Raw genomic sequence first — 103070 nt, 5'->3', positions numbered from 1 at the left:
TTAAGAAATGACGATTTTTTTTAGTTTAATAAAGCATTTTTACGAATAAAATACTTTATTAAACTAGAAATAAAATCGTTATTATGACAAATTCGTGGGCCTCTGCCAAGTTTAGTAACTATCGTTAGAGATGTGCGAGGATCTCTCTTTCTCAAAACACTAGTGCAATCCTATCTGTGTACCAAACACCTACATTTTCATGTGTAACCTCATTCTATCGCGCTGTTCTAGCATATTAAAACTCTGTTTAAATCAATTTTATTTTATTTTCTTTTGCATTCATATTAGATGTCTCGACACTAGGCACTGACAGATTGAAGCTTACCACATGGTTTTAATATTCTGAGTAAATGTCCTCTACAACTCTATAACGTTGAAAAATTAATGTGTTTATGCACTTAATTTGTGTTTATAGAAAAACAATATAAAAACTCCATACAATTTCAAATTAAATTATTTTTACTTGGTAGTTTTCAAAAAGAGAAGGTCTAAACTTTATGAAAATAATTGAGAATTTATTAGTAATTTATATTTCATTTAAATCAGTACATTTTGAATATTAAATAACGTCTGTGATTTTGTTACAAAAATTAAAATTTTAAACACATATTTAAAATCTTTACGAGCAGATGACATCAAATTAAAATCGAAAGAATTTCAGAGGAATAATCGGTAAAATAAAAGTATATTAAAGTAAAAAATATTTCAATGTTTTCACATTGAAAATGTTCCTTAATGATACTTTCTCATGTGTTCTTGCATAGAAACTTCTTCGTCAAACTTAACTTGACACAAGAGACATTCCAATTCATATCGATCGATTCTTACTTCTGGGAACAGATCGAAAGATGTCGATGGTTCCACATCTGTTTCGAAGGTAGTGTCTTCGAGAATGTCTTCAGGATCGTGTGATATGTCGCTCGCCATTTCAGAAATGATCGATGTTTTTGTGTTTCGACGGAATGGATTCCTGCAGCTAAACAAAGATCAAATTTTTTCTTCTTCTCACTTATAACGTCTTTAATATTGTTTTTTGCATCCTGTAAATATATTCAATAAGATTTACTATATACTCTCTACAGATTTTTAGTATTTTTCTAAGACCAATTTGCGTGTATAACAAAAAAACTTTCCTGGATGTCTATAAATAAAACATTATTCACTACAGTTGCTGAGTATCGGTTCCTATCGTTGTAATTTGTCATTACACATTCGGTGTTTTTTAAACCATGGGCGTGTAAACACTTTGTTTCTTGCTCTCGATAATATTAAACCTATAAATTCCAACTGTCGTCCGTCTGTCCCTCTGTCAGTCTTTCCATAATTCCGAGAACGGAGTTAAAGAGATGAACGTCGAGACCAGATATAGAAGGCTTCGGGGGCAGGAGGCCCCGAATAATTTCATTTAAAATTTCTTAATTTTATATATTTAGTCAATAAAACTGTGTAAAAAGTGTTTAAAATGCTTTTTAATATACGTTAATTTATAACATTGGTTTATTTTTATCATTTAAGTGTCTGTGGCACGTTATAACTTCGTGGGACCCAGACAAATTTGAATTAGGTTGGCTTCAGACATCTTTCTTCGGGGAATTTTCTTTAATTTTTCATTATAAACAGAGGGTAAAGAGGGACGTGAATAGAATAGTCACAGGATTAAAGCTACGAAACACGTTTAAAATGAGAATTTTCAAAGACCACACGCGAAACAAAGCGATGCATTCGTCTATAAAATTTCTAGATTTTATAGTTAATAATTCTCCCTTTTCACCTCGATTTACAATTTAATTTATTATTTTATCTTAGAGTAATGGTGAATAAGTTTGCTAATTTTTACTTTTGGTGATGAATAAACATAAACAAAGAAAAACAACGAAGGTAAGTGTGTCGGCATTGGCGTGTGTCTCTCTTAGTCGGATCCGGCCGCAACACTCTGACGAGAAATCCCATCGAGACACTGCAGCACAGATCACCAAGCCTCCCCACCACGACAAGGTGGAGACACGACGGGGAGGAGAGTACCCCCTGCCTTGTTTGCGTATTCCCAACTGCCCACTGCAGGCAATACTAGAACTTTTGTCCTAGCAGGCCGGCCTTTGTCTGCAGTGCAACAGAAGGGAGATACCCCGGGGGCACCACGAGGAGGTAAGGCTAGGAGGATTTGGGTTTTCGCCCCCATTTAGTCCGGAGAAACGCGTATTTCGTCCCTCCGCATTAAAAGAAGTCAAACAAATAAGACGCCCGATTGTTATATTCCATTCTTATTATTTGTATTGTCGTTGATTATTGTTTCGTCAATCGGTATATTGATATTTTCGCAATTTATAAATCAAATTCTTCACAATTATATTAATGTATAATTAATGAATAAAATTATTGCAGACAATTTGTAAATTCCTTCTAGCAACGACATTCTCCATTGTAACTTTTTACTTGTTCTGTTTTAAATTTACATAAATTCATAAGTTAAAGATAAACATTCACTTTTTTCTAAACATATTTCTTGTCATTGTCTTAATTAATGGTAACCACAAAGAGTTAATTATTTTACAGATAAATCTTCGTTTTTGTTGTTTCGCACGTGGAACGAACAAGGGAGGATTTCCTCGTGCGAGTCTTACATTTTAATAAAATATATATCATTCGAGAGAGGGGAGAAGTATTTTTACTCTCTCGGCTTTTTATAAATTTTAATTTTTGGCTGTTGCATGGATCAAACTCGAAGCATTGCGCTTAAACTTAGCTCGCGTTACTTTCCTGCGTGAAATTACCGTCTGTATTCTAGAGAATTTGTACTTTTATCATTTTATACGAGGTAAATTTCATAATTTTTTCCGTAAAAAGGTGCAAGTTACGAAGAAAAGGAAACTTACTGATTTACAACTCCGGGATCAGTTTAGAAGGATGTTTGTTTGATTTAAAGCGTTATATTTAATTTAACCCCAGGGGATTTAACGCGTGAATCATCTCTCGTTGTTCTACACGATGTTACGTAAGCGGAATGATCACCATTTTTAGAATTGAGGCTAGAAGGATGAGCAAATTTTCCAAGAGTGTGACTTATAAAGTGGTTAAATTAGTTAAAATTTGATTTTATTCTTCGTTAATTTATGAAATAATCCAAGTTCAACAGTTTGATTTTGTCGTTACGTAAATAAAAATATATTTTTTAAAAGTATAATCTAGTGTTTTTATGTTATTTGTCCACCCTCGCCGCGCGGCGAACGCACGCAACGCGACCCGACGCGTCGCAACGAAATGTGGCGTCGACAATTTCTTTAAAATTTAAATGTTTACCCATACTTGTTGCAATTAAAATACGGTTTAAGTTGTTATAACTACGCATTATTTTTGTACATAATTTAGAAAAGTCAAATTTAGAATATTTGATCATTTATAAAGGCATTTCGATACATAAATTTACTACGTTACGCTTTTATTTGCGTATCGGTAAGATATAGGCTACCATTTTGGCCAGCGAAGCGATTCACTAGCGAAGCGACGCGCGCTTAAATAGAACAGCCTCTAAATGAGCTTCTATTGTTTGTATTCTTCGTAAAGTGGATTACCGCGTTACATTATATCAAATTACCTTGATAAAAATTCAAATTTCTCGACGGATTTTTAGTAATTAACGTAGTTTTGCACCAATAATTTTCGCCGAGTAACATCTTTTTCAGTTATTTTCGATAAAATAAATGAATATTTCTATCTTTTTTCTCACAAATAATTAGTCGAAAGAAGCCTAAATCGTTAGGTGGCAACTACTAGATTTGTTTCTTAACTTAAACAATTGAAAAATGATATTAAATTGTGAAGAACGTGGCTATTCGAGATGCTAAGAAGTCACTTGTTAGCTGGAAAAATCAATTATTTTTCCAGCTTTAAAATGGTTTTTCGAGGTTTAGTTCGTCAAAACAGTCGATTAATTAGTGTTACAACTGATAAATTTCTACACGAGATGTATGAGCGATGTGCTACAATCACGATAAGAATGCGGAATAAGGTATCGCGTCACGAAGTATGCAAATCTTATCTAAATCCCTCTTTAATCGACTCGATTTTTGATTTTTTTTATTCATTTTTATCTCAAAAATCAACAATTAAAATATTTCTAGATTCATTAATGTTTTTTAAAACATATTTATGAACTTTTACCTGCAGTTATTTTTATATAACTTAAGCGATGATTCCGGTGGTTGTGTACCGTTGTTGCGGGCCTGAACGGTTGTATGTGCCCTTGTTTCGGATTTGAATTCGTGTATGTACCCTTGATGAAGCCTGAACGGCTGTAGGCGTCCTTGTTGCGGGTCTGGACGGTTGTAATATGCATTTGTTTTAAGTAACAGTTGTTAATTGCCAGGCCACCGACAGACGAATCTGGGTACATTTTTGACTAAATTAATTTGGGAGCTTGGGTACTTTTTCCTGTTGCTGGAGAAAACTTAGGCTCTTAGTGGTTCCTAAAAATTAACACTATTTTTACTTAAAAAATAATAAGACTTTCAAGATTGCATTCTTTTTAAATAAAAGAAACATTCCACGTATCTCATCTGCTCGAAAAATAAAAACGACCCACTCTACCCCCGGGCTCCATACCCTCCCCAGCTCTCAACCGCCCTGGTTAAATGCATATTGTATTTAAAAACGAGCTTCTCGCCGCATTTCTGATACATAATTAAGCTTTTTATATGTGCGGAAACGATTCAATGGAGGATACAAAATTAGACAAAGGATTTGATTTAGAGCAGTAAACCCTGCACCAGTTCGTCTCAGATGCATGGATTAGCGCATAAACGATGCACAGTTTTATACACAAACTTGGCTTAAATTGCTTACAACCGCCCATTTTAAGGGGAGGAAAGTGAAGTAAATGTCAAAGAAGTGGAATATGAAGGACAGAGTTGCCTGATCATTTTGGAAGAGACTGGCACGTCTCCTTTCAATAGAAAATATATCGATATAAGGCATCGAAAATTCGCAAAATGTTTTTTTTTTAATCATAACTGATTAATATTCATGGCGTTTAATATTTATAAGATAATTTAACTTTGAAAATATAATTACAAGAAACAAATTTGACAAGTAAAACTCGTGTTTCTGGAGTAACTTTTCCTATTACGCCCATCACTTAATATACATATTCTATGTAATTTGTTGAGAATTTCTTCAAATTTAACACGATTTCTGCATGTTCTATGTTTAAATTTCAAAGTTTCATACGTTCCTTACGAAAAATCGGCTTGAAAATTGTCCAAAAGTTGAGTTTTATCTTTGTTAGTTAACGTTCGGTGTTGGAAGTTTCGTAACATCACACGCAATGTATGGGTCATAAATCGATGATCACGATACTAACCACATAAAATTGTTCTAAAAATCAAAATTTAAGCATATTTTGGATGGTTTGGGAAGTAGAAGAAGCATTTTAATCATCCCGAAGGAATTTTAAGAAGGGAGGAAAAGAGGATAAATCGTTTTCCGTTTCTCCGTGATGAACAATTTTTGTTTTTCTTTGCGATTGGTGTGAATGTAGACGAAAAGGATGGTGATGAGAATAAAAAATGGCAACCAAATGATCGAACGGAAAGTGGTTTTGCTTGAGTAGGAAACGTAGTTAAAGAAAAATAAACATTTAGGAGAAGGGATTTAATATACGATAGCAAAAGAAGAAACAGGATGTCTCACGGGAACTTGACTCATTAAGTCACTCCAACGAAAAACCCACGACTCATTTCCGGTTCCTTTCTTAAGTTCCGGATCCTCTTATCGAGCAGAATGTTTTAAAAACTGTAATAATTATGAAAATAAATACACATTTTTCTTAATTAGTTCTCTATGTACAGAAGCGATTAAATTTGTATGCCGTTATCTATGAGCTTTCGTCGTACAGTGTCTAAGATAATGAATGCCCAAAAAGCTAACTCTCTCTGCACGTCTCGTACATAAATAAGCTTTTATGTGAACAGAATCGATTTAGACTCAATTAATGCGTTGATAATAGATAATTAAGTGAAAATTGTGGTATTAATCGCATCTCTGCATCACTTGGGCTCACAAGCAGATTCGTTTAGCGAATAAATTGCAAATACTTTCACGAATTTTCTTGTACATTTATGATTTAATTATCCACTTTTTTTAAATAACTATGTTTTAGTTTAATGTATAATGAATTTAACGAGTTACTTAGCACATTTTTGTCTTTCTCGGTGGCTATAAACAATGACGCGACAGATGAAACCGCTGAAAACTATGCATCAGCATCAAACTGGGATGCAAATAATGGGAATTTTGTGTTAGGAAACAACAAAGCGATCTTTGAAATATGTTTGCAAATCAGTTTTGCAATTGTTTTCACGTCATTTTTTTGTTGAAGAAGCGCTTTTTCTTCACAAATAATTGTTCCGTTTATATTGTTAATTTATCCCAAAATCGAGCATTAAAACCAGTTTTAAGTAAGGATACGTTTATAAAACCTTTAAAAAGTAATAATTTATAAAAATATTTAATAACATTCTGGTTTTTTTTTATATAAAAACGACGATTTGATATGACGATTTGATACGTGAGATAGATGAGATGCGCGTCGCGTCTATCTCACGCTTCTCTCTATATTATTGCTCTAATTCATCTTTTACCAGAAATTATATTAATTACTCAACCTATTTAATAACTTTTGCTTACTTTTATTCGAATAAGTGCAAATAATGTCTCTATTAATGTTGTAGATTGCTTAATCCGGAGCGGCGCGTTTTGACGCGACATCAACTTACCTATTAATAAACTTCTCATTAAGCTCGAGGCTTGTGTCACGAAGCTAGTGAACACTCTTTATGGCACTTGTAGTGCCCACAAAAATTGGAAAAATGACTTAGACAATATCAAAGTGAATAAGCTCAGAAAATATTTTCTGTAGTTAAATTAATAAGAATTAGGAAACAATTTGTTGTAGATTTTTTAAATAGATTAAAAGTATTTTAATCTATGGAAAAAATCACGTACAGAAAAACCTATACGAGAGAAATCTTAATAAAATGGAGATCTGTCTAAACGGGAAAAAATTCTTAGAAAAGCAGTGATTTTCTGTGTTAATAAAAACATGTTCAAACCGGAGACCTGCCAAACCGGAAAAAATGTTCTGTACCGTACAAGTCCGATTTACACAGGTTCCGCCGTATGATGGTTAGTCGTAACCCAAATTATTTACAGTTACACAAATACGTAACCTATTTCATAAAAATGTTACCGTATTTCCTCCGAACGTTCACAATTAAAGAGAATGTGCTATTTCTAAATATACTGCTACAAAGTCAACTACTCTTTCCTATCTGTTGCTGGGAGTGAAATTTTCATTCTAATCAGAAGTGACAGAAAATATCGGAAGGTTCTGAATTATAAAAGAAAGTTCTTCTTCTTCATTATTATTAAAACTATTTAATATTTAACCAAAAAATACAATTTACGATTTAAAGTTTCACTTGAAGAAAGTGCATTCCTTTCATCCCTTTTCTGTCATTAAATATGAATCTAATTGAAAACTTACCAGTTTGATTTATTTCCTCAGTCGGCAGCAACCATCGGTATTGTCTGGGTTAATATAATTAATGCTGAAAATATTATACTTATAGTTACATATCTCTTTTTCTTGAAAGAATTCGAAGCGTTTACAATTTTAACTTCAGACAAACTGTAAGGGCTGATACATATTCTTCATTCAATGTTGTCCACAGCTTATAGACAGGCATACGCGTTGTCCTATATATATATAAGCTTTATAGAACAAATTTCGTAATGTAAATTAATAAAAATACATTTTATTCTTATAATAGATTAATTCGTTTAATTCAAACAATTCAAGTTTCATATTTGTTAACAATACTTGTCTTAAATATCAAATTGTTCAAATGATTTAAATCAATATTATTACACATAATTAGTTTCGTGTTTAGCACTGTAATGAATATAAAAAATATTTTATATCTTAAAAATTACAAACAATATTGAAACTCTATATAATTAATTATTACTGAAATTACTTCATAATAAGGTATTTGATTAAAATATCTTTGATAAACTATATTTTCTTATTTTTATTCGTAAAATATACGCCACTTTTCTAGTGTATACGCCACGTTTTATAAAAATAATTATTAGTTATTGTTAAAAATGAATATGTCGTTTTCTTATTTCTTTATCATATAAGAATCTATTTGATATATAGATCAGTTACCGTAATATATTGTTTTTAATTTGTTATTTTAAAAAATTACATAAATAATGTAAAATATTTTAATCGACACAATTTCAAATCTATAGAATCATATCATCAATCTTTAATAGTATAAAAGGCGAGAATTCTGTTTCTCGGGGTATGTATAATGATATAATATGTATTATTTGTTTGATGAAACCGTGTCTATTTCTATAATTTAGGCTTAGTAAACACTAGTTTTGTGTTACAAAGACACTTGGCAAGTTTTCTATCAAATTTCTTTATTCAGTTTAGTCGACTAAACTGAATAAAGAAATTTGATGGAAAACTTGCCAAGTGTCTTTGTAACACAACACAATACTAGTGTTTACTAAGCCTAATATGTATTATGTTTCTAAAGCGGTATTTATTAAAACAAATATTTTAGTGTCTACGTTATACAATTTTTGATAATGACACAGAAAGATGTTTAATACTCATTTCTTGAGATTGAAACAAAAGTTGCGCAAAACTCATAAAATCACACTGAGTTTGGTACAGTAAATTTGTTATAATAGAGTATAGTTCCTGTAAAGAAGCATTTCTCAACCTGTGATCTCATCCTGTATTTAAATATAGACTTAAATTACATTAAACAAATTAACATTACGTTTAAAATATTTGATTTCGTAAAAATCAATGTAAAATAAGTAAAGGGATCAAAACAAAATAAATTTGATAATATTTTCTCATTTGCTTTTGTAAATTATAAAATTATACATACGTTTTGATTTCATTTCATCAATCAACAATTGAACTCATTAATAAATTAATTAATTAAATTACCGAAAAATACATTTATAATCAAGACTCATATTTTTTTTTTTTTTTTTTTTTTTGTTTTGCTTTCGTATTTAAATGCTTCGAGAAATTTTTTCGCGGTAAAAGGTTGCTTAGGACACTTGAAATTTCAGAACAGTTTATATAAACACTTATCGTAATGTAACTTATAATACAATAGAACGTTAAATATATTAATAATATAAACGTTTATATTATTAATTATTATAGTACTGTACTTTCGTATACACGAATCTAATGAAAACATCAGTGTTAATTAAACGTCCTTCAGTGATATATTGTGACTAGGAAACTTTTTGTATTCGCGAAAAGCAAAAATTCTTGAATATGTAAAAAATTTTTCTCAACAACATCGCGATTAAGAAAACACATATATATATAAATGAGGACGTTTGTTTGTTTGTTCGTTATGCACGACTACGCCTTTCAACCAATTGCTATGAAACTCTGCAGTTACGTCCAAATACTTCAAACCTATATAATGTCGTACATTCCACCCCAAATTATCAATTACATTTGTATGTATCGATTAATTTCTGTCTACATTTGATTGCTGTCTTTACATGTAGCGCCATCTATTAGAAACACTTAACAAAATAATTAACTAAATATAATTCTTACAAATAGGATATAATTTTAAAAAATGTATATTATATTTACTGAAATACTGCGAGAATGACATAGCGCGAAATAGACGCACCATTATGCCATTACCGCAAAAGGTAACACAGCACTTGCCTGCCTCGAGTGTAGTAGTGTTTTGCTCCCGTACAGTACATCATACTTTTCGTATTAGAAAAAGAGTCGTGCCGGTTATTTATCTAATTCCGTTCAATGCAAAATTTTGAATTGAAATAACGTGACTTGCTGTAAAAAACGGAATTCGTAGATAGTTAATCTGGTCCTCTTTCTCCCACGATTGGTGTCGACATCAGACATGAAAATATAGATTTGCTCTAGATTTAGAAAATTTAGTTGCGTAGATTTTGAGAAATTTAGAGGAATTTTAAGAGATTTATCTCATACAATTTTTTGCGATTTCTATTAAAATTTATTGATACTCAATAAAATATTTCATGGTTTTCTTAGTGTGTGATCTCTCTTTGATAGACATTAATATTGATAACATTAAAACTCCGTTAATTATTGCGTTACATACAGATTATTGTATTCTATAAGTTACTATTATATTTAAACTAATATTAATTATTCTTTCGCTTATAAATAATGATAATGATTAAAGATACATATAATTTTTTAAAACTCGTTTAGCCCTATGGCTACTAAGAGGGGCTTTTTTTTAGCCAAGCCTGTCGTGGGTCCAACAAATTCAAATGGACAATTATCCGAAAAATTCTTAGGGTTTACGACTCATCTGGACTCGGTCTTGTGTCTTCTGTAGCGGTAGGTGTCATCTTGAGTACTACATTTATACAAATGGCCTATTCTATTGCAATTTGTATCAGCCTCTACCATTATGCAATCAGTATGGAAATGTAGGAAAATTTACAGAAAAACGTAAGAAAAAATATTAAAATTTCACTTCGTAACCATAGCTTCGATGCGCCAATGTCTATGTTGACCATTCACAGGGCATCTAAAACATACGAGTTGAATCACGTGGTGTCTTACTGAGGCCAGTTTTTTTTTATTTATTTTAAAATAGTGAAATTATCGGCTTGGCATTATAATTTACGATTATTTTTTTAATTTTTGCGTATTGTTTCTTTTCTAATGGTGAAAATACTCGTAAGTTAAAAATACGTTTTATTTTCACTGATGTTTCATGTATACATAACAAAGCAAAAAATATTGACAAATTTGACTTTTCGAGTTATTTGCAAATTTCCACGTTTTCAGATCCCCTAAACGCAAAAAATGTCAATAAAGAGGAAAATCTATGTGCGTTTCTGTAATACGAATTCCTGTTTGAACTTTTCAAAACACAAGATAATATTAGAATAAATGAATTCACTTGACATCTGAAAGTTTTATTTAATTCTATTTTTTTACTGTCTACTTGGACAATGATTATTACTAGGACGCGAATTACATAATTCTATTTAATTCTATTTATTAGAAAAATTTGAATTTTCAAAGTGAAATAATTTAAATCGATTTATGTTATGACTTAACGCGTCACGTATTTGTCGAAAGTAACCTATTGTTAAAATACATTGTTGGATGATTCCATTGTTGGCGCCTTTTAGTTGGAGAAGAAAATACGGAATCGCGAAGAGAAGACCAAGAATCGTTAAAGTAAACAAATGTTATTCAAGTGTGAGTTAGAACGAATGAAACTGCACAAGTGATGTTAATCACGTGTGTAGTTACATTCTTTTCAACTCTCAGAGGAACTCTGACGCAACCACCTCTCCGTGTGAGTTCTGGGTTGCCATTCGTTTCGAAATAACGAAGGGCAAGCGAAGAGTTGCGTGTTTTCGTTTATTTTATTATTACAAGAAGGGATTAAAATAAGCCAATACACGTAGAATAAAAGAAGCAGTTAGTTAATCACTTGGTCCATAACAGATATAAAGCTCTATCGTCCCCAAGTGGTGTAAATATGAAAGAAAAGATGTCGGTGGCATCGCCAAATTTGAATTTTTAAACTAACTTTTCTTTTAAATTGGAGATTTGTGTGTGTGTGTGTGTGTGTGTTTTAAGGAAAGTTTTAATTTTGACGGCCAAGTAGCCTACAGAGAGAAGTCGATCGTCAAACGTTTGTATTCCAGAACATTGTAAGTGAATAAATAGTGGTTCCTTTTTAAACAAACTTTGTTTTCAATTTTATTTGTAAACATAATTGCCATCCGACGAAATTCTACAATTAAAATTAAATTTTCTCTTGCGAAAAATCCAATAAAAATTAAGAAAATTACACCCGAAATTCCGTTAAGATGTTTTTAATCCAGATAAATGAACATTGTCTTTTTTGGATTATACCGATTATTTACTTATCTAAAGATCATTTGATGTTCGTTTCATTCCACAAAAACAATGATCTTCTTTGTTCTCTAGTGTCCTTTTAATAACAAAAAATAGATTTATCCTTTAACTTCACTTATGATAACAGATATAAGTACTTATATTCAGGGTTTCTTTTAACAACAATAACTATAAATTGTGATATTTATTCTCGTCGATTCATCGCAACGTATTAATAAACACGTTTAAGTTACCATAAAATACATTTGTTAGCCGGATTCATAGGTTTATCGTTACCGCATTTAAATGCCTCTGAAAATTCTTTCATGTTAGAAACTGTTCCTATGATTCTGAAATTAAGAGACAAAAAATTCAAATAATTGTTAATTTTCTTTATAAATATTAATTTGTTTTGTAGTATACCTGAATTTCTCTGGACTGTGATTATCCAGATTCAAGAAAAGTCTTAATTCATCGTCCGTTTTTGAATCACACCACATCTGTGAGAAATTTCATATAATTTGAGTACAATTATACATTATTTGTATAAAAATATTACATATAATACTTACAGTTGCGTATGATATGAAGAACATTTGATCCGGAGTATACATTTCGAAATCTTCAAGAATATCTTTGCGTTCATTTTCATATTTTTTTAAATACGCTTTATATGCCTATGATTAAAAACAGTTTTTAATTATAGGCATATAAAAGGTTTTTGAAGTAATTAATAATTAGTTTAGAAAACTTTTAAAATTGTCGAAATTACTTACAAAATATGCATGTCTCAAGCCGCTATTGTCTGCTATGTTTTCATCTATTTTTATCACACCGTTTACCTGCAATGAAATTATATAACTCAGTAAAAATTAATTTTTATAAATAAAGTAGAAATAGGAATATTAAAGTATTAATATAAAATATTCTTTCTATTAATAAAATGATATTTTATAAAGTCATGCGAAATAAACAACTCACCTTCTTTCCTTCAATATCATAGGATCCATACTGATCAACCAAGCATTGCACTCTTTTATTGTATTCCACTAGTGATTCCTCTGAGCATGTCTTATTAATATTTAAATTTCCAACGCTGTCTTTACAAATATCTAATCCATGGAAGTAAAATAAGTAGCTTTATTAAATTGTTTAATCAACTGTAATCAAAACTTAAACGTCATGTTGAAAGTTAGAATATCTCTATGCACTTATGCAACAATATGGTCAGTAAGTGAGCTCCTGTGGTATCACAGCATCCTCAAAGTAAACTTTGTTATTCCTCTTTCTTCTAAATTACAGTTGCATTAATCACGTAGAATGAGTGTGGGCTGCATGTTCCAATTAACAGTAAAATCATCATCTCGCGATAAAAGTTATCATAGAGAATTGATTTATTCTTATTTTAGATTATCTATTAAAGTATTTAGTAATTTTAAAAGTAAGTCTTTATAAAAACAAATCTTTATGAAAAAGTTGTACAATAATTTCATAAAACATGTGAATTTACCTTTTCAGACTATAGGTATTAAAAAATTAAAGGCATTAAAAAATGTGGATAAATTAAAACTTACTTTTTGTATCCAGAGAATGAGTAATTTCATGTGCTAAAGAAGTACCATACCGGGCAAAAGTCGCATATCTAACAATAAATAAAATAAAAATTATTTATCTTCCATTAAAAGTTTCATCTTTGTAATTTCGCAAATGAAACTGAGCATTTGAAGTTATAGAAGAACGTTGAAATTATTTGAGAATTTATTTTAAAAGATGCAATTGATGTTGTAAAAAGTGCTTGACAAATTGTAAGAGTGAAAAGTGGAAACAAGAGATAATATTATTAATTATTATAAAATGTATCGATCTAATAACCAAAGTCTAGGGCTTCGTTTATTATCTTTTTTCTCCGCAGTTATACCATATTGTATTATTTATTTTTTATTATCATAATGAAGTCTTTTAAACGCGAGGTTTATCGATGCCGCTATCGACCCCTATAACTCTTGTTATTTTTTTTTAATTCAGGTGAAGTTTTTATTATAATTTTTTTATATTCCCACATTAAATATAAGTTATTTAGAATACTTAATTTGTGAAAATATTATCTACTTTTCCTTCTCAATTGCGCTATCTCTATTTATTCACACACACCAAACCTCATGCTTGGCAGGAAAATTCCTAGTTTTATAACAATATAACTTTTCACAAATACAACACATTATCTAAAATAGAGAAGATGGATGGCATAAATAAATATAAAATTCTGAAAATATTGTACCACATTTCTACTAGTTTTCTAGGTTTTATTTCGTTCGTTTTGATTGCTTGAATATTGTAACATTAACATTATTGGCTCCTATAGTCACAAGGTCTGGCTACTCTTGTTATATATACTTTGAATTTATATGCACTGAAACATTATGATATACAAAAGGTATAACTCTAAAATTTGAATAAAATAATATAAAGTATTGTATCTGCAAATATGCATTAAAATCCACACAGTAAATTACATATTTTACGATAATATTTATTTCAGAAAAAAACGGTGCCATACTCTGCCTCTGATGACAGTATTAAAGATGATTTATTAATAAATAGTAATAATATAATAAAAATAAAGAATCTGTCGATTTAAAGTAACCACTTTTTTTCACCATACCAAAACGGATCTTTTTAAGCTTTTTTCTCAAAAGAAACTATTATATAGCTAAAAATAGTCATTCTTCTATCAATATAGAAGAATGACTATTTTTATCAAAACTGAGAGAAGCATTCAGACATAGTCGATTATTCATGAATAGTTTGTAATATCTCGACTTATCGTTTCACAATACGTTCCATACAACGTTCATGTAGAGTCTACATGATTAATACCTTTAATAAATTTATTTTTATCTGAAAATGCTTACTATAATTAAAGTATATATAGTTAAAGATAACATAAGAAATTTATTTAGGTTACTTACATAGGAAAATTAACATTCAATATGTATTTACTTTGAAAAAATTGAGTCATAACTGAAATATAATTAAATTCTCACTTGTATATATATATATATATGAGCTACAGAAATAGCGAGGTTTTAATCGATTTAAAAATGAGTTTGAAATCTTACAAAGTTTATTAAATCTTGAATCATAGTATGGAGATAAAGTCATTGCTGAATCATCGCTTTCTGCATTCCATCTGCGAATATAAAATTAAAAAAATAAACTTCAAACAACAGTTAAAATATTATTCAATCGATTAAAAAGTATATATTTCTTACTCTTCTCTATTATTCATTTTCCCAAGCCTTTCAAGTAATTTTGTGTATTTAAATGAAATCACACTTAAATAATTTTCTTCAAAATTCGATGTCATACTTGGAAACTAATAAATAGCATAAAATTTCAAAATCAATAAAAAGCAATATAGTTGCTCTCTTATCTAATACAGCTCATCAATTTGACAATTTATAATGGCGTGCTTAAAATTCATTGCAATACGCACATTTTTATAATATTCCATAAATGAGTCTTCGTTTTTAACAAATTCGGGAAAGTCTGTTGTTATTATCATTTCTTTAATCTAAAAATATATGAAAATTCAAACATTTACAGCTTGTCAAAAGGAATATTTAATAAATTCAGTAATTTAAATTAATATTTTTCGTAAAAAGACACCAGTCGTAGGACTGGTGTCTTTTTACCAAAATATTAAATTAATTGAACTGACTTAGAATTATTATTCAAGTATATTAATGGTTAAAATAAAATTAAAAGGAAATCAATTACATGAAAAATATTTATTCAAACATAGTCTACTTAATTATAAAAAACGGTATTGATTAGAAGTGACAGAACACTTGTACAAAACTATAAAATAAAAATAAGCTAATCAGTGCTTATCAGTTTGTATTTTTTTTTTTAATGAGCCATGCAGTTTTAAAGGTATTTAACTTATTTGTGCTTCTTAGTGTAACATAAAATACTTGATCTTTTATTTATTTTTACACGGTGTACTGTGGTGGCATTTGAATTACACAGAATCATTTTTTTTTTACACTGGCACCTATTTGTAGTACATAAATCAGTTCGGTCAAACTAGTTAAGCCTAAATTATTTAGGACAAACTAGATTGTCCTGGGCTAAATTAGTATATCCTGACACGAGTAGGACAAACCCGTATGGCCCAGGGACAAACTAGTTTGACCTGAAATCGGGATTGACCAGTAACATATATAAATAAACAGGAAAGTGTGTCTATTTCTAAAACTTACTTTTTCGTTGACTTGAGTTTTCCTGTCGTCATCCAACCAAGTTTTATTGCTCAATGAATTTAACATAAATTCATGAATATGATCAGTAATTTTCTCAACAAGATCTGGTTTTTCCTAAGAAATTAGAAATTTAAACTAGATTATTTATAATTATAAATCATAAATCAAAAGTATGAAGTCATACTTTGTTAAATTAATTTTAATTAATTAATACTTGTAAAAATGCAAGTAATTTAACATTTTGCGTGGGTATATTAAGTATGTTTTTTAATTTAACATTTTTTAATTTAACATTTTCTAATTTAATTCAAAGTGGAATTATTTATAATGAATAACACACTGCTAAATTAAAGATAATATTTCTCTGTAAAATACGCTAAAATTAATCACTTCTATGTAAAATTGTATACACGGTGTGTACTTAAACCTTTATCTAGAGGCAAAAGAAATCTTTTCAATACTTCAGGAATGTATTCATTTAGTGTCTGTTTATTCCAGTTCGGAGATAACGAAAGGGAATTAATTTAAGATAATTTATCATAAAATATAACACGCAAATAATCTCTTACTGCAAAGGCTAAAGACAACATTGCAGAAATTGATAAAATGAAATGAGCTTTATTTGGTTAGAGAACGTGTTCGATACGTTCATCATCAGCACCAATACCAAAACGTGGACAGTAGAGCGTGGGGGGTTCAGTAGCTCTCAGGTGCCACCATTTTACAGACTTCTCGTTTGCGTTTATTCAGTTCATTGACATCAGCGACACTGTTGGGTAGGCATCATACACAGGGCTTTCAGGTGATCCCATAGGATAAAATCTAGAATGGTTATATCTGGGGATGCAGTTTGCATTGTCTTGCTTGTTTTATAGTAATTTTGAAGGATGCAATCGAAGTATGAAAAGTTTGTGAGCGATATATTCCAAAATTGGAAATAATGTAAGGTTAGCCGATTGGGTGAAAAGATGTCACGACAATCGAGCGGTCAGCACTGCCGTGTGGGAGTGGAAAAATTTTACAGAGACAGGTTTTCCATCTTAAACCGTTTAATAAAATAAAAATTTCTTACAACTATTTTTATAACAAGGCGTAATGCCTATCCAAATATGGGAAACCAGTCTGTACAAAAAGTTCAAATGTTCCGACGATCGTTTCTCTTCCGGCGAAGGTAATATGGACAGACAACTTGAAGAGATGACTTCCGGCAACTGGGTGTACAGTACGTGGGCGAAACTTGACGGGACGGGAGAACGAAGCCAGTTCCTGGACGTCGAACAAACTTTCCTTGTTGAATCACAGCAGCAATAATCCAGGAGAGGAGCACTACGAATCAAGAACTAATGACTGCGAGAACGTCTTATCCCCTTTTTCTTAGGGTTTTTATAACTTTTCTTTGAATCCCAGATCGAACATTCCGATAGGTCGATGCCGACTTGCCTCCGCTCTCCAATTGGTCACCCCCTTCGTTACGAATTGTAACGAGATCGGAACCCAGGTCGTTGGATGAGTCAACATCGACGGACAATTCGATTCCTATCGAAGATGTTCGATCTAAGTACTCAAATTCATCCATTGTTTTAACCTGAGAAGTCTGACTTTCTTGGAAATCTCTACAGACACGCCCTTTTATGGACATAAAACATTCATTTTTCGTTTTCCCCTTTTTTCTTGTTGATGGTTTTTTTCAACATAAATTTACAATAATAATTATTATTATTATTGGCTTCTATTCCAAAACAATGAGAAAAAAAATTCTTTTTCCTTTTTTTGCACAAATTCTAGACCCATTTCCGAAGTTTCACAAAAAGTAAATGAAATAGACAGCGGTAGAAGTAGTACACCTCCGATTGGGAATGCACTAAAATTAGGTAAGAAGGATGCCAAGAGGACCAACTCTTTGGTCATGTAAGAAAATAAAGAGACTCCATATAAATTAACTCACTTACGAATCACTAAATATGGAAGAATAAGAAAACCGGACCAATTATAAAAACTCCGCTAAACAAATTTTATTCCTACCCCCAGTGCCTCTACATACCCACATTTAAACGCCAAGTTTTCGCAGACGAGAATCGCCCGCAAAGAGAGAAGCATTTAGTTAATAGGTATTAAAAGAATATATTTTATGTATAAATTGAATAAAGAAAATTAATAACTTTTTTATTTTTATATGTTTCGTTCAAATTGAAAAAAATAATTCATAAAAGTGTACTTACATCATATTTCACATGTTGGTAATATATATAATCCAGGAAATAAGTGTATTGTCCAATTATGTCAGGAATATCCGAAGACGATGTGATATTAGTGTTAATAAAGGTCGACTCAGAGAAAGATTTGCAGAAATAATTGGCTAAAACACTGTAAAATGCTTTCTAGTTAGCTTTAAAACTGTACTTGCATGAGACGTAAAGACAAAATTTTAAAATTTATTCATTTGGTTTACCTTTTAAAACTTTCCGTCTTATTCACCTTGAAAAACTCTAACAACTTATTTTTGTCCGATATCATTATTTCTGTCTGAGAAAATATTGTTGATGCTTCAGGTAAATCGACATCTTCAAAAATGTAATCGAATAATTTCTCCCAATTAATCTAAAATTCATGCAAGTAATTTAATCATCATTTTCCAATACTACTTTAAAAAAACTGCAAAAAGAAAGTAAATACTTCAGGAATAAATTTCTGTAGTTCCTCAACAGTCATAAAATCAGGTTCTTTGTTCCTTATGTAATTTTTCTCGAATAGACAAATTTGTTTAGTAATATATAATAATAGTGAAATTGTAATGATTTTAGTAATTAATTTAAATACTTACATATGTTAGCGAAGAACTAGTATTTATACATCCATTAGAATCGAAATAATTTGTTTTAATTTGATATTCTATTGGTAAAATTGGAACCAAAATCTGCAAATAGGTAGATATGATTTATTTATTGGAATTACACTACTTGTAATTAATAAAGTTATAACACAAGCTTACAGTAATTATATTTTTTTCTGTGTTTCTGATGTCTGGTTGAACCGAAATCAAAGGGTCTTCAGATAATTTAATAAATTTTGCGAAATTTTCTTCTAAATTATAAGTAGACTCGTTCCAATTTTCATCTAATTCTGGACATCCTCCCAAGTTTTCATTAAAATAATTTATGATCCACTCAATTGCGTTAGTTTCATTATATTCTAAAATTGATAAAATAATCAATTTATTATGTATTTCATTAATATAATGAAATAGTATCCGTTTATTGCAATCACTTCGGTGACATTAAGAGGAGTAAATGAATTAAGTGTACGATTAATGAGTATTCTAGTTTGATTGACTCTGACACAGTGGCGTAGCGACTGCATAGCATGGGTCTGCCATGCGGAAGGGCCCACGAGTGTGGTGGCCCTGGCTTTGGAGAAGTAAACTGAGAAAAAGTACATAATATCAGCAACACAGTCTAGATAGATAATAATGCATAAAAATACTAGCAGAAACAAATTTGTAATTCACTCATGATCAAAACAAAGTTCGGCAAATAAGCATAAACGGGAACGTTGCTACACCCATGGAGAAAGGAAGCTAATGGAGGACCTATTGGAGGTTTCGAAGCCTATTTTTATCGACTTTAATTACAAAAGTTTGTTAATTAAATTAGTGTTGTTTCAGACGTAAATATTTGAAATTAGGGGGTACTTGGGCGTGGCCCGTTTGCGTCGGGTTGGCATCACTTCAATTGACGTCGTTGTATGGCGTAAGCTCTCTCCATAGAAATTGAAAAGACTATCTTCCATTACATTATATAATTTATCTTAACACGTTCTTAGTATTTTAATTTAGCTAATTTTTTTTAAATGGATGAAAAGAGAAGCATAAGTGGAGCTCAGAAAAAGAAGAACGAATTATTACAAAAGATTCTTAAGAATGACAGCTTCGTTAATATTTTAACAAGAAAAATCAGATGAAAAGAAAGTAGACTCGTTCCAATTTCACCCGAGTAATTATGCAAAAACTTCATTTTCGGAATTAATTGACCAGCCTAAATCTAATACAGAAGTTCCACAAAATAAAAGTTCAGAAAACAATAAAGACAATGCGATTGATAACAATGACGTAATTTTGTCTTACCTATTTAAATAAAAGCATGTCTGACAAGAAAAAGATTTTATTGATAATGAATTACCATAAACCGAAGAGCTTATTTTTCAAGGATTCGAATCAAACAATAGAAGTTTTAGTTAATTTTTCACCACAAAATATGGTCCGGTTCCTCGTGCATGGTTGTTATTCAAGTAGTTGGCATAGAGTTAGCGGCATATTGTCATCCATTTTGACTTTTTTCAAATGTTTCGACTCAGTGGAGTACTAGTGTATGGGATTGGAGAAGTTTATCCTCTAGAACAGAAAAACATAGTGTTGCCCAAGAATATATTGGTGCATATGCTATTCTAGAATTATGGAAAACCATTGAAACTATTGATAAAGTCAGGGAAGAAGATACTCGATACAGAGTGTGTTGCTGGAAAATGGTACTATAACGCTTATTCCGTACAATTTTAATACTTTCAAAAAATTCATTAGCTTTTCGTGGCCATCGGGAAGAATTTTCGAATAACTACAATGGAAATTTTTTATATCAGGTTTAATTACTTGCAATTATGATCCAGTAGTGAAATAAATAATAGATATGCCGTCTGATTCAATAAGGTATCTAAGTCCACAATATAAAATGAAATAATACACTGTTTGGGACAAAAATTATTGAAAAAATTAGTACATATGATTAATACGGCACCATTTTACTCCGTAATGTTAGACACTACTCAAGACATTTCCAAAACAGACTGATTAAGTATTATGATGAGAAATGTTCACATTGTTCGTTATGATAATTTAAAACCAATACATTTTGCAATAAAAAAAACATTTTTGGGATTTTTAAAGCTAGATGACCATTCAACAAAAGGAATGAAAAATGAAGTGTTGAACGTATTAAGAGAAACGAATATTCCTTAAAAAATGGTACGAATAGGGATATGACTGTGCCAATGTAATGAGTGGGGCATATAAAGGTTTACAGAAAATAAACATATACAACCTAGAGCTGAATATAGGCATTGTAATAGTCATAATTTAAACTTGATAATCAATGATAAGTTTTAATACAGAAAAGTTTCCCTCTAGTGGCCAACTGGAAAAAACCATTAAAAATTGGTAATTGGTCGTGAGTTCGCACCTTAGTAAAGGGCTAGAAATGTGATGTTTTTTGGATGTTCTTCACGATTTTAACTTATAAATAGGGGCCCATTTTCCATAGAAAGTCTTCCGGCAGTCATTTCCTCTCGACAGATCGCCCGAGTATCTCGTTGCGATACGGAAACAATAAATAAAGTTTGCTAAGATTTACACGCAGTTAACTAATTTTTAATATAAATATCAGATTTACTAGGATAAATTAATTACCGTAATTTTGAATACTGTCGTAAAAACTGAAGAAATTTTTTAGTGGTTCCGTTAAATTTTCAGATTTCCTGGTCTCATTTATGATTTCTGCAATAAATAATCTTTAATGTAATTTCATATTTATTTATGAATAGAAACAGCTTTTACTTACCGATTAGTTTATCACAGAAATCTTCAAAATTATCATCTAAGTATGATGTGTGTGTTACATTTTTTTTGAAAGAGGCGAATTTTCCGCATGAAAATTCGTAAAAGTCTTCACAAGGATCCACAGTTTCGTTTTTTATATTTCGAGAGTCTAAAAGCGGAACGAAAGAAATAATAAGAATAATTAAAAAACATTCTGTAATCCAGTGGCGTGCCGTGACATTTGATGATAGGGAAGCTGTGTTTCTGTAAGAAGACGACTTACAGGCAATCAATTAATTAGGGGCAATCAATTAATTGCACGTCAGGGCCCGTTCGTATTCGTTTGTTCGATAAGCCAGTACAAACAGTATACTTCTTTAAATGTATTTTTAATAGATTATCTGACGTACTTAATAAATAACAGAGGTAATTATATTGAACTTTCTTATTAGATTCAATAAATTCCCTATGCCCTCTAAATGCCAATTCTTGCTTTGAGAAAAAACATATAACATCTATTAATTTAGATATATCTATTAATCGTAATTATCTTGTTATGATTTTCAATATTTATTTTATATTGTCTAAATTCTATTTCGCTTTGATTTCCAAATTGCTTCAATTTTACGAAAAAATCGTCAATCGTCATAAATTTTATCGTCAAAATGTCGAAATTTTTTTGTCGACGTATTTATATTTAATTTAGGCATTGGTCTTTCTCTTTTAATTAATAATGTTTTCTTTTTTATTATATGGTCTTGAGCCAAAACTTTTTTAAAATAAATTTTTTACCACTAGTCACGATATAAGGGCTAAAATTAAAATTATAAAAAAAAACTTACTTGGTAAAACAAAATTTGTGATGAATATACATGCCTAGTACAAAAAATTCTTCAATTGTATGAATATACTTTTAAAGAAACTTATAATTAAATAAAACTTTGTGAAGAAACGTATACATAAAAATAACAAAATATTCTTTACTTTTTACATCTTAAAACAATCCACTTAGTGAAATAGCTCCCTACGAGTGGCTAATGAATGGAATCAGAGACGTCCTGGTAGGTGTGCGGCCGTGCATGCACGCAGGTTGCCAAATCCCGAGGGTGCCGATACCGGTCAATGTCAAATGCCTCTTTTGTCGCATCATTAGTATATCTCAAAGGACGCCACAGGGCTGTTGTAAATTTTAAACGTTTCTCACCATAGCTGTAAAAATCTAAATATGTTAAACTTAATAGTCATTTGTTTTATAACTAATTAGTTTTAATACCGGGTGTACACGGAAATTAGTTCCCCACTGTACTGAGCTAGTGATTGGTTCGGTTAAGCTTTTGTTTAAGTAAAATTCTGGCTCTTTCGGCAGGGTTTTATTTATGTCCCCATTCCCTAATCTCTTAATTTTTTAACTAGTTCTTAGTAGAAATAAGTCGAAACCAGTTACTTTGTACTTGAATATCTTTAGTCTTGGGAAAACATTGGAAAGACAAATTTTTATGACAACGGATACATAAATCGTAAATTCAATGAAAATAAATTCTAGAGCTTTTTTTGTACCTTGTACGTCTCATTCATTAAATTTGGTTGTAAATGATGCTGCCAAAGTAACAGTTAATTTTTTAACATTGTACAAGTATTGTACACGTTTTTTCTGCATTCCCTTACAGATGGGACATACTATAATCGTAATATCACTGGTTTAACATTGAAATCCGTAAGTAATATAAGATGGGAGAGCAGAATAAATATATCAAATATTTTAATGGATTTTTTTAAAACTCCTGTCAACTATACAGAACTATCATAAAAACATGCCAGTAAACTCCTATCGGTTGGGTTAAGTTATAAATCTAGTCTAGGGTGGGCAACCTTTTTTATAACATGGGCCAGAATAAATTTTACGTTTTTTCCGCAAGCCGTAGTAGTTAATTGACGCCTTCTTGTGACTTGTAATTTTTTTAGTCTGCAAATATGAAATAAATAAATAAAAAGTTAATTACTACATTTATTTCTCTTATCGTTTTCGAAAATTACAAAGAATTGGTTCCAATTTAATAATCTATTAAAGATCTCGCGGGCCGGATAAAAACTTTTCGCGAGCCGTAGCTGGCCCGCGGGCCGGGGGTTGCCCGCCGTTGATCTAGTCTACTCATGATTTACATAATCGAGCGAGGGCGGAATATCTAGCAGGCAGGCGGCTAACAGCTCAGAATCGGTCCGGGATATAAAATTGGATGCTTTATGCGTGTGTTGCTTCTATTAGCTAAACCGGGTGCTCTGTAAACCGCATGTGCCAATGCCTATATAATCTGGCTGATTAGAAACTGACCCGGTTTCGACACTCCTTCCGCCACATATTCGAATATACAATAGCGATCTTATCGTTTTTTTCACATGTAGTATAGAAATTTGTAAAAGATACATAATGCAGTTATAATAAAATATTAATTTTAATTAATTCAAAGTACGTTAAAATATGAAAATTTATATTTTATAAAATACAAGGGAAGGTCATTGGAAGGTGGAAGCAGCGCTTCCATCGCTTCCAATGACGGCACGCCACTGCTGTAATCTCAAAGAGATAATACGAGAGCTTAAAATTAGTTATCTTTATAACAGTATAAATGAAATATGATTTTATTAAATAATACGTAATGAAATTATTGAATAGGATTGTTTAGAGTAAATAATTCATCTAAAGCAACGGTTCCCAACCGGTGGGTCGCGACCCGCAAGGGGGTCGCTTTAGCTTTTTTGGGGATCGCCTTAATGTTAACTCCTTGGGACTCCGGCGAATTAAATACTTTTTAATTTTAATGTAGTTAAACATAAAAACGAAAAAAAAATTATAGAAATGTGTTAATTTTGAAGAAAAAGCTTCAAAGTATAATTTCCTTTGTCTCGCCTTAGCGCGAAACTTGACACCGATGTGTCATTGTTTACACAGCTGGATGACCTTGAGAACAGCTGGTGTCGTCTTTCGCGGGACATTCTCATGAAACTCTCGGGAGGAGAAGGGTAAAAAGTAGGGTGAATACTAGATGGCGGTATATTTCTAAATATTTTTTTAAAATTACGATTTTAATTGAAATTTCCGACCCCCCCGACTTAATTAAACGTATATATAATAAAATCTATTAATTAAAAAAATTAAAAAACTATTGGATGCTGTTTTTGACATCAGAAAATAGCTTTAAATAACTTTACCGAAGTAAAATCGACGCAATAGAACTTTAGAAAGATGAATAAAGTTTTATAAAAAAATCCCATAAAAAAACCATTAAGCGTTAATTGCGTGTCATTAAAGGTTAATTAAACTCGCAATAAAATTTTTTCGCGCGGGTAAAAATTTTTCAAAAAATTTGGAGACAGAAAACATCCGAAAAATCAAAAAAAAAAAAAAATTTTTTTAGGGGTCCTAAAGGACCCCATTTTTTGTAACGCTATACAACTTGCCCGAGATATCTCGGGCTAAGGGCTGAACGCGTTAATAATTTATTTATGCTTGGCAACACGCGAGATATGCGACGTAATCAGTGGGCAGCTGGTGCCCGCACCTCTTTTTATGCCTGGTGAAATTCGACTTGGCAAACTAGCCGGGTATAGTTGACACCTCCGTTAACAAGGCCATTTCGCGCGGCATACTTTTAGTGGTGCTTTGTAGCCCCGATTCTGTTACTCGGCGTCGCCGCTAGAGGCGCCTCAATCTAGTTTCGTTGTTCCTTCCATTAGCTCTATAGTCCGAAGTTAAGCAGATGGAAGCTCAACCATCAAATTGATAATTAATACTTAATAAAAAATATCATCACTATTGTTAAGTCCTAAAATATATTTTGTCAAACCTTTTATTTTTTGTTTTATTGATCAAATATGACGGATGCGAAAGGGGGTTCGCGAACATTTTTAAAAAACTAAAAAGGGTCGCGATTAAAAAAAGGTTGGGAACCACTGATCTAAAGAGTAGGTGAAAATTAACCAGACATAAATAAATCACTACAATTTCTGTAATAGTAAGACAATAATAATAAACTTTATGAGATCACGTACAACACTGAATTCCTTTTTACATTTTTTGTATCGCTGCTGTAGACAATAAGAGAAAGAGGCTGCACGCGCAATGGCAAAATGTATGGCCTACCGCATGTCTGTTTTAGGAGCGCGCGCAGATTGCCGCATTCTCTGAGGCGGAGAAATCATTGCTTACTGTGCAGAGACAGTGGCGTACGGTAAAGGGACGACATTTCATAATCCGTTCGGAAACAATCCAGAATTGTCATTCGAAGCTAAAATGACCACTGGTTCGGTTGCGGAAGGCACAGAGCAGAGGACATCTATCCATATAACGATCCGTGGAATATGTACAGTACCTGTAGATAGTGATGCATCGATGCCTACGTTAAATTTTAAGGTATGCATCCATATTTCCATGTAATAAGTTACAGTACGTGTCAAATAAATTTTATCATCTTCGCGTTACAAATGTAGTAATTATAGCAATATCATAATGCTAGTTACTTTCCACCGATACTGCAATTTTAGAGATAGGTTACAAAATATTCTGTTTTAAATCTAATATTTCTTCTAAGGAAATAAACGTGTTAGTGTAAAAGACTGAAAATATACAAATGTATAAGCATTGTACATGTAATATATAGCTGTAAAATAAGGGGTATACTATAGATTACTCCCTATGGAATTTCAGGACTTTGTATATATATTTGAACTCAGGGGACCGAAACGAGTTCAACGGTACCCTATTTTTGGACCGGAGACGAAAAATAAAAACGTTATCATACTTTTTCCGGCGATCGCGCGATGATAGGGAGTTGCGTCGCTCTCCGCTAAGTCGGCCTCGCTATCGCGATCGGGAGTCGCATGCTTGCCGTTAAAATTGCCTTTAGTAGACTTTTCCCCCCTTTTTTACTTTGTTCAAGAACTATCGATCACTAGTTTAGCACATGGCGGCGTGTGGTGGCGCCCGTACGAGAGGTCAGTCGGGCCACTCTCTCCGCTCTCGTATCGCGTGTTTAACGCTCCGTGAGATGACCGTAGTCCGACGTCACGGTTTGCAGACTTTACCGCAAGATGGCAATACTAGCAACTACGGTGCCGTCTGCATGAGAGCATTAAAAAAGTATGGTAACTTAAAAATTGTGATAACTTTTTTATTTTTCGTCTCCGGTCCAAAAATAGGGTACCGTTGAACTCGTCTCGGTCCTCTGAGTTCAAATATATAATCAAAGTCCTGAAATTCCATAGGGAGTACTCTATAGTACACCCAAAATAAGTAATAAAAGATTTTAATAGAAATAATTAACATAACTGAGTACTCCTTACTTAATTACTTTTCTAAATGATCACGTGAAAAACTTAATAGATAAAAAAATTAATTATTACGTAGCTATAAAATATTTAATATATTAAAAATTTCTTATTTTCATTGACAAGTTTTACAAAAAATAAATTTATAAAACAAAACACCCAGAAAACCCTATAAAATCAATATTACATCCTTTGAATTGCTTAAGAGAAAACTTTTATAGTTGAAAAACTGTATTTCAGAGGCCCTCCCATAATAAATATATATGACATGACTTTTGGTTTATAAAAATAAATAACTTCAATAACCTTTTGTGATTTAAATAAACTACAAGTAAAAAATGTCGAAATGGAAGTGCTTTAGACATGTCATCTATGATAATTGGTGAAATATCTTTCCTATAGTAAATGTATTTTTTTCGGAATATTAAATATTCCGTTACTTATACAATATCAAAGTGAACAAACTCCGATAATTTTTAGTAGATGAATTACTGAGAATTAAGAAAAGAATTGGCCAATCACAATACGAATTATTTAGTTTCGCAATGAAGTAAGCTATTTGATTAAAATGCTTCTTTCCTCGTACGTAACACATTTGAAGAGAATGTTGTCTATGTATAAACAATATACTACTAGAACGTTAACCACTCTTTTACCTCTAAGAATTAAGGAAACGTATATTCTAAATTATATAAAAATTGCCTGAAATATCAACAACAATTACAATAGGAAGCAAGAAATATTTAATCAAAATAGATTAGTGTATTCTTCAATCACAATCTTCAAGACAAAGAAGAATACAAAATATTTGAACTTTTAAGAGCAGGAACCAGATAATAATTAAACGTCATTTTCTAATTTTATTAAACAGATTTCTATTAAATATTTAAAAATTGTAATATTAAATTATATTCCTAATATTAAAACATTGTCTTAAATTTTAGTAAAATATCTTTACAAATTTGGACTTGCAATTTAATATGATATTTACTTTTTGATTTTGATTTCTTTTTCAAAATAGTGTATAAGATAATAATGCTTTATAAATATCGTAGTGTACTATTCTTATGGATCATGGACAATGGAACTAAATAGGAATAAACCATATCGATTATTTAAAATTATTACTGCAAAGACGTAGATAGGAGATAATTATACTGTTGGTCTATATATCAGGTAAATTTGACAAGCAATAGACAATAAGGTAATAAGCTGTCCCACATTGCTTGAAATGAAATTTTCATTGTAATCAGGAGTGATAGAAAATATCGGAAGATTCTTAATTATGAAATATTATTCTTCATTATTATTATTATTAAAACTATTTAATATATTAACCAAAAATACAATTCATGATTTAAAGTTTCTGTGAAAAAGAAAGTGCATTCCTTTTATCCCTTTTCTGTCATTAAAATATGAATCTAATTGATAACTTACCAGTTTGATTTGTTTTTTCAGTCGCAGCGACCATCGGTATTGTCTGCGTTAATATAATTATTACTGAAAATATTACAGATATAGTTACATATCTCTTCTTTTTGACAGAATTCGAAGCGTTTTTAATTTTAACTTTAGACAAACTGTAAGGGCTGCTCATATTCTTCATTTAAGATTGTCCACAGCTTATAGACAGGCATACGCGTAGTCCTATATATATGTATTAAGGTTTATAAAACAAATTTCGTAATGTAAATTTTAAAATAAAAAAAATACATTTTATTTTTATAATAGATTCGTTTAATTCAAACAATTCAAGTTTCACATCACGAAAAAATGCATTTATTAGCATTATTTGACTTAAATATCGAATTGTTTAAATGACTTTTATTTTATTACTCATAATTGTTTTCATGTTATCTATTTTTCCTTTAATACTCTTATGAATATAATAAATAAAGAAAATTTTGTCTTAAGAATAAATTGTAAACAGTACTGAAACATTATACGACACTATTTAAGAAAGAATTATTAGTTATTGTCAAAAATGAATGTTTCAACATCGAATGAATATGTTGTTTTTTATTTCTTCATCATAAAAGAATCTTACTGATAAATACGTTAGTTGCCACAATGTATTGTTTTTAATTTATTCCTTTAAAAGTTAATATTGAAAATAATGTAAAATATTTTATCTCTCACAATTCGAAATTTATGTTATTAAAAAATGGTTTCTACGAAAAGAAACGTAAAATGAACAAAATGAAAATTATGTTGACTTCACTAGAATTCTTTGGTCAATGTTTCGAATGTTGTTTTGACTTAAAGCATCCATGTTTAACTATGTATTGTACATGCTATTTTCAATATTAGCAAATACAGTACATAATTTTATTCGAAAAAGTTTCTATAGTAAGTATATTATACCAGATGAATTTTTGTTTTAAAGTCAAAGCCGGCCAACAATAGTGCGACTGGGTGCTGTGAGATGGGGCTTGACATATCCGTCACAGAATTCCGCCAAAATATTTCTTAGGATTTTCGACTCGTCCAAATTTTGTTCCATATTTACTACCCCAATTTGGGGTGGTATAACAGAATTTGCGGGTTGCGTAAACTTTGACAACTATTCGCGAAAGATGTCAGTTCAATCCGAAATGTTCCTCTGTCAAATTCTCTAATACTGGTTAGCAAAAGTAATTACAAACAATATTTGATTTGAATTAAAAATTATTTTATGGATACATAACAGAGACAAAGCACATTCGTACATCTTTTCTCGCTATCATCTGCTCTACTCTTCTATTTAATCTACTATCCTATTCAACCTCATCTACTTTTTCAAACATTTAATTGCATTTCTACATTTACTAAAACCTTTGATTAAGATAACTTTTTAATGTACAGGAACAGTTTAATGATTTATTTGATAATCGGGTCCTTTTTTGACAAAAATACCAAAAGTAGAAAAGTTCCTTTCATTTTGGGTTGATGTTGACTTAATGCTGAGTAGATCTAATGAAAAAATTTATTATAAAAACAGTAAAAATTTAATATAAATTTAGTTTGTATTCTTATTTTCATATTGTTGTTTGCAAATGTATCATGCAAAATCTGCTTATATATATTTCTAAAATTTTATATATTTTTTTCTTTTCAACCTGAATATAATTTAAATTAAATTAAAATTTTAATTAAACAATTGCTAACCAAATAAACTTGTCTCAAATCTCCATTGTATGCCATATTTTCATTTATTGTTTTCTTTCCGTTAATGTGCAATTAAATAACAATATATATCATAACAATTTTCTAATATATTTATTTAAGTATATTATATTATAAAAATAATAAAATTCTTATTAATAAAAACTATACTTTACAATAATTTACTTTAACTGCACTTAATATTTCATATGATCCATATTGATTTATCAAACACTGCATTTTTTCAGTATATTCTTTATTTGCATTTTCTGACCATAGATTCATCACGTTTCCAATGCTGCTCCTTGTAACTTCTAAAGATTTTTAAATATAATTTTTAAGAGTTATATACGAAATATAAAATTAATCAAGAGATTCGAACAATAGAATTCATTGTAAATGTATTCAGCTATTTTGAATAGAAATCGCATCAAAATGAAGGCGAAAATATCAAAATTGATAAAACTTCATTATTTCTTATTGTTATCGACAATTTAAAGTAATAGATATGATCTTTCATATAAAAATAATTACTGTAAAAATTGAAAATACGTTAGTAATAAAATATGCCTCGTCTATGAAGTGAATGAACAATTTCATGTGCTAGAATAAATCTATATCGCTTCTTTGCTATTGTTTGGACAGAGTTTCGAAAAGTTTTCGGTAATGAAATTTTTCTAAATTAATTATATTTTCGTAAGGATTCGAAGTCATAATTGACAAATAATAATGAATATCATAAAATAGAATAAGATTTATTTAAATTTAAAAACGTCTACACAATGATTATTTACATAAGAAAATATTATGATATCTGAAAATTTAAGATATATTTTCGTGTATACTTGACCAATGAAACTGTGCCATTTTGTAGCATTCGAGTATTGCGATAAACGTGACAATAGTAGCATAAAATAGCCGAACTCTTTATATAGTTTTCGCTTTAATGTTTATTATGTTATAGTGTTTGATTTACATAACAACAAATATAACCTTATTTAAGTGTTCTTTATTCGTAAATTGTGCACAATTTAATAAATTTTAAAAATGTTTTAGATTGGTGACTCGGTGCGATAATCCTTTGTAAATATAAATGAAATACTATAATATAATAAAAGGATTAGAAGTACGAAATAATCTAATAATCTTAACTTTTGTTGTTACCTTTTACCCGGGCGACACCTGGCTAATATCAGTTTATTTGTTTGTACACTATGTACGCCTGTGCCGTTCGATCAATTGCTATGAAACCCGACAGCTGCGTTCAAATTCTTCAAGCCTATATAATGTCGTACATCCCACCCCAAATTATCAATTACATTTGTATGTATCGATTAAATTCTGTCTACATTTGATTGCTCTCTTTACATGTAGCGCCATCTATTAGAAAAAATTAACAAAATAATTAACTAAATATAATTCTTACAAATAGGATATAATTTTAAAAAATGTATATTATATTTACTGAAATACTGCGAGAATGACATAGCGCGAAATAGATGCACCATTATGCCATTACCGCAAAAGGTAACACAGCGCTTGCCTGCCTCGAGTGTAATAGTGTTTTGCTCCCGTATAGTACATCATACTTTTCGTATTAGAAAAAGAGTCGTGCCGGTTATTTATCTAATTCCGTTCAATGCAAAATTTTGAATTGAAATAACGTGACTTGCTGTAAAAAACGGAATTCGTATATAGTTAATCTGGTCCTCTTTCTCTCACGATTGGTGTCGACTTCAGACATGAAAATCTAGATTCGCCCTAGATTTAGAAAATTTAGTTGCGTAGATTTTTGGGAAATTTAGGGGAATTTTAAAAGAGATTTATCTCATACAATTTTTTGCGTCTTCTATTAAAATTTATTGATACTCAATAAAATATTTTATGGTTTTTTTTTATTGTATGATCTGTCTTTGATAATCATTAATATTGATAACATTAAAATTCCGTTAATTATTGCGTTACATACAGATTATTGTATTCTATAAGTTACTATTATATTTAAATTAATATTAATTATTCTTTTGTTTATAAATAATGATAATGATAAAAGATACATATAATTTTTTGGTTAGATTTACTTTTGGTAATCAAAATAGCGGCGCTTCCGGTAACCTAGATGGCATGCGTGTTTAGAAATGAAATGTAGATGGCGCTTATCATACTGACGGTTTCGTATGCAAATTTTCTTCAAAATTTTCCATTTGGAAAATATGAGAAATTATGCAAATTTTGAGTTCGGTTATGCTGTAGACGGATGGTGCATGTTATCTTTTCAAATGGCATTGGTGTTATTTTAAAGTTTGTACAATTTTTTTTAAGTTAACGAGTAGGAAAATTTGGCCAATGGCTTTTACTGTTTACCTGTCGTCCGAAAAATGTCGGAAGACAAAATTATTTGGTAATTATTAGAGTAGGTTTAAGTTAGAAAGTGGAGACCTACTTCCCCGAACTTCTCTAACAGAAGAAAGGAGTGTTTTGGTGATTGGCTGTACTTTAGATTATTCCCTATGGAATTTCGGGGCTTTGAGTATATATTAGGGGACCGAGACGAGTTCAACGGTGTCCTACTTTTGAACCGGAGACGAAAAATAATGAAAGGTATCATATTTACAATTTCTTACCTTTCACAATGCATTCTACGCCGTTTTAATTTTCTACTAAGTGGCGTTCGATTGTTCGTGCTCCCGACAGATTTCCCGTAGGTTAGTGATTCATCTTTTACTGTTCATAACCTGATGTTTCCCCATAGGCTTTAACTTAAACTTACACTACAGGCAAATCCTGTTCGAACCACCGATATATTCAATCTCGTAATTCACTACGTCCAGTTATCGATGGTTTTCAGGCAGTATGGTGACGTTTTTATTTTTCGTCTCCTGTCCAAAAGTAGGAAATGAAACCAAAAGCACGGGAAAAAGTAAGTAGCAAATTTATGTTTTAAAAATATTTTAGTTTAAAAAAAGTTTAAATATAGGCGCATTTTGGTTATTGTCGGGGGGGGGCCATCTTGTTTGCGCATGCACATGTGCAAACAATATGGCGACCGGAAGCGCCGCTATTTTGACTACCAAAGGTAAATCTAACCAATTTTTTTACAACTCTTTCAGCCCTATGGGAACTAAAAGAGACTTTTTTTTAGCCAAGCCTGTTGTAAGTCCAACAAATTCAAATGGACAACCATCCGAAAAATTCTTAGGGTTTACGACTCATCTGGACTCGTTCTCGAATCTTCTGAAACAGGAGGTTTTACCTTGAGTACTACATTTATACAAATGGCCTGTTCTATTGAAATTTGTATCAGCATCTACCGCAGTGGTTCTCAAAGAGGGTGCCGCAAGTACGCCACAAGGGTGCCGCGAAATTTTTAAATAATTAAATTAAAATTACTTAAAATAATGGAATTAAAGTATTAAATTAGATAAATAATTAAATCAATTATAAAACACGAATATTGGTTTTTTCTACTAATCTTGTTACGTCGCCACTTGTCTCGGTGACTCGGTAATTGCCGATACGTAAATACTAGAAAAAAAAGAACTAGTTACTAGTTGTCTGTTCTTCTGTTCCTGCAGCGAGTAGAAGCGCAATATAAATGCGTCGAATGCAGTAAGTAGCTGTTTTTATTATTGTTATATGTTCGGACAATAACGAAAAAGCATCGTATAAAAGTATTTTTCTTCTTTACAACAAGAAAAAATAAATTATTAACTTGTAATTAAATTTTATAATAAAATATTGAAGTTAATTATGTCGTTCAATATCGTGAATAATTTTTACATTAAAAAAGAAAACGTGAAGATTCTAATGATCAAGAAGTGGTTTCTGGTAGCAAAGCTAAGGAATCGATTAGCACTAGTAAATCATCAAAAATCGAGAGCTCATTTTATCACCAGATACCTATATAATAACTTTATAATAATAACTTATGTTTTGAATGTTTTTGTGTTGTTTGGAAATAAACTTTTCGTCCTTCGTATCATTACTAACCGTAAAAAAAGCAAAAAAAAAAAAATAATAATAAAATAAAATAAAAATATAATAATAAAGATAACGGGTGCCGTGAATTTTGTTTAATAATTTCAGTGTGCCACCGTACAAACAAGTTTGAGAAACACTGCTCTACCGTTATGCAATCAGAATGGAAATGTAGGGAAATTAACAAAAAAACGTAAGAAAAGAAATTAAAATTTACTTGGCAACCATAGCTTTGATGCGCCAATGTCTATATTGACCATTCACAGGTCATCTAAAACATACGAGTTGGGTCACTTGGTGTCTTACTGAAGCCAGTTTTTATTTTAAAATAGTGAAATTGTCGGCATAGCATTAAAATTTACGATTATATTTTTAATTTTTGCGTATTGTTTCCTTTCTAATGGTGAAAATACTCGTAAGTTAATAATACGTTTTATTTTCACCGATGTTTCACGTATACATAACAAGGTAAAGTATTGGAATCTTGTCAAATTGACTTTCCGAGTTATTTGGAAATTTCCATGTTTTCAGAGCCCCTGAACCCATAAATGTCAATAATGGTAAAAATCCATGTGTGGTTGTGTAATACGATTTGTTGTTTGAGCTTTACAAAACACAAGATAATATTAGAATAAATGAATTCACATGACATCTGAAAGTTTTATTTTTATAATTGTATTTATTAGAAAAATTGAATTTTTAAAGTGAAATACCGGTAATTCAAATCGATTAATAACTTAACGCGTCACGTATTTGTCGAAAGTAACCTATTGTTAGAATGCATTGTTGAATGATTCTGTGAGACTGCGGATTTTAGCGGGAAAATTTAATAAATGAAAGGAAACTTTCTTTTTCTCGTCGTTTGTATTAATTGTAAACAGTCTTCTTTAACTATCAACAGTTCACTTGACACTTGAAAGTTGACACTTAGCTGTCAAGAACTGCAAGTCATCGTCAACAACAGATCTCCTTCCCACACTAACGCTATGAAAGCTCGCGCCGCCGGAAGCTATTCCTATACTTGTGTCGTCGATCTCCATGCAAAGGACTTGGATCCCGTCGGAGAAGACATACGACCGCCATACTATAATTGACCGTCTGATCTCATATAGAGGTAATTGTTAGGACCTTGTAAACTCTCTCTCAACAGAATTAGGCTTTAGACATAGCCGCCCTTATTAGAATTGTAAACTTGTATTTAATCGCGTATAATCGCAATTAATGGAGCAGTATTTTAGATGCATAGATTTGTAACCGATTTTGTTTGTTAAACTAGTTGATGACTAAATGTTTTATTTGTTAAAACCTGTCTTCAGTCAATTTAAGGACACTTGTTCACTTACTCGCGGCCTCCCCACTCACATCTTCGCCCTCCTTAAAGCCATCCAATAGACGCCGAGATCGAGTTTTGTCAACCCGTGGCCGTAAGAGGTCAGGAAGGTTTAACCCCTGGCCCTTGGCGTATCTCACAATTCCATTGTTGACGCCTTTTTGTTGGGAGAAAATACAGAATCGCAAAGAGAAGACCAAGAATTGTTGACGTTAAACAAATGTTATTCAAGTGTGAGTTAAGACAAATGAAACCTCAAAAGTGATGTTAATCACGCGTGGAGTTGCATTCTTTTCAATCTCAGTGGAACTCTGACGCAGCAAACTCTCCGTGGTGAGTTCTGAGTGTCCATTCGTTTCGAAATAACGATGGGCAAGCGAAGAGTTGCGTGTTTTCGTTTATTTTATTATTACAAGAAGGGATGAAAATAAGCCAATACACGTAGGAATAAAAGAAGTAAGAAACAGTTAATTACTTGGTCCATAACAGATATAAAGCTCTATCGTCCCCAAGTGATAAAAATTGAAGAAAAGATGTCTATGCCATCGCCACGTCCGATTTTTTAAAATTGTGTTTTTAATTGGATATTTTTTTGTGTGTTTTTTAAATTTAAAAGGAAGTTTTAATTTTAACGGCCAAGTAGCCTACAGAGAAAAGTCGATCGTCAAACGTTTGTATTCCGGAACATCATAATGGAATAAATAGTGATTCCTTTTTAAACTAACTTTGTCTTCAATTTTATTTTTAAACATAATTGCCATCCGACGAAATTCTACAATTAAAAATTAAAGTTTTTCTTGCGAAAAATCCAATAAAAATTAAGAAAATTACACCCGAAATTCCGTTAAGATGTTTTTAATCCAGATAAATGAACATTGTCTTTTTTGGATTATACCGATTATTTACTTATCTAAAGATCATTTCAAGTTTGATTAATTCCACGAAAAACAACGATCTTTTTTTTCTCTAGTGTCCTTTTAATAACAAAAAATAGATTTATCCTTTAACTTCACTTATGAAAACAGATATAAGTACTTATATTCAGGGTTTCTTTTAACAACAATAACTATAAATTGTGGTATTTATTCTCGTCGTTTCATCGCAACGTATTAATAAAGACGTCTTCATTTACCATAAAATACATTTGTTAGCCGGATTCATAGGTTTATCGTTACCGCATTTAAATGCCTCTGAAAATTCTTTCATGTTAGAAACTGGTCCTATGATCCTGAAATTGAGAGACAAAAAATTCAAATAATTGTTGATTTTCTTTATAAATATTAATTTGTTTTTTAATATACCTGAATTTCTGCGGACTGTGATCATCCGGTTTCAAAATACGTTTTAATTCCTCGCCCCTTTTTGACTCACACCACATCTGTAAAAAATTTCATGTAATTTGAATACAATTATACATTATTTGTATAAAAATATTACAGATAACACTTACAGTTGCGTATGATATGAAGAACATTTGATCCGGACTATACATTTCGGAGTCTTCAAGAGTATGTTTTCCTTCATTTCCATAAATATTTACATACGCTTTATATGCCTATGATTAAAAACATGGTTTTTAATTATAGCCATATAAATGTTTCTGAAGTAATTAATGGAAAGTTTTGAAATTGTCGAAATTACTTACAAAATATGCATATCTCAAGCCGCCATTGTCTGCTATGTTTTCATCTATTGTTTTCACACCGTCAACCTGCAATGAAATTATATAACTCAGTAAAAATTAATTTTTATAAATAAAGTAGAAATACGAATATTAAAGAATTAATATAAAATATTCTTTCTATTAATAAAATGATTTTTTATAAAGTCATGCGAAATAAACAACTCACCTTCTTTCCTTTAATTTCATAGGATCCATACTGATCAACCAAGCATTGCACTCTTTTATTGTATTCCACTAGTGATTCCTCTGGGCATATCTTATTAATATTTGAATAGCGATTTAAATTTCCATCACTGTCTTTACAAATATCTAATTTATGAAAATAAAATAAGTAGTGTTATTAAATTATTTAATCAACTGTAATCCAAACTTAATGTTGAAAGTTAGACTATCTCTATGCACTTATGCAACAATATGGTCAGTAGGTGAGCTCCTGTAGTATCATAGCATCTTCAGAGTAAACTTTGTTATTCTTCTTTCTTCTAAATTAGAGTTGCATTAGTCACGTAGAATGAGTGTGGGCTGCATGTTCCAATTAACAGTAAAATCATCATCTCGCGATAAAAGTTATCATAGAGAATTGATTTATTCTTATTTTAAATTATCTATTAAAGTATTTAGTAATTTTAAAAGTAGGTCTTTATAAAAACAAATCTTTATGAAAAAGTTGTACAATAATTTCATAAAACGTGTGAATTTACCTTTTCAGATTATAGGTATTAAAAAATTAAAGGCATAAAAAATGTGGATAAATTAAAACTTACTTTCTGTATCCAGAGAATGAGTAATTTCATGCGCTAAAAGAGTACCATAACGGGCATAATTCGCATATCTAACAATAAATAAAATAAAAATTATTTATCTTCCATTACAAGTTTCAGCTTTGTGATTTCGCAAATGAAACTAATTATTTGAATTTGTAGAAAAGCGTTGAAATTATTTGAGAATTTATTTTAAACAATGCAATTGCCATTGTAAAAGTTGGTTGATAATTTATAAGATTAAATAGCGGAAACAAGAGATAGATTTTGTAATAATTAATAATAATATCAATATATGAACCAAAGTCCAGGGCATCGTTTATTATCTTTTTTTCTCCACAGATATACCATGTTGTATTATTTATTTTTTATTATCATAATAAAGTCTTTTAAAAGAGAGGTTTATCGATGCCGATATCGACCCCTATAACTGCTGTTATTTTTGTTTAATTCAGGTGAAATTTTCATTATATTCTTTTTATATTTCCACATTAAATATAAGTCATGTAGAATACTTAATTTGTGAAAATATTAAGTCTTAGCTATAGAAACAGGCTACATCGAATTCGGTTTAGTAGCTTAAAGCCATTTACTTTCATTGCATTTTAAAATATTTTGGCAAATAGCGTAATTTCATATATATATTTTAAAGTTCCGTAGTGACCACGTAACGTCCATTATTCAATCAGAAGTAACGATATAAAGAACCTGTCATTTAAAATTTGTTATCGCTCATCTATTGCGTTTCGAAGAACGGTACAGGCTACTTGAAATATTATCTACTCTTCATTCTCAATTGCTCAATCTCTATTTATTTACAGACAGCAAACTTGACGCTTGACAGGAAAATTTCTAGTTTTAAAACAATATAACTTTTCACAAATACAAGACATTATCTAAAATAGAGAAGATGGATGGCATAAATAAATATAAAATTCTCAAAATATTATACCACATTTCTAGCAGTTATCTAGGTTTTATTTCGTTCGTTTTGATTGCTTTAATATCATAACCTTAACATTATTGGCTCCTATCGTCACAAAGTCTGGCTACTCTTGTTATATATACTCTGAATTTATATACACTCGAACATTATGATATACAAAAAGTATAACTCTAAAATTTGAATAAAATAATATAAAGTATTGTATCTGCAAATATGCATTAAAATCCACACAGTAAATTACATATTTTACGATAATATTTATTTCAGAAAAAAACGGTGCCATACTCTGCCTCTGATGACAGTATTAAAGATGATTTATTAATAAATAGTAATAATGTAATAAAGATAGACCTGTCCATTTAAAGTAACCACTTTCTGCCCCACCATTTGCGTAGAGCAAAGCCAATCTTTTGTAAGGTTTTTTTTTTTTTTGTCAAAAGGAACTATTAGATATCTAAAAAAATAGGCATTCCTCCATACTGAACAATCAAACTGAGAGTAGCATTCAGGCAAAGCATAGTCGTTTATACGTGTAGAGTTTCTGATATCTCAACTAATCGTTTCACAATACGTTCGATAAAATGTTTATGTAGACTACCCATTAGTGAACGAAAAAACTATCTGATTTTATATCGCGTTAGAAATAGTAAATTCTGCCTTTTTTGATATCGTGTTAGAACACCTTTTGTTCGTTTATGTTACATTTGTGTTCTTCACTAAGTAAAAGCGATTACAATTATTCTCTAATTCGACCAATAAATATTTTAGTAGGTCTACTTCTTTTATCAATTTATACTGTTAACAAACTTATTTTTATTAGAAAAGGTCTACTATAATTAAAGTATATATAGTTAAAGTTAATACATGAGAAATTTATTTAGGTTACTTACATAGGAAAATTAACATTCGATATGTATTTACTTTGAGAAAATTGAGTCATAGCTGAAATATAATTAAATTCTTACATTTATGTATATATAAGCTATAGAAATTGCAAGGTTTTAACAAATTTAAAAATGATTTTGAAATCTTACAAACTTTATTAAATCTTGAATAATAGGATGGAGATAAAACCATTGTTGAATCACCGATATCTACGAATCTGCGGATATAAAATTAAAAAAAAAAAAAAACAAACTTTCAAACAACAGTTTAAAATGTTGTTCAATCGAGGAAGAAGTATAAGATTTCTTACGCTCACCTATTATTCTCTTCCAGATAATTTTCAAGTAATTTTGTGTATTTAAATGAAATCACACTTAAATAATTTTCTACAAAATTCGAAGTCATATTTGGAAACTAATAAATAATATAAAATTTCAAAGTTAATAAAAATAATATAGTTGATCCCGTATTCATTGCAATACTCACATTTCTATAATATTTCATAAATGAGTCGTCGTGTTTAACAAATCCGGGAAAGTCTGTTGTTATTACCATTTCTTTAATCTAAAAATATATGAAAATTCAAACGTTTAGAGATTGTTAAAATTAAAGGAATATTTAATAAATTCAGTAATTTAATTTAATATTTTTCGTAAATAGATTCCAGTCGTAGTACTTTGCTTCAAAATTATAGATTGCAATTTAAATTACAACTGATGTATGTATTGAGTTACTTCTTTGGCTGAAAAATGGTGATCTGCTGAATGATACTTAAGTTAATATTTATTAGTATACGACTAAGATTAAATAAATCAATCGCATTAATATGTTACGGTAAAAGTGATTACATATAATTGCTAGTTGTTATGCATAATCACCAATCATCTTGGAGTTTGATAAATTTCGCTAAATTTCTCACTTTTATTGGCAATTATGTGTAATTCCCAAATTAATTTGACAAGATTGACAGATATCGCTGAATATATTACTTTTAAAGCTAATTTTGCATAATTTCCAAAATGTAGTTGATAAATTTTTTAAATATGAAATTTTCTACCTTTTGTTGTTTTAATAAAATAACTTATAAATTTAAACGAATTTTAATAAAATGAATCGAAAATGCATATTCGTTTTATTAATCTTAAAACGATTTAATGAATTTAAGGTCTTAGTGTCCTTACATTTAATATTAATATACAATTCTAACAATTTTTATTGCTTTTTCAAGTATGTTAAACATTCATAACATTTTCAGACATATAATTCTTCATTTTTCTTGCATTTGCATTTGATTGAAGTACACATTCTTTACAACATCGATAGGTCACAGGTATCCTTGTTCTTCCGAAATTAATGTTTTTCTTGCGTGTTGATATTTGATACATTCCCTATTGTAAGAAATTGTTCGTCCCTTAGCACAAACTGGTTTTGGTATTCAATTGTGAAAGACGTCCCTCGTTCAGATATATTGTAATGGATTATAAGTTATTTAAACTATAGCTTCATAAACTAAAAATTTTTAATTTTTTATTCGCTTTTGCTGCACAAGACCGCACGAAAATAAATTACATATGCAATCATCTCATTGCTCAATAATCTACAATCTTAAAAACATCTATATAAGTATTGTAACTTGCAAAGTCAAAGGCAAAAAGGGACCAGCATTTATTTCTCTTGCGTTCCGGACAAAACACAGTTATGGCAACTGACATTTTTTTTTTTTTTTTTTTTAACTTCTGGCAACAAGTACCCTACAGAAAAAGGTCAGTTGCCATGTATGTATTTTGTCTGGAACGCAAGAGAAATAAATGATGGTCCCTTTTGGGCAGACTTTGTTTTTAATTTTTAAAAAATAATTCTCCATCGGTCGAAAAATTTACAGATGAAAATACGTTTTAATAAAATAAATATCAACCTTCCAACTGTTTCTCGGTAAATGACTCAAAAATAGAGTAAATTAAACTAATTGATAACTTATATTTTGAAAATAATAATTACTTATATCTGCTACTTAATTAACATTTTGCATTATAATATTTTATATAAATAAACAAGAAAGTATGTCTGTTTCTAAAACTTACTTTTTCGTTGACTTCAGTTTTCCTCTCGCTATTCAACCAAGTTTTATTGAACAATGAATCTGACATAAATTCACGAATATGTCCAGTAATTTGCCTAACAAGATCTGGATTTTTCTAAGGAATTAGAAATTTAAACTAGATTATTTATAATTATAAATCATAAATCAAAAGTATAAATCATACTTTGTTAAATTAATTTTAATTAATACACTTATCCCTCGATTTACACGGAAGCTAGGTTCCTGAGAAAAACGTGTAAATCGAATTTGTATCTTTTTGAATGTAAAACCGTGTTAATCGAAAAGTATCCAAAAAAACGCATAATTTCGTTGTTTATTAATTATGAATTTTTTCAATTTTTTAAAGGTACAGTACGTACATAAATAAAACAAAAATATTGAAAGGCAAAAAAAACATATTCTTTTATTAATTAAATTCAAAGTAGGCCTACAAAGGAACGAAAAATAAAATTTGAAAGATTCATAAAAATGTAATGTAATTGTGTAATGTAATGTAATGCAATGTAGAAAATGTAATTAAAAATAATGTAATCGTTTGTTTCTTATGAATATGAAAAATTAAAATTTTTTGGATTAAAACTATGTGCAATGAATACAACTTCATACCTATGGGGTCGTACCCTATATCGGTTTATCGGTTACTATTTGACGGATTGAAATAAAACTGCCACCTAGTATCCTAAATATCAACTATAACATATAATTAAGGTGGATTGGAATATAGATGCAGATTAGAGTTAAAAATTGTTTTTTTTTTTTTATCATAGAAAGTTTATTTTCTACATTTATTTTTAAAACCGTGTAAAAGCGAAAATGTGTAAAAAAAGTACCGTGTAAAACGAGAGATAGGTGTAGTTGTAAAAATGCAAATAATTTAACATTTTGCATGAGTATATTAAGTATGTTTTTTAATTTAACATTTTCTAATTTAATTCAACGTGGAATCATTTATAATGAATAACACACTGCTAAATTAGAAATAGTATTCTTCTGTAAAATATGCTAAAATTAATTACTTCTATGTAAAATTGTAAACGTGGTGTAAATTCATTTACTAGAGGCAAAAGAGATCTTTTCAACATTCCAGGAATGTACTCATTTAGTGCATGTTTATTCCAGTTCGGAGATAACGAAAGCGAATTAATTTAAGATAATTTATCATAAAATATAACTCGCAAATAATCTCTTACTGTAAAGGCTAAAGACAACACTGCAGAAATTGATAAAATGAAGTGAGCTTTATTTGGTTAGAGAACGTGTTCGAAACTTTCACCGTCAGCACCAATAGCAAAACGTGGACAGTACAGCGTGGAGGGTTCAGTAGCTCCTAGGTGCCACCATTTTACAGGCTTCTCGTATGCATTTCTTCAGTTCATCAATATCACTTGACACTGTTGGATAGGCATCATACACAGGGCTTTCAGGTGATTACATAGGATAAAATTTAGAATCGTTATATCTGGAGAAGCAGTTTACATTGTTTCGCTTGTTTTATAATAATTTTGAAAAATGCAATCGAAGTATGAAAAGATTGTCAGCGATATATTCCAAAAATGGAAATAAGTAAATGAAATAGACAGCGGTAGAAGTAGTACACCTCCGATTGGGAATGCACTAAAATTAGGTAAGAAGGATGCCAAGAGGACCCACTCCTTGGTTATATAAAAATATAAAGAGACTCCATATAAATTAATTCGCTTACGAATCACTAAATATGGATGAATAAGAAAATCGGACCAAGTATAAAAACTCCGCTAAACAAATTCCTACCCCCAGTGCTTGGCTACAGCTGTACACATCCAAACTTAAAGGTCACGAGAATCGCTTTCAAAAAGAAAAGCATTTAGTTAATAGGTATTAAATAAAATATTTTATATATAAATTGAATAAAGAAATTTAATACTTTTTTATTTTTATATGTTTTGTTCAAATTGAAAAAATATAATTGAAATTCATAAAAGTGTACTTACATCATCCTTCACATGTTGATAATATATATAATCCAGGAAATAAGTGTATTGTCCGATTACGTCAAGAATGTCCAAAGACGATGTGATATTAATGTTAGCAAGGGTCGACACAGAGAAAGATTTGCAGAAATAATTGGCTAAAACACTGTAAAATGTTTTCTAGTTAGCTTTAAAACTGTACTTGCATGAGACGTAAAGACAAAATTTTAAAATTTATTTTTATTATTTATTGATCTGCTTTACCTTTCAAAACATTCCGTCTTATTCACCTTGAAAAACTCTAATAATTTATTTTTGTCCGATATCATAATTAATGTCTGAGAATCTATATCTGGTTTTTTGTAAAAGTCGACATCTTCAAAAATGTAATCGAATAACTTCTTCCAATTAATCTAAAATTTACGCAAGTAATTTAATTATTATTTTGCCAATACTCCTTTAAAAGACTATAAAAATAAAGTAAATACTTTTTGAATAAATTCCTGTAATTCCTCAACAGTCATAAAATCAGGTTCTTTGTTGCTTACGTAATTTTCCTTGAATAGACAAGTTTGTTTAGTAATGTATAATAATAGCGAAATTGTAATGATTTTAGTAATTAATTTAAATACTTACATATGTTAGCGAAGAACTAGTATTTATCCATTCATTAGAATCGAAATAATTTGTTGAAATTTGATATTGTATTGGTAAAATTGGAACCGAAATCTGCAAATAGGTAGATATGATTTATTTATTGGAATTACACTACTTGTAATTAATAAAGTTATAACACAAGCTTACAGTAATTATATTTTTTTCTGTGTTTCTACTGTCTGGTCGAACCGAAATCAAAGGGTCTTCAGATAATTTAATAAATTTTGCGAAATTTTCTTCTAAATTATAATTAGATTCGTTCCAATTTTCATCTAACTCTGGACATCCACCCAAGTTTTTATTAAAATAATTTATGATCCACTCAATTGCGTTAGTTTCATTATATACTAAAATTGATAAAATAATTAATTTATTATGTATTTAATTAATATAATAAAATGTGTCCGTTTATCGCAATCATTTTGGTAACATTAAGAGGAGTAAATGAATTAAGTTTACGATTAATGAGTATTCTACTTTGATTATTTCTGAAACAGTGGCGTAGCGATTGCGTAGCAAGAGTCTGCAATGTAGAAGTGCCCACGAGTGTGGGGGCCCTCACTTTGGACAAGTAAACTAAGAAAAAGTACATAATATCAGCAACACAGTCTAGATAGAATAAAATACTGGCAGAAACAAATTTGTAATTAACTCGTGGGAATATCATATTATTTGCCTGACTACTGAGTGGAGGAATAGCAGTATTTGGTTTTCAATATACCGCATCAAAACAGAGTTCCGCAAATAAGCATAAGCGGGAACATTGCTACATCCATGGAGAAAGGAAACTAATGGAGGGCCTATTGGAGTTTCGAAGCCTATTTTGATCGGCTTCAATTACAAAAGTTTGTTAATAAAGTTAAACGTAAACATTTGAAATTAGGGGGTACTTGGGCGTGAACTCTTCACTTTCGGGATGGCATCACTTCAATTCACGTCGTTGTATAGCGTAAGCTCTCTCCGTAGAGACTGAAAATTCTATCCTCCATTACATTACATAATTTATTTTAACACGTTCTTAGTATTTCAATTTAGCTGTGAGTTAATTTTTTTTTAATGGATGAAAAAAGAAGCATAAGTGAAGCTCAGGAAAGGAAAATAAAAAAAGAGAAAAACGAATTATTACGAAATATTCCTAAGATTGACAGTTTCGTTAATTTTTTAAAAAGAAAGTAGTCACGCGCAAACTTCATCTTTGGAATTAATTGACAAGCATAAATCTAATGCAAAAGTTTAGAAAATAAAAGTTCAGAAAACGATAAAGACAATGCGAATGAAAACAATGACGCAATTTTGTCTTACAACCATGGGACTTATTTGAATAAAAGTATTTCGGTCAAGAAAAAGAGATTATTGATAATGAATTATCATAAACCAAAGAGAACATTTTTCAAGGATTCGAATCAAACAATAGAAGTTTCAGTAAATCATATTATTTTTCTAGCACAAAATATGGTCCGTTTCCTTGCGTATGGTTGTTATTCAACTAGTTTGAATGCGGCATAGTGTCACCCATATTGACTCTTTTTCAATGTTTCGACTCAGTGGAGTACTAATGTATGGGATTGGAGAAGTTTATTCTCCAGAATAGAAAAACATAGTGCCGCCCAAGAACATACTGGTGCATGTGCTATTTTAAAATTATGGAAAACCATTGAAATTATTGATAAAGTCACGGAAAAAGATACTCGATACAGAGAATCTTTCTGGAAAATGATACTATAAGGCTTATTCCGTATAACTTTAATGCTTTCAAGAAATTTATTAGCTTTTCGTGGCCATCGGGAAGAATTTTCGAATAACTACAATGGAAATTTTTTATCTGAGGTTGAATTACTTGCAATTTATGATCCAGTAATGAAACAAATAATAGATATGCCGTCTGATTCAATAAGGTATCTAAGTTCATAATACAAAATGAAACAATACACTGGGACATAAATTATTGGAAAAATTAGCACATTAATACGGCACCATTTTACTCCGTAAAGTTAGACACGACTCAAGACATTTCCAAAACAGATTTATTAAGTATTATGATGAGACATGTTCACATTGTTCGTGATGGTAATTTAAAGAAACCAACCAACGCCTAAATAATCGGGCTAATAAATGGCTATAATTAAATAATAAATATAAACGAATTTGGCATAGAGGTATGCGTTAGGCTCCATTTCATATGTAAATTAATAATTATAATTTTAATAATTTAATAAATAATTTAGAACATTCTGGAAGAAAATAACTGACTCGGGGTGGGGGTTGAACCCACAGCTTCCGCTTGCAGTGCGGTGCGCCACCAATTGCTAACCCTCGCCGGGGACAGCGATGGCTGGCCGAGTTCCTTATTGGTCAGTGGGCGTAGCAGTCGTCTCCAGCCAGCGACATTATTAACCGTAGACGGTTATATCGAAATTTAAATAAGTCTGGAAGAGATCCATTTAGCTCCATTTACCAGGCGGAGCTACTGGCAATTGAAAAGGCCGTGGATTGGTGTATCAAGAATCATCGGTTGGAGGGAGTTCGGATAAATACTGATAGTCGGAGTGCTTTAGAGGCCATGTTGGATAGGAGTTCCACTCATGCACATCAGTCTTTCGGATCCATACTATGTTATGTGATAATAATAAATGGTGGCTCAGGTTCAATTCCAATGGGTTCGGGCACATGCCGGTATCATTGGTAATGAGCGTGCGGATTACTTGGCAAAGGAGGCGGCTATTGGTAACGATTTTGTTTTCCATTATGTTCCTATCTGCTGGGTAAAGAAGGAGCTGAGGATTTTGTCAATCAGGAAATGGCAAGAAGATTGGATACACAGCGATAAAGGACGAAGAACTTTTACATTTCTACCCAATGTTGAAGAGAGGCTTAGTCAGATGAAATGGTTTAGAATGCAACGGACAATCTTGGTGTGCCTTTCTGGTCATGATGGTCTGGGCAATTATCGGAGAAGGTTCAACTTATCTAGTGATGCTACGTGTGCCTGTGGAGAGGAAATTGAAACTCTTGATCATCTTGTGTACGATTGTACTCAATGGGAAGAGGACAGGTATTACTTAAAGTGGACGGCTTTGGAGGAAGGGTTAGCTTGGCCCTGTGAGTTGTACCATCTTATTAGGAAGGAAACTACTTTTAACAAGTTAAAGGACTTTTTTTGTACCATTTTGAAGAGTAAAGTGGCTCTATTTCGATGTTAATTTTACTTTCTGAGCTGGGTGCTCAGTTTAGTACTTTCTTTTATTCGATATGTACTGTTCTGTTGTTACGTTTTGGATGAGGATTCCCATGTATGCTAGTTTTTATCCCCGTTGTGCGTCAGCGGTGCGGGGAGACTGATCCCCGAGAGGGGAAGTGATGACTCTAATGAAAAAAAAAAAAAAAAGTCTGGAAGAGACGATTGACTTGGGGTCCGGGTGGCGCAATTGATAGCGCACCGCGCTGCAAGCGCAGGCTGCGGGTTCAACCCCCGGCCCCGGTCAGTTATTTTCTTTTAAAATGTTCTAAATTATTTATTAAATTATAATTATTAATTTAGATATGAGATGGCGCCTAACGCTTATCTCTATACAAAATTCGTTTATATTTATTATTTAATTATTGTCATTTATTAGCCCGATTATTTAGGCGTTGGTTGGTTTCTTTAATATATCTTCGGACTTTGAGATGTATTATATTGGTAATTTAAAACCAATACACATTTAAATAAAAGAAACATTTTTGGGATTTTTTAAGATGACCATTCAGCAAAAGGAATGAAAAATAGTGTTGAACGTATTAAGAAAAATGAATATTTCTTTAGAAAAATGCTACAAACAGGGGTATGACTGTGCCAATGTAATGAGTGGTGCATATGAAGGTTTACAAAAAATAAAATTATGCAACCTAGAGCTGAATGAATATGAGCATTGTAATAGTCATAATTTAAACTTGATAGTCAATGATAGTGTTAATACAAAAAAAGTTCCCCTCTAGTGACCAACTGCATGAACACCATTAAAAATTGCTAATTGGTCGTGAGTTCGAACCTCATTAAAGGGCTAAAGATGTGATGCTTTTTGAATTTTTTTTTAACGATTTTAACTTATAAATAGGGGCCCATTTTTCATAGAAAGTCTTCCGGCAGTCATTTCCTCTCGACAGATCGTCCAAGTATCTAGTTGCGATACGGAAACAATAAATAAACAAGGTTTGCTAATATTTACACGCAGTTAACTATTTTTTAATATAAATATCAGATTTACTAGGATAAATTATTTACCGTAATTTTGAATACTGTCGTAAAAAATGAAGAAACTTTTTAGGGGTTTCAATAAATTTTCAGATTTCCTGGCCTCATTTATGATTTCTGCAATAAATAATCTTTAATGTAATTTCATATTTATTTATGAATAGAAACAGCATTTACTTACCGATTAGTTCATCACAGAAATCTTGAAAATTATCCTCTAAGTTTGATGTATGTATTAAATCCTTTTTGAAAGAAACGTATTTTCCGCATGCAAATTCGTAAAAGTCTTCACAAGGATCCACAGTTTCGTTTTTTATATTTGGAGAGTCTAAAAGCGGAATGAAAGAAATAATAATAATAATTTAAAAAAACATTGTGTAATCTCAAAGAGATAATATGAGAGCTTGAAATTAGTTATCTTTATAACAGTGTAAATGAAATATAATTTTATTAAATAATAGGATTGTTTAGAGTAAATAATTCATGTAAAGAGTAGGTGAAAAGTAACTAGGCATAAATAAATCATTACAATTTCTGTAATAACAAGACAATAATAATAAGCTTTATGAGATCATGTACAACACTAAGTGCCTTTTTATATCTTTTGTATCGCTGCTGTAGACAATAAGAGAAAGAGGCTGCACGCGCAGTTGCAAAAAGTATGGTCTACCGCATGTCTGTTTTAGGATCGAGCGCAGACTGCTGCATTCTCTGAGGCGTGGAAATCATTGGTTACTGTGCCGAGATAGTGGCGTACGGTAAAGAGACGTCCTTTTATAATCCGTCCGGAAACAATCAAGAATTGTCATACGAAGCTAAAATGACCACTGGTTGGTTTGCGGAAGGCACAGAAAAGAGGACGTCTATTCATATAACGATCTGAGGAATACGTACAGTACCTGTAGATAGTGATGGGTCGATGCCTACATTAAATTTTAAGGTATGCATTCGTATTTCCATTTCATAAGTTACAGTACATGCCAAATAATTTTTATCATTTTCGCGTTACAAATGTAGAAATTATTGCAATATCATAATGCTGGTTACTTTTCACCAATACTGTAATTTTACGGATAGGTTACAAAATATTCTGTTTTAAATCTAATATTTCTTCTAAGTAAATAAACGTGTTAGTGTAAAAGACTCAAAATATACAAATGTATAAGCATTGTACATGTAGATCAAACGTTTACAACATGCAACTCCATTCAGCTCATCAATTTTTATATATTTAATAAATCTTATACCAAATATATTTGTTGTCTCAATTATTTTTCTTAAAAATAACTTCAAAAATATCATATTAAGATATTTTATTTAATTAATCTCACGTTTATCGTTAGTTTGCTTTATCTCATATTTTGAAAATAGCTTTTTTCGGAAAAAAGTTGGCAACATTAATGCAAAATAATAGTAAGGAATTGCATCGTGACATTGAATGAATATCGCAAAATGTACAAATAACTATCAGTTTATTAATTGTACATAATATGTAGCTGTAAAATAAGTAACAAAGGATTTTAATAGAAATAATTAACATAAATGAGTACTCCATACTTAATTACTTTTCTAAATGGTCACATGAAAAACTTAATAAATAAAAAGTCAATTATTGCGTAGCTATGAAATATTTAATATATTAAAAATTTCTTATTTTCGTTGACAAGTTGTAAAAAACAATTTTATAAAACTAAACACACAGAAAACCTAAAAACTTAATATTACATTTTTTGAATTGCTTAAGAGAAGAGTTTTATAGTTGAAAAACTGTATTTCAGAGGCCCTCCCATAATAAATATATATGACATGACTTTTGGTTTATAAAAATAAATAACTTCAATAACCTTTTGTGATTTAAATAAACTACAATTAAAAATGTCGAAATGGAGGTGCTTTAAACACGTCATCTATGATAATTGGTGCAATATCTTTCCTATAGTAAATGTATTTTCTCGGAATATTGAATATTCCGTTACTTAGACAATATAAAAGTGAACAAATTCCGATTATTTTTTAGCAGATAAATTACTGAGAATTAAGAAAAGAATTGACCAATCGCAATACGAATTATTTAGTTTCGCAATGAAGTAAGCTATTTCATTAAAATGTTCCTTTCCTCGTACGTAACACATTTCAAGAAAATGTTGTTTATACATAAACAACATACTACTAGAACGTTGACCACTCTTTTACCTCTAAGAATTAAGGAAACGTATATTCTAAATTATATAAAAATTGCCTAAAATATCAACAACAATTACAATAGGAAACAAGAAATATTTAACCAAAATAAATTAGTGTATTCTTCAATCACAATCTTCAAGACAAAAAAAGAATACAAAATATTTGAATTTTTAAGAGCAGGAACCAGATAATAATTAAACGTCATTTTCTAATTTTATTAAACAGATTTCTATTAAATATTTAAAAATTCTAATATTAAAACATTGTCTTAAATTTTAGTAAAATATCTTTACAAATTTGGAATTTTAATTTAATATGATATTTACTTTTTGATTTTGATTTCTTTTTCAAAATAGCGTGTAAGATAATCATGCTTTTTAAATATCGTAGTGTACTATTCTTATGGATCATGGACAATGGAACCAAACAGGAATAAATCATATGGATTATTTAAAATTATTACTGCGAAGACGTAGATAGGAGATAATTATATTGTTAATCTATATATCAGGTAAATTTGACACGCAATAGAAAATAAGGTAATAAACTGAACCACATTCTTCGTATCGTTTGCTTGAAATGAAATTTTCATTGTAATCAATAGTGACAGAAAATATTGAATGACAACTTTAGTTCTGAATTATAGAAGAAAATTATTGTTTATATTAAAACTATTTAATATATTAACCAAAAATACAATTGATGATTTAAAGTTTCTGTGAAGAAGAAGAAAGTCCAATTCTTTCATCCCTTTTCTCTGATTAAATATGAATCGAATTGATAACTTACCAATTTGATTTGTTTTCCCAGTCGCAGCAACCATCGGTATTGTCTGGATTAATATAATTAATACTGAAAATATTACAGCTATAGTTACATATCTCTTCTTTTTGACAGAATTCGAAGCGTTTACAATTTTTATTTTAGACAAACTGTAAGGGCTGTTCATATTCTTCATTTAATATTGTCCAGCTTATAGACAGGCATACGTGTAGTCCTATATATATGTATTAAGCTTTATAAAAAAATTTCATAATGTAAATTTTGAAATAAAGAAAAATACATTTTATTTTTATAATAGGTTCGTTTAACTCAAACAATTCAAGTTTCACATCACGAAAAATGCATTTATTAGCATTATTTGACTTAAATATAGAATTGTTTAAATGACTTTTATTTTATTACTCATAATTGTTTTCATGTTATCTATTTTCCCTTTAATACTCTTATGAATATAATAAATAAAAAAAATTTTGTCTTAAGAATAAATTGTAAACAATACTGAAACATTATACGCCACTATTTAAGAAAGAATTATTAGTTATTGTTAAAAATGAATGTTTCAACATCGAATGAATATGTTGTTTTTTTATTTCTTCATCATAAAAGAATCTTACTGATAAATACGTTTGTTGCCACAATGTATTGTTTTTAATTTATTTTTTAAAAAGTTAATATTGAAAATAATGTAAAATATTTTATGTCTCACAATTCGAAATTTATGTTATTAGAAAATAGTTTCTACGAAAAGAAACGTAAAATGGACAAAATAAAACTTATGTTGACTTCACTAGAATTCTTTGGTCAATATTTCGAATGTTGTTTTGACTTACAGCATCCATATTTAAATAAGTACTATACGTGCTGTTTTCAATATTAGCAAATACAGTACATAATTTTATTCGAAAAAGTTTCTATAGTAAGTATAGTATACTATAGTATAGTCAAATGGTGTAATATTTCTTACCTTTCTAAAGTGTTATTTATTTAAAATTTTATCGTCTACGTTCTAGGACAGGGATGGCGAACCTTTTTGAGTTTTCGTGCCATATTTTAATCATACTTAGCTTTAAAGATGTTAATGCGTGCCAAAGTCTTAGACTTCAAATAATGATATTTACAGAAATTAAATGAATACGCTTTAATTCGAATAAATTTAAAAAAATCTGATTGAAAAAAAGGATGATCAGGTAATAAACAGAAAGGATTTTTGAAAAAGACAGCAATCATATGATAGATTACGTGCCAGATGATTTCTCCGACGTGCCACACGCATGCCATAGGTTCGCCACCCCTGTTCTAGAGTATTTGAATATTATGCAGAAAGATATTTCAGTATTTTAATAAACATTTAATATCTGCAGCATCTCATTGCAATTGAAGTTTGGAAGAAAATATTTTGGCAAAAATTTTTGGCGATAACCGATGTTTAGGAAGGAGAAATTTATTCAAAATAATTTTTTCCTCTCTATTGCACTTTTTATCTCTTGCTTTTTTAGACGAAGGATTACAGAAAATAAGTACAAGTTATTAAGAAATAACGTTGACATTTTAAATTCAGAGAACAAATTAAGTAAAATGAAGGAAAACTTTTAAAATTAGCTATTAACAGAAAGCATTGTAAAAATTAAAACAGACTTTGTAACAACAAAAGACAGATTTTGTTAGTAACGCAAAACATTTCTATTAATGCAGCTAGTGATTTTAAAAGATTATGAGTCATTATGCAACAAATTGGATTCAACTTTTCAAAATTTAATAAAAATATTTCACAAAGTATACAAATCTCGCAAATTATACCAGATGAATTTTTGTTTTGAAGTCAAAGCCGGTCAACAATGGTGCGACTGGGTGCTGTGAGATGAGGCTTGACATATCCGTTAGACGATTCCGCCAAAAAATTCCTTGGATTTTCGACTCGTTCGGATTTGTTTCCAGATTTTTTACATCCATTTTGGGGTGATGTAACAGAATTTTTTGGTTGCATAAACTTTGGCAACTATTCGCGAAAGATTTCGGTTCAATCCGAAATGTTCCTCTATCAAATTCACTAATACTGGTTATCAAAAGTAATTACGAAAAATATTTGATTTGAATTAAAAATCATTTTATGCATACATAACAGAAACAAAGCATTCGTACATCTCTTCTCGCTATCATTTGCTCTACTCTTCAATTAAATCTACTATCCTTTTCAGTCTCATTTACTTTTTTAAACATTTCATTGCATTTCTATATTTACTAAAACTTTTTATTAAGATATCTTATCAATATACAGAAACAGTTTAATGATTTATTTGACAATCGGGTCTTTTTTTGACAAAAATTGCAGTAGAGAAGTTCCTTTTATTTTGTGTTGATGTTAGTTTAATGCTAAATAGATCATTTTTAGGATTTATATCTGAGACTTTATAAATATTTATTTGCGAGATAACAAACTGAAGCCACTCTGTCGTTTTGTAGAATCGATTCTTCAACCAGTGGCCGTTGTTCAGAGGTTGTTCACAAAAATTCATTTTTTATATAGCCTAATAGTAATTGAAATTTTTATAACTCACAACACAGTACACTATATAAAGATTTTAAGATACTTTAATAATTAATAAAATAACATAAAAACAATTTAAAAGACATTTAAAATATTTAATTTCGTAAAAACGGATTTAAAGAAATAAATATATTTAAAATTAAAAATTGATTATAATCGATAGTATTTTTGTCTTGTCAAATACATCGGCAATAAATATAGAAACGACTTCATCAATCAATAATAAAATTTAATTGATGAAATCACCACAGAACATATTTATCGGCAAGATTCGTGGGCTTATTACTTTCAGATTTAAATGCTTCAGAAAATTCTTTCGTGTTTGATAATGGCCCTAGGACTTTAAAAATTAAAAAATTGTATTCATAAAATTAATAATTATTTTCATAATTTAATTATTTTAGTACTTTTAATATACCTGAATTTATTCGGACTAAGCTCATCGGTGTTAACTTTTATATTTTAATTTTTAATCTGAACTTGCATCGCAGAATAACTGCAAAAACACATTAATTTTTTTTTAATTCTGTTATAACATTATTCTAGAAAATGAACTTACTAATAAGCCTTAAAATATAATATACAATATAAAATTAAATAAAATAATTTTAAAAGCTCGACTTTCTATTTTTACTTTCTCAAATTAATTGCTATTTAGATAACTTTACTATAATGAAAATTTAAAAGTTTATATGTACTTTGTCATTTATATCAGGGTTGTCCAAAATTTTTGCCACAAGAGCAAGATTGGGATTTAAATTCATTTGCGACGGACCACGTGAATATGTGAATTTAAAAACCCTATTATAACTAAGACAGAATTGAATTTTATTTTTTACAGTTAATTACAGATACACCAATACTAAACAAACATGGCTAAATTATACATAATTAGAAAATTATTTCATGCAACTTTAAATGGGAATGATGGAACTGTGTTTTTTTGCTGAAGAATTTTTATAAAGTTGGGATTAAAATCTGAAACACCAATTATAAGCAATGATTGCAAGTGATTTGCATTTTTTTTTTTTTTTTTTAATTTTCGATATACATTTTTGAAAATCAAATGGATTCGCCCGAAAAAATCAGTATTTTTCAAAAACCTGCTCGGGCCGGATAAAATCAATCACCTGCCGAGCCGGGTCTGGCCCGCGGGCCGTAGTTTGGACACCTCTGATCTATATTATTAAGATTCATATATGTGTACACATGTAACTTTTTCCTTTATTACAAATAATAATAATAATCTATTAACGGTGTACTTTATATAAAACTCTACGATATACTCACACTTGCATATGATATAAAAAAAAGTCATTTGTTCTGGAGTAAAATTTTGAATAGCTAAAATGTGAGTGCAGTAATACCTCGGTTTTTGTCGATATTTTTCGCGAAAAATTTGTCTCGGTTTTCGTCGATTGCCTCGGAGAAACGATGAATCAAGACATTTCTATGTTAAATGAAGTTTCGATATTGAAAACTAAAAGGCATTTTACCGTGAAAACGTTATCTTAGATATGCCTGTATTTTTATCTGAATTTTTTATAATTTATATAAACCTTTTGGTGTTTATGCATAATTTATATAGATTCAAAATTGTTTCTTTGCGAAATCGACAAAAATAAGTAATTTCAAATCTCGCCTAGTCGTATTTGTAACATTTATTATATGATGTGACATAATTATATGCCATACAAATAATTTTTTTCAGAACCTTATTTATATAGGCTAGAATCTCATGTCCAATTAGTTTCTACAAGACAAGATATTACCCCGCGTGTCTAGCCGAACAATTCCATTGCTTTCATCTTAATGCTAATTATCTTATCTTTAATCTTAATGCTAATTATCTTATCTTTAATCTTAATGCTTTTAACTTTATGCCAATTAGTCTTTTATGTCAATTTCTTACAGCTTTTAGTATTTAACACTATATTAATTCTCTATAAAATGTGTTTTTGGTATGTATTTTGGAGTGTCTAAAACAAATTAATTAGATTTACATTGATTCATATGAAAATAATTGCCTCGGTTTTCGTCGGTTTCGGATTTCGCCGATTGTTTTCGGACGGATTATCGACGAAAACCGAGGTATGTATTTGATATTTTATTGTTATTTATATATTCTTTATATGCCTGTAATAAAAAACATAACTTAATTTTAAGAAATATTTTTAAATATATAGAAATTTGTAATATAAAGTTAATTTATGATTTTCTACTTCAAAAATATACATGCTAATGTAATGAAAATATTTTATTACAAAAACAGTAAAAATTTATGATAAATTTAGTTTATATTTTTATTTTCATATTATTGTTTGCAAACGTATAATGCAAAATATACTTATATAACTTTCTAAAGTTTTATATATTTTTATCTTTTCAACCTGAACATAATTTAAATTAAATTAAAATTTTAATTAAACAATTGCTAACCAAATAAGCTTTTCTCAAATCTCCATTGTCTACCATATTTTCATTTATTGTTTTCTTTCCGTTAATCTACAATTAAATAATAATATATAAGATAACTATTTTCTATTATATTTATTTAAGTATATTATATTATAAAAATAATAAAATTCTTATTAATAAAAACTATACTTTACAATAATTTACTTTAACTGCACTTAATACAGTAGAGCGTCGATAACTGGAACCAATTAGGGACTGGGGTCGTTCCAAGTAGTGATTTTTTCCAATTTCCGATTATGTACGAAAAAATATATTAACCTGTCCAATGTTCAAATTTTTCTTTGTTGCGTATCGCTTCCTGTTGAATTTTTCTCCGTTGCGTGTCGCTTCGTGTTGAATTTTCGTCGATTTTAAGCCTAACGAAAATTTTTATAATAATAATCGAGGCTATCGTATCGTTAAAAATTATTTCTTTATTTTGTACAAACAAAATAAATATATTGAAGAATATAAAAAAACATGAAAATTATACTTTAGAAGTAAATTTAGTATCAAAAACGACACAGCACGACACAGTCCGACTGAAAATCGTTCCAGTTTCCGGCCATTTCAATTACCGACGTTCCAATTTTCGACGCTCTACTGTATTTCACATGATCCATATTGATCTATCAAGTACTGCATCCGTTCAATATATTCTTTATTTGAATTTTCAACTATAGATTCATCACGTTTCCAATGCTGCTCCTTGTAACATCTAAAGATTTTAAAATATAATTTTTAAGATTTATATACAAAATATAAAATTAATCGAGAGATTCAAACAATAGAATTCATAATTAAATTTCATTTCATTATAAATATATTCAGCTATTTTGAATAGAAATCGCATCAAAATGAAGGCGAAAATATCAAAATTGACAAAACTTTATTATTTCTTATTGTTATCGACAATTTAAAGTAATAGATATGATCTTTCATATAAAAATAATCACTGTAAAAATTGAAAATACGTTAATAATAAAATTTTCCCTCGTCTATCAAGTGAATGAACAATTTCATGTGCTAGAATAAATTTATATCGCTTCTCTGTTATTATGTTTGGACAGAGTTTCGAGAACCTTTGCGTAATGAAATTTCTCTAAATTAATTATATTTTCGTAAGAATTCGAAGTCATAATTGACAAATAATAATGAATATCATAAAATAGAATAAGATTTATTTAAATTTAAAAACGTCTACACAATGATTATTTACATAAGAAAATATTATAATATTTGAAAATTTAAGTTATATTTTCGTGTATACTTGACCAATGAAACTGTGCCATTTTGTAGCATTCGAGTATTGCGAATAAACGTGACAATAGTAACATAAAATGACCAAACTCTATATAGTTTTCACTTTAATGTTTGTTATATCATAGTGTTTGATTTATATAACTACAAATATAATCTTATGTAAGTGTTCTTTACTCGTGTATTGTGCACAATTTAAAAAATTTTAAAAATGTGTTAGATTGGTCACTCGGTGAGATAAACCTTTGTAAATATAAATGAATTACTACAATATAATATAATATAATAAAAAGATTAGAAGTATGGATAATCTAATAATCTTAGCTTTTGTTGTTATTTTTTCCCCTGCAACACCTGGCTCATCTGCCACCAGTCTATATATATATATATGTAAATGACGACGTTTGTTTGTTTGCTATGTACGCCTGTGCCGTTCGACCAATTGCTATCAAACTAAACAGCTGCATTCAAATACTTCCTACTTAGATAATTTCGTACATCCCATCCCAAATTACCAATTGCATTTGTATGTATCGTTTAATTTTTGCCTACATTTGATTGCTCTCTTTACATGTAGCGCCATCTCTCAAAAAGTTAACAAAATAAGTAACTAAATATAATTTTTACAAATAAAATATAATTTTAAAATGTATATTATATTTACTGAATTACTGAGACAATGATATAGCACGAAATTATGCCATTACTGTGAGAGGTGACACAGCATTTGCCTGCCTGTAGTGTAGTTGTGTTTTGCTCCCATACATTAGACTTTTCCTGTTAGCAATTGAGTCCTTCTGGTTATATATCTAATTCTGTTCGGGGCAAAATTTTTGAATTGAAATAACGTGACTTGCTGTACAAATCGGAATTCGTATATAGTTAATCTGGTCCTCTTTCTCTTATGATTTCCAAGTCTGGTGTTGACACCAGACATGAAAATCTAGATTTGCCCTAGATTTAGAAAATTTAGTTGCGTAGATTTTCGGAAATTTAGGGGAATTTTAAAAGGGATTTATCTCATACAATTTTTTGCAACTTTTATTAAAATTCATTCATGATCAATAAAATATTTCATGGATTTCTTAGTGTATTCTAGAAGTTACTATTATATTTAAACTAATCTTAATTATTGTTTTGCTTATAAATAATGATAATGTTAAAAGACCCATATAATTTTTTAAAACTCTTTCAGTCCTGTGGGGACTAAAAGGGACTTTTTTAGCCAAGCCTGTTGTGAGTCTGTGGGTACCATAAGGTAGGACGTATTTGTACCTCCTGTTTCGGCTAACAGGTCGGTGAGACCTGCTTACTGTCAAAAATGGTGGTGCTGTTATTATGCGTTATGCAAGTGGAGGAAGTGAGTGAGTCTGTCGATAAACCTGCGGAGATATTCGAATAATCGTCATCAATTGAATAACAAACAAAACTTTATTAACAGACAAGATTAACAAATACAATTAGAACCTCTAAGAGGAGATACATCGATTCACCTAATATAAGGGGGGGGGTTGGAGAGAGAGCTCACAAACATTTGTTATCATACCTCATGGATCCTGGTAAATGGATCCTTGGAGTTTTGTCGATTCGGGAGGTGGGCAAGGATAAGTACTCATCTCTGGCAGTGATTTCTTATGAGAACCTATGTAACGGAAACTGCGTAATGGGTATTCTCTTCCTTTCCCTCTCTGTTCCCCCTTTTATCTCTTTTAGTCACGCTACTGATTTTTGCCAATCACCACATTTTGGATTTAGTTCCTTGTGATTCATTTCTGAGGTTCGTGGGAAAAGTGCGATTAAATGTTTTAATGTTATTTTTGGTTCCGGTCAGTCCGAACTTTCACATCACTTCAGGCTTTCTAAAATTGCACTTGTCGTAAAAGGGCAAGTTCGATTTTTAAATTTGGATGATATACCTGAATGATATACCTAACGTTTTCTCTCTAACAAATGGGATTGGGGTTAGGGTATCTCCTTTTTGTTTATTACAATCATACATATTTTATTGTAAATTTAACATTTTGTCATTAATAAAATAATATAGAAAAAATTTCATTTTCATTTTTTTTCTGCACTATTATTAAAATTTTCTTTTACAAGAGTTATATTATAATATAACAGTGAATATTTTTCTGGGGGTGTTTTTGGTGGTCGGAGGTAGTCTCGTTCTCAAGTGTTGTACTTTGCTGTTAGTGTATAGGGTTCTTCTGTAGCTTGGTAGCGAGAGTAAAAGTTTGAGGCCTCACGTGTTCGTTACTTTTCTTTGTTCGAAGTGGGTTCGTTAGACAGTGTTACCATGTCGGAATCTTGGAGATAGGAAACAGGAACTTCGGTAACTGGTGGATGTTTTCAGGTGAGTTGCGATCCATTGTAGTAGGGTAACAGTTCCTTTTATCTGAAGAGTTGCTGGTGTTACTTGTCCTTAAAATCGGTTGAACGAGTGTAGTCTTGAAGTCATGGGTGATGTCTTCGGCTGGAGGTGATGGTTGCACTGCTTTTGTACTCACAAAAATTTGATTATTAAAATAGTTATTTGAGTGAAAGTTTTTCACTAGCAATTGATTAGAAGTATGTACTTTTACAGATATAGTTGAGGTACTCTCTCTCGGAAGTGTAGGCTTATATTAAGATAGGAAAATAAAATTTTCTTCTAAGCTATTTCTAATTGGAAAAGCTAATATTTGGATACATGTTCTTATAATTCTAAGAATATATAAAATTCTAATAGAAAAAAAAATTTTTCCTTTTTTTTTGTTTAAAGGCTAACAGGTTAACTTCTACACACAAATTGAATATTCGAATATAATATCTTATAATTTTATGAATATACAAAATTCTAAGAATTCTTAGTAGAGAAGTCTAGTAGAGAAGTCTAAACTAAAGAAAAAAATTAAAGATGGTGATCTTAATAAGTTTGAAAAATGGGAGTTTGGGTTGGTCGTGCTATCTTGTTCCGGGGCTTTGCTTCTCGGAAGGGCGTCAGTTCGGCCCTTCCCGGAAGTGGATTAGCTTCTTCCATTTTGTTGAGAGGAATCTTTTCCAGCGTGTTCTCTTGTGGTTGTTGTCAGCCTGCCGGATGAGCTTGCCGGCATCGTATAATACAACGGAAAATAAAGATGAGACAAATTAATAATATTGTAGTACCAAGACAACTAGCAAGTATTGTGGTTAATAAAGGTGAGTAGGATGATTGTGCTGGAATTGATGTCATCTGCAAGAGGTGGTCGAGGCCGTATTGGACGTCAGATAGGGACCGATCTGCTATTTTGATATCGTAGTCAGCTGTTAATTTTAACATTTCTTGCACTTGTGGTTCTTTAAGATGGCTCCAAAAGAGTTGAATCTCCATTTCATTTACGATGTGTTCGATTTGTGGGATGACTAATTGTTGTGCCATCTTTAGTAGTAAAGTTAATTGTCCTCAGAAATGTGATGTGAGGATAATTCCTGGAAAATAGCCTGTACATGCATTAGGGAGATTAATTATCCCTGTATTATTTAATTTTTTGGTTGTAGATATGAAAGGAGCCTTTTGATGTCTATTAGGGCACCTAATGGTTAAGGTGAGAGGCTTGGGAGTGGAATAAATCCAAGCACCCTGTTAATCTAATTTTTTAAAGATCAGTGAATATTTAATGATGATCTGTCGAGTGCATAGGTCCTTAACCTGGTTTTCATATCCGCTTTCGCGTCTCCTTGGAGATTCATTTCGTTGACACATAGAATAAGCGTTAGTGTTGTTATCCTGGCAGTCAAGTGAGTTCCAGTTCCAATCGCTTTGGTCGTTTGGTTGGTCGGGTCTATGGTTAGAGTTGGTTGGATGATACTCGCCTCACCGGAAAGGCAGGTTGTTATAACTTTTCTGGCTATTTCGTCTCCCTGAGGGATTCTAGCATTATTTAAAGTTGAGCTTCGAGTTAGACCGTCCATTTTAGCTTTAACTTTCTCCATATCAGACGTTAATTGAGCTATATTTTTCTGTGAGGGGGCATCTGTCGCCCTTTCGCTATCCCTAACAGTTCGCATGATTTCCCGAGGATGTGTGGTGAGATGTTCAATTGTTTCCTCACTAATCGTGGCTTTAAGCGCATCATCGAATGTTTCTGCTTCTCGGCTCATCACGCGCTGCCAGATCCTGATATCTATCCCATTTAGAAATTGCGCCTTTAATCGTTCATCTAATTCCTTTCTCTAAATGCGCTGAATAATGGCAGTTTCTGCGGCATCTGCACTGGGCTCTGGCTTAATCTCGATTTTCATTGCTAATGCTTGAAGCTGGGTGGCATATGCTTGTATGTCCTTGTCTCTTCTTTGTATGCAGGTATAAAAACGATTTAAACGGAACAAAAAAGGTTCGCATTCAAAGCGCTGGATCATTATTCATTTAAATTCATCGAAATCGTCTACTTCTTTAATTAGCCGACCTTTTCTCACGAATTCTCGCGCGATAGCAGTAAGTTTCAGCTTCGCTATCGCCAGCATTTGTGCATTCAACCAGGTGGCTACTTTCATAACATTGGTTAATGAGTCAAAAACATCCGTGACTCTGGTGCTTCCCACTACTCTAGTAAACACTGGCAGTAAAGGAATTATTCTGCCCAAACCTCCTAACGTGAGAGGATTTGGCATTGGATTTGGATTGGGATTTGGGTTGGCTGGCCCTGCTGCATGTCAGGGATCGTACGCCATTAATCCTAATACCTTAGATTAAATTGGATCTATCTCCGCTAATAATTCTAGTCCTCCTCCCTATTTTTAAGTCCCTAATTCGACTCGAATCACTCTTATTATTCGAATGTGACCCTTTTTCACCTTATCGATAATTCGAAGAAGTTGAACTCCATTCCTGGCACCAATCTGTGGGCACGGGGAGGTAGGACGTATTCCTACCTCCTGTTTCAGCTAACAGATTGGTGAGACCTGCCCACTGTCAAGGGTGGAGGTGCTGTTATTACGCATTATGCGAGTGGAGAGAGTGAGTGAGTCTGTCCATAAAGCTGCAGTGATATTCGTATAATCGACATCATTTGAATAACAAACAAAAATTTATTAACAGACAAGATTAACAAATACAATTAGAACCTATATGAGGAGATACGTCAATTCACCTAATATAGAAGGGGGGGGGAATTAGAGAGAGCTCACAAAGGTGTTATTATACCTCATCAATCCTGGTAAACAAGTCCTCACAGTTTCGTCGATTCGGGAGATGCAGCTGGTTAAGGATAAGTATGTGTCTCCGGCAGTGATTTCTTATGGGAACAGGTGTAACGGGAACTGCTTAACAGGCATTGCATATCGGGAACTCTTCTCCTTTCTCTCTGTTCCCCTTTTATCTCTTTTGGTCATGCTACTGATTTTTGCCAATCACCACATTTTAAATTTAGTTCCTTGTGATTCATTTCTGAGGTCCATGGGAAAAGTGCGATTAAATGTTTTAATGTTATTTTTGATTCTGGTCAGTTCAAACTTTCATAAGTCCAACAAATTCAAATGGACAACCATTTGGGTTCTTAGGGTTTACGACCCATCTGGACTCGTTCTCGGGTCTTCTTCAGCAGTAGGAGTCTCTTTGAGTACTAGATTTTTACAAATGGCCTATTCTAATGCAATTTGTATAAGCCTCTACCATTATGCAATCAATATGGAAATGTAGGGAAATTAACAAAAAAATGTATTAAAAAAAATTAAAATTTTACTTGGCAACCACAGCTTTGATGTGCCAATGTCTATGTTGACATTCACAGGTTCACAGGGCATGTAAAACATACGAGTTGGGTTACGTGGTGTCTTACTGAGACCAATTTTTATTTTAAAATAGTGAAATTATCGGTATGGCATTGAAATTTACGATTATATTCTTAATTTTTGCATATTATTTCCTTTCTATTGGTGAAGATAGTCATAAGTTGAAATACGTTTTACTTTCACTGATGTTTTATGTATACATAACAATGTAAACTATTGGAATCTCCATTGAGTTATTTACAAATTTCCACGTTTTCAGAGCCCCTGAACCCAAAAATGTCAATAAAGAAAAAAATCCATGTGTTTTTGTGTAATATGGATTCCTGTTTGAACTTTCCAAAACACAAGATGATATTAGAATAAATGAATTCACTTGACATCTGAAAGTTTTATTTAATTCTATTTTTTACTGTCTAATTGGACAATGATTATTAGTAGGACGCGAATTACATAATTCTATTTAATTCTATTTATTAGAAAAATTTGAATTTTTAAAGTGAAATAATTCAAATCGATTAATGTTATGACGTAACGCGCCACGTATATTTGTCGAAAGTAACCTATTGTTAGAATGCATTGTTAGATAATTCCATTGTTGGCGCCTTTTTGTTGGAGGAGAAAATACGGAATCACGAAGAGAAGACCAAGAATCGTTAACGTTAAATAAATGTTATTCAAGTGTGAGTTAGGACGAATGAAACTGCACAAGTGATGTTAATCACGTGTGTAGTTGCATTCTTTTAACTCTCAGTGCAACTCTGACGCAACCACCTCCCCATGGTGAGTTCTGGGTTGCCATTCGTTTCGAAATAACGAAGGGCAAGCGAAAAGTTGCGTTTTCGTTTATTTTATTATTACAAGAAGGGATGAAAATAAACCAATACACATAGAATAAAAGAAGAAGCAGTTAATCACTTGGTCCATAACAGATATAAAGCTCTATCATCCCCAAGTGGTAAAAATGGACGAAAAGACGTCTATGGCATTGCCAGATCCGATTTTTTAAACTTTTCTTTTGAATTGGATATTTTTTGTATGTGTGTGTGTTTTAAGGAAAGTTTTAATTTTGATGGCCAAATAGCCTATTGAGAAAAATCGATCGTCAAACATTTGTATTCCGGAACATTGAAAGTGAATGAATAGTGGTTTCTTTTTAAACTAACTTAGTCTTCAATTTTATTTGTAAACATAATTGCCATCTGACGGAATTCTACAATTAAAATCAAATTTTCTGTTGCGAAAAATCCAATAAAAATTAACAAAATTACACCAGAAATTCTGTTAAGATGTTTTTAATCCAGATAAATGATTATCGTCTTTTAGGGTTATACCGATTATTTACTTATCTAAAGATCATTTGAAGTTCGTTTCATTCCCCGAAAAACAACGATCTTCTTTGTTCTCTAGTGTCCTTTTAATAACAAAAAATAGATTTATCCTTTAATTTCACTTATGAAAACAGATATAAGTACTTATATTCAGGGTTTCTTTTAACAGCAATAACTATAAATTGTGATATTTATTCTCGTCGATTCATCGCAACGTATTAATAAAGACGTCTTCATTTACCATAAAATACATTTGTTAACCGGATTCATAGGTTTATCGTTACCGCATTTAAATGCCTCTGAAAATTCTTTCATGTTAGAAACTGGTCCTATGATCCTGAAATTGAGAGACAAAAAATTTAAATAAATGTTGATATTTTCTTGTAATTTTGATTTCTTTTGTAATATACCTGAATTTTTTTGGACTGTGTACATCAAAATTCATACTTAATTTTAATTCGCCGCTTGTTTGTGAATCACACCACATCTGTAAGAAATTTCATATAATTTGAGCACAATTATATATTATTTGTATAAACCTATTATATAAAAATAATTCTTACAGTTGCGTATGATATGAAGAACATTTGATCCGGAGTATACATTTCGAAGTCTTCAAGAATATCTTTATGTTCATTGTCATATTTTTTTAAATACGCTTTATATGCCTATGATTGAAAACATGGTTTTTAATCATAGGCATATGAAGGTTTCTGAACTACGAGTAATTAATGATGACTTCAGTAAAGTTTTAAAATTGTCGAAACTACTTACAAAATATGCATGTCTCAAGCCGCCATTGTCTGCTATGTTTTCACCTTTTGTTTCATTACTGTCCACCTACAATGAAATTATATAACTCAGTAAATGTTAATTTTTGTTAGATAACGAATAAATATGAATATTAAAGAATTGATATAAAATATTCTTTCTGTTAATTAAATGATATTTTATAAAGTCATGCGAAATAAACAACTCACCTTCTTTCCTTCAATATCATAGGATCCATACTGATCAACCAAGCATTGAACTCTTTTATTATATTCCATTAGTAATTCTTCTGACCATGTATTATTAATAATTAAATTTCCAAGGCTGTCTGTACGAATATCTAATTTATGGAAATAAAATAAGTAGTTTTATTAAATTGTTTAATCAACGGTAATCAAAACTTAATGTATCTGAGCTTTTCTGGTATTACAGCATCCTTCAAAGTAAACTTTGTTATTCCTCTTTCTTCTAAATTAGAGTTGCATTAGTCACGTACAATGAGTGTGGGCTATATGTTCTAATTAACAGTAAAATCATCTTCGCGCGATAAAATTTATCATAGAGAATTGATTTATTTTTATTATACATTATCTATTAAAACATTTAATAATTTTAAAAAATTGGTCTTTATAAACACAAAAGTTGTACAATGAGTTTACCATACTATTGAGTTTACCATTTCAGATTAGAGGTATTAAAATATTAGACATAAAGAAAATGTTAATAAATCAACACTTACTTTTGGTATCCAGGGAATGAGTAATTTCATGTGCTAAAATAGTACCATACCGAGCAAAATTCGCATATCTAACAATAAATAAAGTAAAAATTATTTATCTTCCATTACAGGTTTTAGCTTTGTGATTCCAGAAATGAAACTAAGCATTGAAAGTTATAGAAGAGCTTTGAAATTATTTGAGAATTTATTTTAAAAGATGTAATTGCCATTATAAAAATTGCTTTACAAACGGTAAGAGTGGGAAGTGGAAACAAGAGATACATTTTGTAATAATTAAGAATATTATCAATACTATAACCAAAGTCTATGGCTTCGTTTATTGTCTTTTTTTTACAGATAGCACTACTTCATACCACGTTATATTATTTTCTTTTTATTGTCATAATAAAGTCTTTTAGAAGCGAGTTTAATCGATGCCTAAACCTTAGAAATACGCTTGTTATATATGTTATGGACAAAGTGATTAATCGGGCATTATTCATAATGACCAGGCATTATTATGACGAAAAAGGGCGGGCAGTGTAATAAATATTGATTAATTTATCAAATTGACCAGTCATTATAAATACTGCTATCACCTAGTCGGGCAAAGTGATAATAATAAGTTGAGGAATGATCATCCGACATACGCTTAACATATGATTAAAAAAACCTCTATTTATTTCATTTAGAAATATTTATTTTTTGTGAATTATTTCAAAGTATTTTAAAAAGAACATGTAATCTTTTAAAACTAAGTAGTATGACATCAACTATATTAATTAAATGGCAAATTTTTACCTATGTGCACCATCTTGGCCTTGGTCACGACTGTTTGTGCTCTCAACGGATTCCTCCCAGAGGGGAGCCGCTGGCAGGCCGCCGATTGTTTAACGTTAATAGATATTGATACATACTAGTTATTGATATGTGTGTTCAAAAACTACCGTGAATAAATAACTAGTGACGTTAAACAATCGGCGGCCTGCCAGCGGCTCCCCTCTGGGAGGAATCTGTCGAGAGCACAAACAGTAGTGACTGTCGCCAAATTCGGTACTAAACGCAATACGCACGCACAACTGACTGCCCATTAGCTAGCGTATATCGTATGATTACTCTTCAACTTGTTATTATCACTTTGTTCGACTAGGTGATAGCAGTATTCATAATGATCGGTCAATTTGATAAATTATTGAAATTTATTACAATGCCCGATTTTGTTGGTCATTATTCAAAATACCCGTATTAATCACTTTGTCCATGACATATATACTTTGAATTTATACAAACTCAAATATTATGAAATACAAAAAGTATAAAATTTGAATAAAATAATATACAGTATTGCATCTGCAAATATGCATTACAATCCACACAATAAATTACATATTTTACAAAAAAAGGTGCCATACTCTGCTTTTGATGAGAGTATTAAAGATGATTATCCATTTAAAATAACCACTGTTTCCATATAGCACAACGAATCTTTTCTAAGCTTTTTTCTCAGAAGACACTAATAGTTAGCTAAAAATAGTCATTCTTCCATACTGAATAGGGGAAATACGTACAAAATGACATATGGTTTTACTTTAGGTTCATAATTCTTTATTAGTAAATCACAGCACTGTCATATTCTACACCAATCATCTTTGGTTCTTTACCTACGAAATATAATAAACTTTTATAATATAAAAATAATAGAAAAAAAATATTGTTAGTTTAATTGAAATCAGTCAAAATCCATTTTGTCCATATGCTATGGACAAAATGGCACATTACGTAAGGACAAAATGACATACACGTGAAAACTATAAAATTACTGACAAAGTTCACAAATGAAACACATGGTTCTTTTATAAACGTCAGCGCAAAAAGCATGAGCCCAATACAAACAATTTAAGCATCGCAACCAGTCTTCTCCAGGCTTAGATCGAAAAAAAGATCATTGCAATATATGCAAGGATAGTCCTCTTCATCATCTTGAGAGTTTTCAGGAAAATTTTCTTCTTCACTGTCTTTTTCAAGTAACGATTTAGTAACGTTTGGTCTCCTTTTCTCTGGCGGAGCTTTGGGCTCATTTTTTCATTTAATTGGTTTCATATTAAGAGTAGAAGTTAAAACTAAAGAAGTTTGTCGAGTCTTTGGCCACTTATAAAACGTCATTTGGGACTGGAGAAATCTCATCAATAGACACAGCAAGAGTAGAGGACGATGGATGTTCTTTAGTAGCAGCATATGATTGATATTGAATTGAATGAGTTAAAAAAGTTCTTGCTCAGTGTTTGCTGATGGAACCAGAGATGAATTATCGGCTTGTTGTACGGTAGGTGCTGTTACTTCAGCTGTATTATTGTCGTTAGGTGTGACGTCACGGGTCTCTGTAGCTGATAATGAGGTTGTGTAGTTGCAGCAATCTGAAGAATGTTAGATACAGGAAGCGAAAATGAATCATCTTGCTGTGTGTAGATGGCCCAGCTATGGAAACTAGACCACGACTTGTTTGCTGATGACATTGCTCATTGGAGGTGTCTTCCAGCAACGGTATGTTTGTAGTCTCCGTAGGCTCGTACGTACATATAATCGAGAAATATTTTAGGATTTAGAAGCCAAATACCAGTGCTTTTAAATCCATGAGAACCATTTTGCACTGTAGCTGCTTTGCCATACGCTTTGTCAAACATGCCGGCTGTCTGAAATTGTGTAACAACACGTCCAGGATGTACTTTCAGCCACTTGGATATTTCTTGGTTAAAGTAAGTCTTTAATGGCGCGAAAAATGAATCATCAAAGGGCTGCATGCGATGAGTGCAATGTGGGGATAGACAAATAACAATAATACCGTTTTGTTTAGCATATTCTAATGTTTCAAACCCTTTATGACTTGCATGTCCATCGACAATCAAAATTACCTTATCGTCAATAGATGATCTAAGGTAAGTTCCTTTGACTGAGATCTTATGGACTAAATGACTTACCTATGTCATTATGTCCGTTCCCTATGTATGTCGTTTCGTCCATATAACGTTATAAATAAAAAAAATTTTTAAATAAATACATAGATGATATTTTTAATGGAAAAAGTTATTTAAGTGCAACAACAAATTATTGAACGTTGAAACAAATGCTACACAAATAGATAAAATAGTGAAAAACGTACCATCTACACAAAAAACTTGTTGCAAGGAAAAAACCCGTAATGTATCAACGCTTGTCGTCAGCCATGACACCCGGGCGAATGAGAAAAATGAGTTCACGTTTTGACAGGTTAGTAAAAGCCGCTCGGATAACGTGGTGTGGTGGTGATTTGCGAGCTTGAGACCGCCAAATTCGAATTATGTTGCCTATGTCATTTTGTACGTATTTCCCCTACGTTTATACGTTGTAATATCTCGACTGATAATTTCACAATACGTTCGATAAAACGTTCATGTACACTAACCATTAGTGAACGAAAAGAGTATCTGATTTTATATCGCGTTAGAAATAGTCAATTCTGCCTTTTTTGATATCGTGTTACAACAACGCGTTTGGTTAGTTTATGTTAAATTTGTGTTGCCCACTAAATAAACGCGATTACAATTATTCTCTAAATTGACCAATAAATATTTTAATAGGTCTACTTCTTTCATCAATTTATCCTATTAATAAACTTACCTATATCTGAAAAGATTTACTATAATTAAAGTATATATAGTTAGAGATAATATATAAGAAATTTATTCAGGTTACTTACATAGGAAAATTAATATTCAATATGGATTTACTTTGAGAAAATTGAGTCATAACTGAAATATAATTAAATTCTCACATGTATTTATATATATAAGCTATAGAAATTGCAAGGTTTTAATCGATTTAAAAATAAGTTTGAAATCTTACAAACTTTATTAAATCTTGGATGATAGGATGGAGATAAAGTCATTGTTGAAACACCGTTATCTACGAATCTGCGGATATAAAATTTAAAAAAATAAACTTCAAACAACAGTTTAAAATATTATTCAATCGATTAAAAAGTATACATTTCTTACTTTTCTCTATTATTTTTTTCCCAAGGTTTTCAAGTAATTTTACGTATTTAAATGAAATCACACTTAAATAATTTTCTTTAAAATTCGAAGTCATATTTGGAAACTAATAAATAATATAAAATTTCAAAGTTAATAAAAATAATATAGTTGACCTCGTATTCATTGCAATACTCACATTTCTATAATATTCCATAAATGAGTCTTCGTTTTTAACAAATTCGGGAAAGTCTGTTGTTATTATGATTTCTTTAATCTAAAAATATATGAAAATTCAAACATTTACATCTTGTTAAATATTAAAGAAATTCATTAAATAAATTTAATAATTTAATTTAATGTTTTTCATAAAAGTGCTTCAGTCGTAGTACTTTGCTTCAAAATTTTAGATCGCTGCTTAAATTAGAACTGATGTACGAGTTAAATTACTTCTTTGGCTGAAAAATGGCGATTTACTGAATGATACTAAATTAATATTTCGTATTATACGACTAAGATTAAATAAATCAATAGCATTAATATGTTACGGTAAAAGTGATTACATATAATTGCCGGTTGTTATGCATAATCACCAATCATCATCTTGAATTTGATAAATTTCGCTAAATTTCTCACTTTTACCGGCAATTATGTGTAATTCCCAAATGAATTTGACAAGTTTGACAGATATCGCTGAATATATTACTTTTAAAGCTAATTTTGCATAATCTCCGAAATGTAGTTGATAAATTTCTTAAATATCATGAAATTTTCTACCTTTTGTTGTTTTAATAAAGTAACTTATAGGTTTAAACAAATTTTACTAATTCAAAAATGCATATTTATTTTAATATTAAAACGATTTAATGAATATAAAGTCTTAGTTCATTTACATTTAATATTAAAATTATGTGTACAAAAATATCAAAAATTTTGTTAGAAAAAATAACTCTAAAAATTCTTACTGCTTTTTCAAGCATGACAAACATTAATGACATTTTCAGATATATAATTTTTCATTATTCTTGCATTTGGTTGAATTACACATTCTTTACATGAGCACCAACATCGAGAGGTCAGGGGTACCGCTGACCTTACGAAATTAATGTTTTTCTTGTGCATTTCCTAAAAGACAGAGTAATATTTGATACATTGTCTATTCTAAGAAATGTTTGTCACTTATGTGAGTCCCCAGACGAGGTCCGAAGTCGCGTAAATCGTGGAATTCTTTTGTTTAAAATATTACGATAGATTATAGAAGAGAGAGAGAGAGAGAAAGAAAACCTCTTGATCTACACTAATCTACTGTAAAACGAGTCCCGGGACGACTCCAACACGTGTTGGACGATCTGTCAATGTCAAACCAAAAGGGAGAACTCTGACACAAGCGGTAATAAACAGATAGAACTCTGACTCAAGCACTCATAGTCAATCTAGAAAAATAATTTCCGTAAAAGAGGAAAGATTTAATGGATAGAAAAACATCGCGTATGATCGTTAAGGTTCCCAGACAACAGAAATCACAAACAACGGGCTAAATTATGAGCGCGAGTCTTGTGGATTTATCAACAATTTTTCAAGGCATAGTCGCGTAAAGGTGTCGAATAGACACCTCAAATCAAACCTTTCTCGTGACTCGAGTTGGTCTCCGTTAGCACCTAGAAACAAAGGAAAAATTAATGGACAGACTAATCGGGAAGCGTGGAATGGAACGAGGGACCAATCCGATATGCGAATAGTAAGAGAAAAACTTTAAAAATCGGAATTTCAAGGTCAAAGGACAGTCTCTTCTGGATTAAGCCAAAAGTCGTGACTATTAAGCTGTGTCGTGCTATCACCTAGGACGCCGGAACACCTTCTCACCAATCGACCGTACCGTCCAGCGATCCCATCTCGACCACCCCGGGGCTACGACCAAGTTCGTTCGAAGTTCTCTCAACTCGGAAAGACTAGAAAGATGCGGAACTGTCAATTGTCGATGTAAGCATAAACGTTACCAAATAAACGGCTTTTTCTTTTGTAAAACACTTATCATCAATTGCCTCCTCCGCTACACTCACATGCGAACTTCCCTTAGGTTTATCCCGATGCGGGATTAACTGATCCCCACCTAAAAGACGGCAACCTTACACTGGTGCAGAGAAAGGGGCCTTCAAGTTCCCAATCTCCAACCAGTCGGCTACCTTACACTTAGCAAAATCTAGTTTCTGGTATTCATTTGTAAAAGATCGTTGAGATATATTGTAATGGATTATAAGTTATGAAATCTACAGCTTTATGAACTAAAATTTTTGAATCCATTATTTATTTTTGCTGCACAAGACCAAGCGAAAATAAATTACATATTCAATCATCTGATGGTTCAATAACCTACAATCTTAAAAACATCCACTGCATACAAGTAATGTAACTTACATAAAAAATAAACATGCAAATATATATGTTTTCGTAATGTAAAAATCAACTTATCAACTGTTTCTGGTAAACGAATCAAAAATATAGCGAATTAAACTTATTGATAAACTTATATTTTGAAAAAATAATTACTTAAATCTTCTATTTAACATTTTGCATTTTAATATTATACAATATATAAACAAGTAAAACGGGAAGGCCGTATTTGGTACAAGACTATGTCTCCGAGACTCACTACCAAGCAGGATCACTTCGACGCTCCCGGCGGGTCTCGTTTTCATTCTCCAATCATCTTTGGTATCGCTGGTTTTGAGCGCGATCATTCAAACTTCGCCGGCTACAGCAACGATCACGAGGTCATCCACGATGCATTTGCAGTGAAATTAACCTATAGAATGTTGAAATTTCTCTCCGTTGCATGACGCTCCAGGTTGAATTTTTGTCAATGCGAAAATTTCCCGTTTTTGAAAAAATAATGGTGACTATTGTATCGCTGGCAATTATTTTTTGATTTTGTACAAACGAAATATATATATTAATAAATGTTAACAAATAATTCTATTTCGGAAGTTAGTTTTAATATAAGAAATTATAAAATTATAACGACGCCTAACTAGTTTCAAAAAGTTCTGAGGATGAAACCAGACATCTCCGGTCAATCGGTGAAGGTTAGCACATGGCGACTAGAAATATGTGGGGAATAACACGGGTCAGAGAAATGGTTTTTTTTCAAAGATTCGTTTGTCAAAATTCGATTTCACAGTATTCGTATTTCCCACTTACCAACCAGCAACGTATGCGCAAATCTCGCACTACTGCCTGTTTGTAGAGAGTGTCGCCATTCTGTATTTTACTTTGACTCGGTTCTCGGTCCCCTGACTACCTACAAGTCTGGTTTCTTTTATACGCTCTTGATTTGAGCACCTAATACTCTGTGCCGAATTTCAACTCCTGACATGTACTCCTTCATACCTCTAAGCTGGTAAGACAGCAGGCAGTACGATTTTATAAACAAGACATAGTCTTGTCAATAAACAGGAAAGTGTGTCTATTTTTAAAACTTACTTTTTCGTTGACTTGAGTTTTCGTGTCTTCATCTAACCAAGTTTTATTGCTCAGTGATTTTGACATAAATTCATGAATATGTTCAGTAATTTCCTCAACAAGATTCTGGCTTTTCCTAAGAAATTAGAAATTTAAACTAGATTATTTATAACTATAAATCATACTTTGTAAAATTAAATTAAATTAGTTAATTGTTGTAAAAATGCAAGTAATTTAAAATTTTGCGTGGATATATTAAATAAATTTTTTAAATCAACATTTTCTAATTTAATTCAACGTGAAATCATTTATAATGGTTAACATACTGCTAAATTAGAGATAGAATTTCTCTGTAAAATATGCTAAAATTAATTACTTCTATGTAAAATTGTAAACACGGTGTCTACTTAAACATCTATTCAGAGGCAAAATAGATCTTTTCAACATTCCAGGAATGTACTCATTTAGTGCATGTTTATGCCAGTTCGGAGATAACGAAAGCGAATTAATTTAAGATAATTTATCATAAAATATAACACGCAAATAATCTCTTATGTAAAGGCTAAAGACAACATTGCAGAAATTGATAAAATAAAGTGAGCTTTTATTTTGTTAGAGAACATGTTCGAAACGTCTACCGTCAGCATCAATACCAAAACGTGGACAGTAGAGCGTGGAGGGTTCAGTAACTCCTAGGTGCCACCATTTTACAGACTTCTCGTATGCATTTCTTCACTTCGTTAACATCACTTGACACTGTTAGGTAGGCATCATACACAGATGTTTTCAGGTGATCCTATAGGATAAAATCCAGAGTAGTTATGTCTGGGAAAGTAGTTTGCATTGTTTCGCTTGTTTTATAATAATTTTGAAGGATGCACTCGAAGTATGAAAAGTTTGTCAGCAACATATTCCAAACATGGAAATAATTAAGTGAAAAACAGTAAGACTCCGCTTAACGCTGCCTCGTTTAACGCTAATTCAGTATAATGCGGTCTGCTTGATGCCTAAAAAACGCTCAAAATTTACGCTGATTCAAATTAACGCGGTATTTCATTGATTCGTATATAATATTTAATACAATTATTCCCAAACACGAACCAATCAGCAAAAGGTGGCAATTCGTCGTAGCGCTGCACTTTCCTTAAATCTATGTTTGTTTTGTGCAATATTGGAAAAAATATAACCTTATGGATGCCGTAAGAAATATATCGACTTCGCTTGGCAAGAATTAACTGATAAATACGAAAACGGAGTGTGGAAGAAGTTATGGCTGAAGATATCCAAGAATTCTCATCGAGAAGAGCCTATCGCTGCATCGTTAGGTTGACAAAATTGTCAACTTAATCGATACAGGAGATGTAGACGAGCAGGATATTGGGGAGTTACTGCAGGTTTCTGATAAAAGCCTTACCTACGACGACATTCAAGAACTGGCAAAACAAAGAATTCGTGTAGAACTGGAAAATAGAGATTCTAAAGACGAAGAACCAAAAATTTTCTTTAGGCTACAGTTTTCCTTAGTAAAAGTTTAGTAACGATAACAGAAATCGTTGATAAAACTGTACCGAATGATCCAGAGTTTGATAGGAATGCCAAAGTAAAACCAGGCATTATGAATGCGATCTTCTGCTAAGGACATTTGCTTAAGGAAAGAAAAAGAAAGTGACCAATAAAACTACACGACTTCATCGCAAAGACAAGAATTTCAGAAGAGCCAGAACCTTCCTCACAAAAAATTAACTTTACATTTCTGTGTGCATATGTTAATGTGTTATTTAACATATATTACTATGCAAAAGTCTATATAAAAATAACTTAAAATTATAGTAAAATTTGCTTATTTTTTGGTCGGGTGTTCACCTACCCCTATTTACTCTATGTTAAAATGGTCTCATTTAACGCTGTTTCGCTTAGCGCTTTGTAGTCTAGGAACGAGCATTTCCCACGGTAAGCGGGGTCTTACTGTAAGACAGCGCTAGAAGTAGTACCACACTGATTGGAAGTTGCACTAAAATTAGATAAAAAGGATGCCAAGAGGATTCACTTCTTGGTCATAAAGAAAATAAAAAGACTCCATATAAATTAACGCGCTTACGAATCACTAAATACTAAATCGGACCAAGTAGAAAAACTCCGCTAAAAAAATTTTATTCCTACCCTTAGTGCTTCTACACACCCACACTTAAACGCCAAGTTTTCGCACACGAGAATCGTCAGGAAAGAAAGAAGATTTTAGTTAATAAGTAATAAAAGAAAATATTTTATCTACAAATTAAATAAAGAAAATTAATAACTATTTTTATTTTTATATGTTTTGTTCAAATTGAAAAAATGACTCATAAAAGTGTACTTACATCATCCTTCACATGTTGATAATATATATAATCCAAGAAATAAGTGTATTGTCCGATTATCTTAAGAATATCCACAGACGATGTCTTATCAATCTCAAAAAGAATCGACCAAGAGAAAGATTTGCAGAAATAATTGGCTAAAACACTGTAAAATGTTTTATAGTTAGTACAGTACTTGCATGAGACGTAAATACAAAATTTTAAAATTTATTCATTTGGTTTACCTTTTAAAACTTTCCGTCTTATTCACCTTGAAAAACTCTAATAAGTTATTTTTGTCCGATGTCATAATTTCTGTCTGAGAAGTTATTGTTGATGCTTCAGGTAAGTCGACATCTTCAAAAATGTAATCGAATAACTTTTTCCAATTAATCTAAAATTCAACGCAAATAATTTAATCATCATTTTCCAATACTACTTTAAAAAAACTGCAAAAAGAAAGTAAATACTTCTGGAATAAATTCCTGTAATTCCTCAACAGTCATAAAATCAGGTTCTTCGTTGCTTACGTAATTTTCCTCGAGTAGACAAATTTGTTTAGTAATATATAATAATAGTGAAATTGTAATGATTTTAGTAATTAATTTAAATACTTACATATGTTAGCGAAGAACTAGTATTTATACATTCATTAGAATCGAAACAATTTGTTTTAATTTGATATTCTATTGGTAAAAGCGGAACCGAAATCTGCAAATGAGTAAATGTCATTTATTTATTGGAATTACATTACTTGTAGTTAATAAAGTTATAACACAAACTTACAGTAATTATATTTCTTTCTGTGTTTCTACTGTCTGGTTGAACCGAAATCAAAAATTGTTTAGATAATTTAATAAATTTTGCGAAATTTTCTTCTAAATTATAAGTAGACTCGTTCCAATTTTCATCGAAGTATGGACATCCTCCCAAGTTTTTATTAAAATAATTTATGGCCCACTCACTTGTGTTAGTTCCTAAAATTGATAAAATAATCAATTTATTATGTATTTAATTAATATAATGAAATAGTATCCGTTTATTGTAATCACTTTGGTAACATTAAGAGGAGTAAACAAATTTAAATTTACGATTGATGGGTATTCTGGTTTTATTGTCTCTGACACAGTGGCGTAGCGACTGCGTAGCGAGGGTCTGCAATGCAGAAGCGCCCACGAGTGTGAGCCCTGGCTTTGGACAAGTAAACTGAGAAAAAATACATAATATCAGCAACACAGTCTAGATAGATAAGAATGCATAAAAATACTGGCAGAAACAAATTTGTAATTCACTCATGATCAAAACAAAGTTCGGCAAATAAGCATAAGCGAGAACGTTGCTACACCCATAAAGAATAAGCCTAAGTGGGCACCCACGGAGGAAGGAAACTAATGGAGGGATTATTGGCGGTTTCGGAGCCTGTTTTGATCGGCTTCAATTACAAAAGTTTGTTAATAAAATTAGTGTTGTTTCATACGTAAACATTTGAAATTAGGGGTACTTTGGCGTGGCCTGTTTGAGCTCTGGTTGTCATCACTTCAACTAACATCGTTGTATAGCGTGTGGACAGTGAACTCCACGGAGACTGAAAAGACTATTATCCATTACATTACATAATTTACTTTAACACGTTCTTAGTATTTTAATTTACCTGCGAGTTAATTTTTTTTAATTGATAAAAAAAGAAGCATAAGTGGAGCTTAGGAAAGTAAAATAAAGAAAGAGAAGAACGAATTATTACAAAAAATTCTTAAGATTGGCAGCTTCGTTAATTTTTTAAAAAGAAATCGAGATGAAAACAACTAAAGTAACCACGCGAAAACTTCATCTTCGGAATTAATTGACAAGCATAAATCTAATACAGAAGTTCCACAAAATAAAAGTTCAGAAAACGATAAAGACAATGCGACTGAAAACAATGAGGCAATTTTGTCTTACAACCATGGGACTTATTTGAATAAAAGTATTTCTGTCAAGCAAAAGAGATTATTGATAATGAATTATCATAGACCAAAGAGCTTATTTTTCAAGGATTCGAATCAAACAATAGAAGTTTCAGTAAATCATATTATTCTTCCACCACAAAATATGGTCCGGTTCTTCGCGTACGGTTGTTATTCAACTAGTTTGAATGCTACATATTGTCATCCATATTGGCTCTTCTCAAATGTTTCGACTCAGTGGCGTACTAGTGTATCGTTGTGTACTAGTGAAGTTTATTCTCAAGAATAGAAAGTGCCATCCAAGAACATATTGTTTGCATGTGCTATTCTAGAATTATGGAAAACTATTGACAAAGTCACGGAAGAAAAAACTCGATACAAAGCGTCCTTCTGGAAAATGGTACCAGAACGTATAACTTTAATACTTTCAAAAAATTCATTAGCTTTTCGTGGCCATCGGGAAAAATTTTCGAATAACTACAATGGAAATTTTTTATATCAGGTTGAATTACTTGCAAATTATGATCTAGTAACGAAACAAATAATAAATATGCCATCTGATTCAACAAGGTATCTAATAGGGTTTCTGAAACGGGATCCCGGTTGTTTTTTTAACTCAGGAAATATCCCGGGAAATACCGCAAATAATTTACAAGTTCACTTTTTTTTTACTTTGTGTTAAGGTTGAGGATATTTTGCAAATAGAAAGTATAATTAACTCATAAATTGTCAGAATACATTTGTATTTATTAATTTTAAACCTACTTATTAGTTTTTAAAATTTTTGCTCGTTATAGCGTGTCACAAATGATCAATAATCAATATGTAGGTTATTTGTGGCAGGACTCTGAAAATTCTTTACTTGTCAGAACCGGTAATATCTGGAATAATTGTACTTATGCTGTCTTAGTTTTTAACCGTGCCCATTAGCTTCGATAACTGCGTAACACCAGGTTGTGCAAATTAAATACAAACGAGTATGAAGTCTGCAAGTATGAAGTTTTTGTTCATAAATCCGAGTATTAAAGACAAACAAAGTGCTGAATTATTGGGCTGTAAGCTTGATGTTTCTATTAAAGCAGCTCAGGTAGACAAATCAAGAATACTAGAGAACAAAAGAAGTACTACAATCTCGAAAACAAACTAGAAATCTTAAAGGCTAAAGGTGAAAAAACACATAACATCTGTCTTCTCTTAACCCCTTGAAAGCGTTGAATAGAGATAAGTTAATTATGATCACTGTGTACAATCACATTTAATTGTGATTTAAATTTTTTTAAATGCTTATTTGTCTACTTTTGCTAATTACTTTCAGATAAATCACGAAATTAAAATAGATAATATTAAACACGAAGCAATTATACATTTTTTTTTTTTTTTGTGTTTGCCTGATAATCTTTTACTACTGACTTGATAATATAAAATGCATAATATGGAATTAAAAATACTTTCGAAAATACTTGAAAAAGCTATGATAAATAGCACATTCTCTAAGAAAACTTAACTCACCGCTAATATATTGTACAGTATATACAATATATATAATAGGCTTAACTACTATTAAATTGATACAAAAAAGTTCCTCTCTACTGGCCAACTGGACGAAAACCATAAAAAATTGCTAGTTGTTCGTGGGTTCGCACCTCACTAAAGTGCTAGAGATGTGATGTTTTTTGAATATTCTTTAAGATTTTAACACCTAAATAGGGGCCCGTTTTAGATCGAAAGTCTCCCGGCAGTCATTTCCCCTCCACGTATCTTGGAAACAATAAATAAAAGGAAACAATCTACAATAAATCTACAGAAACAATAAATAAACAAAGTTTGCTAAGATTTACACGCAGTTAACAAATTTTTAATATAAATATCAGATTTACTAAGATAAAATAATTACCGTAACTTAAAATACTGTCGTAAAAAGTGAAGAAACTTTCTAGTGGTTCCGTTAAATTTTCAGATTTCCTGGTCTCATTTATGATTTCTGCAATAAATAATCTTTAATATAATTTAATATTTATTTATTAATAGAAACAGCATTTACTTACCGATTAGTTCATCACAGAAATCTTGAAAATTATCCTCTAAGTATGATGTATGTGTTAAATTCCTTTTGAAAGAGGCGAATTTTTCGCATGAAAATTCGTAAAAGTCTTCACAAGGATCCACAGTTTCGATTTTTATATTTGGAGAGTCTAGAAGCGGAACGAAAGAAATAATAAGAATAATTAAAAAACATTCTGTAATCTCAAAGAGATAATACGAGAGCTTAAAATTAGTTATCTTTATAACTGTATAAATGAAATATGATTTTATTAAATTGTGAAATCTGTAAGTTAAGAAACTAAAAATTTCTGAATTTTTTCACTCCAGTTATAAACGACTTAATCAACAACATTCCATACCCGGGAAATTGTTGACCCTCGACAAGCAACGATCCCGTCCCCTAACTGTCAACAAGCCGTTATTCCCTCGGAGCAGGTAGATCATCTTGCACGATGGTTTACAGTTAGCGTCCGAGCTAGTCGTTTATGTAAATCCCGGGAACACTTATGGCCCTAAATGCGATCCTTTATCGATCACGTGACGGGTTTTCTCATCAAAAACCTATAAAAGACGCTTCCTTTCCCCCCTAAGGTGCTCTCCGATCGTCTCTCCATTACGAAGTGCACTGCGCCGTCGATCAAACCCGAAAGTTTCTAAGTTTCTTAAGTTCTTTTAAGTGCCATTGTCCAGCTGACGAATTCTAAGGTTTTACGTGCCATCGTCCCATTAACTAACTCTCTGTCATCCCGAAAATTATCGTCACTTCTGAGTGAATATTTACCTACCGGGACATTTACCGGACTCCGTCTATTACGGACTTGTTAAGAGGTATGACAAATACTTGTAAACTCTTTCTCTCCGGACCCCTTTTTTGTATATGAGGATAGAAGTGTAGTTTTGTTCGTTTAGATTTTTAATAAACCTTGTTTTGTCATAAAATGGTGTCTTTCTTGACTGTCGGCTTTGCCTTATCGTCGACCCCATCCTTCCTCCTCATCCACTCGAGTAACGCGTGACGCGCCGTCAACGTAACAGCCATCCTTGACAAGTGAGTCGCCGGAAAGGGAGGTGCGACATCCTTTTACCTCCCCGGGATCTCACAAAATAATACGTAATAAAATTATTGAATAGGATTGTTTAGAGTAAATAATTCATTTAAAGAGTAGATGAAAAGTAACTAGACATAAGTAAATCATTACAATTTCTGTAATAATAAGACAATAATAATAAACATTATGAGATCATGTTCAATACTGAATGCCTTTTATAATCTTGTGTCGATGCTGTAGACAATGAGAGAAAGAGGATGCACACGCAGTGGCAAAAAGAATGGCCTACCGCTTGTCTGTTTTAGATGCGAGCGCAGATTGCTGCACTCTCTGAGGCGTAGAAATCATTGCTTACTGTGCAGAGATAGTGGCGTACGGTAAAGGGACGATATTTCATAATCCGTTCGGAAACAATCCAGAATTGTCATTCGAAGCTAAAATGACAACTGGTTCGGTTGCGGAAGGCACAGAGAAGAGGACATCTATCCATATAACGATCTTGAGAATACGTACAGTACCTGTAGATAGTGATTCGTCGATGCCTACATTAAATTTTAAGGTATGCATCCGTATTTCCATCTAATAAGTAATAGTACATGTCAAATAATTTTTGTCATCTTATCATCAATCAGTACTCCTTACTTAATTACTTTTCTAAACGATGATATGAAAAAATCAATTATTACGTAGCTATAAAATATTTAATACTTTAAAAATTTCTTATTGACAAGTTGTAAAAAACAATTTTATGAAACAAAACACACAGAAAACCTAAAAACTCAATGTTACATCCTTTGAATTGCTTAAGAGAAAAGTTTTATAGTTGAAACTGTATTTCAGAGACAACATATTAAATATATTTGACATGAATTTTGGTTTATAAAAATAAATAAGTTCAATAACCTTTCGTGATTTAAATAAACTACAAGTAAAAATGTCGAAATGAAGGTGCTTTAGACATGTTATCTATGATAATTGGTGCAATATCTTTCCTATAGTAAATGTATTTTTTCGGAATATTAAATATTCCGTTAATTACACAATATCAAAGTGAACAAACTACGATAATCTTTAGTAGATAAATTACTGAGAATTAAGAAAAGAATTTGAATTGTTTAATTTATAAAAAAAACATGATCAATCACAACACGAGTTATTTACAGTTTCTCAATAAAGTAAGCTATTTGATTAAAATGCTTCTTTCCTCGTACGTAACACATTTGAAGAGAATGTTGTCTATGTATAAACAATATACTACTAGAACGTTAACCACTCTTTTACCTCTAAGAATTAAGGAAACGTATATTCTAAATTATATAAAAATTGCCTGAAATATCAACAACAATTACAATAGGAAGAAAGAAATACTTAATCAAAATAGATTAGTGTATTCTTCAATAACAATCTTCAAGACAAAGAAGAATACAAAATATTTGAACTTTTAAGAGCAGGAACCAGATAATAATTAAACGTCATTTTCTAATTTTATTAAATAGATTTCTATTAAATATTTAAAAATTCTAATATTAAATTATATTCCTAATATTAAAACATTGTCTTAAATTTTAGTAAAATATTTTTTAAAATTTTGAATTGCAATTTAAAATCATATTTACTTTATGATTTTATTGCTTTTTCAAAATAGCGTATAAGATAATCATGCTTATACGCTATTTGCTATAAATATCGTATCTATTTGCTTATATGCTATAAAAATCGTAGTGTACGATTATTATGGATCATGGACAATGAAACCAAAAAGGAATATATCATATCGATAATTTAAAATTATTACTGCGAAGACGTAGATATGAGATAATTATATTGTTAGTCAATATATCAGGTAAATTTGACAAGCAATAGACAATAAGGTAATAAGCTGTCCCACATTTTTCGTATCGTTTGCTTGAAATGAAATTTTCATTGTAATCAGGAGTGATAGAAAATATCGGAAGGTTCTGAATTATGAAAGATTATTCTTCATTATTATTATTATTAAAACTGTTTAATATATTAACCAAAAACACAATTCATGATTTGAAGTTTCTGTGAAAAAGAAAGTGCATTCCTTTTATCCCTTTTCTGTCATTAAAATATGAATCTAATTGATAACTTACCAGTTTGATTTGTTTTCTCAGTCGCAGCGACCATCGGTATTGTCTGCGTTAATATAATTATTACTGAAAATATTACAGATATAGTTACATATCTCTTCTTTTTGACAGAATTCGAAGCGTTTACAATTTTAACTTCAGACAAACTGTAAGGGCTGCTCATATTCTTCATTTAATATTGTCCACAGCTTATGGACAGGCATACGTGTAGTCCTATATATATGTATTAAGCTTTATAAAACAAATTTCATAATGTAAATTTTGAAATTAAAAAAATACATTTTATTTTTATAATAGATTCGTTTAATTCAAACAATTCAAGTTTCACATCACGAAAAAATGCATTTATTAGCATTATTTGACTTAAATATCGAATTGTTTAAATGACTTTTATTTTATTACTCATAATTGTTTTCATGTTATCTATTTTCCCTTTAATACTCTTATGAATATAATAAAGAAAAAAATCTTGTCTTAAGAATAAATTGTAAACAATACTGAAACATTATACGCCACTATTTAAGAAAGAATTATTAGTTATTGTTAAAAATGAATGTTTCAACATCGAATGAATATGTTGTTTTTTTATTTCTTCATCATAAAAGAATCTTACTGATAAATACGTTTGTTGCCACAATGTATTGTTTTTAATTTATTTTTTAAAAAATTAATATTGAAAATAATGTAAAATATTTTGTCTCACAATTCGAAATTTATGTTATTAAAAAATGGTTTCTACGAAAAGAAACGTAAAATGGAAGAAATGAAAATTATGTTGACTTCACTAGAATTCTTTCTTCAATATTTCGAATGTTGTTTTGACTTAAAGCATCCATGTTTAATTATGTATTGTACTGTACATGTTATTTTTAATATTAGCAAATACAGTACATAATTTTATTCGACAAAGTTTCTATAGTAAGTATGGTATACTATAGTATAGTAGAATGGCGTAATATTTCTTACCTTTCTAAAGTGTTATTTATTTAAGATTTCATGTCTACGTTCTAGAATTTACATATGTAATCGAGACGAGTTGATAATAATAATAATCAGCGCAGATCCCAAACGGTTAAGAGTTGAAAGTTGAAATTTGATACACAGTTAGGGTACGTCACGAGAACGCACACTAAGAAGGGATTTTTCGAAATTCCTTCCCACGGGGGATAGAGACAGGATTAAGACTTAATACTTCCATCAACAACGGAAGTGTTAAGTAACAACGGAAGTGTCAAGTAACAACTGGAAGTGTCAAGTAACAACGGAAGTGTTAAGTAACAACGGAAGTGTCAAGTAACAACGGAAGGGTCAAGTAACAACAGAAGTGTTAAGTAACAACGGAAGTGTTAAGTAACAACGGAAGTGTCAAGTAACAACGGAAGTGTTCAGTAACAACGGAAGTGTTCAGTAACAACGGAAGTGTTAAGTAACAACGGAAGTGTCAAGTAACAACGGAAGTGTCAAGTAACAACGGAAGTATTGCGTAACAATGGAAGTGTTAAGAGAAAGCGACGTGCAAGACTCAGATGCAGTTTTTTTCGTTTTTTGCGAGAAATCAAACATATTTTTAAACCCATGTAAAAATTCTCTAATTAGTCTGGAAACAGGGAGGACCCAATTCTTGTATTCTGTGAAAACGGGTAAGGTTGACTATAACGTAATAATCTCAATCTTCGCTATCGTTACTTTTGCCCGAGCAACGCCGTGCCTATCTGCTAGTATTTGAATATTATGCAGAAAGATGTTTTAGTATTCTGATAAATACTTCATATCTGCAACATCTCTTTGCAATTGAAATTTGGAAGAAAATATTTTGGCAAAAATTTTGGGCGATAACCGATGTTTAGGAAGGAGAAATTTAGTCAAAATAATTTTTTCCTCTCTATTGCACTTTTTATCTCTAGCATCTTTAAGCAAAGCATTGCAGAAAGTAAGTACAAGTTATTAAGAAATAACGTGGACATTTTACATTCAGAAAACAAATTAAGTAAAATTAGAGAACATTTTTAAAAATAGCAATTAACAGAAAGCATTGTAAAAATTAAAACAGATTTTGTAATAACAAAAGACAGATTTTGTTAGTAACGCAAAACATTTCTATTAATGCAGCTAGTGATTTTAAAAGATTATGAGTCATTATGCAACAAATTGGATTCAACTTTTCAAAATTTAATAAAAATATTTCACAAAGTATACAAATCTCGCAAATTATACCAGATGAATTTTTGTTTTGAAGTCAAAGCCGGTCAACAATAGTGCGACTGGGTGCTGTGAGATGAGGCTTGACATATCCGTTAGACGATTCCGCCAAAAAATTCCTTGGATTTTCGACTCGTTCGGATTTGGTTCCAGATTTTCTACAGCCAATTTGGGGTAGTGTAACAGAATTTGCGGGTTGCGTAAACTTCGGCAACTATTCGCGAAAGATGTCGGTTCAATCCGAAATGTTTCTCTGTCAAATTCTCTAATACTGGTTAGCAAAAGTAATTACAAACAATATTTGATTTGAATTAAAAATCATTTTATGAATACATAACAGAAAAACAAAGCTTCGTACATATTTTCTCGCTGTTATCTGCTCTACTTTTCAATCATGTTTTCATAAGGATTCGAAGTCATAATTGGCAAATAATATTGAATATCATAAAATAGAATAAGATTTATTTAAATTTAATAACGTTTACACAATGATTATTTATATAAGAAATTATAAAAATATCTGAAAATTTAAGATATATTTTCGTGTCTACTTGACCAATGAAATTGTGCCATTTTTTACCATCCGAGTATTGCGATAAACGTGACAATAGTCGGATAAAAGTAATTAAATTCTGTATACAGTTTTCGCTTTAATGTTTCTCATATTATAGTGATTGCAATTCCGTTCGGGGCAAAATTTTTGAATTGAAATAACGTGGCTTGCAGTACAAATCGGAAGTTCATATATAGTTAATCTGGTCCTCTTTCTCTTACGATTTCCATGTTTGGTCTCGACGTTAATGTCTGGAGTCAACGCTAGACATGAAAATCTGCAGATTTGCACTAGATTTAGGAAATTTTATTTGCGTAGGTTTTGGGAAATAAAATATATTTCATGGTTTTCTTAGTGTGTGATCTCTTTTCGATAGCCATTAATATTGATAACATTAAAACTCCGTTAATTATTGCATCACATGCAGATTATTGTAATCTATGTTACTATTATATTTAAACTAATATTAATTATTCTTTGGCTTATAAATAATGATAATGATTAAAGCTACATATAATTTTTTTAAACTCATTCAGCCTTGTGGGTACTAAGAGGGGCTTGTTTTTAGCCGAGCCTGTTGTGGGTCCAACAAATTCAAATGGACAACCACCCGAAAAATTCTTAGGTTTTATGACCCATCTAGACTCGTTCTTGGGTCTTCTGCAGCGGTAGGTGACACCTTGAGTACTAGATTTATACAAACGGCCTGTTCTAATGCGATTTGTATAAACCTCTACCATTATACAATCAATATGGAAATGTATAGAAATTAACAGAAAAATGTAAGAAAAAAAAATTAAAATTTCACTTGGCAATCATAGCTTTGATGAGCCAATGTCTATGTTGACCATTCACAAGGCATCTAAAACATACGAGTTGGGTCACGTGGTGTCTTACTGAGGCCAGTTTTTATTTTATAATAGTAAAATTATATAGTGAAAATTATTATATTTTTAATTTTTGCGTATTGTTTCCTTTCTAATGGTGAAAATACTCGTAAGTTGAAGATATGTTTTATTTTCACTGATGTTTCATGTATACATAACAAGGCAAAAAATATTGACAAATATGACTTTTCGAGTTATTTGGAAATTTCCACGTTTTCAGAGCGCCTAAACCCATACATGTCAATAAAGGTAAAAATCCATGTGTGGTTGTGTAATACGAATTCTTGTTTGAACTTTCCAAAACACAAGATAATATTAGAAAAAATGAATTCACTTGATATCTGCAAGTCTTATTTTTATAATTCTATCTACTAGAAAATAGAAAAAAATTAATTTTTAAATCAAATCGATTAATGTTATGACGTTACGCGTCACGTATTTGTCGAATGTAACCTATTGTTAGAATGCATTGTTGGATGATTCCATTGTTGGCGCCTGTTTGTTGGAGGAGAAAATACGGAATCGCGAAGAGAAGATGAAGAATAGTTAACGTTAAACAAATGTTATTCAAGTGTAAGTTAAGACAAATGAAACGGCAGAAGTGATGTCAATGACGTGTGTAGTTGAATTTTATTCAACTCTCAGTGAGACTCTGACGCAGCAAACTCTCCGTGATGAGTTCTGGGTTGCCATTCGTTTCGAAATAACGAAGGGCAACGGAAGAGTTGCGTGTTTTCGTTTATTTTATTATTACAAGAAGGGATTAAAATAAGCTGATACACACGTAGGAATAAAAGAAGTAAGAAGCAGTTAATCAATCGGTCTATAACAGATATAAAGCTCTATCGTCCCCAAGTGGTGAAAATGGAAGATTTCTATGGCATCGCCACGTCCGATTTTTTAAAAATTGTGTTTTTAATTGGATATTTTTTGTGTGTGTTTTTAAAAGGAAGTTTTAATTTTAACGGCCAAGTAGCCTACAGAGAAAAGTCGATCGTCAAACGTTTGTATTCCGGAACATTATAATGGAATAAATAGTGGTTTCTTTTTAAACAAACTTTGTCTTCAATTTTATTTTTAAACATAATTGCCATCCGACGGAATTCTACAATTAAAATTAAATTTTCTCTTGCGAAAAATCCAACAAAAATTAAGAAAATTACATCGGAAATTTCGTTAAGATTTTTTAAATCCAGATAAATGAACAACGTTTTTTGGATTATACCGATTATTCACTTATCTAAAGATCATTTGAAATTCGTTTCATTCCACAAAAACAATGATCTTCTGTCTTTAGTTCCTATTATGAACTATTAATAAAGACGTTTAAGTTACCATAAAATACATTTGTTAGCCGGATTCATAGGTTTATCGTTACCGCATTTAAATGCCTCTGAAAATTCTTTCATGTTAGAAACTGGTCCTATGATTCTGAAATTGAGAGACAAAAAATTTAAATAATTGTTGATTTTCTTTATAAATATTAATTTGTTTTGTAATATACCTGAATTTCTGTGGACTGTGATCATCCAGATTGAAAATACGTTTTAATTCATCGCCCGTTTTTGAATCACACCACATCTGTAAAAAATTTCATATAATTTGAGTGCAATTATACATTATTTGTATAAAAATGTTTTATATAATTCTTACAGTTGCGTATGATATGAAGAACATTTGATCCGGAGTATACATTTCGAAGTCTTCAAGAATATCTTTACGTTCATTTTCATATTTCTTTAAATACGCTTTATATGCCTATGATTAAAAACATGTTTTTAATTATAGCCATATACAGGTTTCTGAAGTAATCGTTAATTACTTTAGAAAACTTTTAAAATTGTCGAAATTACTTACAAAATATGCATGTCTCAAGCCGCCATTGTCTGCTATGTTTTCATCTATTGTTTTCACACCGTCGACCTGCAATGACATTATATGACTCAGTAAATATCAATTTTTATAAATAAAGAAGAAATACGAATATTAAAGTATTAATATAAAATATTTTTTCTGTTAATAAAATGATATTTTATAAAGTCATGCGAAATAAACAACTCACCTTATCTCCTTCAATATCATAGGATCCATACTGATCAACCAAGCATTGCACTCTTTTATTGTATTCCACTAGTGATTCCTCTGACCATATGTTATTAATATTTAAATTTCCAAGGCTGTCTGTACGAATATCTAATTTATGGAAATAAAATAAGTAGTTTTATTAAATTGTTTAAATTTAAAAAATTTAACATAATTGTTTATCATGAAAGGTGTGAAATGAATGTTTACTAGATATTCAATAAAGTGATATGCAATATAATTATTATTATTAAAAATAATCTAAAAATCTTTAAAAAAAATAATTAAAAGGAATGTTTACAGATCGCAAAATTTTATTAAAATGTAATAAAAATAAGCGATAAAATAGAGATTTGTTTAATTAAATTAAATAAAATTGGAATGGTATAGATCAGGTTAATCAACTGTAATCAAAAGTTAAACGTCAAGTTGAATGTTATAATATCTCTATGCACTTATGCAACAATATGGTTAGGAGGTGAATTCCTCTGGTATCACAACATCCTCAGAGTAAACTTTATTATTCCTCTTTCTTCTAAATTAGAGTTGCATTAGTCACGTACAGTACATGTTTCAATTAAGAGTCAACTCATTTTCGGGCGATAAAAATTATCATAGAGAATTGATTTATTCTTGTTATACATTATCTATTAAAGTATTCAATAATTTTAAAAATAGGTCGTTATAAAGACAAATGATTATGGAAAAAGTTGTACAATAATTTCATAAAATATGTGAGTTTACCATTTCAGATTATAGGTATTAAAAATTAGACATAAAAAAATATGGATAAATTAAAACTTACTTTCTGTATCCAGAGAATGAGTAATTTCATGTGCTAAAAGAGTACCATAACGGGCAAAATTCGCATATCTAACAATAAATAAAATAAAAATTAATTATCTTCTATGCAATTACCATTGTAAAAATAGATTCAGAAATTGTAAGAGTGAAAAGTGGAAACAAAATATACATTTTGTAATAATTAATAATATTATCAATATAATAATCAAAGTTTGTGGCTTCGTTTATTGTCTTTTTTCTCCTCAGATAGCCTACTTCATACCATCTTGTATTATTTATTTTTTATTATCATAATAAAGTCTTTTAGTAGCGAGGTTTATCGATGCCGATATCGACCTCTATAACTCCTTTTATTTTTGTTTATTTCAGGTGACATTTTCATTATATGCTTTTTATATTCCCACAGAAAATATAAGTTATGTAAGATACTTAATTTGCGGAAATATTAGGTCTTAGCTATAGAAACAGGTTTCATCGAATTCGGCTTGGTAAAGTCATTTATCTTAAGTTACAATTTGTTATTGCTCATCTATTACGTTCAGACGGATGGTACAGGCTACTTGATTTGTAGAAATATTATCTACTCTTCCTTCTCAATTGCTCAATCTAGTTTTTTACAGAAGGTAAACCGTAATGCTTGACAGGAAAATTTCTAGTTTTATAACAATATAACTTTTCGCAAATAGAAGACATTATATAAAATAGAGAAGATGGATGGCATAAATAAATATAAAATTCCCAAAATATTATACCACATTTCTAGCAGTTATCTAGGTTTTATTTCGTTCGTTTTGATTGCTTTAATATCATAACCTTAACATTATTGGCTCCTATCGTCACAAAGTCTGGCTACTCTTGTTATATATACTCTGAATTTATATGCACTCAAACATTATGATATACAAAAAGTATGACTCTAAAATTTGAATAAAATAATATATAGTATTACGTCTGCAAATATGCATTAAAATCCACACAGTAAATTACATATTTTACGATAATATTTATTTAAAAAAAACGGTGCCATACTCTGCCTCTGATGACAGTATTAAAGATGATTTATTAATAAATAGTAATAATATAATAAAAATAAAGAATCTGTCGATTTAAAGTAACCACTTTTTTTCACCATACCAAAACGGATCTTTTTAAGCTTTTTTTCTCATAAGGAACTATTATATAGCTAAAAGTACTCATTCCTCCATACTGAATCATCAAAGCTGAGAAAAGCATTTAGGCATAGTCGTTTATACATGAATAGTGTTTAATATCTCGACTTATCGTTTCACAATACGTTCCGTACAACGTTCATGTAGAGTCTACATGATTAATACTTTTAGTAAACTTATTTTTATCTGAAAAGGTTTACTATAATTAAAGTATATATAGTTAGAGATAATATATAAGAAATTTATTTAGATTACTTACATAGGAAAATTAATATTCAATATGTATTTACTTTGAGAAAATTGAGTCATAACTGAAATATAATTAAATTCTCACATGTATATATATATATATAAGCTACAAAATTGCAAGGTTCTAATCGATTTAAAAATGAGTTTGAAATCTTACAAACTTTATTAAAACTTGAATAATAGGATGGAGATAAAGTCATTGCTGAATCACCGGTATCTACGAATCTGCGAATATACAATTAAAAAAAAATAAACTTCAAACAACGGTTAAAATATTATTCAATCGATTAAAAAGTATTTATTTCTTACTCTTCTCTATTATTCATTTTCCCAAGGTTTTCAAGTAATTTTGTGTATTTAAATGAAATAACACTTAAATAATTTTCTTCAAAATTCGATGTCATACTTGGGAACTAATAAATAGCATAAAATTTCAAAATCAATAAAAACAATATAGTTGCTCTCTTATCTAATACAGCTCATCAATTTGACAATTTATAATGGCGTGCTTAAAATTCATTGCAATACGCACATTTTTATAATATTCCATAAACGAGTCTTCGTCTTTAACAAATTCGGGAAAGTCTGTTGTTATTATCATTTCTTTAATCTAAAAATATATGAAAATTCAAGCATTTAGAGATTGTTAAAATTAAAGGAATATTTAATAAATTGAGTAATTTAATTTAATATTTTTCGTAAAAAGACACCCAGTCGTAGTACTTTGCTTCAAAATTATAGACCGCAGCTTAAATTACAACTGATGTGTGAATTAAGTTACTTTGGCTGAAAAATGGCGATTTGCTGAATGATACTAAAGTTAATATTTATTAGTATACGACTAAGATTAAATAAATCAATAGCATTAATATGTTACGGTAAAAGTGATTACACTGTGACACTGTGATTACACAAAAGTGATAATTGCTGATTGTTATGCATAATCACCAATTATCATTTTGAATTTGATAAATTTCTCACTTTTACCGGCAATTATGTATAATACCCAAATGAATTTGGTAAGTGTCATAAATATCGGTAAATATATTACTCTCAAAACTAATTTTGCATAATGTACAAAATGTAGTTCATAAATTTCTTAAATATCATGAAATTTTCTACCTTTTGTTGTTTTAATAAAATAACTTATAAATTTAAACGAATTTTAATAAAATGAATCGAAAATGCATATTTGTTTTATTAATGTTAGAAAGATTTAATGAATTTAAGGTCTTAGTGTCCTTACATTTAATATTAATATACAACTCTAACAATTCTTACTGCTTTTTCATGTATGTTAAACATTCATAACATTTTCAGACATATAATTATTCATTTTTCTTGCATTTGCATTTGGTTGAATTACACATTCAACCAAACCATTTACAACATCAAGAGGTCAGAGGTATCCTTGACCTTCCGAAATTGATGTTTTTCTTGTGCACTCCCTTAAAGACAGAGTGATATTTGATACATTCGCTATTGTAAGAGATTGTTCGTCTCTTAGCACGAACTGGTTTCTGGTATTCAATTGTGAAAGACGTCTCTCGTTGAGATATGCTGTAATGGATTATAAGTTATGAAAACTATAGCCTTATAAACTAAAAATTTTGAATTCTTTATTCGCTTTTGCTGCACAAGACCAAGCGAAAATAAATTACATATTCAATCATCTGATCGTTCAATAACCTACAATCTTAAAAACATCTATATAAGTAATGTAACTTGCATAAAAAATAAATACAAGAACAAATATGTTTTAATAAAATAAATATCAACTTTCCAACTGTTTCTCAGTAAATGACTCAAAAATATAGCAAATTAAACTTATTGATAAAATTATATTTTGAAAATAATAATTACTTAAATTAACATTTTGCATTTTAATATTGTATATAAATAAAGAGGAAAGTGTGTCTGTTTCTAAAACTTACTTTATCGTTGACTTGAGTTTTCGTGTCGTCATCCAACCAAGTTCTATTGCTCAATGAATTTAACATAAATTCATGAATATGTTCAGTAATTTCCTCAACAAGATCTGGCTTTTTCTAAGAAATTAGAAATTTAAACTAGATTATTTATAATTAAATTAAATTAAATTAATTAATAGTTGTAAAAATGCAAGTAATTTAACATTTCGCGTGGGTATATTAAGTACCGTATATCTCGGCGGATAAGACGATAGTTGAATAGTAAAAAAGGGCCCCCAAAATCCGCGGTCGTCTTATAGAACAGATACAAAAAAAAATTAGATTGAAATTTGTATAAATTAAAACCGTTATAAAAAACGGACAAACCGTAATTATTTACTATTAGCGAGTAGGGTATGCGTGTAGGGTATGTTAGAGATGATATTCCTCTAGATATAATGTTAAATTTATCACTTTCATATAAAATTTCACACAGGATATGTATTTCAACATTTACCCAGAGGCAAAATGTATCTTTTTAACACTTTACGAATGTATTCATTTGATGTATATTTGTCCCAGTGCAAAGATGACGGAAGGGAATTAATTTAAGACGATTTAGCATAAGATATAACATACAAATAATGTTTTACTGGAGAAGATAAAGACCACATTACAGAAATCGATACAAAAGGGGAGCTTTATTTTGTTAGAGAACATATTCGAAATGTCCTCCGTCAACACCAATACCAGGACGTGGACAGTAGAGAATGGGAAAGTAGTTTTGATAGTTTCGCTTGTTTTATAATAATTTTGAAGGTTACAATCGAAGAATTAAACGTTTGTCGGCGATATATTTCAAAAATGAAAATAAGTAAATGAAATAGACAGCGCTAGAAGTAGTACACCTCCGATTGAGATTGCACTAAAATTAGGTAAGAAGGATGCCAAGAGGACCCACTCCTTGGTCATATAAGAATATAAAGAGACTCCATATAAATTAACTCACTTACGAATCACTAAATATGAGAGAAAACAAAACCGAACCAAGTACAAAACCTCCGCTAAACAAATTTTATTCCCACTCCCAGTGCCTCTACATACCCACATTTAAACGCCAAGTTTTTGAACACGAAAATCGCCCGCAAAAAGAGAAGCATTTGGTTAATACGTACTAAAATAAAATATTTTATAAGTAAATTCAATACAAAAAATTAATAACTTATTATTTTTATATGTTTCGTTCAAATTGAAAAAATAATTCATAAAAGTGTACTTACATCATACTTCACACGTTGATAATATATATAATCCAGGAAATAAGTGTATTGTCCGATTACGTAAAGAATGTTCGAAGACGATGTCTTATCAATCTCAACAGGAAACCACCCAGAGAAAGATTTGCAGAAATAATTGGCTAAAACACTGTAAAATGTTTTCTATTTAGTACTTGCATCAGACGTACATCCAAAATTTTAAAATCTACTCATCTGGTTTACCTTTTAAGACTTTCAGTCTTCTTCATCTCTAAAAGCTCTAATAATGTATTTTTTTCCCATATCATAATTTCTGTCTGAGAAGTTATACTTGATTCTTCAGGTAAGTCGACATCTTCAAAAATGTAATCGAATAACGTCTCCCAATTAATCTAAAATTCATGCAAGTAATTTAATCATCATTTTGCCAATACTACTTTTAAAAAAACTGCAAAAAAAGTAAATACTTCTGTAATAAATTCCTGTAATTCCTCAACAGTCATAAAATCAGGTTCTTCGTTGCTTACGTAATTTTCCTCGAATAGACAAATTTGTTTAGTAATATATAATAATAGTGAAATTGTAATGTTTTTACTAATTAACTTAAATACTTACACACGTTAGCGAAGATCTAGCATTTATCCATTCATTAGAATCGAAATAATTTGTTTTAATTTGATTTTCATTAACTGGAGCCAAAATCTGCAAATGTTGGGTATTTATTGGAATTACACTACTTGTAATTAATAAAGTTATAACACAAACTTACAGCGATTATATTTCTTTCTGTGTTTCTACTGTCTGGTTGAACCGAAATCAAAGGGTTTTCAGATAATTTAATAAATTTTGCGAAATTTTCTTCTAAATTATAAGTAGCTTCGTTCCAATTTTCATCTAACTCTGGACATCCACCCAAGTTTTCATTAAAATAATTCTTCTTCCACTCATTTATGGTCCACTCATTATATTCTAAAATTGATTAAATAATTAATTTATGTATTTAATTAATATAATATAATAGTATCTGTTTATTGTAATCACTGTGGTGACATTAAAAGGAGTAAATAAGTTAAATCTACGATTAATGAGTATTCTAGTTTGATTGACTCTGACACAGTGGCGTAGCGACTGCATAGCATGAGTCTGCCATGCGGAAGGGCCCACGAGTGTGGTGGCCCTGGCTTTGGACAAGTAAACTGAAAAAAGTACATAATATCAACAACACCGTCTAGATAGATAATATTACATTAAAAATACTTGCAGAAACAAATTCGTAATTGACTCGTTGGAATATCATATTATTCGCCTGGCCTCTGAGTGGGGGATATCTGTATTTGGTTTTCACAAACTTCGGCAAATAAGCATAAGCGGGAACGTTGCTACATCCTTGGAGGAAGAAAACTAATGGAGGGACTATTGGAGGTTTCGAAGCCTATTTTCATCGGCTTCAATTACAAAAGTTTGTTAATAAAATTAGTGTTGTTTCAGACCTAAACATTTGAAATTATGGAGTACTTGGGCGTGGCCTGTTCGCGCTCGAGATGGCTTCACTTCAACTGACGTCGTTGTATAGAGTTAGCTCTCTCCATAGAGACTGAAAAGACTGTCCTCCATTACATTACATAATTTATCTTAACACATTCTTAATATTTTTTTAATTTAGCTGTGAGTTAATTCTTTTTCATTGGATAAAATGAGTTTGTTTGTTTGTTTAGTTATTGCAACGCAACACTTGGGCGATCTACCTATGAGGATGCCTTCCGGGAGGTCTTTTTAAGGAAAACTGGCCCCTATTTCGACTTTACAGACGTGGAGAAAACCCAGAAAACTCCACGTGGCCAGCTCGTCCGAGCGATCGCAAACCCACTACCGAACTCCCAGTGTTCAGGGAACGAAGACCGCTTGGCAACTGGTGGGCAGTGATAAAAAGAGAAGCATAAGAGGAGCTCAGAAAAGAAAAATAAAGAAAGAGAAGAACGAATTATTACAAAATATTCTTAAGATTGGCAGCTTCGTTAATTTTTTAACAAGAAATCAAGATGAAAACAACGAAGGTAATCACGCGAAAACTTTATCTTCGGAATTAATTGACAAGCATAAATCTAATACAGAAGTTCCACAAAATAAAAGTTCAGAAAACGATAAAGACAATGCGACTGAAAACAATGAGGCAATTTTGTCTTACAACCATGGGACTTATTTGAATAAAAGTATTTCTGTCAAGCAAAAGAGATTATTGATAATGAATTATCATAGACCAAAGAGCTTATTTTTCAAGGATTCGAATCAAAACAATAGAAGTTTTTGTTAATTATATTATTCTTTCACCACAGAATATGATCCGGTTCGTATGGTTGTTATTCAACTAGTTTGAATGCGGCATGTCATCCATTTTGGCTGTTTTGAAATGTTTCGACTCAGTGGCGTACTAATGTATGGAATTGGAGAAGTTTATCTCCAGAATAGAAAAACATAGTGCCGCCCAAGAACATACTGGTGCATGTGCTATTTTAAAATTATGGAAAACCATAGAAATTATTGATAAAGTCACGGAAGAAGATACTCGATACAGAGTGTCTTTTTGGAAAATGGCACTATAACGCTTATTCCATATAACTTTAATGCTTTCAAGAAATTTATTAGTTTTTAGTGGCCATCGTAAAGAATTTTCGAATAACTACAATGGAAATTTTTTATCTCAGGTTGAATTACTTTCAAATTATAATCCAGTAATGAAACAAATAATAGATATGCTCTCTCATCCAATAAAGTGTCTAAGTCCACAATACAAAATGAAATATTACACTGAGACAAAAATTATTGGAAGAATTAGTACATAAGATTAATACGGCGCCATTTTACTCCGTAATGTTAGACACGACTCAAGACATTTCCAAAACAGTTCACGTTGTTCGTGATGATAATTTAAAATTAATACATTTTGAAATGAAAGAATCATTTTTGGGATTTTTTAAGATAGACAACCATAATTTAAATTCGATAGTCAATGATAGTGTACAATTACATTTAATTGTGATTTAAATTTGTTTTAAATGTTAAAGAATATTTTCAACTCAGAATGGGAATATTTTTAATTCCCCGTCGGTTGTTTCGATGTTTGAAAGATCGCTGTAATGAGATTTCGACTATTGCCGCATCTTTATATCGATAGTAAAATAGCACTACGATCGGCCATAATCTTTTCTATTGGTTGTTATATTGTGGTAATTCGCTATAAAGCGTGTCTCCTGTATACAATTTTTATGCATATTGTTTTTCTTTTACATTAAGTTTCTAATAGAGTGGTTTTAAACGCTTATTTGTCTACTTTTGCTAATTACTTTCGGAAAAATCACGAAATTAAAATAGATAATATTAAACACGAAGCAATTATACATTCTTTTGTGTTTGCCTGATAGTCTTTTACTACATGTAGATTTACTTGATAATATAAAATGCATAATACGGCATTAAAAATACTTTCGAAAATACTTGAAAAAGCTATGATAAATAGCACATTCTCTAAGAAAACTTAAATTACAACTAAATATTGTATATACAATATATATAATAAACTTAACTACTATTAATACAAAAAAAAGTTCCACTCTAGTGGCCAACTGCATGAAAACCATTAAAAATTGCTAATTGGTCGTGGGTTCGCACCTCACTGAAGTGCTAGAGATGTGATGTATTTTTGAGTTTCTTCACGATTTTAACACCTAAATAGGGGCCCGTTTTCCATCGAAAGTCTCCCGGCAGGCATTTCCCCTCGACGTATCTCATTGCGATACGAAAACAATAAATAAACAAAGTTTGCTAACATTAACACGCAGTTAACTAATTTTTAATATAAATATCAGATTTACTAAGATAAAATAATTACCGTAATTTTGAATACTGTCGTAGAAAATGAAGAAATTTTCTAGTGGTTCCATTAAATTTTCAGATTTCCTGGCCTCATTTATGATTTCTGCAATAAATAATCTTTAATATAATTTCATATTTATTTATTAATAGAAACAGCATTTACTTACCGATTAGTTCATCACAGAAATCTTGAAAATTATCCTCTAAGTGTGATGTATGTATTAAATTCTTTTTGAAAGAGGCGAATTTTTCGCATGAAAATTCGTAAAAGTCTTCACAAGGATCCACAGTTTCGATTTTTATATTTGGAGAGTCTAAAAGCGGAATGAAAGAAATAATAAGAATAATTTTAAAAACATTCTGTAATCTCAAAGAGATAATACGAGAGCTTAAAATTAGTTATCTTTATAATAGTGTAAATGAAATATGATTTTATTAAATAATTTATAATAAAATTATTGAATAGGATTGTTTAGAGTAAGTAATTCTTCTACAGGAATTAAGAAAATAATTTGTTTTAGAACTGTTTAATTTATAATAAAAAAACGATCAATAACAATACGAATTATTTACAGTTTCGCAATGAAATAACCTATTTCATAATAATGTTTTTCCCCTCGTACGTTCACACGTGAAGAGAATGTTGTTTATTTATAAACAACATACTACTAGAACGTTAACCATTCTTTTACCTCTAAGAATTAAGAAAATGTATATTTTAAATTATATAAAAATTGCCTGAAATATCAAGAATATTTACAATAAGAAACAAGAAATATTGAATCAAAATAGTTTAGTGTATTCTTCAATCACAATCTTCAGGACAAAAAAAAAAAAAAAAAAAATATTTGAACTTTTAAGGGATGTGAACCAGATGTTAAGCGTCATGTTTCGGTTTTATTAAACAGATTTCTATTAAATATTTAAAAATTGTAATATTAAATTATATTCCTGATATTAAAAAATTGTCTTAAATTTTAGTAAAATGACTTTTAAAATTTTGAATTGCAATTTAAAAACATATTTACTTTTTGATTTTAATTGCTTTTTCGAAATAGTGTATAAGATAATCATGCTTTTTAAATATCGTAGTGTACTATTCTTATGGATCACGGACAATGGAACCAAATAGGAATAAATGATATCGATTATTTAAAATTATTACTGCGAAGACGTAGACATGAGATAATTATAATGGTGGTCTGTTAATGAAAATTATATATCAGATAAATTTGACATGCAATAGAAAATAAGGTAATAGGCTGTCCTACATTCCTACATTCTTGGTATCGTTTGCTTAAAATGAAATTTTCATTGTAATCAAGAGTGACAGAAAATATTGGATAACAAATTTAAGGTTTTGAATTATGAATGAAAATTTATTATTATTATTATTATTATTAAAGCAATTTAATCAGAAAAAACAACTCATGAGTTACACGTTTTATTTGCTACAATGCCTTATTTCGTTCCTTTACCGTCATTAAATACGAATCTTACTGATGACTTACCAGTTGTATCTGTTTCCTCAGTAGCAGCAACGATCGGTATTGTCTGGGTTAATATAATTAATGCTGAAAATATCATACTTGTAGTTTCATATCTTTTCTTTTTGAAAGGGTTTGAATCATTCACATTTTTAATTCCAGACAAACTGTAAGGGCTGTTCATAGTCTTCATTTAGTCTTGTCCACGGCTTAAAGACAGGGACACGCGTAGTCCTATATATATGCATTAAGCTTTATAAAACAAATTTCGTAATGTAAATTTTGAAATAAAGAAAAATACATTTTATTTTTATAATAGATTCGTTTAATTCAAACAATTCAAGTTTCACATCACGAAAAAATGCATTTATTAGCATTATTTGACTTAAATATCGAATTGTTTAAATGATTTAAATTTTATTATTCATGTTTGTTATCCTGTTATCTAAATTCTCTTTAACACTTTTATCAATATAATAAATATTAAAAAATTCTGTCTTAACAATATTAAAACATTATATAAATAAATAAGTTTATAATAAGGAATTAAATAAAATATTTTTGATAAATTATATTTTGTTATTTTTATTTGTAAAATATGTTTTTTGTATATACGCCACTATTTAAGAAAGAATTATTAGTTGTTGTTAAAAATAAATGTTACAACATCGTTGTTTTTTTTATTTCTTCATAGTATAAGAATCTCATTGATAAATACGTTAGTTGACATAATATATTGTTTTTAATTTATTTTAAAAAAATTAATATTGAAAATAATGTAAAATATTTTAAGTGATACAATTTGAAATTTAAGTTATTAAAAAATGGTTTCTACGAAAAGAAACGTAAAATGGACAAAATAAAAATTATGTTGACTTTACTACAATTCTTTCGTCAATATGTCGTATAACTTTGAGCATCCATATTCAATTATGTACAGTACCTGTAGATGTTATTTTCAGTATTAGTAAATACAGCATATAACTTTAATGTATTCGAAAATGTTTCTGTAGTATAAGTATAGCATTTTATAGTACAGTAGAATAGTATAATATTTCTTACGTTTCTAAGGTGCTATTTATTTAAAATTGTAACGTCTCTGTTCTAGAGTACAATGGAACCTCACTTAATGAGCATAATTCGTTCCAGAGTCTTACTCGTAATGCAAAATACTCGTTAATCGAAACAATTATTTCCTGTAGAAATTAATGTAATATACGATAATGCGTTTCATGCCGAAAAATACTCAAATGTTTTATGTATAACGTTTATTCAAAAAAAAAAAAAAAATTGTACAATATACACTGTTAAGGAGCGTGAATCATCATCATCTTTCCTTCTAGCGCGGAATGAACCATCCTGGAAAGAAAATTCAATTTGCAGAAAAAAATCACAGCTAATATGTTTGAAAAAAATTGGAAACGATATGCCAAATTCTTGGGTTATGTAAAGGCTATAATTAAATATTAGAAATTAATTAATTTCACTAGAAGTAGACAGTTATGTTTCCACCTCGTATTAAATTTAATAATTATAAATAGTTAATTTTTAATTCAGACATTTCTAAAATTTAATTTCGAATCGGTCATTAAATTTAATGACCCAAGAATTTGGCATATCGTTTGGCGTGTTTATTATATAACGGGCTATGGTTGTTGATGTTTATAAGTAATATGTGTGAACACAAGTTTGAAAAAATACGTGATCGCAAGCAACACTAAAATGCCAGCGGAACGAGTGCTAAACACAGACTGATGGAGCATGCCGCATGCGCACATTTCGGGACTTCCCCTCTCCTCATCACTCGTTATGCGAAACATCGTTCGTTAAGCGAGGCGATTTTTTTCAATGTGTTTAGCTCGCTATGCGAAATACTCGTTGTGCGAGGTGCTCGTTAAGCGAGATTTCACTGTATTTGAATGTTATGCAGAAAGATATTTTAGCATTCTCATAAACATTTAATATCTGCAACATCTGTTTGCAATTGAAATTTGGGAAGAAAATATTTTAGCAGAAATTTTGGATGATAACCTATGTTTAGGAAGGAGAAATCTAGTCAAAATAAGTTTTCCTCTCTATTGCACTTTTTATCCGTAGCATCTTTAAGCGAAGTTATTGCAGAAAATAAGTAGAAGTTATTAAGAAATAACGTGGACATTTTACATTCAGAAAACAAATTAAGTAAAATTAGAGAACATTTTTTAAAATAGCTATTAACAGAAAGTATTGTAAAAATTAAAACAGACTTTGTAATAACAAAAGACAGATTTCGTTATTAACGCAAAACATTTCTATTAATGCAGCTAGTGATTTTAAAAGATTAGGAGTCATTATGTAACAAATTATTAAATTTTGAAAAGTTCAATCCAAAAATATTTTACAAAGTATACAGATCTGGCAAATTATACCAGATGAATTTTTGTTTTGAAGTCAAAGCCGGTCAACAATAGTGCGACTGGGTGCTATGAGATGGGGCTCGACATATCCGTTAGAGAATTTCGCCAAAAAATTTCTTGGATTTTCGACTCGTTCGGATTTGGTTCCAGATTTCTACACCTAATTTGGGGTAGTGTAACAGAATTTGCGGGTCGCTTAAACTTCGGCAACTATTCGCGAAGGATGTCGGTTCAATCCGAAATGTTCCTCTGTCAAATTCTCTAATACTGGTTAGCAAAAGTAATTACGAAAATTATTTGATTTGAATTAAAAACCATTTTATGAATACATAACAGAGCATTCGTACATATTTTCTCGCTATCATCTGCTCTACTCTTCAATTAAATCTACTATCCTTTTCAGTCTCATTTACTTTTTTAAACATTTCATTGCATTTCTACATTTATTAAAACGTTTTATTAAGATATCTTATCAATATACAGTAACAGTTTAATGATTTATTTGACAATCGGGTCCTTTTTTGACAAAAATAGCAGTAGAGAAGTTCCTTTTATTTTGTGTTGATGTTGGTTTAATGCTTAATAGATCATTTTTAGGATTTATATCTGAGACTTTATAAATATTTTTTTGCGAGATAACAAACTGAAG

General features: G+C 30.4%; 7 protein-coding genes and 4 long non-coding RNA genes across 11 annotated transcripts; all 11 read right to left on the bottom strand.

Annotated features, from left to right (window-relative positions):
• Positions 1–12227: 12227 nt before the first annotated feature.
• On the bottom strand, positions 12228–15266 carry LOC136968876 (neprilysin-3-like). Its single transcript, XM_067262932.1, has 9 exons — positions 15250–15266; positions 15097–15167; positions 14947–14998; positions 13552–13619; positions 12959–13089; positions 12754–12819; positions 12550–12654; positions 12401–12477; positions 12228–12327 (listed from the first exon to the last, which is right to left on the bottom strand). Exons 1-9 carry the CDS (start codon positions 15264–15266, stop codon positions 12228–12230), a joined length of 687 nt encoding a protein of 228 aa, XP_067119033.1.
• Positions 15267–15473: 207 nt separating this feature from the next.
• LOC136968753 (uncharacterized) lies at positions 15474–18608 on the bottom strand. Its single transcript, XR_010879697.1, has 3 exons — positions 18462–18608; positions 16243–16356; positions 15474–15551 (listed from the first exon to the last, which is right to left on the bottom strand). It is a non-coding gene; the product is annotated as an uncharacterized lncRNA (long non-coding RNA).
• A 79-nt stretch (positions 18609–18687) lies between these two features.
• LOC136968866 (neprilysin-2-like) lies at positions 18688–28792 on the bottom strand. Its single transcript, XM_067262921.1, has 7 exons — positions 28586–28792; positions 21849–21995; positions 21698–21784; positions 19232–19431; positions 19064–19156; positions 18916–18984; positions 18688–18840 (listed from the first exon to the last, which is right to left on the bottom strand). Exons 1-7 carry the CDS (start codon positions 28752–28754, stop codon positions 18688–18690), a joined length of 918 nt encoding a protein of 305 aa, XP_067119022.1. The 5' UTR covers positions 28755–28792.
• Positions 28793–36565: 7773 nt separating this feature from the next.
• On the bottom strand, positions 36566–91843 carry LOC136968739 (endothelin-converting enzyme homolog). Its single transcript, XM_067262770.1, has 9 exons — positions 91812–91843; positions 70488–70555; positions 70342–70393; positions 38049–38116; positions 37451–37593; positions 37246–37311; positions 37051–37155; positions 36902–36978; positions 36566–36828 (listed from the first exon to the last, which is right to left on the bottom strand). The coding sequence occupies exons 1-9, from the start codon at positions 91826–91828 to the stop codon at positions 36729–36731; spliced, it is 696 nt and encodes a 231-aa protein (XP_067118871.1). The 5' UTR covers positions 91829–91843; the 3' UTR covers positions 36566–36728.
• LOC136968749 (uncharacterized) lies at positions 39898–40238 on the bottom strand. Its single transcript, XR_010879696.1, has 3 exons — positions 40187–40238; positions 40026–40093; positions 39898–39933 (listed from the first exon to the last, which is right to left on the bottom strand). It is a non-coding gene; the product is annotated as an uncharacterized lncRNA (long non-coding RNA).
• LOC136968763 (uncharacterized) lies at positions 40291–46099 on the bottom strand. Its single transcript, XM_067262800.1, has 8 exons — positions 46096–46099; positions 44731–44930; positions 44563–44655; positions 44415–44483; positions 44191–44339; positions 43948–44092; positions 41958–42071; positions 40291–40440 (listed from the first exon to the last, which is right to left on the bottom strand). Exons 1-8 carry the CDS (start codon positions 46097–46099, stop codon positions 40291–40293), a joined length of 924 nt encoding a protein of 307 aa, XP_067118901.1.
• On the bottom strand, positions 65285–91706 carry LOC136968745 (endothelin-converting enzyme homolog). Its single transcript, XM_067262777.1, has 9 exons — positions 91660–91706; positions 91513–91564; positions 90086–90153; positions 89261–89391; positions 89056–89121; positions 88852–88956; positions 88703–88779; positions 88525–88629; positions 65285–65350 (listed from the first exon to the last, which is right to left on the bottom strand). Exons 1-8 carry the CDS (start codon positions 91700–91702, stop codon positions 88530–88532), a joined length of 642 nt encoding a protein of 213 aa, XP_067118878.1. The 5' UTR covers positions 91703–91706; the 3' UTR covers positions 65285–65350; positions 88525–88529.
• Positions 65357–69121, bottom strand: LOC136968757 (endothelin-converting enzyme homolog). Its single transcript, XM_067262788.1, has 7 exons — positions 68946–69121; positions 66630–66697; positions 66100–66230; positions 65894–65959; positions 65683–65787; positions 65530–65606; positions 65357–65456 (listed from the first exon to the last, which is right to left on the bottom strand). Exons 1-7 carry the CDS (start codon positions 69119–69121, stop codon positions 65357–65359), a joined length of 723 nt encoding a protein of 240 aa, XP_067118889.1.
• LOC136968348 (uncharacterized) lies at positions 76496–76949 on the bottom strand. Its single transcript, XR_010879647.1, has 3 exons — positions 76881–76949; positions 76656–76804; positions 76496–76576 (listed from the first exon to the last, which is right to left on the bottom strand). It is a non-coding gene; the product is annotated as an uncharacterized lncRNA (long non-coding RNA).
• Positions 80240–83779, bottom strand: LOC136968341 (uncharacterized). The gene is made up of 3 exons (XR_010879645.1): positions 83563–83779; positions 80399–80545; positions 80240–80334 (listed from the first exon to the last, which is right to left on the bottom strand). It is a non-coding gene; the product is annotated as an uncharacterized lncRNA (long non-coding RNA).
• A 128-nt stretch (positions 91844–91971) lies between the features above and the next one.
• LOC136968856 (neprilysin-1-like) lies at positions 91972–100263 on the bottom strand. The gene is made up of 10 exons (XM_067262909.1): positions 100050–100263; positions 98706–98852; positions 98555–98641; positions 95438–95637; positions 95284–95370; positions 95136–95204; positions 94912–95060; positions 94693–94837; positions 93437–93550; positions 91972–92112 (listed from the first exon to the last, which is right to left on the bottom strand). The coding sequence occupies exons 1-10, from the start codon at positions 100216–100218 to the stop codon at positions 91972–91974; spliced, it is 1308 nt and encodes a 435-aa protein (XP_067119010.1). The 5' UTR covers positions 100219–100263.
• Between the last annotated feature and the right edge of the window lie 2807 nt (positions 100264–103070).

Source organism: Centruroides vittatus, unplaced genomic scaffold (assembly GCF_030686945.1).
Source record: "Centruroides vittatus isolate TY-2023 unplaced genomic scaffold, ASM3068694v2 contig_1033, whole genome shotgun sequence".
NCBI lineage: Eukaryota > Metazoa > Arthropoda > Arachnida > Scorpiones > Buthidae > Centruroides > Centruroides vittatus.
This window is presented reverse-complemented; position numbering and strand designations above follow the sequence as displayed.

Bases quoted from the DNA above. Each gene is read 5' to 3' on its own strand.
- LOC136968866 (XM_067262921.1), bottom strand. From the start codon at position 28,754: ATGAAGAATATGAGCAGCCCTTACAGTTTGTCTAAAGTTAAAATTAAA. The intron at 19,157-19,231 runs GTAAGCTTGTGT...ACCTATTTGCAG, and splicing joins CAGAAAAAAATATAATTACT to ATTTTGGTTCCAATTTTACC. The intron at 18,841-18,915 runs GTATTTACTTTC...CATGAATTTTAG, and splicing joins TACAGAAATTTATTCCTGAA to ATTAATTGGGAGAAATTATT.
- LOC136968763 (XM_067262800.1), bottom strand. The intron at 44,484-44,562 runs GTAAGTATTTAA...TGTCTATTCAAG, and splicing joins CTAGTTCTTCGCTAACATAT to GAAAATTACGTAAGCAACAA. The intron at 40,441-41,957 runs GTAAGTTTTAGA...ATATATTTTTAG, and splicing joins AAACTGAAGTCAACGAAAAA to ATTAAAGAAATGGTAATAAC.
- LOC136968739 (XM_067262770.1), bottom strand. The intron at 70,394-70,487 runs GTAAGATTTCAA...ATTATATTTCAG, and splicing joins TCCAAGATTTAATAAAGTTT to TTATGACTCAATTTTCTCAA. The intron at 37,312-37,450 runs GTGAGTTGTTTA...ATTTCATTGCAG, and splicing joins ATGAAATTAAAGGAAAGAAG to GTTGACGGTGTGAAAACAAT.
- LOC136968876 (XM_067262932.1), bottom strand. The intron at 13,090-13,551 runs GTAAGTTTTAAT...TCCATGGATTAG, and splicing joins TCATTCTCTGGATACAAAAA to ATATTTGTAAAGACAGCGTT. The intron at 12,655-12,753 runs GTAAGTAATTTC...TTTTAATCATAG, and splicing joins GCTTGAGACATGCATATTTT to GCATATAAAGCGTATTTAAA.
- LOC136968757 (XM_067262788.1), bottom strand. From the start codon at position 69,121: ATGTCATCAGCAAACAAGTCGTGGTCTAGTTTCCATAGCTGGGCCATC. The intron at 66,698-68,945 runs GTAACAGCACCT...ATTTATTGTTAG, and splicing joins ACGACAATAATACAGCTGAA to ATATGCGAATTTTGCTCGGT. The intron at 65,607-65,682 runs GTAAGAATTATT...AATTTCTTACAG, and splicing joins TCTTCATATCATACGCAACT to ATGTGGTGTGATTCACAAAC.
- LOC136968745 (XM_067262777.1), bottom strand. From the start codon at position 91,702: ATGACTTTATCTCCATCCTATTATTCAAGTTTTAATAAAGTTT. The intron at 91,565-91,659 runs GTAAGATTTCAA...ATTATATTTCAG, and splicing joins TTCAAGTTTTAATAAAGTTT to TTATGACTCAATTTTCTCAA. The intron at 90,154-91,512 runs GTAAGTAATCTA...ATTTATTGTTAG, and splicing joins TTGAATATTAATTTTCCTAT to ATATGCGAATTTTGCCCGTT.
- LOC136968856 (XM_067262909.1), bottom strand. From the start codon at position 100,218: ATGAAGACTATGAACAGCCCTTACAGTTTGTCTGGAATTAAAAATGTG. The intron at 98,853-100,049 runs GTAAGTCATCAG...TTCCGCTTTTAG, and splicing joins TGAGGAAACAGATACAACTG to ACTCTCCAAATATAAAAATC. The intron at 94,838-94,911 runs GTAAACCAGATG...AACATTTTACAG, and splicing joins AAGACTGAAAGTCTTAAAAG to TGTTTTAGCCAATTATTTCT.